This window comes from Staurois parvus, unplaced genomic scaffold (genome assembly GCF_062004578.1).
Source record: "Staurois parvus isolate SC_StPar_1 unplaced genomic scaffold, SC_StPar_1.0 ptg000029l, whole genome shotgun sequence".
Classification (NCBI taxonomy): Eukaryota; Metazoa; Chordata; class Amphibia; order Anura; family Ranidae; genus Staurois; species Staurois parvus.
Genome location: NW_028317825.1, coordinates 1,392,117 through 1,514,012, shown reverse-complemented (window position 1 = coordinate 1,514,012; position 121,896 = coordinate 1,392,117). Strand labels below are relative to the sequence as shown.

At 40.6% G+C, this 121,896-nt stretch overlaps 1 protein-coding gene across 2 annotated transcripts; it reads left to right on the top strand.

Annotated features, from left to right (window-relative positions):
• Positions 1–2,799: 2,799 nt before the first annotated feature.
• On the top strand, positions 2,800–86,003 carry RNF43 (ring finger protein 43). 2 transcript variants are annotated; one of them, XM_089657101.1, is made up of 10 exons: positions 2,800–3,372; positions 65,596–65,718; positions 68,691–68,765; positions 70,351–70,482; positions 70,601–70,702; positions 71,627–71,797; positions 72,197–72,299; positions 73,762–74,841; positions 80,404–80,641; positions 85,218–86,003. In XM_089657101.1, exons 1-9 carry the CDS (start codon positions 3,127–3,129, stop codon positions 80,448–80,450), a joined length of 2,079 nt encoding a protein of 692 aa, XP_089513227.1. In that variant the 5' UTR covers positions 2,800–3,126; the 3' UTR covers positions 80,451–80,641; positions 85,218–86,003. The 2 variants fall into 2 exon arrangements, with proteins under 2 accessions (XP_089513227.1, XP_089513233.1); XM_089657107.1 differs by having other exon boundaries at positions 2,801–3,372; positions 73,765–74,841.
• The last annotated feature ends 35,893 nt before the right edge of the window (positions 86,004–121,896 follow it).

The window sequence follows — 121,896 nt, the reverse complement described above, 5'->3', positions numbered from 1 at the left end:
TGCAGCCTAGCAGTTCTTAGATGTAGTGGCTCCATTACTTTCCACAACTACACTGAACCTGAGCACCAGAAACCAAAAATGCTAATTAATATATTTTTAAAATTCAAAGCAAACCCATCCATCCATGTCTCCATGCTTAACCCCTTCACACCTAAGGGTAAAACAAATCTAAATGCCTAAGCACAATTTTTCAACGTTGACATGTGTTAATAAAACCGTACATATCATCACAACTACTTTGTGCATCCAGGTGAATTATACCTTGTTTTTTTTTTCAGGACAAATTGGGCTTTCATTTGGTGCTAAATGGTAATGGATATCTCCTGATTTTTTTTTTATTATCAAAGGAAAACTGGCCAAAATAGTAAAAAAAAATAATTTGGTTTTTATTTAGCTGTGTTTCTTGTTACTACCATAACCTACCACCAAAGAACACAAAATAAATTCTCCCGCTCTTGACGATCGGATCGCAGCGATACCATATATGTGTATGTTATTTGTTATTTGTACCCATAGTACAGGCCAGAGACAATAGCGCACATTTTGTTTTTGTCTTTTTTTTTACCTAAAACACACTGACATTAACTGACACTGATACCATTTTTTTTAAACCTGACCTTTGACCCTGACCTTGACCTTTGACCCTGACCTTGACCCAAACACTAACCCTGGCACTGAACTAGATCAAACCTTGATCTAGGTATTTTTTCTTTATTTTTTCTTTTATTTTTTAAATATTTATTTATCTTTTTTTTTTACAAACATTTTTTTTTTTTTTACAAACTTTTTTTCCCCCTCTATGCCAGGTGTTAGAAAGATACAATGTATCCATTCATAGAGAGAGAAAAAAACAATGGGGGCCGGGCTGTACAGTGACTGATCACTATATAGCCAATCAGAGGCTATCACAGTGATCATGTGACTCGGAGTCGGGAGTCCTGGGTCCCGATCGTTAGAACGGGACCCAGTGCTCTCAGTGACACCACGGTCTTTATGCTGGGAGCTTTTCCATCAGCTTTTATTTAATTTTTTATTATTATTCATTTGTTATTATTCTGTTTTGTTAGGGTAAAGGTGTTAGAGTTAGGTTAACTGTTAGGATTAGGAGTTAATATTTTATTTATTTATTGTATTCTTATTATTTATGTATTTATTTATTTTTGCTAATTTATGTATTATTATTGTATTATTATTATTATTATTATTATTAATAATAATAATTTATTTTATTATTTTTTTTAGGGTTAAGGGGTAAAGGTTAGGGGTTAATTATTATTTATTTATTATCACATATTATTTATTTATTTATTTCTGATTATTTTCAATTATTTGTGTATTTGTTTTATTTATTTAACATTTATTTATTCATTTATTATTTTTTTTCTTAACATTTTTTAATTTGAGCAGAAAAACATGCAAAAATTAGCAAATTGTGCATTTCCATTCATTTCTCTGGAATGAAAAATGTGCAAATCTGCCCAATTTGAGCAACAAAGAAAGCTCCAGAACTTGCTTGAGCTTCAGGCAAATTGGAGTGGAGATGAGAACCATCTCTTTTTTCTCAAGCATTTTGGAGCTTCGAGCGATAAATTATTCAGTTGTGAATAAGGACTCATTGGCGTAAAATCAACATTCTTTTTTTTTTTACAGTAGTGATGAAAAAATTTGAAGGAGCAGGATGACATTTTTTTCTTATACAAATGAATGTGACAGTGAATGTTGTTTTCGTTTGGTAATTTACATTAATTTCAAAATTCAATGTTAAAATTAAACCAGATTTTGAAGTACTTTTAAACGACATTCATCAAGTGATCTAATGTACTGGTGAATTTTACTATGATGAATGTTTGCTTGAAAATCTACTAGTGTATGGCCAGCTTTAAGTGTTACTCACTGTGGAACCTAAGAAGGTCTTTTGTTTCAATTAGATTTGAATTGGGCTTTTGGAGCCATCCCCATATTGATGTATTAAAGGTTCTGGGAGAGGTAAGCTGTTATTCCTCAAGACCCTTGTATTTTTTGTATTATGATACTTATAGCATTACGGGTATCCATTATATTGTCACATTTTATTTAGCATAATATAATATAATAATATATTACAATAAAATAGGAATAAAAATAATAATATCAATAAAATACAACTAAAGTAAAATAAAAATGAATACAATAAAAAATGAACGAAGAAGAAGAAGAAGATGATGATGATGATGAAGAAGGAGATGATGATGATGATGATGAAGAAGATGATGAAGAAGAAGATGATGAAGAAGAAAAAGAAGATGATGAAGACGAAGAAAATGATGAAGAAGAAGATGTATAAAAATACAATTAAAAGTAAAATAAATTAAATATATGAATACATAACAATAATAATAATAAAAAATATATATATACAAATGTTTGAAATAAATGTTATAAATAATAAACAAAAAATAATTTAAATATTATAATATTATAAAAAAAAACCTAAAATAATAATAGTATAATAATGATAATACAATGAAGCTAAAATAAATAGCAATCATAAATAATATGTTATAAAAGAATAATAATGACATGGAAAAAATACAATAAAATGACTAAAATGTAATCGTGTGTATGACGGCTCCCCCCGAGATGAAATGTGTAGCCCCCCCCCCCCCCCCCAGCGATGTACGGTGATGCTGGTGGTGGTACATGACATGCGGGGCTCCCTCCGATCCCCAGGCCAGGGTCTGGCTGCCATGTGCGGGGCCGCCTGCAGAGGGAGCCCGCAGAGGGAGCCGCGCTGTCGGTGCGGTGGGGCGGAGGGGGAGGGGACAGCGGGCTCCGCCCTCACTTTGTGTCAGCAGGTAGGAGCCGAGCCGTCCCGGGGAAGGAGGGAGCGGAGTGTGGAAGAGGCGAAGCTGGGAAAGTCTCATCCCGGGAGGGAGAAGTCGTAGCCCGAGCCCCGCTCCGCCGGCCCTGTCCGGTTGGATGTGAGCGGAGCGGCCCCCCTGTGTGTACCGGAGGAGAGGGGGGACACCCACCCACGGCCTCACCTACCTGTGTCAGGCGTGTCAGCGGCGCGGAGGATGTGGGTGTCGGGGGAGCCGGGAGCATGTCGGTGACGGAGTAGAGTTCGCGAGGCATGGCCGGGGCTGCATGCGGCGGGTAGTGGCCGCTCTCCCGGGACTATGGATGCCGGGCGCCGGGTACAGTATGAGTAGAGGCCGGCTGGTGTCCCTGTGTGTGCTCCTCCTCATCGCTCTACAGGCCAGCCTGGCCGGCTCCCAGCCCCAAGCCATCATCCGGGTCTTCCCCCTCAGGATGGACACCCCCAACTTCACCGTGGAGGGGCTCTTCGCCAAGGTGGCCGACGTCAGCTCCGCCGAGGGCAGGCTGTTCCAGGTGAGCCATGGGGAGCTGGGCCAGCACGGGCTGCTGCTCTCCCCTCACATCTCTTTCTACACTGTATTCAGATTGTCACAAAGAAGGACCCTCAGGGGAAAACACAGGGAACCCCCATTGGATTGCACCTATGTACCAATTGGGGAGGATAGAAAGTGGGGGGTCCCTCAGCCCCTTTTTCACCCCTGAGTGCTGCAGGAATCCACGCGTCAAAAGTGTACATTGCGCTCGCTGCGCCGTTATTTCTTCCTGCCCCTCAGTCGCAGATAGCAGTCATGCGTTTTGTTGCACAACGCAAAGTACACTTGGCTCATGGTCAGAAACAGGTGCAGGCGCTTTTGTGCGTCTTAGTGGATGGGCTGTCCTATGTGCGTCAAACGCACCAAAAACGCATCACTGTGGGGTAAGAGCGCAATCAAACAGCCAGAAAAAACACCGCGTTAGGCCTGCTTCACTGTGCTGTGGTTGGTGCAGTTTGCAGGAACACATTACAGTCCATTCAGTGGTTTCCTGTGGGACACGTTCACATCTGTGTCTTTCAGCCGCTGCGATTTCAGAAGGGGTCAGGGACTTTATTTTAAATGCAACGCAGTGTGATTGGTTCACTAGACGTCAGCGGACACGCGGCAGAAATGCATGTAGTGTGTGTTTGATGCATTTTTTTTTCTTTTTGCCACTAGGAAAGTATTGATTCAGAGGCGGCTTTGATGCAACTTTGGATGGCGGCAACTTTTTGTTTTCACTAATAGTAAAGTTTGACAATACTGTTCATGTAGTGCGGCTTTGATGCAACTTTGGATGGGTGCAATTTTTTTTTTGGTAATAGGAAAGTTTGACAGTTCTCTTCATATAGTGTGATTTTGTGACTTTGATGCAACTTTGGATGGGTGCACCTCTTTTTTTTTTTTTGTGTTCACTAATAGGAAAGTTTGACAATTCTGTTCATGTAGTGCTACTTTGATACAACTTTGGATGGGTTCCTCTTTTCTTTTCCTTTTTTTTTTTTTTTGTGCTAATAGGAAGGTTTGACAATTCTGATCATGTAGTGCGACTTTTATGCAACTTTTAATTGGTGCAACTCTTTTTCACTGATAGGAAAGTTTGACAATTCTGTTCATGTAGTGCGACTTTTATGCAGGATTGGATTGTGTCAATTTGGTGTGGCTTTTTTTTTTTGCTAATAGGAAGGTTTGACTATTCTGCTCATGTAGTGCGACTTTGATGCAGCTTCGGATTGTTCATGTAGTGCGTCTTTGATGCAACTTTGGATGGCTTTGTTTTTTTGTTTTTTTTTTGCTAATAGGAAAGTTGGACAATTTTGTTCATGTAGTGTGACTTTGATGCAACTTTGGATGGCTTCGTTTTTTTTTTTTTGCTAATAGGAAGGTTCGACAATTCTGTTCATGTAGTGCGACTTTGATGCAGCTTTGGATTGTTCATGTAGTGCGACTTTGATGCAGCTTTGAATTGTTCATGTAGTGCGACTTTGATGCAGCTTTGGATTGTTCATGTAGTGCGACTTTGATGCAGCTTTGAATTGTTCATGCAGTGCGTCTTTGATGCAACTTTGGATGGGTGCGCCTTTTTCCTTTTTTTGCTAATAGGAAGGTTTAACAATTCAGCTCATGTAGTGTGTCTTTGATGCAGCTTTGGATTGTTCATGTAGTGTGTCTTTGATGCAACTTTGGATGTGTGCGAATTTTTTTTTTTTTTTTTTGCTAATAGGAAAGTTTGATAAATCTGTTCATGTAGTTGTGACTTTAATGCAACTTTGGATGGGTGTGACTTTTTTTTTTTAAAAGACAGTTCTGTTCATGTGGTGTGACTTTACATTAAAGTAGCATCCAAGTCGCATTCATCCAAAGTTGTACCAAAGTCACACCCCTCCAAAGTCACATTAAAGTGGCATCAAAATCAACACTTTCCTATTGGCAAAAAAAAAAAACCACGAACAGCATAACTAACCGGATGTTCAAAAATGCAAAATACACCAGGAAAAAAGCATAAATCGCATAAAGCAGAGGTGTGAACCTACCCTTAAGGCCGGTTCACACCACATGCAGTCCAGTGCATTTTTTTTTTTTTTTACTGTGTCAAAAATGTATGGATAGTAGGTTATATAGTCTCCAATGGCATAGTTCACACCAGTGTGGTCAGTTCAAGAAAAAAAGAACATGCTGCATTTTTTTCTACACTGAACTGTACTCGAATGCAGTAAAACGAATAAAAATTCACATGTCCTTTGTTAAGTGATGTAAAAAATGCACTGGGACGCATCAAAAACTGGCATGCAGCAGTGCATCTGGGCAGTGTTTGGTGTGAACCGACCCTTCGAGGTGTTTCGTTTTGGACACATCTAGCACTATGGGCCTGTACACACAGCTACATCTACATATAATGTACAAAGTAAGACACTGCTGTGGGTTTTACACACATAAACGCAAGTGTTTTGGGCGCATGTTTTAGGCGTGTATTTTACACATGGTCCTCTAGTTTTGTCAGCAAGAAGCTATCTTTCATGCAGCAAACGTGAGTCCTCTGATGTCGGTGTGTACGGGCGCATTGATTCCTATCTCTTGTATGTACCCAATGCATTTTACTGCCTGTGTGAATGAGCTCTTAAAAGATAAGTTCACTTTTTAAAAAAATAAATACATTTTTTTTGCAGGTAAAAAAATGTGCATTTATTAGGTTTGTTTTGTTGTGTTTTTGTGTTTTTTTTTGTTTGTTTCTTGTGAGCTTGTAAAGGATTGCACCTGCAGTCAGCTGACCTTGGGCGCAATCTCAGACTCCTGTAGTCTGTCAGTGCAGCTCTCTGCTGGTGCCTCTGGTACAGGGAGGCAGTTACTGAATGACAGAAAGCTCAATGGTCCATGAGAGCACTCAACTGCACCCTCACAGTTCATTGAAATCTACAAACTGTCATCTGCAATGGCAGACAGTAGTTGTAGTTCATTCATTCACAGAACTGAAGGATGCTGGGGATGATGTGAGGGGCCCTGCACTGTTTTCAAAAGGTCACAAGGAGGAGGCTGATCGGGGGGTATGGTGGTAAATGCTCACTATTCCACCCTAAATACAGGTGTACCATGTGAACTTCTCTTTCAAAGTGCATTTCCAGAAGCACTCCACACTCAGATGTCTGTTATTTGCGTTCATTCTCACCGGTCAAATGGTTGATGCTTCACATTGCACTTCTTGGAGCATTTATTTCTGCGCACTTGTGTATACGTTGTTCAGGCTTGAGCGATTTTATTCTAGCCAATGGAGCCAGTTATTAAGAGAAGGAGAGGTAAGAAGTTTCTTGTGTGGGCTTATTCACACGGTGTATCTTCTGCATGGAACTCAGGTGTTTGTTTACAGAGCTAGAAGATTCTGCATAAAATACACACCTAATGTACTGACACCTTTCTGCAGACAATGTTTCTATTGACTTTACACATACATGTGTAAAACCTGCAGCTATGTACAGCAACCAACTGGCCTATGTTCTATTTGCGGCGGTTTGTGGCGTACAATAAAAGTAGAACATAGCTCAGTCTGTGGCCGTACATATCTGCAGATTTTACTCCTGAATGTATAAAGTCATTAGATAAATCGTAGGTGGCTAGGCGTCAGTACATTGGGCACACACATTGTTCGCAGAATCTTCTAGCTCTGCCAGCAACAGCCTGCATTCTATGCAGAAAATACGCACATTTTTGTTTGTAGACATGGCTGTGTGTATGGCCCCCTTTGATTTTCACAGTGCTGCATTTAGATATGTAGAAAGCTACACATGGCATTTGACACCCATGTGAATGAGCCCTTACATGCATTTGCAAGCATTTCCATTAAAGTCTATAGGGACTAGAAACATGTGACTCTGCCCCATAGAAGCTCATGTACATTTTGGAGCTTTGAACAGCAAGCTTTAAGCCGTGCGACTCTCAGATTTGCAGGGACATCACTGAATAGGATGAGAATGTGGATGTTGAGTGATGAAGGGCTTTGGGAAATGTGCTTTACATCACTCAGGTGAGAACTGGAAAAGTACTGGAGCTTCTTGGGGCGCAATTGTACAATTTTGGCTTCAGCGGGGGAGCCTGAAAAATGTGCGGTGCACACATTTGTATACATACCTTTTTAAGTCTATAGAGGGCAAAAATACACAACTCTCCCCAAAAGACAGACAAGATTGACACGACGCTCAGGTGTGAACAGGCACCATTGAATAGAATGAGAAGCTTGAAATTGAACGTTGGAGCTTTTTGGGAAATGTGCTTCAGATGGGGTCCTGAGATCCCGAGTGTCATGGATGATGCCCAGCAATAACATGACGGCCCTCATAGAGAGAGTGTAGATCCAACACTATTATTATGATACAGGATTTATATAGCGCCAACAGTTTGCTCAGCAATTTCCAATATAACAGAAGACAATACAGTTCAAGACAAGAGGGTTAGGAGGGCCCTGCTCTGGAGCTTACAATCTAAGACCTCCGTCAACCTCTGCTGACTCCTGAACCTTCAGCTTAGATTCATACTTGAACGTTTTCATGCAATTCTGAAGTGTTTTTTTGGGATTTTATGTATTAGCCAATAGAATGTTAGTTACTAGGAGGGAGTGGTTGTTGGATGCGAAAACACACTTTTCTTTGCACAATTTCTTGGTACTCCTTCTCCTAATAGTAGCTTTCATAAGCCTGAAACTGCCCATAAAACATGTAGAAGTGCTAAGACTAATGCTCATGTGAACGGGGACTGACCTTTTGTGGATGTAAGTTAGTAGATTTCTATGATTTCACTGTTGTCTGTTTGGCCATAAAAATTGTTCTTCACCTAAACTGGGAGTGTTTACTGTTGGATGTTTCAACATGACTTTTATCAGGCAGGTAAACACGGATGGATGTTGATATAAATCTAGAACATTCCTGGATAGTGGTGTTGAGTTAGCAGGAGTCAGTCCTTGTTCACACCAGTGCCATTTTATGTGTGGTGGCCAACATGGGATAAGAGGGTTACCTTTATGTTCTATGGGGCCTCTTCATATCTGTGCATTTCTCTTCCATGCATCTTGGCATAACGTTCAGGTGCTTTTTTTGGTGTGACAATGCATGGTTTTGGTCCCATAGACTTCAATAGGGGCACATGAAAAACAATAAAAAAAATGTGGCTGCACAAGACTGAACTTAGCCTACATTGGAATAGTCGGGTTTCCAGGGAAACCTTGTGGTGGGTTTTGCTGTTATAAAGGAGGTAAACAATTCTCTGTTTTGTCTGCTAAAATAATTCTTAGTATATGATTGGGCTCCCCACACATCAGTCTGATTGCACAATCTCCGTTAGATCTGCCACAACTGTGTAGTGTAAGGGCAAGCTGATTGTACGGTCAGGTTGTAATGTGTATGGTGGCCCATACAGGTACGGTATTTCTAAAGTCAAAAGCTTTTTTTGTTTTGTGTAGAGTAGGGAATGGATAAACTTCTGTCAGTTTTTGTCTTCTGTGCCTCCCTGAGAGATTTCCAGTTACTTCCTGCCCAGTGACCCAACAGGATGCGATTAGAGAAATCACCTCTTGGTTGGCACTAGAACAGGCTTCCCCTTTGGAAGATTTGCCCTCTGTTCTAGTGACAAATTCAAGTGTTGGTGACAACGGACGTCAAGACAAAAAATGAGAATGAGTTTCTCTAGCAAGGAGACACAGCAGAGACAAACTGATAGGGGGCCCAACCCCCACCGTTATCCAGAATGGAAAAATAATGTTTTGGCTTTGGTAGACTTTTCAGTTTAACAGTTGTCTTATCATCCAGATCATTGTGGAGCAGTGTGCATATCTTATCAGATGTTTTATATATGGAGAGTTCAAGGGTGTGTTCCCCCCCAAGTCAAAAGTCTCATCAAGCCAAAATCCTTTCTAATCATACCGTTTCATAAATGGAGTGTGCTTTTCCTGGCTGCCTACTTGTCCTCTGTTTTGGTAACATGACATTTCTGGTGCACTGTGATGGACTGCAAATCTTATTGGCATTATATAATACCTCTAACGAGGCATAGGATAATTGATTCTACAAATAAATCGCACAAAGAATGCCGGATGTGTATAGGTTTACAAAGCAGCTCTTTGTCCTGCTTCTGGAGATTCTATAGGAAACGCTAAATGTACTTGATCTGCTCGAAAATTGTCATCTCTGGACATAATTACTGTCACATAAAATCTAATTTGGTTATGTAGCTCGATCTTTCCACTTAGATGTCATTTGTAGGGCAGCGTGTGTGTGTGTATATAAATATATATATATTATTTTTTTTGCGCATTTTTACATGTTGGCATAGCTTAGGACAGCTTATTCAATTGTATGAGTTGCTCTACATGCGGGAAATACCCTAAAGAAGCTCTAAAACCTTTTCAGGCGTGGAGCATCACGTGTTTTTTTGAGCATGTATTTTGTCAATGTGTGAATGGGGCCTTAAAATGACACCTACCCAAAATTCTGAGGGTTTTTCTCTAGTTTTATTGGAGTTGGCTACTAAAAAAAAATCGTGTGTGTGTTGGGGCTTATATACTTGCCAGTTGCCTTATACCTTTTAGCACTGACTTAATATATTGTGTGTGTCAATATGTGTGTGTGTGTGTGTGTGTGTTTCCTTATATTTTTTGTTTTAATGGTATTCTAAATTCAAAAATCCAATCCCCCCCCCCCCCCCCCCCGGTACAAATGCAAATAAACTGGTGAAATAAAGTTAAACATTATCCACGTTGGGATTCATTTTGATGTGAGCGTTCTCCTACAGTCTTGCAGGTGAGGCCAGTCACATGGTTGCCGGAAGCTGTGCGTTTCTCAATACAGCCAACATTTAGATGCTAATCCTTTTATGTGTGGGAAATACATTTATGTAGAGCAATGTGAGTGCAAATGGCAAAAGCCACTTTAGAATGCTGGCAGTGCTTTTGTCCATTCTTTCTCCAGGATCTTTTTTTTTCTTGATGTTTTGTTTAAACAGCTGTTATGCTTTTGTCTAAAACTAGTGTGTTTTTTTGTATTTTAAATTAAAATATTTTTTATACTAATTGTTTGGATACATATAGACCATATACTGTGTTAATGTTTTACGTTTATTAGTAATTGGTTAACAAATGTAGAAAGGCCAAAAACATCACAAGTAAACAGGATTTACAGTATCTCAGAAGTGAGTACACCCCTCACATTTTTGTAAATATTTTATTCTATCTTTTCATGTGACAACACTGAAGACACTTTGCTACAATGTAAAGTAGTGAGTGTACAGCTTGTATAACAGTGTGAATTTGCTGTCCCCTCAATATAACTCAACACACAGCCATTAATGTCTAAATCGCTGGCAACAAAAGTGAGTACACCCCTAAGTGAAAATGTCCAAATTGGGCCCAATTAGCCATTTTCTCTCCCTGATGTCATGTGACTCGTTAGTGTTACAAGGTCTCAGATGTAAATGGGGAAAAGGTGTGTTAAATTTGTGTTATCACTCTCACTCTCTCATACTGGTCACTGGAAGTTCAACATGGCACCTCATGGCAAAGAACTCTGAGGATCTGAAAAAAAAGAATTGATGCTCTATATAAAGATGGCCTAGGCTATAAAAAGATTGCCAAGACCCTGAAACTGAGCTGCAGCATGGTGGCCAAGACCATACAGTGGTTTAACAGGACAGGTTCCACTCTGATCAGACCTCGCCATGGTTGACCAAAGAAGTTGAGTGCACGTGCTCAGCGTCAGATCCAGAGGTTGTCAGTGGGAAATAGACGTATGAGTGCTTCCAGCATTGCTGCAGAGGTTGAATGGGTGGGGGGGGGGGTCAGCCTGTCAGTGATCAGACCATACCCCTCACACTGCATCAAATTGGTCTGCATGGCTGTTGTCCCAGAAGGAAGCCTCTTCTAAAGATGATGCACAAGAAAGCCCGCAAACAGTTTGCTGAAGACCAGCAGACTAAGGACATGGATTACTGGAACCATGTCTTGTGGTCTGATGAGACCAAGATAAACGTATTTGGTGCAGATGGTGTCAAGCGTGTGTGGCGGCAACCAGGTGAGGAATACAAAGACAAGTGTGTCTTGCCTACAGTCAAGCATGGTGGTGGGAGTGTCATGGTCTGGGGCTGCATGAGCGCTGCCAGCACTGGGGAGCTACAGTTCCTTGAGGGAACTATGAATGCCAACATGTACTGTGACATACTGAAGCAGAGCATGATCCCCTCCCTTCAGAGACTATGCCGCAGAGCAGTATTCAACATGATAACCCCAAACACCTCCAAGACAACCACTGCCTTGCTAAAGAAGCTGAGGGTAAAGGTGATAGACTGGCCAAGCATGTCTCCAGACCTAAACCCTATTGAGCATCTGTGGGGCATCCACAAACGGAAGGTGGAGGAGCGCAAGGTCTCTAACATCCACCAGCTCCGTGATGTCATCATGGAGGAGTGGAATAGGACTCCAGTGGCAACCTGTGAAGCTCTGGTGAACTCCATACCCAAGAGGGTTAAGGCAGTGCTGGAAAATAATGGTGGATCACAAAATATTGACACTTTGGGCCCAATTTGGACATTTTCACTTAGCGGTGTACTCACTTTTGTTGCCAGCGGTTTAGACATTAATGGCTGTGTGTTGAGTTATTATGAGGGGACAGCAAATTTACACTGTTATACAAGCTGTACACTCACTACTTTACACTGTAGCAAAGTGTCATTTCTTCAGTGTTGTCACATGAAAAGATAGAATAAAATATTTACAAAAATGTGAGGTGTGAGATACGGTTTAAGGTACATTTGAGATCACACAAATCATGTAAAACAAATATTTTATTAATACAGGTTAAAACATTTATGTACATTCAAAAGCGTTAGGTACAGTACATGTATAGAGTAGATTTGTGAACTAATCTTACATATGTTCCCGTACAGGTGTCCTAATGTCACCACTGTTCAGTGTTCAGGTAAATGGGATAATCTGTAGCTTTACCAATACAAGGAAAAAGGTGGTGATAATAGGACACCTGTATGTGGGGACATATCACATATCACAAGTTTATTCTGTACATGTGCTGTATCCAATGCTTTTGAATGTACATATATATTTAAACCTGTAATAATAAAATATCTTACATTTTTATATTATTTGTGTGATTTCAGTTGCATCTTTTAAGTCCCGTCTTTTTATGTCTTTCCTAAAATGTTGGTATGTGTTGCATCAATATTTAAGACAAGCATCTTATACTTTTCTCTGTATCCACAAATGTGGAAAAACATTTCAGACAAAGTTCTCCCATTTTTACATATATAGAAAAAATAAAATAAATCAATATTTTTCAGCATGCTGGTAATTCATGTGACCTTGCTGCAATGGTTGCAATGGTTTTGCATTAAGGCTTAGTATACACTTGCTGTTTCGGGAGGTAAAAATGGGCAGTAGAGTTTGTTTTACCACCCCTCATATGTTGCAAAGATATATACAGATGGGGTTGTACGCATAGGTGGCAAAAATTATCCCCCTACTGTTTTATTTGTCAGGTAGTATCATCACGCATGTGAACCAGTCAATTGAATGGAGCTGCACTGGACCTGTGAGACAAACGTTAGGCTCTCAGTTGTGCCACAGTATTCCTATTTAAAAAACACATTTGGCTGTCAAAAGTGCTATTTGGAGGTGAAAGTATCATCTCCTAATTGCCTGTCAACCAGTCATGTACCACTTCCTGAAAAGCGATCCACTGCGGACCACTGAGACAGAACTGCAGGTGTAAACGAATCCTAAAAGTAGTAGATTACATACATCTGATAATAGAATTGTAGTATGAACATGCGACTTAATGTGGTTACTTGGAGATGATGTGTAAAGATGGAAATATAAGTCTTGAAATGAAAATGTTACTAAACCCTCAATGTAAGATGTGTTCTATAACCGCATACTGCAGGACTTGGCATGTTTGCTCTATGCATTGTGTCTGCAGCCTGTTGATTGTTTGCATTCAGCCTTAAACGTTTCTCCTTCATTTCCATCTTGAGGATGACTCCACTGAATTGCAGGGTCCCATGAAGCCACCTGTACATGCCTGCTTCAGCCTATGATGGCTTGTTCATATGGCTTTATTTCATGATTGGGTATGTTGCCATAATTTGACAGCAAAGGTGCGCTGGTTTCAACCTGGGACATGGCACTCCTGTGCTGTGTTATCAGGATGAGGAGCGAAGTACTGATGGCATGAGTGGTCGTTTGACATCTACAGTGTACACATTCCCTGTGCTCCCCAACCAGAAGGTCAAGCTAGTGACAACATAAAGTAAAGGCTGTTGTTGTAGATGGCTTGAATTTTGATTGATCCTGAATTGGATGAAATTGAAGTTACGAGTTGCTCTGTTGGCTCCACTTGGCTTGACAAAATATATTTTTTTTGTTTCCAGTCAACTTTTGTGAAAGGAGTTAAATTTTGTTAGCCAAACAGTGACTGCATCCATTCATATGTCCAGTCACCATTCAGGTATTCTAGCAGCTGTGAGTGTTGGCTCTGAGAATATGGTAGCTGACAGTGGAGATCTGTCCATCCAAACTGTTTATAACTTGGACAAAAGGAATCCCTTAGATTTCTCAATTTCAGTGTATATGTCTATGGCTAATTTAAGGTATTGGGGATATATTTTGCAAAAAAAAAAGTTGATGCTGTGGATTGCTTGGCGGAAGCGAGTGCCTTTCAAATAAAAAAAAAATAAAAATGAATGTAGTATTAAACCCAAAAGCAAAAAATTCATATTCTGCAGCTTAACAATCCCTAGATTTCAGTTTCATTAATTCTCTCTTTTTAGGTTCCTCTCCCCTCTGTTTTCATCTTATGATCTGACCAGTAACACATCTTGCATTAGAGTGCCTCTACTCTGGATGGAGGAGCACAGGGGGCACACAAGACAGCAGCATTGTCAGTCTGGGAGGGGAGTGTCAGATGTATTAGCAGGGTTAGATACGCTAGCAAATTGAAGCCAAACTCCAGGTCACACTTTATAATCAGTTACAGCAACAGTTTGTTTTTTTCTTTTGGGATAAAGATTTTACATCAAACTGATCATTGTAAGCACTCCTGCTAGCGGTAAATGGTTTGTCTCATCCCTGTAAACTGGTCCATTTGGAAGAGAGGTAGTTTGAAAACAGGCTTACTGGCAAGATCATCAGATGAAAATAGAGGGAAAAAAGCCTAAAAAAACGAATGCAATCATCACATCTAAGAGTTGTTAAGCTGCAGTATAATAACTGTTTGCTTTTGGGTTTAATACCGCTTTAAGCTTTCCCCTTCTTTTGCCATAGCCAGCTTGGCGCTACTGTCAAAGGCAGGACCAATCTTTTGTTTACTTCAGCTCAAGATAGGATATGTATGTTCAGAACAGTCACACAGCCATATCTCGAACATATATGAGAAAGAAATGAATAAGCGCTAATCAAATGTACACAGCCCTGGAGCAAATAGCAGCCGTGGTTAACGTTCCTAAAGAATGCGTTTTATGTCTGTGAGTGCATCAAGAGACGCAGAGCTGCAGCTGGCAATTGTGAAACGCATTTGACAAATTCCAGTAATATTTGACACTCTCTGAGGTTTGTGGGCACCTTAATTACATGTAAAAGGTTGTGTACTGCGCACACGTTGACTTTTTCCTGGCACAGATAGTTGTATGGAATGTATTCCAGTTGTGGGTGATAATTTATACTTGTTGAGAGAAGTTGCATGCGGTATGCGGCACAGGTAAGTGGCTAGGAAAGATACTTGCGTTTTCATTATCTCTACATTTTTATTATGTCATTAATATTATTGTATACAGGAGCTAACTGCTCATTATCCAGTTCAAGGCTACCTGCAGGCTTCATTGCCAAAGAAAATATATTTATTTAATCTTTTCAGGCATGCGTTTTATACACACTTTCCAAAGCCATTATTATCTGTTATAGCTCTAGTTATGTTTTTACATCAGTCATTTTTTGTAACGCAGCAGATTAGGATGTAGTATAAGTAAACACGATTAGTAACACAAGGAATCCTGAATCCTGTTGAGAAATTATGTAAGCTGCCATTAATAACCCCTCTATCTAAAAATGCTAGTTGACTGGCTGTCATGCTGATCCAGTACCCTTGAGTCACAAAATTGCAGCATGTGTGAAGATCACAGGTTTCACTATGACTTTGGTTGGTGCATGTGTGATCTGAGTCGGTGACTGAGGCAGCCTGGCAACTTGCCTTTTGAGGTCATCAGTGGCAGCCCCCAGATCCCTACAGAATAGAGCCTGAGGGAGCAAAGCAGAAGTACAACCAGATGAGTAGTGGTGAGGTGGGCTTAAATAAACCCTCTGCCAATCAACCGCTGGGGAGAGTAAGGGTTAATGTGGGTTATTGACTTCTACATCCCAAGAATCTGCAGCAGAGGAACTTCAGCCTAATGCATATTTTGTCAGCCGCGGCACAGCTAGAGATTTATATCCTGTACAAATGAATGGCCGGTGGTGCTGCTATTGACATGTTTATCCGACCCTGGGCACAGACAGTTTGCGTCTTGCCCATTGTTTCTGGTTGCATAGAAACAGACTCCCAATAATTCATCCAGTTTGTATGCAGCTTCCAAAATTGAGTCGGGCTGAGTGAGCACTGCTCTGCCATTCACAGGAAGTCTTGTATTTTCTGGGTGAAGGTGGAGATCCTGATGTTATCTGCCCACATCTCCATCTCAGCCAATCAGAGGAAGCCCTGTATTCAGGAAATACAAAGCTTCTTCTGAATGGCTGAGCAGTCCTCAGCCCAACTCAGTTTTGTTCCAGAACAGGATGGGAAGTCCCTGTCCTGCTGCCAGAACACAGTGCTGTATAGCGTATATAGCTGATACTGCATGATCTTTATACAGAATTCATAGTCGGTGCGTCCGTTAATTAAGGTAATAGATTGTCTGGACCAGCTTGACCCAAACTATTGTGCAACTATAAGTGACAGAAAGCTGGAGTTAGGCTTTAAAGCTGTAAGCAGTTACAGAAACCAGTTTTTTTTTTTTTTTCCTTTTGGGATAAAGGATTTATAAAAATAAAAGCTGGCCGTAGTAAGCCCCCCCCGGTCAGTGCTAAATGGTTTGTCTCAACCCACTGACTGCTACTTTGTCTGGACAGCTTGGTCTGTTACAGAAAGTTGAAATCATATGTTTGCACTGAAACTTTCTCTGGACAGCTTGGTCTATTGAAAAATAACACTTATTGGCCAGATCACCAGGTGAAAGTAAAGGGAACATAAAAGAAACTCATGTAGCTGCTACATCTGTGATCTGTTAAATGATTTTTTTATATAAAGAAAAGGTTTAAACAATGCATTTTAGATTTTTTTTTTTATTATTTTTTTTACACCGGAGCCTATAAAGCATTGCACCCATGATCAGCAGACCATGGGTGACATGCCAGGCTCCTGCAGACTCTCAGTACACTGTCTGCCTGTACCTCATACAGACAGACCAGTTACTGAATTACAGGAAGAAACGATGAACTATGAAAGCGCTCACCAGTGCCCTCACAGTTCATTGAGAACTACATGCTGTTAGCCACGGTGGTTGATGATAGTTGTAATTCATTCATTCTCAGAACTCTGTGAATGAATGATGCAGCCGTGTGGGCAGAGCACTGCAAGGCCACACTGTTTTTAATCTGTGACAACGTGTGCAATGAGAAAAGATTCTGTTGTCGTAGGGAGGGGGGATCGGGGACAGAGGAGGCAGGAGCTGAAACATGTTACTTGTTCTATTGTAAATACAGGTAGAACATATAACATGTTCCAAAGGTAAACCTTTCCTTTAGGTTGTGAGTTATATATATATATATATATAATTTTTGAGGTTTGATACTGCTTTAACAGTAAATTCCTTCTATGCATGCCTAAAATACAGTTCCTCTATGCATTCTTTCGGTGGAGAAGATTGCAGGCTGCAGAAATCAGTGGAATTAAATCCATGAGCACAATAGTTGTAAAATCAAACAAGACAATAAGACCTTTGTAAACAGGTTATAGTGGCATTTTTGTCATATGATAAATTTGTGGGCATAGATACCATAATGTCTTCACACATAATTATGTGCAAGCACAGTTTAAAATATTTTTAAAGCCAAAGCTGTTTTTCTGTCTGTGTCTCATAAGGGAGATTTCCCTTCACTTCCTGTTCTGTAGACTTAAGAAGGAAGTGAAGATATCTTTCCAATATTGGGGTCTACTCTTCGTTGTCACAGAAATAAGTGTCTCCTTTGGAAGATTTGCCTCTGTTCCTGTTTTGATAGCAACTCAAAATTGTGGATTTATCTTCTATTTCATTCCGGATGACCTTTGTAATCAGGGCTATTGGAGAAAGTGAATCTCCCCAGCCGGGACCCAGAAAGCAATAAAAACCTGGCAGTGGATCTAACCCCTCACCACTCTAACAAACTTTATAGAAGAATTTCAGGCATGGTATATTTTTACAAAGTTACAGTGGATTAGCTTGGATCAATGTAGCTATGTATATACCATGCCTGACTGATGTCCATGGAAGTTCCATTGATATCCACTTGCTTCCAGGTCCCATGCTGAGTGGCTGGCCTGATACATTGTGAACCCAGGAGGTCGGCTGCACAGCATGAGCGCCATTCTGGAAATGCCTGCTTTTTCTGAATGGTTTGATGAGGTGGAGATTTGAATCGGTGACTCATGCTCTCCACCTCATCCAATCAAAAAACCCGGACTGGGTTTATTTATCTTGTCAGGTGTTCACACTAGTTACAAACCCCAACTGTATAAATTCAAAATCCTAAACACATATTACCAGTGAAAACTGCATGTCTGAAAATCAGTAGATGGAAGGATATCGGTACGTTCATATGCAGAAGTTGACTGATTGTCTGTCTGGCTTCACGTCCTCCAGTTTATTCTTCCTAGCTGCCAATCATGCAGCTGATGATCTGATGATCATGGAGCTACCAAAGCAAGTGAAACAGGCAATTGCAAGGCTTCAAAAATGAAACAAATCCATCAGAGAGATAGCAGCAACATTAGGAGTGGCCAAATCAACAGTGTGGCACATTCTGCGGAAAGAAGACTGCACTGGTGAACTCAACATAAACAGGCATGGACGTCCACGGAAGACAACAGTGGTGGATGATCGCAGGATCCTCTCTATGGTAAAGAAAAACCCATTCACAGCATCCAGACAAGTGAAGGTCACTCTCCAGGAGGTGGGCATATCACTGTCAAAGTTTACAATCAAGAGAAGACTTCACAAGAGCAAATACAGAGGGTTCACCACAACGTACAAACCATTCATAAGCCTGAAGAATAGAAAAGCCAGATTAGACTTTGCCAAAAAACATCTAAAAAAGCCAGACCAGTTCTGGAAAAGCATTCTTTGGACGGATGAAACTAGGATTAATTTGTACCAGAATGATGGGAAGAAAAGTGTGGAGAAGGCGTGGAACAGCTCATTATTCCAAAGCACACAACGTCATCTGTAAAACATGGTGGAGGCAGTGTGATGGCATGGGCATTGCATGGCTTCCAGTGGCACTGAGTCATTGGTGTTTATTGATGATGTGACAGAAGACAGAAGCAGCCAGATGAATTCTGCAGTGTTTAGAGATATACTGTCAGCCCAGATTCAGCCTAATGCAGCAAAGTTGATTGGACGGCCCTTCACAGTACAGATGGACAATGATCCAAAACACACTGCAAAAGCAACTGAGGAGCTTTTGAAGGAAAAGAAGTGGAATATTCTGCAATGGCCGAGTCAATCACCTGATCTCAACCGATTTGAGCATGCATTTCACTTGCAGAAGGCAAAACTAAAGGCAGAAAGACCCACAAACAAAGAACTGAAGACCGCTGCAGTTAGAGCCTGGCAAAGCATCAGGAAGGCGGAAACCCAGTCTTTGGTACTGTCCAATGACTTCAGGCAGTCATTTTGTCATCAAAATATTAAAAAAAAAAAAATGTATTTATGATTATATTCATTTGTCCAATTACATTTGAGCCCTTGAAAATGGAGGGACTGTGTATAAAAATGTTTGCAGTTCCTAAAATTTGTACTTGATATTTATGTTCAACCCCTTGAATTAAAGCTGAAAGTCTGCACTTCAAATTCATTATGATTGTTTTGTTTTAATTTATTCTGGTGTCATACAGATCCAAAAGTTTGAAAATTGTGCCCGTGTCCAAATATATATGGACCTAACTGTGTTTAGGAAGACTCTAGCGCAGCCATTCTCAACCAGAGTTCTGTAGAACCCTAGAGTTTCCAGAGGTTGCTAGGGGTTTCTTGAGCTGTGGCTGATTGACCCCTCACTTTATGGTGCTGGTATGGTCCAACACCACTTGGCAGTGCTAGCAGCATGACACCAATGATCTTTGTAGCAGTCTGTAAGAGTGGCATTCTGAACACCAATGTAAGGGACATTCTTCCAATAACCCTGATTAATTTGTTTTAGTCTCAGTTCCCCAAGATCTAACAATAAAGGCCCCTTTCACATTGACAGTCCGATTGGGTCTGCCTGCCAGTTTTTCAGGTGGACTCGATTGGACCATCCATAAATCTCTATGGAGCGGCGGGTGTCATTGGACAAGTATCTGCTGACACCCGCTGGCATCCGATCCTGTATGCCAAAAACAGACCGATGGGGATCTGTTCCCCATCCGTCTGGTGGATCAGATTGTCAGTCAGATGGAAACGGACAGGCGGTCTGTTTCCATCCGACCGCCCCATAGAAGACCGTGGGCAATGTCTGTGTCCGCTCTGCAGCAGTGGAGGGGACATGGACCTGTCATCCGCCTGCTCAGCGGGGATCAGCGCTGACTGGTCCACCCCATCTGAAAGGGGTCCTATTTAAATGGTTCCTCTGAAGTAAAAAATTGTGAAAAGTAAAAAAGAAAAAAAAAACCTTTTGTAATTCTGTTAATAGCTGAGGAAGATCAATGAACTAAAAGAGTGCTCATGAGTGTCCATGTAGTTCATTGAGAACTACAAGCTGTCTGCTGCAATGGCTGCTATTGTAGTTCATTCATTAACTGAGGTCTGTGAATGAATGATATAGCCATGTGGGCGCTGTTTTTGAATTGTGATAACAGATGTGGTGAGAGGATCTCCACCTGCTGTCACAATGGGGGATTTGGGGGTGGCAGCAGGTGATTTAGTTACATGTTTCAGCCTAAATATGGGTGTAACCTGTTACTAAAGGTGAACTCCTTTTAAAGGCCATTGGAGGCCTGTGATGAAAGCGTCCATTCCCCATACTGGTGTCAGGTCAGCCTTGCTGCAGGTGGAGTCAGTGTCATGAACACGTATGACCCTGAGACATCAAATAATGGCTGCTTCTATATGAAGGCTCATTTTGCATCTGCATCTATGTGCAAATAAGTGCAGTGTCCATAGCATTAACATACAACAGGCCCGTTGTCCTGCTTTTTGAAGGGCCTTTTTTTAGGGTTCATTTAAATGAAAACAATATAGTTCCATCATTCAGGGCTATTTTTATTTGGAATTAATTGCAACCAGGGTGGATTTGATTTAAATTAAGTTCATTTAAATCACTGGTGAAAAGGCTCGATTTAAATCATGATTTTTAAAGAGCAACTATCATCTCTGTCCCGCAGCGGCTCCTCCTCTGACCCGCTGTTGACTCACTGACCGTCCTATTCACTTTAATGGGATGGCTGGTGATGCAGCAGTGACACAACAAAGTGAGGGACATGGCGGCAGCAGGTGAGTGGATGCCCGCTAAGAGGCGCTGCCATGATGGATCTAAAATGACAGGTGCTCTTTAAATGTAAGGAATCTGACTCATTCTTGCTGGTAGTTAGAATCTTTAATATTTGCAAACCAAATGAAGGTTTAATTGTTAGAATAAGCTGTCCGGTTAGTAAAACAGCGATTATCAGAACCGATTTTAGGTTAACAAGTTAATCACACATAGCTGGAAAACTACTCAAATTATTTTATTTCATGTTTTTTCTCATGGTTACTGTGAAATTTTGTGAATGTATCAATGCAGTACATGTTATCTCAGCTTGCAAGACTTGGATTCATTGAATGAGTTTACCAAAAATGTAAGTATTGCAGAATATATAGCCTCATGCTATATAACTAAGCTCCATTTCATGCTGAATAAACTAAATTATTAATGTATCTTAAATAGAAAACTATCTTTAGATAGATTTTTACTCCAAAAGCATTTTATTAAAATAAATTTGATAAAAATCAAATAAATCCAATTTAAATTTTAAAGCGATTTTTATTCACCCTGGTTGTAACACATTAGTATGAACCAACCCTGTAGAAAAAAATAAATGCTGGCCAAAGCATTCACTTTTCAAATCTGTCCTTGGGCTTGTTATTTGTTTCAGGACTGGATCCCACAAAGAACAGCATAAATTAATAAAGGAATAAGTACAGAAACATTATATATTTTTTAAATAATGTAGTTTCCAGTGTCTGTTAGTTACCATGGGCAGTGTAATTGTAAATTCGCTAGCATCAGACACATATGGACACTTTTTCAAAGTGTTTTACTTCAAGGCTAGGGATTAAAATGGCCCTATTTTCAGTTTCCTTTTAGAAAAGTAAAACACATTTGGAGAAGGAGGTCTGAGGCACATTTGTGTATGTTGCGCATGGTTATGTTGTGGTTACAGTGCAGACAGTGGTCCTGGGTAGGGATAAGCAAATGATCACCCACTGATGCAGGTTTCCTAAAAATCTTGCCATATATCATTATGATTCAGACTATGAGGTCACTTGTTCCATTTTTAGCATGTGGGTGGAAATGCTGGTGTGCATATAGTGCAGATTATTTCTTAAAGTGGACCCATCATACATAAGCTCAACACTGCTTTAAATATTTTTTTTTTTGTCTGTGACCCTGCTGGGCAGATTTAATTAACTTCCTGTGCTGCCTGTTCAAGAAATGAGTGTAAGTATCATCACGACAGGCACAGACCGATACAAAATCTTTGTTGGGCATTCTAATGCCTCCTTTCTCTACGAACAGTCATTTTTTTTTCTGCCCCTTTCGGAGAAATGCCCCATCACATCTTATCCTTACAGGGAGAGAGGCAAAATCTCCTCTCAACAGATACGGATTCATTGCTGTTTTCAGTGTGAAGTAGAAAGTTCTGGTTGGAGTTGATTTTTAAGTTATACAGCTCCTTCATTATCCTGTGCAAGATGTACTATGGCAGAAGCTGTTATATTTATACATGTAACATTTCCCATTGCCATGGAAATCCTTGAACCTGCAGAGAAGATATTTTTCTTGAAATTTTCAGTCTTCACCTTAAAGGGTCACTGACACCTTGCCAATTCAGTGCAAATTGACCGTGTCTGTGTAAGGCCCAACCCTGGCTGCTTTATACTTGGGTCTCCAGCATTCACCTGCCACTCATTCTTCTGCCAATAAGAGCTGGCATTGTTTACCAACTAAAATTGAAGGATGCCTGGCTCTTACACTGACCCTAAGGGGGCCATACATGATGCAGTTTTCTTTCCTGCAATCGTGGGTTGCAGAAAAGAAAATTGCTCAATTCCTCCATCAGCACAGTCAGAATTCCTCTCGCAGAACTATTGTGTTCTCCTGCTGAGGTGAGCTGTTCCCATTGGGAGAACACAGTGTTTATTGCTAGTGGCTATAATAGCTGCTAGCAATAGTCACATGAAAAATCCGCAGGCTGGTTGTACCCAAGTCGTAGAACAATCAGCTTGGGTACAGTAAGCCTGCCCATAGATGGTTTGATTCCTGGCTGATCCCTGCTGAACCAACCAGAATTTGAACCATATGTGGCTAGCTTAAAGCTTCAGTTGTGTTTGAGTGCTTGGTCCAGAACAATTGTGTAGGTCTGTATTGTTTCAGCTGGGCTGGAGATTAGCTAGCACCATCCCATATAATGAGTATCCAACATTGTGCAGAAAGGAGGGGATTTTTAAGGTGCTCAACAGACCTCAAACGCTTGATATTTGTACTAAACTCATACAAAGCTTTATTCCATATTATCATGTAAAAGGCTACATCACATTAGTAGTTTGTAAGAAATTTAAAACCAACATGATACTTCATATGGCTTGAAGTTCACAATGCAACAATTCCAACTTGACATATTTCGCCAAATTTCTGGCTTCTTCAGGAGATTTACAGATAGCTGCATGTAATTGCCACTAGGAGAAGCTAAAATATAACAATTTGATATGCAAAAATTACAAAAAGTAATATCAGAGTCATCAATACATCATAATCATACATAATTAATGACTACACGTACTCAATGTAGGTTTTTATAGGGTTAACCTGCCAAGGTTGTTCTTACCAGGTGTATCTTCATATATGGAAAAGCCAGGAAAAAAAAGCATCCACTTAATATTCCCAGGGGAGTCCAAGGTGAATCAAAAAAGGGAAGGGGTTGCAACCTGCCAATATGGACCTCCCTACTAGCAAACATATCAACATTTCAATACAGCATAGAAGAAAAAAAAAAAAAAAATACACACACACAACACACAACACACACACCTCGGTTTATGAACGCCTCAGTTAATGTAATTTTTCAGTTTACGAATGAAAATAATGCCTTGGTTTATGAATTCTTTTCGCAATATGAATGGATGAATAGGTTTTCAATGCATTTACAAATTTCATGTCCCTGTACAGTACTATGCCTTTAAAGTGCACTTTATAAAGAATTTTGAACAGAAGACTTTTTTTTTTTTTTTACTTTTTTCTGACCGGAACAAATTAATTGGTTTTCAGTGCATTTACGAATTAATTTTTAATCATGTCCCTGTACAGTATTTATGCCTTTAAAGTGCACTTTATAAAGTTTTGAACAGATAAAAGCCGCTTTTTTTTTTTTCTGACCTCTGGAACGGATTAATTGGTTTTCAATGCGTTCCTATGGGGAACCGCATTTCAGTTTACTAATTTTTCGCAATACGAAAAGTCCCACAGAACGCGTTGAATTCTTAAACCGAGGTACGCCTGTATATCATACACACACACACATAAATATTGTATTAAACAGGCAAAAATGTCCTACATCTACCAAAAGGAACTGAGTCCAAGAAAAACTCATTTGGTGGACTTACTCATCTCATACAATCCAGAGTTTAATACCGGTAGCTGAATGCCCCAAGGGATACAAGAGGGACCACACCAAACACTCATATAGACACCTTCAGGTTAGCATGAAAAGGGAATAAAATATAATCAACTCAAACAAATCAATTTAATAAACACCACGAAGAAAGGAAATATCCATCCTTCCACTTCCATACCATCTACTGGAGAGGTCACAGTAGAGCTGGGTATAGCATGATTACCGGCCAGGTGCGGACGCCCGAAGTGGACCCGCACAAGCTTCCCGAAAGTGATGTCACGGACATGCACCGGAGCACTTAAGCGCCATTTTGGGACATCCACTGCTGCCCTAACAGCACCTAGAGTCCAAACCGGGTTTGACAAAGTAAACCAACAGGCTAAAAAGTTGGAACCTTGTGGCAAACAGGACCCAATAGAGTGCGCTACCCCGCAAAGGGACACACAAGCACCCTCCCCGGATAGCTCCCCCGGGTGCCCGATGGCCATCTAAAGACTCCCCAAATTTCCCCTATTGTCAAAAAAGAATTGTGGTCAAAAGTACTTACATTGTTGCTTGTTGCAGGTCATTCACTTATTATTGAAACAAAAGGGCCAGCCTAACATCTAGGCAACCAACATTTTCAGAATGAGCTGGCAGCCTTCACATTTCTCTCCCCACAGGTTGCCCTTATGCCGTTGTCTGGCGGATGATGCCATTTTTGAGAGGTGCAATCTGTCACTGTGGTAAGAGTATACAGTAACACTACTGTGCAAAGTGATGACGTTAGGTTGAGAAGAGAAAATTGTTGTGTTTATGAAATGGTTAACTGCAGTGCTATATCTTCTTCAGACTTGTATACCCTAGCTATTTGGATCATGTATGTGTATTTTTAATGAATCCTTGGTCAATTGTTTTTTTTTTTTTTTTTAATTAAAATTGTACATTGGCAGAGAAAAAAATTCTGCATTCACTTTTTTCTCAAGGTGGAATAGTTCAGCATAAGAACGTACAAGTAAAGTCTGCCCTCCTCCATAAAAAAACCTTATGCTAGATAAAAGCTCCAAAGATCTGTATTTGTGTTTCTACTGTGTTTTCAGGTGTAGGCCGCTCTATCCCTGCTCTTGTTGAAGCTGTTCTTTTGCCCTCCATCGACATTATAAACAAATCTCAAGCATATGTTGACCAAAAAGAACCAAGCCTCCTAGAATTGAAGGTACATATACAGAAAGAGAAAAAAGTAGTTGAAATTTTTTTACCAATCCTGGAGATGTTGCTGATTACACGGGGTTTCAAGGAAAAAAGCAGAGACTTGTGCGGACATTTCTCTGTGTCAGAGATGCATGGTTATATGAAAGTGGCAGGACGCCCATCATATCATGACAGTTGTTAAAGTGGTAGGGACCATGAATGCGCAAGTGACCCTCACCTGAAAAGAAAACCTCAATAGCTCAAGACCAGAAGGCTTTGAAGGCTTTTGAATAGATCTGCAAGGAGTATGTTAAATCGGCTTGCATATAAGCAAAACCTGTAGTGTATATTTCACTTCCACTTTATTATGACAAGGGTATCAAAAAATGAAGGATTCTGATGAATTACAATTTACTGCCATAAAAATATAAGCGTCAGACCAATGTGTTATCTTTATTATACAGTAGGTAATAGAAAACCAGGCGTGTAGTAGTATGAGTGGCTTTCCTATTGTGATGTAGTCAATGGCAGTTGGCACATCCTTAGGGCTCTGCTACCTGCAGGAGGGGTATTCTGTGAATACCATGTATTCTAGGAGCCTTTCACATAATACACTGCGTTATGTGAATGGCCAAGGGGAGGGGAGTTCTGAAAAATGACACTAGCAGTGCAGTCTGAGACCCACAGCTCTCATATTCAGAGTAGGCAAAAGGTATAACAGGAGCTGTATTATCTGGCAGAAGGAAAAGTATTTATTTTTAATGTACTGTTAAGTGATCTGGCAATGTATTACAAATGAGGACAGGTAACATTTGTTTACGCCTGGACATTTACAACATTTTCTATGCCTGAGATGGACTTTAAAGTAAAACTACAGGCAAAACTTTTTTTTTTGGATAGCGCAAGGGAAAGTTATAATCGCTGTCAGGTTTTTTTTTGGCCATCTGTGTCCCATTTGCGGAGATTCCCATCATTTCCTCTCCCATAGCCAAAGAGAAAGTAAGAGAAAATCACTGCAAATTTGGGGAATTGCTTGGGAACCCCCTGGCCACCAGAACTAGTGTCCCCATTGGAAGATTTCCCTCCTTTTCTTTTAGTTTCACTTATAATGATAATTAGGACAAACAGAGAGTGCGACTCTACCGAACAGGAACACAGACAGCAATAAAAACTGATCGATTCAAATATTTTTTTCACTCTATCCAAAACTAAAAAGAAAAGTTTTGCCTTTAGTTATACTTAAAAATGGTTGTAAACCCTTACATATACCCAGTGAAGTGAGTGGCCTCAGATAAAACAAATCTTCATACAGTTGTACCTGTTTGTCTGCAGTCTACTGTTCTCTACATTTATTCAAACTCCAGAATTTCTAAATCCTGTCTGAGAGTTCAGAAAAAGGGGGCAGAGAGCCTAAATTACACCCTGAAGAGCTGAGTGAGGAGAGCTGATTGGAGGGAAGAGACACCCCCTTCACACAGGAACAGAGCTGAGGCTGTCAATCTGTTGGAGGTTCCTCCCCTGTCACCATTTTTCTCTTGGTGTGGGAAAACTTGTCAGAAGTGACTCAATGCTAATAGCAGACGAATGAAGCAGCAGACAGAAATGACACTTGATCTGAATTGAGACAAGTACGCACTACAGAGGGATATGCGTTGTTCATATTTCATGTATGACATTTATAACCACTTTTTCCTCCTATACCTCACTACATAACCTTTTTTATATAACTGTCCAGGGAGGAATGAAGAGAAATACCATAGAGCAGTGGTTGCCATCCTCAGTCCTTTAGTATCCCCAACAGATCGTGTTTTGTGTATTTCATTCATGCACAGGTGCTTTACAGTGTATTTCCACTTTTGCAGCCAAATCGAGATAACACCTGCTTTATATTTGTGACATGTTCCTATTCACATAGCACAACCAGATTCCTCAACGCAGATGTTTTCAATCCTTTTAAGTCCTCATTCCTTTTTCTAAGCCCTGATGAAGAGTGAGAGGTGTTGCATCTGAAATACATTCAATGTTTGTGACTGAGTTGTGAACAGTGAAAATCTTCATGGATTCTTTCAGTTTATGGCTTCGAGCCTTTTTCGCTTCTACCTTGAATTACATGGAAGATAGCAGTGCCCAGCAGCAGTCTCATGACTTGTGGAAGCATACATAAGGAAGGCTTTTACAAGTAGATAAGGTGCATGCACATACTGTATGTTATGGGTAGAGTTTTGGAAATGTATGCTTTGACAGGGTCTTCGGGATGAAGAATGATTTTAATGGCTAATCTACATATACTCTCTGTGCAAACTAATCTACAAAGCTGTATTTAATACAAATACAAGTGTGCAAAAATGTGTCAGGCACATCAAATTGACTTTAAAGTAACACTGCATTAATAACTCCATATACGTCTCTGAAAATACCCTAGTCTTCGGCTTCAGTGCTTTTGATGTCACGTGCTGTACTATCACTGTTTTATTGTATTACATCTGGATAGTATTAGCGGTTGGCATTAAAAGCTGTGAATTGCAGTGATTTGGAGTCTTGGGAACGGCGTGGTGTAAAATGGCTGATTGACAATTACTGAGCTGTAGAAGTGGGAGTAAATTCAGCATAGCGCAAGCCCCGCTCTGACACAGCTGCATGGTGAATGTAGACTTGCAATGGGGTTAAAGTAAGGGCAGAACATTAGTAACTTCTAAAACACTGTTCAAAGTAAATAAAAATGTCAGTACATGTCTAATTGGATTAATAATATCAGGCAACTCTTTGAAAAATGTCAAAGCATTTCTGGGTCACTGTACTTTGATAAATATCAACAATTGCTTGTTTTCTAAATGGGTGTTAAGGCTGATTTTGAGGTTTTTGGTAAATACCAGCTTATTCTCTTAAAGAAGAACTCTGGTCAAAATTTGTCTCATTTTGTCCAGCATTGGACTGCACCTGCCATGCTTTACGTCTGGAGCTGGTCTATGGACGTGATGACATCAGGAAGCAATTCATAAGACCGTTAGTGTGCAGGGGGCATGAGCGGTGAGGACCAGTCCTACTCTCAGAGGATCAGGGAATTAGGTAAATATATCTTTGGCTTCCATGCCCCTAGACAAAAACAAGCATTTAACCCATGCTGTGCAGGTACAGACCTACTGCATTGGAAAATAAGAATTGTGTCCAGAATTCTTCTTTAAAGCTGAACTCCAGGAATTTTTTAGTTTCAGACATGGCAAAAGTCACATGGCTGGCTGCTGTTTACAATAGGAGATCTTGTCATTAACACTTCCCTTTTCTCTCCCCTTTCTCATTCATAAAATGGCTTGTATTCCTCTCCCAGAATAGACAAGGGGTGATCTTTTTGTTAATACTTTCTACCTCTCCCCCTGCCCAGTCATGCAGTGCCTTGTATGCTATGGAAAGAATGAAAGGCATTTTGTGATTGGGCGAGGGGAGAGGAAAGGGAGGGCAGACAGCAGGATCCCTTCAGTGTTGCAGCTGCTACTCTAAGAGCTGATTCATACAGGTGCAAATTGAAGCTCAGGTTTCACATCTAATTGACACTGTAGTAGTTCAGTGGTTCAAGTCAGGTTTATATCAGGTTCAGGACACTTTCAGGTCAGGATTTTATCCTGTTAACACATGCAGTTTAGAAACGGCTCCCATAGACGTCAGTAGCCTGTAATCCACACCTGAACCTGACCACACTGCTCAGAAATTGGACATGACTATTTTTCAATCCGCACTGAATTCACACTACAGTGCACGGGACATATGTGAGCAGGCACCATAGGAAGCAGTTTTATTTCACATGTCATGCGGTTTGGATGCGGTACAAACCTCATCTAATCCACATATATGTGAACTGGCATTTAATCCCTGCAGCACCCAGGAGGTCACTTTGTGCAGTATCTGGCATCAGATGATTAAAGTATCTCCCAAAAGTCAGTACACCCCTCACATTTTTGTAAATATTTTATTCTATCTTTTCATGTGATAAAACTAAAGAAATGACACTTTGCTACAATGTAAAGTAGTGAGTGTACAGCTTGTATAACAGTTTAAATTTGCTGTCCACTCAAAATAACTCAACACACAGCCATTAATGCCTAAACCGCTGGCAACAAAAGTGAGTACACCCCTAAGTGAAAATGTCCAAATTGGGCCCAATTAGCCATTTTCCCTCCCTGGTGTCATGTGACTCGTTATTGTTACAAGGTCTCAGGTGTGAATGGGGAGCAAGTTCAACATGGCGCCTCATGGCAAAGAACTCTACGAGGATCTAAAAAAAAAAAAAGAATTGTTGCTCTACATAAAGATGGCCTAGGCTATAAGGAGATTGCCAAGATCCTGAAACTGAGCTGCAGCATGGTGGCCAAGATCATACAGCGGTTTAACAGGACAGATTCCACTCAGAACAGGCCTCGCCATGGTCGACCAAAGAAGTTGTGCACGTGCTCAGCGTCATATCCAGAGGTTGTCTTTGGGAAATAGATGTATGAGTGCTGCCAGCATTGCTGCAGAGGTTGAAGGGGTGGGGGGGTCAGCCTGTCAGTGGTCAGACCATACGCCTTACACTGCATCAAATTGGTCTGCAAGGCTGTTGTCTCCGAAGGAAACCTCTTCTAAAGATGATGCAAAAGAAAGCCCGCAAACAGTTTGCTGAAGACAAGCAGACTAAGGACATGGATTACTGGAACTATGTCCTGTGGTCTGATGAGACCAAGATAAACTTATTTGGTGCAGATGGTGTCAAGCATGACGACTACAAAGAAAAGTGTGTCTTGCCTACAGTCAAGCATGGTGGTGGGAGTGTCATGGTCTGGGGCTGCATGAGTGCTGCCAGCACTGGGGAGCTACAGTTCATTGAGGGAACCATGAATTCCAACATGTACTGTGACATACTGAAGCAGAGCATGATCCCCTCCCTTCGGAGACTGGGCTGCAGGGCAGTATTCCAACATAACGACCCCAAACACACCTCCAAGATGACCACTGCCTTGCTAAAGAAGCTGAGGGTAAAGGTGATAGACTGGCCAAGCATGTCTCCAGACCTAAACCCTATTGAGCATCTGTGGGGCATCCTCAAATGGAAGGTGGAGGAGCGCAAGGTCTCTAACATCCAGCAACTCTGTGATTTCGTCATGAAGGAATGGAAGAGGACTCCAGTGGCAACCTGAGAATCTCTGGTGAACTCCATGCCCAAAAGGGTTAAGGCAATGCTGGAAAATAATGGTGGCCACACAAAATATTGACACTTTGGGCCCAACTTGGACATTTTCACTTAGGGGTGTACTCACTTTTGTTACCGGCGGTTTAGACATTAATGGCTGTGTGAATTATTTTGAGGGGACAGCAGATTTACACTGTTATACAAGCTGTACACTCAAGACATTACATTGTAGCAAAGTGTTATTTCTTCAGCGTTGTCACATGAAAAGATAGAATAAAATATTTACAAAAATGTGAGGGGTGTACTCACTTCTGTGAGGTACTGTAGGTGTTTACATAAACAAGAACCAGGTGGACCAAGGATAATCTTCATTAAGTCATTATGTAACTTGTGTTCCAAAAAATAAATCTTGGGAGTTCAATTTTATATAAATGTCTTGCCATTTTCTGCAAATCACAACTCTGCACACCTACAAAGAATTCCATGTCTTCATTGGCTTTTTTTTGTTGGTAAATCAAAATAAGCAACTGTGGACATTCCTGTAGTAACCAGATGGGTTTTGAATTTTGTCTGCTATAGGCAGCAGATTGTTTTTGCTTCCGTTTTCATAGCAACAGTGGAGTTTTCTTCTTTTCTCTTTTTTTTTCCTTTGTATGTTGGTTGAAATCAACTAGTTGTGTGGCTTAGAAGTGATTGTCATTAGACAGAGCAATGGTATGTCCCAGCAGTGATAGTCACTGGGCTAAGGGTCCAGTCCAATAATAGTGCTCACTAAACAGAGTGATGGTATGGCCCAGGAGGGCTAGTCCCTAGACAGAGCAATGGTATGGCCCAGGAGGGATAGTCCCTAGACAGCGCAATGGTATGGCCCAGTAGGGATAGTCCCTTGACAGCGCAATGGTGGGGCTCAGGAGTGATGGTCACTAGACTGAGTGATGGTGTGGCCCAGGAATAAAACCTCATGCACACTACAGCTGCTATGCACACTTTAGGCATTTTCAGGAGTTCAGAGGCAGAAAAAAAACATCACTTCTGAGTTCAGGAAAGGAGCTTTTGAACATAAAAAAATGCTCAAAAGCGCCTTAACACACATTAAATGCATTAATGCGTTAATGCATTCTAATGGCTAGAATTCTGGCCAATAGAATGTATTAATGCCAAACACGGTAATGTGCAATATTGCTCATGCAAAGCTCAGCTTTTTACTGCTGCTAAACTCTTGTAGGACGAAAAAAGCATCCAGTGAGTATGAGGCCTAATAGTCACCAGACAGAGCAATGGACAGGAGTGATTGTCACTAGACAGAACGATGACGCGGCCTAGGTGTTGTAGTCACTAGACAAGAGCGATGATATGGCCCAGGAGTGAAAGTCCGTAAACATAATGGCGGTACAAGTCCTGCTACCCATTGTGTAGATCTTCTCAGTTGTAGAGAAGGGCACAAGGCTGATATCCCGGCTGAATCCCCTTTTCTATAATGGAGCTGGGCATGTTACTCCCTTGTTACTTCTGTCTGCAGTGTGAAGATGGAGACAACATTCCTGACACATATTCCTGGCCAGGCTCCCTGACCAGTAACAGTAGACCATAACAGCAACTTGCTACCAGCCTCAGAATTTGACTGATGTATGTATGCACCATGCACAACAGCCTTATCCTGTTTTTACCTTTTTCTCTAAGTTTTATTTACTGGAATGTCATTAAGTTTTACAAGCAATAACTGCAAATACCAAGGTCATAGCAGGAAACATCTCTCTGACTTTAATCTTAGTGGAAGAATTTCTGATGCTGCCAATGCTTTTCCTTCACAGATAGGCTTATTTACTAACAGAGTAAACAGATGCAGATAACTATGTTAACCTGTTCATTAGTGCATTGTAACCAGGCAACTGTTTTATTACTAATCCGAATGGGCAAAACCTGTCCTGTAGGCTGTCAGGAAAGATCTGCTGGAATCTGTAGCTATTCAGATGCTGTAATTGAATTTGAATTATGTTGCTTTTTTGAAATACAGGTGAATGGAGATTTTCCTATATTTATTTGACATGGGCTTTACAGGGTACACAGAATCAGAAGAGACTTAATCTGACTGGCTATACACCAGCAGGATTTTCAAATGTTTGTAGAATACTTTAGATAAAACATTTATCAGAGCATTTGATAGTACCAATATGCACTCAACAAATTTCTTATGAAAACCTTGAAAAATTATTTCCACGTCAGTGTTTTGAATTCTGAATTTGATATCAGGATGCACATGCTCATTACAAAAAATAATTTCCTGAACAAGAAACATATTCACAGTTATAATGTTGTTAATTCAAGAAAATGTTTCCATGCTTCTTCAAACTTTCCTTGTCACTACGATTTGACCCAATTTAAAGAAGTATAGCCAAAGCTATTTTGGCTATACTTTTCCTATGGATCACAGGAGTGCAGTTAGTTCTGCAGTCTTATGGTATATGTTTGGAGTCCACCCAGAAGTCTGGACCAGCATCTGGCTCAGCCTCTCAGCGATCCGTTAAGAGCTTGTTCCAGCCCCTTACACAGCCCAGCACTTTAGTGAGCACTGGAGGGGCAGAGCAGAGAGCCAGAGACTGACAGTCACGGCTCTCTGCTCAAAGTGGAGGTGGAGAACGGAGCAATCAGCAGCATGTGATCAATCAGTTCTTAGTGCAGAACAAGAAGGGGACAGATGAGTATAAAGGGTTTTTTTTTTTTTTTTTTGGGGGGGGGGGGTTCTACAGCCCATACTTTTTCTTTTAACTGTTAAAAAAAATTGAATGATCATCCCCAATACAAATTTTTAAACTAAATTCTACTGGTGTATGATCAGCTTTACAATGTCACCAGAGCACCTTGTACAGATGCAACTTATAGGGGTTTATTTACTAAAACTGGAGAGTGCAAAATCTGGTGCAGCTTTGCATAAAAACTGAACAGCTTTCAGGTTTTTATCAAAGCTTAACTGAACACGCTGAAGTTAGAATCTGACTGGCTACCATACAGAGCTGCACCAGATATTGCACACTTCCGTTTTAGTAAATCAGCCCCATAGACTCCATTCAGGTAGTGTCAGTTGTGTGAATCAAAGACCCTTCTAGTACAAGAGAGTTAGTCCCTTGATGTTATCTAATTTAATAACATTTTCTTTTTGCATTACATTATGGTAGCGCCAGCCTGCAGCATCAAGCTTCTCCAGTTACTTTTTCTAAACAGCCATAATAGTTTGGCCTTCCACACATGTGCCTTTATATAGATTATACACTTTCTAAGGCGGAAGAGAGAAAATTGGATTGTGAAGTAAAATACTGTGTAAGTCTTCACCAAGTATTTCTTCTTTCCTCCATAAAGTGAATCACTGTGTAGGTTTTCCCCAAGTATTTCTTCCTTCCTCCATAAAGTGAATTACCATGTAGGTCTTCTCTAAGCATTTTTTCTTTCCTCCATAAAGTGAAATTCCAATTAAGTGTTCCCCAAGTATTTCATCCTTCCATCCTTCCTGCATGACATCATGAATGAAAAGTTATTTACCCTCTTACTTTATTTAAAAAAAAAAAGTTCTATATTTATGGTAAAGGGTACACACAGTTTTTGTTCATCAGACAAGAACTTTTCTTGCCAGTAGTTTTTTCACCTGCAGTTCTGTAAAATAGTGTCTTTTCCTAAGAAATGGGTCTTATGCAGAATTTTGCCCATTGATTCTCACACTGATGTGCGAAATAGAAGATCAGCATAGTATTGAATTTCTAGAGGGTTATTGTCCATTAAAAGAAGTTACTTCACTAAAAGCTTTTCTCTAATATCTACTTGGGCTGCGGTAGTTTGTACCCCCTTTATGACAAGTCATTTTTTTGCTATTTAGCACTATGCTGTTTTAACTTGTAATTGTCCAGTCATGCTACTCTTTACCCAAAGGAAATTGATACCATTTTTTTTTCATACACCAAACATTTAAAAAAACAAAGAAACAACATTTTCTACTTTCTGCTACAAAACATATCCTATAACGAAAATAAATCTAATTTCTCCATAAATTTGGGGCAAAATGTATTCTGCTACATGTCTTTGATGAAAAAAAAAATCCCAATACAGTAAGTGTATACTGATTGGCCTGCATGTTCATACATACATATATACATACATACACATATATATATATATATATATACATATACAGTGGGGCAAAAAAGTACCGTATTTGCCGGCGTATAAGACGACTTTTTGACCCTTGAAAATCTTCTCAAAAGTCGGGGGTCGTCTTATACGCCGGTACACATGTTAGGGGGGCTGCGGCATTAAGTACAGGGGTTTGCAGGGGCTGATGTCTCTTACCTGGATCCAGTCCCACGACGATCCGGTCCAGGAAGCGCGGCGTCTCCTTCAGTTCGGCCACTGGATGTTCGTGCGGCTGCTCGGCTCCGCCTCCTCACCGGTGATTGGCCGCCAGAACTGTAGCTCAGGAAAGGCACACAGGCGGCCAATCACCGGCGAGGGGGCGGAGCCGAGCGGCCCCGCGAAAATTGAGTGCCGGAGCAGCAGGTAAGTGTTCTGTGTAGAGGTGCTGCTGCAACCACATATGCTGGCTGCAGCAGCACCATACGAGAACAGGGTCAGCAAGTCTCAGTGGGAGGAATAGTGCCCCATCATTGGTGTCACTGATACCAATGATGGGGCACTATTCCTCCCACTGATACCAACGATGGGGCACTATTCCTCCCCCCCCCACTGACACCAACGATGGGGCACTATTCCCCCCCCCCCCACTGCCACCAACGATGGGGCACTATTCCACCCCCCACTGACACCAATGATGGGGCACTATTCCACCCCTCACTGACACCAATGATGGGACACCATTCCTCCCACTGACACCAATGATGGGGCACTATTCCTCCCACTGACACCAATGATGGGGCACTATTCCTCCCACTGACACCAATGATGGGGCACTATTCCTGCCACTGATACCAATGATGGGGCACTATTCCTGCCACTGATACCAATGATGGGGCACTATTCCTCCCACTGACACCAATGATGGGGCACTATTCCTCCCACTGACACCAATGATGGGGCACTATTCCTTCCACTGATACCAATGATGGGGCACTATTCCTCCCACTGACACCAATGATGGGGCACTATTCTTTCCACTGACACCAATGATGGGGCACTATTCCTCCCACTGATACCAATGATGGGGCACTATTCCTCCCACTGATACCAATGATGGGGCACTATTCCTCCCACTGACACCAATGATGGGGCACTATTGCTCCCACTGACATCAATGATGGGGCACTATTCCTCCCACTGGTGTGCATTGGAAGAGGGGTAGTCTTATACGGCGAGTATAGCCCAAACACTACATTTTAGCAGGAAAAGTAGGGGGGTCGTCTTATACGCCCAGTCGTCTTATACGCCGGCAAATACGGTATTTAGTCAGCCACCAATTGTGCAAGTTCTCCCACTTAAATAGATGAGAGAGGCCTGTAATTGGCATCATAGGTAGACCTCAACTATGAGAGACAAAATGAGAAAAAAAATCCAGACAGTCACATTGGCTGATTTGGAAAGAATTTATTTGCAAATTATGGTGGAAAATTAAGTATTTGGTCACCTACAAACAAGCAAGATTTCTGGCTCTCACAGACCTGTACCTTCTTCTTTAAGAGGCTCCTCTGTCCTGCACTCATTACCTGTATCAATGGCACCTGTTTGAACTTGTTATCAGTATAAAAGACACCTGTCCACAACCTCAAACAGTCACACTCCAAACTCCACTATGGTGAAGACCAGAGAGCTTTCGAAGGACACCAGAAACAAAATTGTAGACCTGCACCAGGCTGGGAAGACTGAATCTGCAATAGGCAAGCAGCTTGGTGTGAACAAATCAACTGTGGGAGCAAATTAGAAAATGGAAGACATACAAGACCACTAATAATCTCCCTCAATCTGGGGCTCCACATAAGATCTCACCCCGTGGGGTCAAAATGATCACAAGAACGGTGAGCAAAAATCCCAGGACCACACGGGGGGACCTAGTGAATGACCTGCAGAGAGCTGGGACTAACGTAACAAAGGCTACCATCAGTAACCCACTACGCCGCCAGGGACTAATATCCTGCAGTGCCAGACGTGTCCCCCTGCTTAAGCCAGTACATGTCCGGGCCCGTCTGAAGTTTGCTAGAGAGCATTTGGATGATCCAGAAGAGGATTGGGAGAATGTCATATGGTCAGATGAAACCAAAATAGAACTGTTTGGTAGAAACACAACTCGTCGTGTTTATATATTTATTTATATATATATATATATATATATATATATATATATATATACACTCGTCGTGTGTATGTATATATGTATATATATATATGTATATATATATATATATACACACACACATGTGCGTGCGCGCACACACACACACAGATCAGTGACTTGTAATCAGACTGCAATAGTGCAACAGGCAATCTGACACTAACTGATCCTGGGGAACTGACTAACTTCCAGTGACATTATTATACAGTATTTATATGGCGCTAAAAGGTTTGCTCAGCGCTGTACATTATAGTGGGGGACAGAACATGAGACAATACAGAAACAAAACACGAGGGATTCAAGGGCCCTGCTCTTTGGAGCTCACAATCTACATTAATACAGTGATAATACTATACACCGTCGTATACTACATACACTTACTGGGTAGGGGTTAACATCTAGGGCGATCAAGGGGTTAAATGTGTGCCTAACTATGTGTGCTGCTTTTTATGTGTACTAATAATCTCTTAGTTTCTCACTCCTGCTTTGCAATGATGAGAAACAGAGAGATTGTTTCCTCTGTACAGAGCTCCATGTTGATTGTACACAGCCAATGAGCAGGTCTCAGCCGTGAATCATGGTTGGACTTGTTGACAGGCGCCCGGAAGCAGGCAGCGACTTACGAGTACGTCACTTTGCCTATTGTGGGCTGGCTGCAGTATATTGTGAGCAGAAGGGTGAGTGGTCCACAAGTGGTTATCAACCGTACAAGTAGACTAACGTCCACTTTTAATGGCGGTTTCTTTCCCAAATCCTATCTGTAGAACCCTAAAATCCATATATATATATATATATATATATATATATACTATTCCTAGGCTGTACTTTGCTGCAGTGACACTTATCAGCCAGCTCTGTTTCCTTTTGATGGTAGAAACAATTGAGTACTGTCCGTGATACTTTTTTTATTTGCACTAACGTACAATTTTGAGGACAAGCTTTCGGGGTATGTCCCCTTCTTCAAGGTCTGAGCAGTACTATTACAATGTTTTAGCAGAATGTTAGAAGTTGGAGATGAGAGGAAAAAAAAAAAAAGCAGTAAGAAACACAAGCCTAGGGTTAAACTAGAGTCTCTTTACTAAAGATAAGATACAGCAGAGCAAAAGCAAAGACTTTTGATGGTACAAAGATAAGCTGACACTAAGGCCTCATGCACACCATAGGTGCAGAAAAACTAATGGAAACTGAGGTGCAGATTTCACTTGCAGAAATATCCGTTTACATCAGTTTGCATGCGCACTTCAATGAGTTTTATATGTTGAAGATTCCTGCTCAGAATAAATCTGCATACCTGTGTTGTGGTGTGAACAGAGCACATAGAGAACAATTGATTTTGTTGTGCCCTTTCAGAACGCCTGCAGAAAAACTGACACCTCTGCACCATGGTGTGAATGGGCCCTAAATAGTACTGCCAGCATGCATTACTCATGGTAGCGCCTGTGCCACCATTTCAAGGTCATATGTTGTTGCCTATCATGGTGATATTTGGTTGTGTGTGATTGGAGAGAGGATCTCCTAATTATAGCTGGTGCTGATTGAATTAAAAAATGTCAGCAGGTCCATTCGACAGAAGACCTAACAATCCGCTTCTGTCAAACACAGATTGAGATTCGTCCGACCCCGACTTTTGAATTTCCAAATGTACTTTCTGTCTTTTTTTTTTTACATGCCTTTCCAACATTCCAACCACCAAACAATCTTTGTTGCTCAGAAAAGGATGGGAGTGTTTTCTACTACCTATGGACATAAAGATCACCTCCAGATACAGCTACAAACGTGCCCTGTTTATGGATACATGAAGAATAACTTTTGATTAAATTTGTGGTATTGGCGCTCATTTCCAACCAACCTATCTACACTCTACTTTGTGAACTAAAACATATCTGCAGCTGCCATACACTCTCTGCACTGCCCACTCTATATTCCTGCTTTGGCAAAACCCATACAGGAAAAATGAAAGGACAGTCTATGAGAGTGAGATTCCGTTGTTACCCCAGCATATCTTGTTGCCTTTTCTCACACTGGCCAGTATCATTTCATAGTATCTCCCAGAGTAGTCAGTGAAATCCGTTTCATTGTAAAGCAAGGACAAGTTCCACAAGTCTTGGAGCCTCATTTTACTTTAGAGATAAATCACTGGAGCAGTCCTTTTCTCACATCTTGTAATTACTGTGTGATGTGATATGCTTGAGTTGTAAAATCACTGTACACTGTAGAACTCTTTCCCCTCCCTTTTTTTCTTTCAGATAAACAGGTTGTAAATGGGTGTATATAGTAACAATCGTGCTTTGTCTCAGGGCATTGCTTTGGAGTGCTATGCAGTTTTCTCTGTTGGCTAATAGCTAATCTTTTTATGCCCCTTGCTTTTTCATGAAAGGTGGAGCTGATAGTGTTATCACAGTTGTTATGAGAAAGTTGACTTGCAGCCTGAAATGTATGACCATTTAGGAGCAGAACTGGGGCAAAAAGTGTCATTTCCTCTATTGGTCCTACAGACACAGCTGATCACATGATGAGGTAAAAGGCCAATCATAGCAGCCTTTTACCATGTGATTAGTTGTGTCCAATGACACAGCGGATAACCGAGTAAATACAGTTGCCGGTTATCAGCAGCACTTTCCTTGCTCTGTCACAGCTGAGGAAAGTACTGCCGATAACCGGCAAATGTCACAGAACAGATCAGCACTGATGATCAGTGCCCAGCAGTGCCACCCATCAGTGCTGCCAGTGTCGCCCATCAGTGCTGTCTATCAGTGCCCATCATTGCTGCATATCAGTGCAGAGCATCATCAGTGCCTCGTCATCAATGCCCACCAGTACCGCCTCATCAGTGCCCATCAGTGCTGCCTATATGTGTAGCCTCATCAACGCACATCAGTGAAGGAGAAAAATTACCTGTTTGCAAAATGTTATTATAGAAACACGGAAAAACTTTTTTTTCATATTTTTTGTTGTGCAAAAAATAAAACACCCAGTGGTGATTAACCATTTCAATACCGGGCAATTTTACACCTTCCTGCCCAGGCCATATTTCAGGTTTCGGCGCTCTCACACTTTGAATGACAATTGCGCGGTCATACAACATTGTACCCAAACTAAAATTTTATCATTTTCTTCACACAACTAGAGCTTTCTTTTGGTGGTATTTAATCACCGCTGGGGTTTTTATTTTTTGCTAAATTAACAAAAAAAGACCGAAAATTTTGAAAAAAAACGTTTTTCTTTGTTTCTGTTATAAAAGTTTGTAAATAATTAATTGTTCTTCATAAATTTAGGCCAAGATGTATTCTGCTACATGTTTAGTGAAAATAACCCAAATTAGGATGTATTTTTTAGTTTTAGGAAAGTTATAGAGTTCACAAACTATGGTATAGATCTGAAAATTGATCAATCCTGAAGTACTGACAGCCAATCTAATTTCTTGAGGTCCAAGAATGTCAGAACAGTACAGATATCCCCCAAATGACCCCTTTTTGCAAAGTAGACAGTCCGATGTACTTCAGAAGAGGCATTTTTTGAAGTTGTATTTTTTTTGTCATAATTTTTCGGAAAATTAAAAAATTCAAAAATTATTTTCACTTTTTTTTTACATACTGTCACCAGTGCAGTACAGCGTCATCATATAACTTGGCATGGCGGTGAACAGGGACAGTGACTGGTGACAGTATGGAAAAAAAAAATCTATATATATTTTTTTTTATTTTTAATTTTTTATTAAATTTTTTTTATTTTTTTTTTTCATATTTTACTATGACCAAAGTAGTACAATGTTACCATAGTAACATTGTACTACTTTGGGGAAGTGATCAGTATTTGTTTTTTTGTTTTTTGTTTTTTTACACAATTTGCTTATAGCAAATAATTACTTTGCTATAAGCAAGCATTTACCAGAATGAAATCGATTCATTCAGGTTTTTTTTGTTTTTTTTTTTTTGTGCTTAGCTGTGATTTGGCCACAGCTAATCACGATATGTGCATGTGACCTGCTGTGACCATTCACAGCTAGGCACTAGTATACAATGGATGGCATGAATGAAGCCATTTCATGTCGTTCTGGAATTGCGGGAATAAATGGGAAGTATGCTGAGAAGGAACCCACTGAGATTTTGATCCCTGGTAACATAAAGGCACCAAACCTTCTTTTCATCAAGGGGTCATGTATGGTCGGTGAGTGCAATATAGTGGTACACGGTGGTGGAGCACAGAGGCCCAAAACAATTTATTGAGCAGTTGAAGAATCCATATAACTTTTGGCACATAAGCTGGTGTAGGACGTTTATGGACTTATTTATTTGTTCATGATATCACGGTTGTACACCTTATTTTGGTTTGCAGTTAAATTATCGGTTGTTTATACATGTATGTGAGACACCAAACCTTTTTTTCGAAAAAATGTTTAATCACAAGTGTATTTGCACTTTAAGGGGCAGTTAACACACAATTTATTACTGATATTGGTACAATAACACTGTTTATTTTTGGTAAACTCCAATGTACACTTTTTTTTTAGCCACTTCCTGTCTGGACACTTTTACTTCCTTCCTGTCCAGGCCAATTTTCAGCTTTAAGTGCTATCACACTTTGAATGACAATTGCGCGGTCATGCAACACTGTACCCATATGAATTTTTTATCATTTTTGTGAGACAGATAAAGCTTTATTTTGGTGGTATTTATTCACCACTGGGATTTTTATTTTTTTTGCTATGTAAATTAAAAAGTCCACAAATTTTGAAAAGTGTTTTTCTTATAAAATTTTGCAAATAGTATTTCATCATAAATCTTGGCCAAAATGTATTCCGTTATATTTTTAGTAAAAAAAAAAAAAATAACCCAAATTAGTTTATAACCAAAAATTATAATTTGTAAACATTTTTTTTAACTTATTACATTTTTTTATTTTTTTTTTTACATACTGTCACCCTAGCAGTACAGTGTCACCATGGTGACACTGTACTACTCGTGGGGGGTGATGAAGATTTTTTTTTTTTTTACACCCATAAAGGATGTAAAAGCAATCATTTCTCCTTCACTCCAGCTGCATTCTTGCAGCCATTGAGAACTACTGAGCGAGCTGTGATTGGTCACAGCTTCTCACATGGTACAAGGCTGTTGTGAATAGCCTTGTACCATGTGACCTCTGTGATCATTCACAGATTTCACACATAGTAAGCAATGATGTCAGAAGTGGGATCTTGCTTACTACTCTGCATGTGATCACTGATTGGCCAATCAGTGATCACATGATCGGGACCTCGCACAGAGGTCCCGTACGACGATCGGTGTTCCACTGTGTCCGGAGAGGCCGTTTATAAGCGACCACCCGACCCTGCACTGCCACCGTCCGGCCATTTATATACAATGGCCGGACAGGAGGTGGTTAAGGGGTTGCACTATTATCATAGGGTTCACCCACTTGGTTAATATGCTCTTTGGGTAGTAAGAGAAGGCGCTAGGTTTATTTACTTTAATTGTTCAAGTAAGTGTTGACAAAAAAAAACCTGGAAGCTGATTGGTTTCTATGCAGAGCTGCAGCAGATTTTTCCCTCTCCAGTTTTATATCAACCTTCGGGTATTCTTGAAAATCCGGCTTGCTACATCTTTTGTGCAGCTCTTGGAAATGTATGTTTTATGTCCAAAATGATTGCATTGAAAATACACTAAAAATGCAATACATGTTCAGTAAGTGTTACGCCTCCCCCTGGATGTGATATCCTCTGTGGGTCTCCCCTCTTCCCATGTCCCCTGATCTCTGGTAACCAGTGAGATGCCAGCATTACAGTGTGATAATTTATTTGGGCTGGATAAGATTTTAAAATTTACATCTACTGTTAATACTCTCTAGAGAAAGTGAATGTTCATGAAATGCGTTGGGAAGCAACAAGTTTAGGTCTAAAGATCAGCAGGAATCCTCAATGGATATTAATTTGCAAAATATCAGTGATATGTAATTGTAGCATTGAAATCTGTACAAATATGTTCGTAAACTAGAATTACGAAAACACACTCGCACACACTCGCACACACTCTCGCACACACACACACACACACACACACACACACTCTCACACACACACACTCACACGCTCTCTCTCTCTCACATAGATCAGTGTGCTGCGGTTTCTCTTCCCCTCGCTCTCGGGAGTTTCATATGCAGCTGAGAACAGAGAGAATATGATCACTTATAAAAAGGGGAAGGACTGTATTTGTTTTTTATATCTGTACACAAATATTTTACCTTTCATTTCTATTTTAAACTGAGTGAGTTGTTTGACAAGGTGAGGGTTTACTATCACTTTAATACGACTGTGATCTTTTAGATTTTCTCGTATTATACTGTATATGAATTTGAAAGGTACCCATTCAGTTTCGTTTGGCGTAAAATACTTTCTTATTATGGATTTTGGTTGCCTAGCTCTGGGGTTTAAGCTCTTTTATTCGTATATTGAAGGAGTTTCAGTGCGCCTTCAAAAAGAGCGCCAAACCCGCAGGATATAATAGATGTCTGTGACTAAGTGCAACAAACCCGCAGGAAAGCTGCAGGTACACTGCATCACGGTGTGGCTAAAGTGCAGTGCATCAGTGTGAAAGCAGCCCTATATGATTATGCCCAGTGTATTGCTTCATACTGACCTGAAGATCTCTTCTTTCCAGCTGCTGGCACCACTCTGGAGACCACTAGCCAGGATAAGAGGTGGAGTGCAGTTGGTAACACATGGGACAGAAGCCAGCACTACAGAGGAGACATTGACTTATGTGGCACTTGCTTCCTACTGCAGCTCCAACGCTTTTTTTGCACTCTGATGCTCTGAGATGGCGGGTCAGCAAGGCCAGACCGTGATCTACCAGTTACCTGCCGCAATCTACTGGTAATTCTGGATGTTTGGGTTGCTGACCCACGCTATAAAGCAGCCTTTTTCAACTAGGGAGCCTTGAAGTTTCTTCAGAATTGCCTTGGCAAAATGACTAAAAAATTGTCCAAAAATTGTATACAAGCCAGTAGTTATTATTATTATTATACAGTATTTATAAAGTGCCAATAGTTCGCTTAGCACTGTACATTACAGAGGGGGACAGAACATGTGACAGAACAACAACATTACAATGCAAAACATGAGGGGATCGAGGGCCCTGCTCTTTCGAGCTTACAATCTAGGAGTTGGGTAAATCCTGCCTTTTAGTTACACAAACCCATAGGCAGGGGTGGACTGACAACTCATGGGGCCCCCGGGCAATAGGGGATCATGGGGCCCCTGTGTCCTTGCCCAAACTCAAAAAGGCCTATGAAAAAGGTACCAGGGCATCTCATGGGGGCCCTACTGACCCCGGGCCCTCGAGCAGTGCCCGAGTTTCCAAATGGTCAGTCCGTCCCTGCCCATAAGTTTTTATTGTGCACCATTACAACCTTCTAGCTGCCAGCCTCCTACCAACCAATGATGCCATCAGTTGATATGGAGGATGTTGGTCGCCTGCACGTCATCTTTGTTTGACCCTCCCCTGCCCCTCTCTGTCAGTAATGGGGTCACACGCTGAGTGATAGAAACTGAGGGAGAAGAGAAACATTGGAATACGATTCAGTATCTGTTTGCAAAAGTGTATTTGCTTTGGAAGAATAAACCCCCTCTAACTTTGAGTGTCCTATATGTGTGGGTGCTGCTGCATTAGGTAAAACTATTAGAATGGGGTGCCTTGAGACTGTCCCGAATTTTAAAGGTTGCCTGAAGATTGTTCTTAACTTTAAAGGGTGCCTTGACTGAAAAAAGGTTGAGGAACACTGCCATAGAGAATACAAGTGACAAGAACCATAGCAAAACCTAGAAGCTACTACTGTAGCACTTCCTTTCCAGTGCATATTTCTGTTTGTTTTCTTGTGGTAGAGTTGCTGTTGATGAATGTATTTTCAGAACTCTCTGAAGGCAAGGCTTGCCTTAGGATAAAAAAGACAAAAAAATGTGAAACAATTTATCAGTTGCTATTTCACACTCCAGAATTCGACAACCCTTAACACTTGTGGCATGTTCATTTTACAAGGCAGGCAAAGTCTTTACAAATTTCCGAGTTTTCTTTCTTCCCTCCTGCTCAGCATAAAGGAAACCTAGTATATAGCAGCACTTAGGCGCTGTAAGGCAGGACATGACCTTTCTCTGCATTATCATACTCCTCTTATAATGGAAGGATAATATACTTCAGAGGCACCGCTCGTTTTGTCTTCAAAACACGCCCTGGGAAGAACTTTTTTTTTTTTTTAATTACAAGAGGAACGAAAGAAATAGTTTTATAACTGTGCTACGTGCAGCTGCTGGCAGGAATGATAAAAGGGAACGTGTGGGTTGGGGGGGGTGGGGGGGGGGAGGGAGTTTTCAGATAATTCCTTACTTCACAGCAGAGACCTGCACAGCTTTGTTCATTGAACTGTATTCCAAGGTGAAGAAATGCTGGGGAGCTGTGCTATAGGAGCCAGTTCCATGCAGACATGTGGGAAGGCATGTTGGGATATGCAACCACACTGGAATTCTTGGTGTATTCATATGTTACACACTGAAAAACTTGCGTTTGGCTTGTTTTAAAAAGATACTTGGCTCCATGCACACTAGCATTTTTTAGGCTCCTAGAAGCTCTTATCGGCATTTTTTTTTCTGCTCCTACAAGCTAATTAGTGTCGTCATGTGTCCATGCGCACTATTTTAGGCTAGTAGCATTTTACAAGCTTCAGCGTTTAGGAACAGAAAAAAATGGTCTACATTTGTAGAGTTTTTTTGGATCGTTTTTCTGGTAGAAAAAAAAAACTCTACTAAAACGCTTCTAACAGCTTCATTCTAGTTTTTTTCCCCCCTACATGTACTGTAAAAACACGAACGGTCCTAAAAAAACACTATTACCAGCGTTTGTTATCCAGCGTTTTTAGCAGCATTTTGTGAGCTTAAAAAATATGCTAGTGTGCAAGGAGCCTTATTCTTTGTTCTATTTCTTGTGATTTTTGTATGCTCAGTGGAATTGTAAAGAAATTGGCCATAAATATGTTGATGGATATGACTGCTTTCAAAGCATATTCAGGTTCTTTCTTGGAGGAAAACTTTCTTGAGAGACACATGGAGGCTGTCATTGCTTACTTGTTCTGGAAATGCTAAGTGCCTGCCTGCCATGTTAAACTTCTTGTTTTAATACTTTGCGCCACTAATCCGGAACAAGTATATAGGTCAGGCGTTCTGTCTTTTACTGTGTACTCCTTCAGTGCATGAAGTTGCATTGCATTTAGGTGGCCTCTTTGTCCTCAATAGGGCAGCAGCCTTGCTCCATGAGAATACTGAGAAGCAACACTTTGATGTACAGCTCTTGATTCATGTAATTACTTTGGGTGCCATCATGATTGCCCACCTACTTTGAATCAGCTTCTGGCTTGTCCCCTTGGGTTCTCGCGGAGTCGCACTTCCACAGCTCCCAGGTGATACTCCCATGGCGATCACCATTTGGAAATGCTGTCATATGTATTTTTAGCTGACTTATATTATACATGCATCTACTCCTGAAGAAGTGAACAAAGAGTCATGAAACGCGTCGAGTTTTGGATGCAATTTTAATGTAATTCTGTTTTGACATCTGGATTGTATATGGTCAGTAGTATATTCAGTTAAGTATGACATGCATTAATATGGATTTATTACAAATTGGCCTGTTACCATTTTATCCTCCTTTTTGTATGCAATGAAAAGTTTATTAATTTATTAAAAATTAATGCTGGAAACTGGTTATTCGTTGGTTGTGTGTTGTGCCTCATTTAAAGTCCCAGGACAAATAAATTGATTGTATGAATGGGGCAGCAGTGCACTTTAACCTTTTGTGAAATACAAATCGGTATCCTAAAATTAAATCTAGAATAAATTGTGATATAATAAACACCCTTTGTATTGACAGTTAAAAGTCACACTTTCACCCTTAAAAGTCCAAAATTGTAAAAATTAAACCTTATTAGTATCAGTGAAAAAATTAGTCATCCAAGGTCTGATTCATAATCACCGTGTACCTCCAAGAATGCTGTGCATCTCCAAAAGAAAATACTAGATAGTGTATTATCCTCAATAGACCACTGGGTAAATCATATTTATAGTAATTAAATCCAAAAAAACTTTTTTGTGCAATTAAAAACCACACAAACATGTGAAAAAACCTGTGAAATAGTGAAACACTCTATGTACACTTCTATATACACATTCCTCTGTGAACACATCTAAGTGGCTGAATAACATACCCTTACCCTAAATAAATATTCTAAAAGCCTCCAGAGATAGTAATCCAGTGGCTCCTCACTTCACTAGAAAACATCCCATAGGATTACCTTCAGATCCCAAATTAATCCTTCTTTCTATTCATGCTTTCACTTTAACCACTTAAGGTCCGGAAGGTTTTTTGCTATTCGGCACTGGATTACTTCAACTGGTAATTGCTCGGTAATGCAATGCTGTACCCAAATGAAATTTATATCCTTTTTTTGCATGAATAGAGCTTTTCTTTGGTATTTTGATCACCACTCTCTTTTTATGTTTTCTTATATAAATGAAAAAAAGATTGAAAATTTTGAGAATTTTTTACTTTCTGCTATAAAGCATATCCAATAAGAAAATGAAAAAAAAAAATCTTCAAAAATTTAGGCCAAAATATTTGAAAGTTATAATGTTTACAAACCATGGTATATATACTGGAATTTTTTATTTATTTTTTTTATACTAGCAGGGGTGTGGAAATTTTTGAAAAAATTATTTGTCCAGGTACTAAATCAGTGCCCCAATCTACTTGTCCCTCATGACAATCTACTTGTCCAGATAAAAAAAAAATATAAATTTTAAGCAAAACCGTATTTAAATCTGAGGTAATTTTAGGAATGTCTGGGGCTTTTAAAAACAAAAGGGGCTTTATGGCGACTTAAACGTGTAATAATTTTAACATTGCGCTGTTTATCTCCTTCTCCCCTCCCTGCCTGTCTCCAGCACCACACCTGAGGACTAGCAGGGAGGGGAGAGACCTTGCAGTGTAATGAGCCCTGATTGGCTGCTCCTTAGGAAAAGGGAGTGTCAGGCTTATTCTTTATCCCTTTCGCTGCCAGAGCCGTTTTTTTTGCACAAGTTTAAAAAATCATTTTACACTTGAAGATTACAGAAGACAGAAGTTGTCAAACAAATCTGATTTCTTTTATAAGGAGGTGAGCAAAACCTTGGACAGAGGGGTGGCAGTGGATGTGGTATACTTGGATTTTGCAATAGCGTTTGACACAGATTCCCACATATGGCTAATGTGTAAGGTAAAGTCTACAGGCTTGGAAAAACCTGTATGTAAATGGATAGAAAACTGGCTAAAAGATCGTATTCAGAGAGTAGTGGTTAATGATTCATACTCTGAATGGTCTAGGATTGTCGGTGTACCCCAAGGTTCAGCGTTGGAACCCTTACTTTTTAATATATTTATAAACAATATATTGTCTGGGATTAAAAATCCCATTTCAGTCTTTACAGATGACACCAAGCTGTGCAATGGAATAATGTCCTTACAGGATGTCTCCAACTTACAAGCCGACCTCAATGCACTGTTTAATTGGGCAACTATGTGGCAAATGAGGTTTAATGTTGATAAATGTAAGGTTATGCACTTGGGGGCTAAGAATATGCATGCATCATACATACTAGGGGGGGTACAACTTGGGGAATCAATGGTGGAGAAGGATCTGGGAGTTCTGGAAGATCACAAGCTTAAAAATGGCATGCAATGCCAAGCTGCGGTTTCTAAAGTGAGCAAAATCCTCTCTTATTAAAAGAGGTATAGGCTCCAGAGAGAGAGATATCATATTACCCCGGTACAAATCATTAGTAACACCTCATCTGGAATATGCAGTTAAATTTAGGGCACCAAGTCACAAAAAGAACATTGGGGAACTGGAGAAAGTACATAGAAGGGCAACCAAACTGTTAAGAGGCATGGAGGAGATCAGCTATGAGGAAAGATTTGAGGAACTGAATTTATTCTCTCTTGAGAAGAGGAGATTAAGGAGGGATATGATCAACATGTATAAATACATCAGTGGTTCATACATGTTGGGCGCAAATGTGCAGGTAAACGCTAATGCCAAGCATTTACAAGACCTTAGCCATGTGCACTTTAATAGAATGAGAGCATTTATTCTATATCTTCCAATAAATTAAATCTGGAGATGGATTCTTTGATGTGGCTTAACTGTTTTCATATATTAGAACAGATCAATTCTGTGCTTGTTGTGCACCTGAGCTTAAGGTAATGGCAGTGGAAAAATACTTAATATGCACCATGACTCCTGACTGACTCCAAATGGTCATATGTGGTTGAAGGTTATAGATAGAGCCATGACATTGTGATGCCTCCTTTAAAAAAAAAAAAAAACGAAACAGCTATGTTTCCTATGATTTGGTTTGTTTTTTACTCAGTCAGTGATATTTTTTTTTTTTATTTAATTCTTTTGTTAATATAGGACAATATGCTCATTTTGAATATGATACCACTATATCAGAATTTAAATTTGACATAGCAGAAAGCAGTTTTTTTGTTTTTTTACACAACCAAATGCTAGTTAAAATAGATTGTAAAACCTGTCTTGTTGGTAGCATTTATGTTTGTCACTAATTAACACAACATCCACTCTTAGCAACAGTTTACATTTAAGTAAATCAGTCACTAACCTGTATATTCAAAACTATCACTAGATCCAGGGATATAGATTGCTGAATTTTTATATGAAAATCTTGACTTTTCTTGTAAAGGTTAAGCCTGACTGTGCGTCCCAAGCTTTTTTTTTTTTTTTTTTTTTCCTTTTTTCGGTGATTCTTACTGACAAATAACATGACTTGGGATGTGAGAGGGGCCAAGTACACATTTTCCAAGAAGGGCTTTTATAACTTCAGCTTCTATATTACTGGATAGTTGGAATTTCCTAGGCCAGGGTGACTCCTCCCAAGATTTGGTGTCCTCCCTGGATCCTGTAGTAAGGCTGAATGACGTCACTAGGGCTTATGCAAGGTGGCCTGAAGCCAGGGTGTAAGGCAAGTATCTTTGTACTTCTTCTTTTTTTTTTTTTCTTTCAGTTGGGGATGAGGAACTACTGAAATACAGTACTCTGGCTTTTGATGCAGGGTCTGGCCTAATGCTTCAACTATTACGCTGACTTCTGTAATATCAATGCCTGAAACATGGCTTGTGTATTGCTATGAAATTCTTAGCACTGACCTAGGGAGCTGTTGCGATTTCTGTTCTGGGAGTTCATAGCACTTCTTTTAACTAAACTGATTAAAAGCACTTAGACTTATTACAACTCAAAACAATGCCTACTGAGTGTAATCCTCTATATCAGGGGTCTCTAAACTTTCTAATCAAAGGGACAGTTTACTGCCCTTTTAACTTTAGGGGGGGGCCAGATTGTGGCCAGTGGAAGTAAAAAATGTCCTGGCGTCAGTGGGAGTAAACAATGCCCCATATTGAGGGGAGTAATAGTACCCTGTTGTTGGTATCCATGGAAAGAATTGTGCCCCATCATTGGTATCAATGGGAGTAATAGTGCCCCACCATTGGTGTCAATGGGAATAATTAGAGCCTCATTATTCGTATCAATGGAAGGAATAGTGCTCTGTCATTTGGTGTCAGTGGATTGCCCCATTTTCAGTGGCAGAAACTTTGCCTCACTGGTGCTGACAGTGGGGGGGGAATAATGCCCCATGGATCAGGTAAAAGCAACCAAAGGGCCACATCCGGCCCCTGGGAGTTTGCAGACTACTACTTTATATTAATATCTGAGGATTTCGGAAGAGGAGAACATAAAAAGCTTGAATGTTGGGAAGGTTAATGGAAATATGTGTTGAGATTTTTCCTGTCTTGTTCCTTGGAGAAGCAAGAGTGGAAACTGTAATTTTGAATGCTGATCCAACAGCTCATCACTGGCACACTGTTCTACACAGAATTATAGATGAAGTTATGGAAGTAAAGGTGAGTGACACTTCAGCTGTTGCCAAACTAGTACTTTTTGTTCCCGTGATCCTAATTCTTAACCCCATCATTAAATGTATTTTTTTTCTATTAGTAGTAATGTTTGCTTCCAGATAATATATAAAACTGTGTATTAAATATTTATTAATTTTCTAAAAAAAACAAAAACTTCATGTTGTGAATAGTGTATACCACTGCGGCCAGGTATCAGTGGGATTCTAAGTTCAAGGACCACCAAGAACACTATGTGTATGGTATTTTCATGTAAATATTTTATATGATGATTAAGGCCGCATTCACACCTATGTGTTTCTAGATGTGCTGCGTTTGAAGAAAATCCTGCCTGCTGCATCTTTGATTTGCTCTCAACAATATGCAGGTTATATGAACTTCAATGGAAACACCTCTAAAACATGTAAAACACACTGCACAAATGCAAACTGGACCTACCATATTGATAATGTTTCTATTCATATCAGTGTAGATCAATATTTTCTAGGGTATTTCTGCAAATTTGTTCTTACTAGAGGACTGGAAGGATAATCGCTGCTTAAACAATTACTGCCTTTACACCTTAGCAAAGGCCTAAATTCATGTAGCAAGGGGGCTGTTGCTGAGGTTCAACAACGGGAACTGCGACAGTTTTCTTACACGTCCTTTCTCCGTATCTGTGACAGCCAAAAAAAAATCTATCCTTCCTCAATGGCAGGTACCTGCACAATTGCATGGAGTCCCAGAAATGAGGCTGTTAAGGCCCACACTTTTTCCTTGCAACTAGAAGCTATTGCACAGTCACAGGTCAGTGACTTAGATTCACTCCATTGAATTAGCTTGACGGCCAGGCAATTCCCATTTATAGAAGGAAAGCTTAGCAGTGAAGGCTACTTTTTTTTCTCTCAGCACAGATTTCTTTTCAAGGGGACCTATCAGGTCACTTTACCTGGTAGAGGACTCCAGTACTTGGTGATGAATTCCCAGAGACTCCCATAAGCCAATAGTACCCCAAGCACTTCCTGAAACCCTTTCACACTTTGCTATTAGCCAATAATGCCATGATGCATTATTTTATTTATTTCAGGTACTTCTATAGCGCCATCAATTTGTGCAGCGCTTTACATATGTTATTATTATTATACAGTATTTATAAAGAGCCAACAGTTCGCTCATATAAATTGTACATTCACATCAGTCCCTAACCCTCACGGGGCGTACAATCTAAGGTCCCTAACTCACATTCACACATACATTACATAAACATAGGACCGCCAAATGAATTTTGTATAAACATTTACAGTATAAAGATGGCATGCTTGTGAGAAAAACTTTCTGACTTCACCCCATTACAAGTGAATGCGTTTTTGTGGTTGGGTTCAAGTTCAGACATAGGTTCTTTCTAAAAACCCGCAATCTTGGTGGGGGCAAGACATGTCTGCCTTTATAATTCACTAAATTTTGTTCATATTGCATGAAACAATTTGTGTGGGAATCAAGACAAAGCCATAAAAATGGTATTGGGCATACTGAGAAAATTCAGTTTTTATGTAGTTGGATTGTAACTATTTTTCAGTACGATGTTGCAAGATCAAACCTATTATTTGTAAATAATGTCATGACCTTATAGATACAGTTCTTCCTCGTTTTGATGATCATTTTTGCTTGGTATATTATGGCAGTAAAAAAACAAAGTAGAGTTCCAAGCTAACCTAGTGAACTGTAAGTAGAAGACCTTGGGCACACGGACATATACAAGCTTTAGGCCGATAATTGTCACCTATGTATCCATTGAGCTGTGGTTCCTGTGAGTGGTGGCAATACAGTAAGTGCAGTACCAGGTGAGACTAGTACCTAGTCTAGTCACCCTAGCCCCCTCAAGCCACTCCCTCCCACCTAATAAAACAAAACAAAAAAAAAACAACTCAAGTGCTCCTTCGTCCCTTTTTGTTGCCAAGAGAGTAGTTAGAGGAGAAGAATTATTCCTGCAACCAGTGTCGCAGAAGAATCATTTTTCTTCCCCCTTCCTCTGCAGTGACCCCATTAGGGAGGAGGGTGCACTGTATGTATCATGTTGCCATAAAGAACCCTCATTTGGCTGGGTTCACTACCTGTTGAGAGACAGGTTGTTTGACTTTGTATTGTCTGTCATTTTAACAAATATCTATTTCTATGAATTCTTCAGTGCTGCCATTGAAGAATTTTAATGGAGGAGCAAGCTAGTAATTAATAACTTCAATGGTAAAATGAAAGAATGTTAATTTTCAAGCCATCCATTGTAAGTTACATTCCCTTGTATTACAAAAGTGTACTTTTTGCTAATGTTATGTTGCCCATAGCTGTGGCTTTAAAGGAGAACGTAAAACACTAAACAGCAAGTTTAGTAAAAGCTCACAGGGAGAAGGAATCCTCCCTTTGCTGCCTTTGTGCGGCTGCCCATGCTCGCTCCTTTTATCAGCATGTTGGCTTCTGTGAGAATGTGCCACGGGTGTGTAAGAATTTGGGCTTGCAGCCAAGACACACACTGCCTGCAATCGTTAACTCTGCTCTGCAAAGAGTTCAAACAGCACTAAAGAGGCCGACAGTTAATACAAGATGGAAAGAAAGCGAGGAAGGTTTTCCCTCCCCCCTTCTCCCTCTCTCTCCCTCTCCCTCTCTACTTGTCCTTTTTAGTGTTGTGTTTTTGTCGGGTTTTTTTTTTTTTTTTTGCATCTTTGGATTGCTTTGTACTTGGAGAACTTGACTATGCACAGTTTGCTTCTGATGTGGACATATAAAGTCAAAAGCAACAGCCTTATCTGTGCAAAATGCACCTACTGTGTGTAGGATGCTCCCAATCCTTAAGGGTGCATTCACACTTGCCAAAGCAACCTGCCTGCCATTACATGTGATAACCCCAGTGGGGGTTCCCGCAGTTAGCTGCGCAGTCTGCATCAAAGGTCAATCACTTGCATGTGATCGCTGCATGAGCATTTTCATGCAAGTGGGTGTGATTAGGCTGTAAAAGCCGGAAGCCTGTAATTGCTTTCAGTTGGGTTGCACTCACAGCTAACTGTGGGAAACCCCACTGGGGTTCTCCCATGTAATCGCAGACAGGGTGCCTTCATAAATGTGAATGCGCCCTAAAAGATGCATGCAAAAAAAAAGCCTGTGGTCACTGTATCTACTCTGCATTATCTGATCCGGGGGGGGGGGGGGATACTTGACTCCCATGATGCAACTGGAGTTTCCCTTGCTAGGCTGTATGGAAGGCAAGTTGTCAGTCAGCATGATGTATTGGAAGGCGGACACTGTTTTCAATGCATCGTTCATTGAACTGCATGTTGATTCACGTGGATTCATTTAGCCATCTTTTTAGGAGTGAAGAAATACTTTGAGACATTTTCTTAGAGCAAATGTTTTTTGATTCTATGAACATTCCAAAATTATATTTAGTTGACAGTTTAATCCTATGTTTCTATATAAATGCACATGTATTATTTACATTTTAATTTCTGAGAAGATTGGTAAATTAGCCAATTTTAAAGGTTTATGTACTACCCTGGCATTTCAATGGCTAACCTGCAAAGCAGACCCTTACAAACAATATACACCGATTAAAGCTGAATTTAGTTATGGTTATTTTTGAATAGTTATGTTAATGTGATATTAAAGGCAAATAAAAAAATAAGAAACCTGTCATAGTTACCTGCTCTGTGCAGTGGTTTTGCACAGAGAAGCCCCGATCCTTCTCTTCTCTGGTCCCCCTTTTGGTGCTCCTGGTCCCTCTCTCCTTCTGAGTGCCCCCAGAGCAAGCAGCTTGTTATAGGGGCAACCAAGCAGGCTTGCTCCCGAGTTGCTGCTCTGTGTGTCCATTCACACACAAAGCTACAGCTCGTCCCTGTTCCCTCTCTCTCCTTATGGGCTCACTGGCTGTGGTTGAAAGCAGCGGGAGCCATTTGCTCCCACTGCTGTTTCAGCCAGTGAGGAAGGAGAGTCCCACGATAAGCTGTGCAGTCTGTGTCAAAGGTCGATCACTTTCATGGGATCGCTGCATGAGCAATTTCATACAAGTGGGCATGTTTAGACTTCAGAGAGAGAGTCCTGTGATTAACTGCGCAGTCTGCGTCAAGAGCAAGCTGCTTGTTATAGGGGCACCCAAGCAGGCTTGCTCCTGAGCCACTGCTCTGTGTCCATTCATGCACAGAGCCACGGCTTGGCCCCACCCCCTCGCTCTCCTTATGGGCTCACTGGCTGTGATTGACAGCACTGGGAGCCAATGCCTCCAGCTGCTGTGTCAGCCAATGAGGAGGGAGAGTCACCAGAGAGCAGAGGCTCTCGTGCACATCCCTGGATCGGGGTGGGGCTCAGGTAGGTCTAAAGGGGCCTGCAGGAGGATCTGCACATAGGTTTTTTTTTTTTTACCTTCATGCATAGAATACATGAAGGTAAAAAAACTTAAGCCTTTACAACCATTTTAATCCACCTTGAACCAAAGTAAGAATTCATAGGACATACCTGACTGATCTCTGCGAAAGCTGAAATCCCTGTAGTAGACACCATTATTATGATTCCCACTGGCTTCTAGGTTCCATACTGAGTAGCTGTCCTGCTGCTAAATGAAAACAGGAGGTCACCCACTCTGCATGGGCACCATTCAGAGAACCTTTCATTGTCTCCCTTTTCATCGTGATGCCATCACCCCATCTCTCCACCTCATCTGATCAGAGAACACTTTGCATTTATTTAGAAAATTTGCTCAACTGCCTGCTTTCTGTACTGGAGATAATGGTTACTGGGACAAACATACATAGACGGTAATAAAAGCCTGATAGAGGTTACAGTCCCCCCTCATTCTATTTAAAACTTATAGTTTTTTATAAGATATACTATATAGTTAGCCACACAAGGAGTGCTTTTTCATTGAGTTGGCTGATTAATAGACTTCCATTGTGAGAGGGAGCAATAAAATGCAACAAGCTAGCTAGCACTGCAGAACTTAAATATGGAATTAAATGCAAATGAAAGCTGTCCCCATGTACAGTATATTTGTATCTACACACAAACATGAAATTTGTACCAAATTGTATTGTAACTGTAATGTATACTTTCATTTTGTAAAGAGCTGCGTAAAATGTTGGTGCTATATAAATCCTGTATAATAATACCTACCCAAGTTTTTTTTTAGAATTTTCACTTGGAAATGCACTTGCCTTTTAAATGCAGTTTTTTGTAACTGTTGAGTTGTATTTTTTCATTATTGAAAAAACATACTTGCAAATTGAGATGTAAATGTATATTTATTTTTTGCCCGACTTACATGATCCCTATTTTTATCACCGTCTACAGCATAATCCTGATTTATTTTACAACTTCACACATTTTTAACACAGTGTTCTATGTCTGTTTCAACTTATGTTAGAACTTGTTAACCTGCGCTGAACCATTTAAAATTCAAAAGCAGGTTGTAATGCAAGACATTTTCATTAGCACACTAGGCCTGTTGTCTGTAAGTCTGTTAAGAGCATTAAAAGGGAGTGGCAGGAGCCTGAAGTACATAATTATGGAGAATAACCTGTATTTGTTTGCATATTAATATTGAGTACAACTTTGAAGAATTTAGGGAGATTTTGATTTGACCATATTTTGGCTCAGTATTTTTATTGAGAGTTTAAAGTACTAATATACAGGCCTAGAATACCTATTGGAGATACCCTTTGAAAAAAGGATTAAATGTCAAGTATCCTATTACATTTAGTAGATTTGCATCTCTTTAGTTCCTTCACACCTGAGAGGGCAGGATTGCATGTTTTTGGGGTCATAGGCATCTGTTGGAGCTCTTGAAAAACATACCTAACATGAGGTAATCGTGCCTAACCACCAGTCTCCTCCTCCAAGTAATCTGCTTTTCATTGGCCTAAACAAAAATCCTTACACCTGAAAACACATGAAAAACATGTCTTAAATCACTTCAAAATGTGTGAGGAAGTTGAAGCTCAAGTGTGAACCTAGCCTTAAGCCGGACATACAAATTAAGGCGGAGCTCCAGGCTCCCCCCATTAAAAGTCAGCAGCTACAGTATTTGTACAATATATAGTATACTTATAGTAAAAGGACACTTATCTGTCCAGGGATGTCCTCGCCTGAGCCGATTCTTCATTCAGCTTTGGGTGTAGGTGCCGGCATCTTCAGTAAGGGAAACCGGCAGTAAAGCCTTGCGGCTTTATTCTGATGGCCAGGACCTGCGATTGTCTGGATATTCGAGCAGAGCCTGCATCAGATTGGATGCAGGTGCTGTTCAGCTAAAAATGTTCCGTCTGACTTCATCAACAAAAGTCGATTGAGAATTCAACTTTTGTCAAGGTGGGTGGTGCCAGCAGGGCAGATCACAGAATGAAACATGCTCCATGTGTGGTCAGCTTTAGAGAGAGGATTTTAAAATAACAGATTACAACGGTAAGCTCTTGTTTTTTGCGTTTCTATGGAACTTTCACTTCCTGAGTTATTTAATAATTATATTGTTAGTCATAACTTGATATGTGACTCATGTGGGCTCAAGATCCCTCTGTTTACCACCCAATGTGGTGGATCAGCACCTTGATGTACTCCTGGTTATTTCCTCCTATTGGTGTTACTGTCTATCAGGATTAGGAATAATTTCTTGATTGACTTGAACAGGTTGTCCTCCAACACACAGGTGCTCAGTGCAAGAATTCAGATGAGATGATCATCAGAGGGGGGGAGGAACTTGTGTTAAAATGTGTAGGCTGCTTGTTAGTAATTCCTTACTTTTTTGTATTGTTTGAAAATGAAAATAAGTACAAAAAAATGTGTAGGCTGGCATTTTTCCTAGTTACCAGGCCATCGCACCATAGCCATAGGCCAAGAACAAGCATGCAGTAAGTGTCGTCAGAACTCTTGATCTGCATACTTGTTCTGAACCAGTGACAAAGTTTTGAAGCCATTGCACCCAGATGAAAGTAAAGGATAAGTTCACCTTTTGTAACATGTTATACCCTGTATTAAAGGTGTTACATGTAACATGTCACGAAACAATCATCCCCCTTTGTGACAGCTGGTAGGGGATCATCTCCCCCCACTAGCTTTCACAATTTTTTTTAAAAATGTGGCCACTCATTCAGCCTTTGCGGCTATCGGCTTGTAATTCCACATGAACTACCACGGTGCCCTGTCGTGTATCTGCTTGCCCATACGAGGTACAAGCAAACAGGTACACTGACAGGTCTGCAGGAGTCCTGCATGGCACCAGAGATCTGCTGATCACTGGTGCAATGCTTTCCTGGCTCCCAAAACAAAAAATAGTAAATGCACATTTTTACTAGCAAAAAAATGTGCATTTACTATTTTTTTTATTAAAAGGTGAACTTATCCATTAAGAATCATATATATATCTGGCTACAAACCCTTGCAATGGATATAGCTTACCTGGAGGGAAGATTTTTCCCCCAGCTCTGAGCAAAATCTGCAATGTTGCTTAATGTCTGGGTGCAATAATACAATCTGTATTCAGTACATCTCTGCGATAAGTGCAACACCCACTTTTTTTTACTTTAAAAGTGCTGCAAGTACCCAAAAAAATTATGCTGAACCTGCCATAAATCCAGTGTGCTCCTAAATTAATTCTTTTTTTTCATTTGATGCCAGCACTGCAGCATCTTCTATTCACAGAGGCAGAGAGACTCTAGGTTGTAAATGGAACATAAGTTTAATAACTTCATTGCCCTTTTAAGTCCATTGATGCTTCTCGCACTCCTTTAACTGAAGTTATGGATCTACAGCTGGAGGAATAGTCTGCCGGGGCCAGAGCATTGCACCCACAAGCAACTGTTTGTGGTTGTAATAGTTTGCAGGCTCAAATGAAAAAAAAACACTTATTTTATCAATCACTGTGGTTGTGCTATTTTTTTTCCCTTTTGCAAAAGATGGACTATGGAGTCCTTTTATGAAACAGAGATCAGCGGCGATCCTGAGGATCGTTCCTGATCTCCGATCATTAGTGGTTTAGGAAACAGATGATCAGTGGAGAACATATTCTCTGCTGATCATCTCAGCAATCAGATGGCCAGTATATGAAGGAGCACTGTCAGCCCTTCACTGGAGATCTGTGTTCTCCGTCCAGATTCTCCAGCCCAGAGCTGGAGAATCTGAGGAACCGCAAACTAAGCAGCGATAATTTACCACGGCTTAGTAAACGGTGTTTGACTGATCTCTTACTGTAATCTTGTGAGATTGTAGTAAAAGAAGCCGTTTTGCAGTGTTCAAAGCGTTTGTAGATTGATTCTCCCTTCATTTGGAGAAGTGATCTACACCGCTTCATAAAAATGCATTCAGAGAACTGTCTTCTCTGAGAATACCAGAGAACTGAGCAGCGGTCATTTACCGCTGCATGATAAAAGGACACCTTTGCTTGGACACAGACTCAAAGTGTTGGATGCATTGTATAAGTGCATTTTATACAAGCTAGGTCCATTGGCTTCTGCACAGATCAGAATGCAAACTTTTGAATGATTGTGTTTATTCAAATTACAAACATGAAATCCGCTCATGCATACAAATAGTTCCCCTTGTAATCTTAATAAATTCACTTTTTGCACATAAATGTGTAAATCTTAGGTGTGCTTTCTGTAAACTTGGAATAGGAGCTTCTGACTCTCCTAGCCATAGATCTTGTGTGTCAGACAGGAAGAATTCAGTCCAGTCTTGTTGTAGACTGCACTTTTTTCACAAACTAAACTTAGAAAAAGCCCTAGGGGGTTACTTCAGGTAGTCCAGAAAATACATCACCAACTTTTAATTTAAAATCATGATTTCCTGTATTGGTAATCTAAAATTTAAGACTAGAGAAGTTGGAATGAGTTATTTCATTTCTCCTTTCCAGAAACGTGTACATTTTCAGGGCATGTGTCCGTATTTGAAGAACTGTTCAGAATATCTCATGTATATTACCATTATTGTTCTGTTTATTTAGTCATTTGCAAAAATGGAAAGCTGGATTCTAGGCAGATATAAAAAGATCAATTTAGCAGTTATATATGCATTAAAAATTGTATGATAGTATGATGATAAAAACTGCTAATAGAATGTCCTTTAATATGTCTTTTATATCTGCTTTCTGTATTTTTCAACACCGCACCCTGATTTGGAGAACAGGTGGCAGCACTAGTAACTTTGTAGTCCCTGTTACTGTACACTGTGCTGTTAACCTGAAACTGTAAATTTGAAATGGGGAAAGCGCAGAATCTGTGTAGTGCTTCACCTTCCCTCTCCTACCAGCAAGCTAAGATGGGTAATATTAATAGATGTAAAAGACCTGCCTAAGTAGTCTGGCAGTGGTGCCTGGATCACAAAACGGGCTGATCAGAATTACAGGCTTTTCGCAGATCATAAACAGTCCAGTCCTGCCATATCTGATAACCCTGTGTAGATCTGGCCATAGACGGTTCTATCTCTGCTGGTTCAGCAGGGAATGGCGGGGATTCGAGCCATGTATGGACAAGCTGAATGTACCCAAGTTGATCAACTTGGGTATAACCAGTGTCTTGGATTTTACATGCGATTATTGCTAGCAGCTAATTTAGTCGCTAACAGTAATCACTGTGTTCTCCCGGCAGGGAAACCTTCCCCCTGACTGTGTTGATGGGGAAATCAAGCGATTTTCTTTCCTGCAATAAAATCACTCCATCTATGGCCAGCTTAACACTTGATGAGAGGTGCTCTTAGGAGGAGATGAAGAGCATTTGTGATGGGACACACACCTACAGAGCATTGGCAGATGTCTCCCTGCCCATCATTGATTGGCAAACCTCTCTCATATTCTGGCTCCTTTTCTGGGATTCTGCTTTAAAGCTGAACTCCAGGGGGAAAAAAGTTTGGACATTTGTTTTGCAAAAATAAATTACCAGAGCATCTTGTATCTGTTAAAAAGAATACAAGATGTTTTGTAAATGACAAAGGGAGAGAAAGGTATAACAGCAAGTGACCACTATTCACTGTAATATAGCCAGAGTGCAAGTTCAGCACTTACAGTGGTGTCTGGGATGAATTAAATTAATAAAACATCGTACATGCATAGGGCACCCTTCAATAGAGGTCACCTATTTTTACATAGCATAATAAGCTGGCCAAACACAGGTTGGTTTTCAAACGAGCCTGCATAAGATAAATCTGGTCAGTACATTTGATGTTGCCAACAGGCTTGATGAAGGTGGTTGAAAAATTTAGTTTGATATGAATGGAATTTCCTGAACACAAAAGACATGCACTGCTAGAAATACATTTCTTTAAGAAAAATATTCTTGTTCTTACGAATTTTCTTATAAAATTTCCCAAGGAAATTCTACCAGCGCATGGCCAGCTTTCATAAAAGATGAGAGAACAGAGAACAACATGGAACATCAATAGCTAGAGCGCAAATTACCACCAAGCAATATGTTTAATATTTTCAAAGTTTAAAGCATTGGTTTATACAAGGTCATATAAAAGAGTATGATCATCAAATGCAGAGGCAGCAACCTAAATGAATCTTGTCCTGACTTTTAATTCATATGAGGGTGTCTGTGAACACAAGACAGCAACTTCATACATGAAGGTCTTGGTGCACACTACATAACTCTCTTTGCCTGCATGACTATGCTCTACCTGAGCAGTTTTGAGGGGCCCACTGGGAAGATGGGAACTGTTTATCTCTACATTTGTCCTATCTTCAGACTAAATACTGTTATCCTGATTTATGAGTACACAAGCATTCCTTTGGTTGGATTGGAGTACTGGAGCCAGTAGTAGAGTTATATTTCCGGGTTGTTTAGAAAGTCTGAGGATATTGTTGTTTTGTACTTACTCTTGTGATTATAGTGTGTAGCCCTTACGCTTGGCGCCATGTGTATATAGTAAACATTTTGCTTGCGCTCCTTCTATATTTTATCTATCTTTAACATTTACGCTACCGGGACCCTGTAGAATAAAGTAATGGCAGTTACTTTTTTTCATGTCACACAATATATGCTCTTCTGTTTATCAAGTCTTTATTTTTAAGTAAAAAAAAATATACTCAATTTTAATGTTCGTTGAGCAAGTAAATAGATACCAAATATTTCAAACCTAAAAACTGTGCATGCCTGTGAAGCAGAGAAACTCCATAGTACTCAAAATTGTCCACAGGCAATGGTTTTGTAGCCTTTACAGGTCATCAGTTTAGCGTTAACTGAACGATGACCCTAGAATTTTTGTTCTCACTCCAATACTCCTGGGAATACCAAACATGTGTGGTGCACTCGTCAATTTTCATACACACGTGTTTCTGTTCATATGTATGTGAAGGTGGAGGGGGCTTTTTAGAAAATTTTTGGTGCAACCGTGGAGGAGTGAGCATAGCCACACTAGGAAAGGAAGTGTATTATTCACAGGATTACCAGCTACAATAAAGGGGGAAAAAAGAAAACTAAAGCTGTCACCACACCTAAGTACCGATAAGCTGTTATAAATTGAGGTTTTGTTTTTGGGTTTAACTATGCTTCGCCGCAATACAAACATTCACAATTCATATGGCAACAAATACTAATGCCATATAAATGTATATTGCATTTTAACTGATTACAATGATTTTTTTTAAGTGCATCTCTTGTTAAATTCATATATTGATTTTTTTTTTTCATTCCATGCTCCTATCTGAATTTGGCAAATTTTTGAGGGTCCGTTCACACTTAAGAGATCTATTGCAGTGTGTTAGTGCACTTATGTTACAGCACACAGTAATGTGCGTTGTTACTTCAAGCCATTCATTAGGAATGGGCTGCCAACACATCACAATGGATTTAAAATAAAAAAAAGGCTCCGGACACTCTTTTTAGCATAGCACCACAATGCATGGTATTTGCATTTTGGTGCACTGTGCTGTACAGTGCATTGGGGTGCCATATACAATGAATAGCACCTGTAGGCCACCACACATAGAGCAGATGCTTTGCAGGAGTGCAAGGTAACATGTACGTATAACTTCTATACATAACTGTGACTGGGCCCTGAATGAATAATTATTTGTGGCATTTTTCAGATGTACAGTGCCTTGAAAAAGTATTCATACTCCTTGAAAATGTCCACATTTTGTCATGTTACAACCAAAAACGGAAATGTATTTTATTGGGATTTTATGTGATAGACCAGCACATAATTGTGAAGTGGAAGGAAAATGATAAATAGTTTTCAAAATGTTTTAAAAATATCTGAAAAGTGTGGTGTGCATTTCTATTCAGCCACCTTTACTCTGAACTAATTGCCTTCAGAAGTCACCTAATTAGTAAATCGAGTCCACCTGTGTGTAATTTAATCTCAGTATAAATACAGCTGTTCTGTGAAGCCCTCAGAGGTTTATTAGAGAATATTAGTGAACAAACAGCATCATGAAGGCCAAGTAACACACAAGTCAGGTCAGGGATAAAGTTGTGGAGATGTTTGAAGCAGGGTTAGGTTCTAAAAAAAAAAAATATCCCAAGCTTTGAACATCTCACAGAGCAGTGTTCAATCCATCATCTGAAAATGGAAAGCGTATGGCACAACTGCAAACCTACCAAGACATGGCCAACCACCTAAACTGACAGGCCAGGCAAGGAGAGCATTAATCAGAGAAGCAGCCAAGAGGCACATGGTAACTCTGGAGGAGCTGCAGAGATCCACAGCTCAGGTGGGACAATCTATCCACAGGACAACTATTAGTTGTGAACTCTACAAATCTGGCCTTTATGAAAGAGTGGCAAGAAGAAAGCCATTGCTGAAAGAAAGCCATAGGAAGTCTCATTTGCAGTTTGCGATAAGCCATGTGGGGGATACAGCAAACGTGGAAGAAGGTGCTCTGGTCAGATGAGCACAAAATTGAACTTTTTGGCCTAAAAATGTGTGGTGGAAAACGAACACTGCACATCACCCTGAACACACTATACCCACCTTGAAACATGGTGGTGGCAGCATCATGTTGTGGGGATTCTTTTCTTCAGCAGGGACAGGGAAGCAAGTCAGAGTTGATGGGAAGATGGATGGAGCCAAATACAGGGCAACTGTAGAAGAAAACCAGTTAGTCTGCAAAAAAATTGAGACTGGGACAGAGGTTCACGTTCCAGCAGGAGAACGACCCTAAACATACAGCCAGAGCTTCAATGGAATGGTTTAGATCAAAGCATAATCATGTGTTAGAATGACCCAGTCAAAATCCAGACCTGAATCCAACTGAGAATCTGTGTCAAGACTTGAAAATTACTGTTCACAGATGCTCTTTATCCAATCTGACAGAGCTTGAGTTATTTTGCAAAGAATGGGCAAAAATGTCACTCTCTAGATATGCAAAGCTGGTAGAGACATCCCCAAAAAGACTTGCAGCTATAATTGCAGCAGTAAAAGGTGATTCTACAAAGTATTGACTTGGGGGGGGGGGGGGGGGCTGAATAGAAATGCACGCCACACTTTTCAGATATTTATGTGTAAGAAAATTTTGAAAACTCATTTTCCTTCCACTTCACAATTATGTTCCACTTTGTTGGTCTATCACATAGCATCCCAATTAAATACATTTTACAAATTTCTGGGGGTATGAATACTTTTTTAAGGCAATGTAGGCAAAGTGACCAGCCTAGTTTAAACCTTCTCAATGCATGTTTGTTTTGAGAACATTATCTGCATTTAATTACATATGTATCTGAGGGCAATCATATTTTGACTTTACATATACAGTACATGCTTTTTGCATTGTGGTGCCATTGCTTCTTATTGCCATTCTAATATGCTCTGAAAAAAACTGTGGCTTGTCATGTAATTGATTTATCCACAAGTCTGCCTAGAAAAAAAAATTACATTCATGAAAATTATTAAATGTTATACAAGCATAAACATGAGTGTCATGTCAAAATATAACTTTTTAGTTGACTGTATAACTCAAAATGTACCCCACTATATAAATATTGTTAATGTACTTTCATTTCCCTCACAGTATAATTTAGTACATTATAGCAATATAAAACAATGTTTTTCAAGTATTTACTTATTTTTAAAAGGCATTAAATGAGCTTTAACACAAGCCCTCACTGGCCTCTGTAGCTGCAGACAATTCATCCTCAAAGTTTACAGCAGAAGCCTAAGACATCCAGGTTCTCTCTACAGTTCAGCTGACCGTGCCTCGCCTCCCCTCCCCTCCCAGCAGTGGCTAATCAGGTTTCCAGTCATCTGATTGCTATTGTAAACAGAGCAGATGGTCTAGGAACTTCGCTGTTGAGAGTATCACTTGGGTGTCCTCAGTGCTTCTGCTGTGAGAACAGCAATTGTTTCACAGTGACTGCAGCTACATAGATAAGTGATTTCCTATTTCAAAGTTTGTGTGTGTAAATAATAAAGCCCATAGCTGGACACATAATTACTTTTAAGATGAATAATTCTGCCTTGATGTATCTCATCCCTAACGTGTCTTTTTTTTTTTTTTTTTGTGCAGTTTCACCCGCTGTCCCTGTGCAATGCTAGTGATGACGAACCACCAAAATTTGGATTCATCTCAATTGTCAAACTGGAGAGCCCGGAGCGCTCTCCCCAGCCTTGTTTATCTCTGGCAAACAAGGTAAATGACTGCCTTTTATTAACTCTGTAGCCCTATAATTTATAATATCATTGATTTCCTTTATGTAGATGTGATTAGGCATGTATGTTACAAATGTGTTCAAAATGTACAACCAAGTGAGAATCACTTAATGTGTATCCACAGGGCTAAAAAGTATTACAGCTACTGTAGTATATCAGGGACTGAAATTTTGTAACATCACCATGAGGAATTGTGTTTAGCAAAACCAATGCTGGTGTGCACAGTACTTTGACTTGTCTCCGGGTGCTTTTCTGTCTTGCTTTTGATCAAACAGCCATCTGCTGACCTCTGACCTTGCACCTGAAGCGCTGTAATGCAGTAGGCAGATGGTGATACAAGCAATCTGTTTCCCATGTCATCTGTGCACCATAGCGTACTTCACAAAGTGGTTTTATGCTTTCTACAATTATGTTTGTGGGTTTAAGTTTGGATGTCTTTATCCAATAAAAATTCCCCTAGAAACATATTACAGGAAATATTACTTGTATTTGTTGAATGTAGAATTTGGTTGATTTTGATCTTTTGAAGCAACATGAGATTTTTGTAAGATGATTTGTCATTTTATACGTTTTTTTTTTGTTTTTTTTTCCTGCTCATAATGTATCACTGAAAACGGGGATTAGGAAAAAAAAGTTGCATTAATTGGCCAATGAACTCAAAAGTTTTTTTTTGTTTTTTTTTTTTTTCCAATTATTTGTTTCAATTTTGCAGACATGTATTAGACAACATAGCCTGGCTGGAGGAGAGTAACAAGGATAATGAAAGCTATCAGGGATATGTAACATTTTGCTACTAATGGGCTTACTTCTATTTACTTTCAATTTCTTTTTAGCTGCAAGCCATGTTCAAAAGTATCCCTCTCTCATCTGCCAAAGCTTTTTTTTGGCTGTACTTCTCCTGTGGATCACAGGAGTGCAGTTCGTTCTGCACTCCTGTGACCAGGGGCGGACTGACAACTCATGGGGCCCCCAGGCAATAGAGGATCATGGGGCCCCTGTGTCCTTGCCCAAACTCAAAAAAGCCTATGAAAAAGGTACCAGAGGCATCTCATGGGGCCCTCTACTGACCCCAGGCCCTCGGCAGTGCCCAAGTTTCCAGATGGTCAGTCCACCCCTGCCTGTGACCCATTTTCAGCTGACAGTGGATTGACGTCCGCTGTCAGCTGACATCACTCAGCCAGTCTAGGCTGGGGAAAGATCCCAACTTCAAAGTCGGGATCTACCCCAGAGTCTGGAGCGGCACCTTCCTCAGCTTCTTAACAAAGCGCTGAGCCAGCCGCTTCCTCCCCCTCCACAGCCCAGCGGTCCAGTTGAGCTCTGAGGGGGTCGAGCAGACAGTGGTGACTGACAGTCCCGCTCTCTGCTCAGAGTGGCTGTGATCAGCGGTAATGTGATTTCTTAATTCTCACTGTTAGAGCTGGCGGGGAACAGATGCAGCATCGGAGCGATGCTGCATCTACCTTGATAAGTATAAGTAGGGGAAAAAAAGCTACTTCTTTTAAACTTCAATCTTTTATGGAACCTGAAAAAAGCTGTATTTTAGATACAGAAATGTACAGGGTAGAAATGTACCATTTAGTTCCTGATGCAAACAAGGGGGCCTACCTGTTCAGTACTTCTGTTTATAATTCATTTCCTTTCTCCATCCCTCTCCCTTTTGTCTCTATGCCTAAAGACACCAAATGTAGGCTGTTGCAGCCACCAATTATATTTAAGCCTCCATAGAAATGTGAATCAAAGTACAAATGTCACACAGCACATTTACATTTTGAGACGTACATTTACCTTGGGCGGTGCTTTCTGGATCCTGGTTACTGTTGTTTATAACAATAAAGCCCAACTCCAGGCAACATTTTCCCCCATGCAGTGGGGCTGTGCCTGCAGTGCATGGGTTAACTGCTTTCTAGGGGAGAGGAGAGCGAAGATATACTTATCTTCCGATCCTCCTAGCACAAGACCAGTTCGGCACCCCCATGCTGTAGCAGTCTTGAATAGTGGACTATTCCTTACTTCCTGACATCATCATGCCCAGAGTAGGCTCCATAGACTGGGAACAGTCCACTACCGGACCATGTGGGAGCTCCGTTTTTCGGAGGATTGAAAGATGTGGTGAGTATGAGGTTTCTGCTCACTGCTAGACAAAACGAGCAGTTGACCCCGTGGAGTGCAGGCACAGCCCCCCGGAATGGGAAAGTTTGGGGTTTTTTTTGCCTGTAAAGGTAAATGGAGTATTCTTTCTAATTTTGGTACAGTTGTAGTGTTTGCTGACCAATAATAGTAGGTCACTTGTTTTTGTTTTCACTAGTTGGCCATACATTGCTCTGTGACAGAAGAAGGAGATTAGTCTGCTTAGAAACTGCTGCTGCTGAGACATAGCTAAAGCTGAGAAATTTCCTCTACAATAGCGCACTGAGCAGGACTATACATAGAGCTAAATGCAAACGTATTTCAGGAGACAAAGTGAAACTCAGATATATTATTATATTATTATTATACAGTATTTATAAAGCGCCAATAGTTCGCTCAGCGCTGTACATTACAAAGGGGGACAGAACATGTGACAGAACAATACCAATACAATACAATACAAAACATGAGGGGATTGAGGGCCCTGCTCTTTCGAGCTTACAATCTAGGAGATATAGGAATTATCTTGGACACAGGGCTTTGAAAGATTCTTCAGTTCTTACCAATCTTGTTATAATGTAATGACCCTCACTGGAGATGGTGCATACAGTTAAGTTTGTGTTAAAATGTATTTGATTTGTCAGATATATTATATAGCTCATTATCCTAGTCCTCTATAAAGATTAATGATGAGTTGTACATTCCAGCACTTTTTGGGTGTGCAAATACCAAACTATCCTTTTTGTCACCTTTCTCTTTTTTTCTGTGCCTCCTTCATCCCAAGTTGTTTTGTTTCAGTCTGTACTCTCTCGTCTCTTGTTTTAGGTCCGCCTTGCAGGGGAGAGAGGATCTCGCGCAATGTTGTTTGATATTACTGATGATGCGGGAGCTGCAGATCAGGTATAATTGGTGTTGTGTAATCTGCACAATATCTTGTTTTATTCCTTTTGTACTTGTCTGTATTTCTTCAGTTATAATTTTGTACCAATTTACCCATCACTTCTTAATATACTTATGTGCAGCATTATCATAGCTCTAAGGACTTACGGCAGGGGTGAAAACAGGCGGTTAAGCTGAGGTTTTACTGCCCACCTAAAGCCTACAATACAGCAAGAGAAGGTTGTTTGCATGCCAAAGCTGCAGCAAATTCAAAGCAGCATGTCAAGTTGACCAATCAAGTCAGTGTGGTCATGCTGCAAGCCAATCAGCTGAGGCACATTAGTCTCATTAAAAAGGGATTGAAAAGGGATCTGGAAGGATCTTCTCCTGAACACCTGACAGCAGCTGCTTAGCTGCACGCTGAAAAGCCACTGCGAAATGCTTTTCAGAGAATGGGCAAGATTTAGGGTAGGGTAGTTATACATAGCTTGATTCCTCTTTCAGCCTGTAGGCTGAATGAGAGAAAATCAACTGATTTCCCATTCATGCTACACAGCGTGCATGAAGGAACCTCCACTGCTGGCTATTGTTTTCTGGCAGCTGCAGCACCCATGGCTGCATGTATACAGTGGCACTTCCAAACAGGGACTGCACCTGATACAATATAGTCAATGTTCAGCCGATCATTTGTCACCTGGCTCAGCTGATTTTTTTAAATTAACTTGTCAAGCCAAGTGTTTGTAGGATTACTTAAGTGCTTTGGATTTCATTTCTTGCTGAATTTTTTTTAAATATGGGGTGTCTATGACAAGCTTAAATGTCCAAAAAGACAAAGTTATTCCTACAACCTAATAAATTCAAATACCAAATTTTGTTCACCTCCAGACACTGACTAGAGGGACATTGCAAGTTGAATGGCTGAGCACTCCTATTATGGAGATGTAATTGAGGTTGATTGTCAGCCCAGCATTATCAGTCACACCGACATCATTGTCTCGGCTTTGCTTTCAAGTCACATGCACAAACACAGTCACCATCAGATACTCAGAGTGTCTGTGACTGTTTGGGTCCATGTGTATGTAGGGGTTAGGTGTAGTGGAGGTGGGTGGGGGGTGTAGTCAGGCACTGAAGATGGTCTTTGGAGGTATTGTCTTCTAATGTCCCCCATAACTTATCCTTGCAGTTATAAAAAAAAATATATAAAGATTCACAAAGTTGCTAGTTATGCATGCTGATTTTTTTTAACACACACTATAATTTTTGTATCAGTGTATTCAGATCACATAATAAAATATTGTAGAAGTGTGAAACTGTCATGTTTTTGACATGGTATAGTCATTTAGCTGCTGTAGGCTTTATTTCCTCATGAATCATTAGACGTTAGCCTGATTTTAGTAGGCAGAAGTTCATGTAGTAATATTTGTGAACTGACTGTTATGTGCAAGAATAATGCACGTAGTTAATTCATTTGTTTCATGCTAAAAATCTTTTCGTGAACTAAATATTGACCTCTAAGTGGGGGTATAATAAAAATATGGAATCCCCCACCCTATGGTTTCTAAGAGTAAAATGTTTAGAAATGTTACCTTCTTTGTTTTACTTTTAGTTACAGCAACCAGCTGGGTTGAGTCAGCCTGTGGTGCTATTACGGGACAGTGCTGCTGAACAGTTGATGAACCTTGTGCACAACAACACAGAGGCTCGGGTGATGATTGAGGTTAAGGAGCAGCCCAAGTGGGTGAGGCAGAGTTTGTAATTATACTGGGGGGGTTGGTGGAACCAAATGGTTGATTAGAAGGAACTTCCTGAAAATAGTCCTATCACATGGTTAGTAAATCCTATTTCTCTTCTCACAGCCTGACCATGACATCTGGATTCTGGTCACAGTGGTGGGCACAGTCTCAGTCATTGTCTTATACGCTGTCATCCGGCTTCGCTGCAAGCAGACATCATCACAGGTAAAGCTTATCTTTAAAAACGAAACCCTGCGCATAGAGGAAACATGGAGGTGGCCATTGCTCACCTCTTCTGAAATGCCAGTTGCCTGGCTGGCATGCTTGCTCCTTTTGACTCAAATTCTTTTGACTTTCTTGATATGCGTGCTTGTTCTGGGTCAGTGACTTAAAATGCATCAAGCCACTGAGTAAGAACAGCGAGGTTAACTGTGGTTGTCCCCATAATTTTGTATATGTGTTGGAATCCCATGCAAATTTTCAGGCACAATGATTTTAAAAGATCTCTTTAACTGCAAGTGTGTAGACAGAATACAAAATGTTTTACATTGTCAAGGGTTAAAAATTTTTTTTGTTTTTTTTTTGTTTCGGCTTCATTGTGTGCATAGCTTTGCATGTCAATCACTGACTAATTTCTGAATATATCTGCCTCTAGTAGCAATATAAGTTAACTGTAGCAACGGAGAAAAAGATGGAAAATGAAATTTCCATTATTACTGGCATTGTACTGACACTTAGTCTTGGTTCACACAATGACTTGTTGCACTGTAAGCTATGTACCACAATGCACATTGTGGTTCTACTGCATTCGGTGCAGGTGTGTTGGAGTAACATTATAAACTAATGACACTGCAATGCACCAATTTTTTGCGTGATATGCCCAACATAGCACTAGTCAGCCTCTCTTTCTTTTGTTGTGTCCCAACTGTGAACACCTATTTTGCAATAAAATATATTCATAAAGCTGCCAAAATTGTGCTAATTAGCACTTTTTAAAGGCACAGATTTTCAAACGGAAATGGAATATTATACAGAAAATGATCCTGTCCCTAACTTGTGTTATATATAAAAGTGATAGATTAGCAACTGTGGTAATGGGGTTAGAAGAGTACAGAATGCCTGGTAAATGTACTTTGCTTTTCCTTCCAGGACTCTTTACAGCAGCAGACTTCATTGGCCATAAGCCGACTGGGTACCAGAAAATATCAGCCTCGAAGGTCGAAAGATTGGCGTACAAATGGTTGCAGAGTGGAAACTGCAAGCACCAGCAGTTCTGTGCCAGTGTGTGCTGTATGTCTAGAGGAATTCTCAGATGGACAGGTAACTAACTGACCAATACAGTTTACTTTTGTGAATTCACTGACACCCCAGCTTTCTCAATTGGGAAAACACATCATACACTGGCAGCTACTGTCTTTAATTAAATAGTTCCCTCTGCAGCTTGATGGATGGTTGGTGATGATTTGCCTAGGGCCATATTTAGGCACTTTGCCAACAGCTTGCAGTAGTTTGGATATCTATTCTCCAAAGTTGCCTTCCACTGTACCAGTATCAGAGATAAAAACATGTTTGTCCCCCCCCCCCCACTGCTTTTTTTTTTTAATGTAAAGATGCTAATGTGCCATAAATATCTATGAGTAATAATTAGCACCATTCTTTAGTAGAATGTTACCTACTCTTTCACATTTGTTCAACTGATACAATTTTTATTCTCCTTAGGACTTGAGGATATTGCCTTGCTGTCATGAGTATCATCTGGAGTGTATAGATCCATGGCTGAGGCAGAACCACACCTGCCCCCTGTGTATGTTTGACATCTTAGGTAAGTGAGCTCCCATGTTATTCTGACCCCAGTGCACAAAGTGGAAATGAGAGTGCATGTATGTTTGGGGTATTTTTGTTTTGTTTTTATTGGTGTGAGTAAATATTCTATAAATACATATTTCAGCTTTCGATTTGTTGTGTACTCTGACCTTTGTGACAGCCAACTCCCAATTCTGCTTGGTCTCCCTGTGCTTTCTTCCAATCCACTGCAGCCAACACCCTTACTGGGTGATTGACAGTTGCTTTGACCATTTAGAATCTGAGACTTGCTGCAAATGTAACTGACCCTTCTTCTGGACAGCTTGGCCTTCTATATTTAGTTTAAAAATAAAGGATCTTATGGCAAGATCAACTGGTAATACAACTACGGTGTGCATTCTGGTAAAACAAACAGTGTTTGAATCAAAGTATGTTAAAATTGAAAAATAAAAATGAAATTTTCTTTCACTTTTAATAATAAAGGTATTGTAAATAGATGGTGTTTTTTTTCACAAGAAAACAGGTCTGTCACCCAACAGTTCTCAACTTCATTCCCCCTTTACAAAGGTTTTCTACAAATTTAGCATATTCATTAAAGAACAGCCAGGGTCCTATGAGCATAACCTAACCTCTGATCTGACCTTGACACACCACAGCCCAAGAAGAAAACTCTGCGCCTCTAAATTTTCCAAAAAAACATTTTCTCAGTGTAGAACATTTTGCATATCCCAGTAGGAAGTATGTGAACAGCATCTGCTATAATTTTCCAGCTTGACTAGTGGTCACAGCTCCACTGACCTGAACAGATGGTGTTGTACAGTGCTAATGTAGCCATTTATACCAGTCAAAATTATGTTATCTGATGACCTGCATCCCTTCTGGAATTAGGCAGATTCATCTTGGTATTATTTAGTGAAAACTATTGGGTTATTTTCAGCGAAAAAATTGCTTGGTATTTGTGTGTAAATGAGAAACCTACACATTAAAAGTAGCATATTGGCTCCAAGAGATTAATATATTGACTTGCTGTTTAACGCATTAAAATATTTGGATGTTATATTTTTAACATACTGAACTTTTTTTTAAATAAAAACTACTATTTAATAGATAAATAGGGATTTTATTTATATAAAACATTATGGTATCAACACCCTATTTGCTCATAATGAGCCAGGTTTTGCGTGGGAATGGAAAAAAATAAACATCTATACTCACCTTTATGGCTGAGCAATCACATGACCGTTAATCACTCAGTTCTCGATCTACTCTAAGTAGGGGGTGGTTACTATCATTCACTGCTCTCTGTCCCTCCAGTGCTCACTGGAGCCCCGTGCTGGGTAAGGGGTGGGAGGGGCTGGCTCAGAGGAGTGTATTAAAGCATTAATACAGTAGATTCTGCCTGTTTGTTGAATATGTAAGGCTCTATTTAGGTTAGTAGAATGTATTTCTTATGGTGTTTTTTTTTATGTGTTTTCTACCAGCAGAAGTGAACACCCCTTCACGTCCAGCACAGTCCCGTACCCATGCACAGCCACAGTTTTGGAGACCTTACCCAGGTTCTGCTACTTTGCAGTATCCTCTACAGCCCCACTCTACATCCTTAGTGTATCCTCCAATGAACAATAGGATATTTGTGTCCCGCACACCCTATTTTCTTGGCACTGGACAGCCCTGGGATGCACCAGCGCCTCGCCATCACCGATGGGCACCAGAGGGCCCCAGGGAAGTGGTAATCCCTCCTCACTCTCAGGTGTCAAGTGGATATTTACCAGATGACCCAGGCAGTGACAGCAGCTCAGGTCCATTTAATGGTGGGTCCTCCAGTGAGAACTGTACAGATGTCAGTCTACGTTGCTTACAAGGTTCCTCCTCTTCCTCCTCTTCTTGCCACAGCTCCCAGAGCAACCCAGGGGATTCTCCCCCTCCAGCACTTGCATCTATTCTTCTACCTCAGAATGATCTCCCAGGATTCAACACTATTGTGCCAACACAGAATTCTTATGCTAGTCATGTTCATTATCACCAGCATCGACATCACCATTACAGACGTCACCACCCTAATGTGTCCCACCCCCACAGAACCAAAAGGAGGCCTCGGCCCTCGAGAGGGGAGGTCAGGACAGACTTGGGGTGTCAGAGGGAACACAGGACATCTAATAGTGGAGAATCTAGATCTCTTTTAACACGTAAAGAACCCAGGGCTCTATCATCTAGGCATTGCCTTGATCAAAGGACTAATCGAGAGGCTATCAGGCAAAACCAGTCCTCACCACTGTCACCTTCTCAAACACATGAGCCAAATGAACCTGAACTCTCAACTTCTTTACGGAACCACAAGGCTGAACCTTTAAGTAGAAGCCACCGAAAGAAAAGATCCTCTGCAACAGTGCAACCTCCCCCTCACAGTTCCCGCCACTTCTGCACCAACCTTGGTGTTCAGCACTGTGAAAGAACTCAGCCCATGTGGGTGGAGGGTGGCAGACTTGTACATGCTAGACTTAACACACACAGAGAAAACACAGCATTGATGCACTTGTATCACCCACCTCATCATGACCAGGGTAAGTATTTCAGACTTGGTATCTTAAAGTCAAACTTCAGCCAAATTATTTTTGTGTTTTGGAAAGTGTGGAGAAAAATTCAAATATCCATCAAATGTTATTTCTGTCTGTGACGACATTAGGTAGATTTTCCCTCACCTTATATCCCAGTGAAGACTTGTAAGAGAAGTAGGATGGTTGTTTCCTGGACTGAAACGCACATACAACAAAGAAAACATTGTCAGAGATTCTAACCCTTCTTTTGCTAAAACTGCGCTTTTGTTCTGGTCTGTGTTGTGGAGATTTCCCATCACTTTCTCTTCTGACAGGAAGAAAGGAGAAATCTACCCAAAAGGTACACACATGGCAATAAAACCCAATAGAGGCTCCAACCCGTTTCCTGCTTTATTAAAAATGAAAAGTTTAGACTGATGTTGGCCTTTATAAAACTCCCCCCAGCCTTCCCTTTATAAGTCAACACTTTGAGGACCAAGGGACGTATTTGTCCCATGCTTTTAATTGCGTGTATCATCTGATTAGGAACTTAAAACTTTTTTTTTTTTTTCGTTTGAGTCAAAACATTAGTTCTTATCAACAAACAACAAATGGATCTAGCTTTTGCCAATTATTTCATGAAATGGCTTAGTTACAGCAACTGAAGTGTACGAACTTTAAAAACAAAAAAATTGATTCTTTTGGCATTCCAAAATCTTACGGTCCTCAAAGGGTTAAGGTTGTGGGCATGTTACAGTTTTATACACCAAATATCTTTTTGTATATGTAGTCTGTCAATATATTACACATCTTTTTATTCCAAATTTAATTTTATAAAATATACATATCCAAATCTGCTGCTAAATTAGGAACCCATCTATCCATAAAAAAGGATAAATCCAGGAATCCTTCTCAATGAAGCATTTACATAAAGAGTGCATACTATAAGTTTCTTATTTGAATAAGTGGTCCTTGATTTGCTTACAGGTCGCTCTTTCACACTTGAGTGTGGAAAAGTAAAATATTAAAAGTGTCCATCTCTAGATATTTGTCTAACACTGATCCTCAGAAAGTCATGTGAGTTTAGTCCAGCCTTTCTCTACCTTTTTACCATAGAGGGCTCCTTGAAATAATTTTAATACCCCTGTAAAAAGGATTACATCTACAGCTCATAGTACATTAGATAAACCGCTCTGTGATATTCATGCTAGGGTAGAAAAATTAAGCCCCCCATCCTTGAGACAGGTAACATTATCTGAGAAAGGACAGGAAAAGCTCCACTGGCCCAACACCCAGGTGACATTATTGTCATAAATATGCAAACACCACCAGACAGGAGATCCGTTCAGTACAAAGTGTTCAAGGAATCCCTAGCAAGCTTTGGAGGGACCCTGGTTGGGAAAGGCTGCTGTAGCCAAACTGGGCTATTTTTTTTTCTTTTCCTAAATCAAAAATACAGTTTAAAGGATAACTAAACCTCAAGAACAAAACATATTTTGAAGCCTCTAAGTCCTTATGTGTTTCAGCAGCCACAGAAAATATCTGTAGATCTTATAAAAAATGTAGCATCCCTCTCACAGTCTTCTTTCTTTTGCTTGCTAACTTCTAATCTCCCCACCTGCCATGTAATGGAGATTACCAAAGGGAGATATAGTAGTCCAGCCCAGATTGAAATCATGGCTCCCTTTCATAGGTATAGTGGAGGCGTACGTGTAGCCACCCAGGGACAGGAAGCATTGACAAATTATTAGGGAAAAAAAACCCAAAACACCCAAATGCATCCATTTTATTGGTTCCTGCTTTCATTCGGAGAGGGTGTCATATGGTGTCCTCCCACTTTTGCCACTCTGGTATTGAAGTGGTTAAGGACTGCTGAACTACTTTGCTTTAAAAGTTCAAACAGATGCACCATCACAACTGATCCAAATTATGTCCCAATGTTCTCAACAAAGGTGGACCCATATTCTTGCCAAGATGCCTCTTTTTTCACTGATGTCAAGCAAGAAAATAATTTACTTGGCCGTTAGAAGGGTGGACATTTAGCTGTAAAAACCAGAGTCTTTAGACTTAACTGTAAATTTGGCCCAGGAAGTTGGCTAACTCCATATTTTTACTGTTAAATGTTAAACCCATATTTAGGGTGTACCATGGTGCCACGTGCTCCCCCACAGCGGCTGTCACTTTTGAAATTGCTTGCACAGTCACTTCATTCATTCATAGATCTGTGCCACCCTGGCAGACAGACTTGTAGTTCCCAATGGGACACAAGTGTGTTGATCACCTGAGACCTGAGTCACACATGTGCAGTGCGGATTGAAGCTCAGGTTTCACAGCTAATTGACACAGTAGTTGTGTTCACATCAGGTTTAGGACAGGATTAGCTCAGGATTTTATCCTGTTCACACATATGTGGTTTAGAAACGGTTCCCATAGAAGTCAATAGCCTGTAATTCGTACCTGAGGCTGAAGGCACTGCTCAGAAATCGTATAGGACTTTTTTTTTTTTTAAACCACATTTAATCCACCCCTCCAGTGCACCGGACATATGTGAACAGACACCATAGGAAGCAATGTTACTTCACATGTCACGCGGATTGGATGCGGTTAAAACTGCATTCAGTTTGCATATATTTGAACTGGCACTGACACTTTTTTCCAGCTCTCTAAGTGAAAGCCTGTAGCCCTGTATGGACAGATAGCTGGAAAAAGAATCTGCAGGAGCCTTGCATTGATCCTGTGATCCACTGATTGTGGGTGCAATGCTTTGCAGGCTACTGTGAATAAAAAAAATAATTGCATATTTTTATTCCTGCAAGGATATGTACATTTAGGTGGACTAAGCCTTTAAAGTGGTTCTAGAGGCTCAAGGATTTTTTACCTTCATGCATTCTATGCATGAAGGTAAAAAAAACCACCTCTGTGCAGCATCCCCCCAGCCCCCCTAATACTCACCTAAGCCCCCTCTTGATCCAGCGATGTGCACTGATGTCTCGGCGATCCCGGAACTCCCTCTCTCATTGGCTGAAACAGAAGTGGCTGTCAATCACAGCCAATGAGAAGAGAAGGGGCGGGGCCGAGCCGCGGCTTCCTGTGTGTGAATGGACACACGGAGCAGGTGATGCGCCCATAGCAAGCTGTTTGCTGTGGGGCCACCCTACAGGAGGGAATGGCCAAGAGCGCCGGCTGGAGACCCAAGAAGAGGAGGATCCAGGCTCCTCTGTGCAAAACCACTGCACACAGCAGGTAAGTATAGACATGTATGTTATTTGGAAAAAAATAAATAATAAGCCTTAAGAATCAATTTAAGCTTACCATACACTTTAAATCTGATTGCAGAGTCTCCTTTAGATATACCAGTAAGTACAGTTGTGTTCAAAATAATAGCAGTCAGACATCACTAACCTGATCAATCACTGTTTTTGGTAGAAATGATATTTCTACATGGCAAATAATTTACTAGCAGGTGTAGTAGAGTAATAGAAATCCAACAGACCCAACGGTCATGACATGCATGCTGCTGATTCTGTGTAACTGAATCACTAATTGAAAGGGGCATGTTCAAAATAATAGCAGTGTGGAGTTCTATTAGTGAGGTCATTCATTCTTTGAAAAACAGGTGGCAGTTATTGCCCTTATTTAAGGAAGGAAGGCAGCAAATGTTGTACATGCTGGTTACAGTGCATTTCTCTCTGAAATTCTGAGGAAAATGGGTCGTTGCAGACATTGTTCAGAAGAACAGTGTACCTTGATTAAAAAGTTGATTGGAGAGGGGAAAACATAAAGAAGTGCAGAAAATGATAGGCTGCTCAGATAAAATGATCGCAAATGCTTTAAAATGGCAACCAAAACCTGAAAGACGTGGAAGAAAGCGAAAAACTACCATTCGAATGGATAGAAGAATAGCCAAAATGGCAAGGACTCAGCCAACAATCAGCTCCAGGAAGATCAAAGAAGGTCTAAAGTTACCTATGAGTACTGTTACAATTAGAAGACGCCTATGTGAAGCCAAGCTATCTGCAAGAAGCCCCCGCAAAGTCCCACTGTTGAAAAAAAGACGTGCTGAAGAGGTTACAATTTGCCAAAGAGCACATTGACTGGCCTAAAGAGAAATGGCGTAACATTTTGTGGACTGATGAAAGTAAGATTGTTCTTTTTGGGTCTAGTGGCCGGAGACAGTTTGTCAGACGACCCCCAAACACTGAATTCAAGCCACAGTACACTGTGAAGACAGTGAAGGATGATTGCGCAAGCATCATAGTATGGGGATGTTTCTCATACTACGATGTTGGGCCTATTTATCGCATACCAGGGATCATGGATCAGTTTGAATACATCAGAATACTTGAAGAGGTCATGCTGCCTTATGCTGAAGAGGAAATGCCCTTGAAATGGGTGTTCCAACAAGACAACGACCCCAAACACACCAGTAAATGTGCAACATCTTGGTTCCAGACCAACAAGATTGACGTTATGGAGTAGCCAGCCCAATCCCCGGATCTTAATCCAATAGAAAACTTGTGGGGTGACATCAAAAATGCAGTTTCTGAGGCAAAACCAAGAAATAGAGAAGAACTGTGGAATGTAGTCCAATCATCCTGGGCTGGAATACCTGTTCACAGGGGCCAGAAGTTGGTTGACTCCATGCAACACAGATGTACAGAAGTTCTCAGAAACAGCGCTTATACAACTAAATATTAAGTGATTCAAAGGAAAGCAAAATCTTCAAACATTTTTCAGTTTATATAGTGAATGTTTGAGTTTGTAAAGAAGAATACAAACACTGCTATTTTTTTTTTTCTGAACAGTCTAATATTCACTTTTCTTCAATTTTTTTAGAGGAACAACACAAATTTGATATATTTTTCTTCATGTTTTGATTTGGAATAGAATGTGTAGTGTTCCCAATGCATTTGTGTGTATGGAAATAAAAGCTATTAGAAGGATTTTCAGCTTTATTCACTTTTTTCAACACACTGCTATTATTTTGAACACAACTGTATGTAGTGCAAGGGCTTGCCTGACTGGACATAAATTGATCAGATAGTTTAGGTGCTTCCTTCTATTATAAGTTTGGTAGCTCTGTTTATTATACAGAATTTGTATGGTCAGATTGTTATGTGAAAAAAGTGGCATCAAAAATGAAATCTGTATACAATAAATCCCTTTCTTCAAGTATGTGCAGAGCCTATAAAGTATGCTGCGTATAGTATAGCAAGTCGGGACAACCTATAATTACACCGCACCTGTCATCTGCGTATAAGAAAGCAGTGATTTTGCTAGCCAAACTAATATTTATGTGAGTACAGCCCATCCATTAAGCAGGATCAGTCAGATATCACTGCTTCCTGCTGAATTGATAGGTTTAAACTGACAATTGTCATTTTGATGCTTCCATTAATCTAACGAGAATTAACTGTAACTGCACACTCTATTGCTCTACAGAAGTACATTTTTTGTGTAAGAATGTTTCTGTAATATTAGGTTTAGTCTCCCTCAGGTATAATAATAAGGGTGCATAGCTTTGAATGTATTTTATTTCATGCAAATGCTTTCTCATTGTACATTCTAACTTTCCCCCTCATCCTACAGGTGCTGATACTGAAGGGATTGAAGCTGTTTGTGAACATGCAGTGTAAAATCCAGCAGTACATTCATGTTTGGCATGACCCAACAGTACAGACTGCAGTGGTGGGGGATGCAGAGTCCCTAGCACTTGCCTTCTAATCCAAGCTTCCAGATCCTCCCTCAGCCTTTAAGGTCATTTTCCACCCTTTTCATCTCCGCAGAGTCTGTGCAGCTGCTGACTTAGTCCACAACATCTGTGCATGTGAGTTTACACTTCCGGCTTCTGAGCTCTGCTGAAAAATGTCCAGATCATGTAGTCAATTCTCTAAGCATATTAGTTACATGCCACGTTGCTGTGCCAAGGGTTTAGTGGCTCGGAAAATAAGGGGAAGGGTAGATTAAATGGGCAAATTTGCCTTATTTAAAAATAAAAACAAAGGGAGTAAACTAGCGGTGTAATTCACAAGACTTTGCTTGCGGTAAATAGTGTGGTAAGATGCTTTGATAAAATGGAAATAAGGTTGATTTGGACAGCCTTTGGAGTAACAGATGCTGTTCTCCAGACCGATGTGAATGGGCTTAAGCATTTTCTCAGGCAGTGTGTGATTGTCCAGCTGTTGATCTGCAAACTACACCTGTGAATGACTCGAGTAGAATTTCTAGATGTTTAAGGCTGGTTGAACCATGAAACATTGGTTAAAGATACTTTCAGGAGGAATGTGGTAAACTGCTGTATGTAAAACGTGCACACAGTTTACAGGTTACACGCACATACATGCAGCAGCCTCATAACCTTCATGGCCAAATATCAGGCTGCTAAAGCTTTGACACTTCTAGGTGATTTTGGTTCTTTCACATTACTGTTGGCCCATCCATGAGCAAGTGGGAATGTGCACGTGGTAGGAAGACCAGCTTTGGTATCATCAGGAAGTACTGAAACTGTGCCTGTCAGAATAGACCAAGGTCCAGCCATGGCAGGAAGGTCACTGACAGTCTCTAAAATAAATATCCCTGATGTTGATTAGTAGTAATGACATATATGATACCTGGGAACTGGCCATGTCTAAACAGCATCGGTTTAACAGATTTGACTATATGTACAGCAATGGGAAAGCCTGAAATTTGAGGCAAACATTTTTAGTCTAGCAGTTGGCTGCATCACTGGAGTGCAGTTAGTACATAAAGGCATTCAAAAACTGTTATTTCTGCAGGAATGACTCAGGTGAGTGGGATCACTTTCCTGCCCTCTAGGTAACTCGAACAATGAAATGTACCCACTCTGACCACTCCAATGTAAAGTCATACTCCCCATCCTGCACTTTTTTTGTAAACATATTTGTAAATATTGTTAAAACATTGAACAGTGAGAGTGAGACTGCCTTGGGATATTGGACCCAGAATTTCAAATTTAGAAATTTCACTACCCAAGTTTCCCACGCTGCTTATGTGTGAATTCTACCAGAAAACAGTATTTTTTGTAAGGCAGTTTTGCCACCTGGGAGATATTACCTCTGGTGGTTCTAGATGAAAATCCCATTTTGATCCCCCTCTTTGCTGCTGTTCTGTGTGTGAGATTTGTAGCCATTGCCTTCATTGAAAATCATTCTGAAAGCAACTACAGATCCACAAGAGAAACCGATCAGAAGTTGAGGCATCAGACCTTTACATTAGGCATACAGTCCCAAGGCCAGCCCATCACATAATTTTGCAGTATATAGTGACATTTTAAAGTGGTTGTAAACCTCAGACATGAAATATGAACAAAGCATATCGCTCTATAGTGTGTACTTATCTCTATCCAGAGCACTAAGTGTCATTTCTGTCTGCTGCCCTGTTCCTCTGCTATTTGCATGACTGCCTAATGACAAGTTTTCCTGACACCAAGAGAAAGAAAGGTGCCAGGGGAGGGAGCTCCAGCAGATTGATAGCTTCAGCTCTGTCCCTGTGTGCTGTGTGAAAGGGAGTGTGCCCCTTCCCTCCAATTGGCCAGCTTAAACATGTATTGCAATGTACAGTCAGGTCCATAAATATTGGGACATCAACACAATTCTAACATTTTTGGCTCTATACACCACCACAATGGATTTGAAATGAAACAAACAAGATGTGCTTTAACTGCAGACTGTCAGCTTTAATTTGAGGGTATTTACATCCAAATCAGGTGAACAGTGTAGGAATTACAACAGGTTGCATATGTGTCTCCCACTTGTTAAGGGACCAAAAGTAATGGGACAATTGGCTTCTCAGCTGTTCCATGGCCAGGTGTATGTTATTCCCTCATTATCCCAATTACAATGAGCAGATAAAGGTCCAGAGTTCATTTCAAGTGTGCTATTTGCATGTGGAATCTGTTGCTGTCAACTCTCAAGATGAGATCCAAAGAGCTGCCACTATCAGTGAAGCAAGCCATCATTAGGCTGAAAAAACAAAACAAACCCATCAGAGAGATAGCAAAAACATTAGGCATGGCCAAAACAACTGTTTGGAACATTCTTAAAAAGAAGGAACGCACCGGTGAGCTCAGCAACACCAAAAGACCCGGAAGACCACGGAAATAACTGTGGTGGATGACCGAAGAATTGTTTCCCTGGTGAAGAAAACACCCTTCACAACAGTTGGCCATATCAAGAACACTCTCCAGGAGGTAGGTGTATGTGTGTCAAAGTCAACAATCAAGAGAAGACTTCACCAGAGTGAATACAGAGGGTTCACCACAAGATGTAAACCATTGGTGAGCCTCAAAAGCAGGAAGGCCAGATTAGAGTTTGCCAAACGACATCTAAAAAAGCCTTCACGGTTCTGGAACAACATCCTATGGACAGATGAGACCAAGATCAACTTGTACCAGAGTGATGGGAAGAGAAGAGTATGGAGAAGGAAAGGAACTGCTCATGATCCTAAGCATACCACCTCATCAGTGAAGCATGGTGGTGGTAGTGTCATGGCGTGGGCATGTATGGCTGCCAATGGAACTGGTTCTCTTGTATTTATTGATGATGTGACTGCTGACAAAAGCAGCAGGATGAATTCTGAAGTGTTTCGGGCAATATTATCTGCTCATATTCAGCCAAATGCTTCAGAACTCATTGGACGCCGCTTCACAGTGCAGATGGACAATGACCCAAAGCATACTGCAAAAGCAACCAAAGAGTTTTTTAAGGGAAAGAAGTGGAATGTTATGCAATGGCCAAGTCAATCACCTGACCTGAATCCGATTGAGCATGCATTTCACTTGCTGAAGACAAAACTGAAGGGAAAATGCCCCAAGAACAAGCAGGAACTGAAGACAGTTGCAGTAGAGGCCTGGCAGAGCATCACCAGGGATGAAACCCAGCGTCTGGTGATGTCTATGCGTTCCAGACTTCAGGCTGTAATTGACTGCAAAGGATTTGCAACCAAGTATTAAAAAGTGAAAGTTTGATTTATGATTATTATTCTCTCCCATTACTTTTGGTCCCTTAACAAATGGGAGGCACATATGCAAACTGCTGTAATTCCTACACCGTTCACCTGATTTGGATGTAAATACCCTCAAATTAAAGCTGACAGTCTGCAGTTAAAGCACATCTTGTTTGTTTCATTTCAAATCCATTGTGGTGGTGTATAGAGCCAAAAATGTTAGAATAGTGTCAATGTCCCAATACTTATGGACCTGCCTGTATGTGAGCTAAATATCTCTATTCTTTGTCTGCTGGAAAGGGTGTATACCAGTGTGCAGAGGGGTCCTTCAGAATTCCCTCCAATCAGCTCTTAGAGTTCTTGTACAGTGTGTAACTGTAACTCCCTGCCCCCTGCTCCCTGCTTTGTGAGTCTGTGAAAAATCCTTTTCATCTCTGAGTTTTACAAGGATGTACAGGACAAATGGCTGCAAAAAAACAGGTACAACTTATGTAGGAGGATTGGTTTCATCTCTGTGTACCACCTGAGTAGTCACATGTAAGGATTTACAACCACTTTATATTCCAGTGTTCTCCTATTTGTTTGGTTCTGATCCCATTTACATGGAATAAATAATATAATTAAGGCATTGCTCTGTCCAAAATAATCAGTGGAGCCCACAGTAGTCAACCTTTTGGTTCCAATCACTAAGGGCTGGTCGCTGTCACCAAAACGAGCATTTTCAAATATGGATGGCGATGTCACACGATGCAGTATAGAAGAGTTAAACCTTAGTACACGATGAGAAATCAGACAAAAATACTGCTTTCAAAGCAATCGTCCGATAATCTGATCGTTAGTACACAGCTTTCAAGAATCAATCACGACTGTTCATGCAAAATTATCCAAAGGGACAAGCACAAAAAGTTTTCTCATACGATAACAGAATGAACGATTTTTGTTTTAATTACTACAGTATCCTTCCGTTTAAAAAAAAAAAAAAAGTCAAGTGCCCAAACCACTCATGCTTAGAAACGAAGGAATACATTACAACACAATGCATTACATCACTTCCAAAGTTGTATTCTGTCTTTATGTAACTTTAGTAGCACATTTATTTTCAATATGAGACTAACATAAAAAATGGACAATCATTTCTTCGAAATTCTCATTGCATTTAAGCTCTGAACCAGAAGTGTTCACTATAGAATCTATCCAGTTCCCTCCAATCCCTACTGTACATCACAAACTAAGTGCATTCCTCACTATGGAAGAAGTTGGACTAAGATGTAAAAGATAAAGTGGAGTCATGAAAAGGCTTTGTTGTCCGAAGCAGCAAATCTGATTGTAGATGTTTTTTTTCCTATAGCTTTTACAAGTCTACCTCACTGTCTCCATATTGTCAGTGCTAATGCTGTTCTTTCTTGTACTGTAGGTTAATTGTCTTTTCTTTGTTTTAGAATTTTCCTGTGATGTGACTGAGAGCTCCTTACATCTATACAATATCAAAAAAACTTGAAAGAGTGCCTGGGGAGCTCTCCTCTTAAAGCAGTGCCATTCACAGGATCAATGACCCACAAGCACTTCTCTGCAGCTTCTCTATAGGAGATCATCAGAGTGAGAGTTTGTTAAAGAAAGACCTGACCACTATCGGTCAGTGAATGTATGGCTTGATGCGCATAGTACAGCCTTGTTGATCTTCAGAGTATACCGTTCATACTACTAGCCAAGACTGAAGCATTCCGCAGCCAACAATTCCAGAAAATGCAGCTGAACAGGCAAATCATCAGTCATTTTATTCATGTTATATTGCCAGTCCAATGTATAGTGTGCGCTACATGGTTCACTGGAATCACTTATTTGCACTTACCATATCACCTTTAAGACTTTGGCCTTATGCCCCGAGTTTAGTGGGGTAAACATTCACTTTGAAATGGCGGCTATTGTTTTTGTAATAGTTTTACAAAAAGACTCTACAGGTCTCACAGGTACCTAATTGGTAGTTTTACCATAAGTGACTTCTCAGGTACTGCCAGTACAAACCAAGCTCACATCTAAAGACTGAATAATGGTCTTTGCTTTTTGTATGTATCAACCTGAAAAAGAAGATTGTAAGCTCTTGTGCCTTTTTTAATGCCATGTACAGAACTGTATAATAAGATATGCTTTGTATATGTGTAAAAGTATTATATTTATAAGAAAACTGTGGTTCATTGAAGAACTAATGAAGTAAATTTTCCTATGGATTTGTGTCGTCCTGGTCATTTTTTGGGGTGCGGCATTCCCCTTTAGATGAGCGATGAAAATCTTGTTTGACACACAGGAGTGTAACGAGAAACACAAGCCTATTATATCTTCTCTGATAATTTTCTGCCTAGAGGTCAGTTTTAGAAAAATCTCATGAGAAAAATATAGACTACTGAACATGCTAAATATAGAGACTACTGAACATGCTAAATATAGAGACTACTGAACATGCTAAATATAGAGACTACTGAACATGCTAAATATAGAGACTACTGAACATGCTAAATATAGAGACTACTGAACATGCTAAATATAGAGACTACTGATCATGCTAAATATAGAGACTACTGATCATGCTAAATATAGAGACTACTGATCATGCTAAATATAGAGACTACTGATCATGCTAAATATAGAGACTACTGATCATGCTAAATATAGACTACTGAACATGCTAAATATAGAGACTACTGAACATGCTAAATATAGAGACTACTGATCATGCTAAATATAGAGACTACTGAACATGCTAAATATAGAGACTACTGAACATGCTAAATATAGAGACTACTGAACATGCTAAATATAGAGACTACTGATCATGCTAAATATAGAGACTACTGATCATGCTAAATATAGAGACTACTGATCATGCTAAATATAGAGACTACTGATCATGCTAAATATAGAGACTACTGATCATGCTAAATATAGAGACTACTGAACATGCTAAATATAGAGACTACTGAACATGCTAATTGCCTGGCTGTCATTCCAATAGATAGCCAGCTAGCATCTTTAGCCAGCAATCACAGCCTCCATATTTATCTTATTACAGATTTCCTAAAGAGACAACTTCATTCAGGGCAAGGTGACAGGTTCTCTTGCTAGCCAACCCTCTCCCACCTGCTTACATATACCTTCCCTGGACTCCCCAGCATTCTATCCTTCCATCAGACCTGGACGTCTAGCCCTGTGTAGTGTCAAGGGAGTACAACGCAGGTGAGTATTAAGTTGGCCATACTTTATTGGATTCATTCCATAACACTTTACAGCACTAATAGAGAAATATCTTGCTGCGTCTCAGTAGATGCAGCAAGAAATTTGTTCATTAGTGCTGTAAAGTGTTTCTGACAGCCGTCTCCTACAGCTGTTAGAATACCTGAACTTAGGCTTTATCTGACTGATAGCAGTTGCTGTTTGGCTGACAGGCTTCCAGGGCCACTCATGGACCAAATTTCAGCCAGTTCATCAGGAACTGGCCAAAATTCAGTGTATGGCCAGCTAAAGTGGGCCTTGGGGGAGGAACATTGAAAGGCGTTGTCATTTTGCCCCATGCATGTCTCTTTAAACAAATTTTTTTTGCAGCTTTTGACCTTTCCTTTCTGTGAAGAAACCTGTTTTTGTTTTATTAACCCCTTTCTCAAACTCATTTGTGAGGAGGGCTTGCCTTCATTATAAGCCCCCAAGTAATGCTTATGTTCTAATGAGAGAACTGCAGGGCCCGCTTCCTAAAAGTGAATGAGCCTTTATTTCTCATCACAAGTACATTGCCTATGCAGAAGAAGCCTGAAATACTTCAAAACAAATGGGAATGACTGTGAGCCAATCGTGCAAGGAGGACGAACATCCAAAGGTTGCCAACGTTTATTACTACAAATTGCAAAGGTCTAAATGAGACCTAAACAGCTTCTCCACCCAGGTACAATTTGCTCTTTTGAAAACTGGGGCAATATATACCTGGATAACCATCTCCAGGTTACACAAGACCTTTCCATGTAGCGGAAGGAGATACAGAACAGGAGATTTATGACAACACCATAAAACAGCTGTTTCCAGAGAATCTTTATCTTGGAAGCAAAAGAAATGTGCAGTTTGGTTGAGAACCCTTTTGACCCTTTGATTGCCATGGGCATGTACCTTCTGTCATGGCTGCACCATCTGCTATGTAGCTATTAATGTAGAAAATAAGTAACGGCAATCAGAGGGTAAAAACAAAATTCATGGCTACAGGAATAAGCTTGCTTAGACTTTGCTGTGTGGTCCCTGTGTAAACTGTAAAAATGTTCTGAATTGCTACATACTATAGCCACTGGATTACTTCCTCAAAACTTCCCTCCTCCCCCATTCACATCTATTGCTTCATATATTGGCATGCTTTGTGCTACTTGTGTCCATTCATTTTCTATGGATCCTCAACCTGTGTCAACGCACCATAAAATATATCTGATTATAATACACTGCATGTGTTTTTATAATGTGTACACTGTGCTTGAAGATAAATTGTTTTATTGCATGAATGCATGTTGCAGGGCCCATTAAAAATGAATGGGAGCACCCCCAAAACAGGTGTAAATGTGGCCTTAGACCCGTGTTAGACGGGCGATTACATCTCTTTAATACTGAGAGATTTAGCCACTTGTTGGTAGTCCCCACATTTGCAGCACACCAAAAGAAAGCTGATAATGAGATAGCTGTCAAACAACAGTTAAATCTCAGTAGCTAAGATGAAATCACTTGTGTAGCCCTAGGCTCAGGCCAGTGTGCGTAGGGCCCCATCTAGCCACAGCAGTTGTCCACTTCTCAGAATTTGACAGGCTTCTGGCAGTGGGGCTGGACAATCCACCACGTGGCCTTAATCGTCATCATGGCAAGCAGGGAAATTGAGATACATGACTCATACTTACTAGCCTGCTCAGGGTAATGTCTAAATCCAGGCCAAGAAAAAAATAAGAGTGAGGAAAAGTTCAATTGTCAGATTTTTACTTTCTGTCTGTGAGCCTATTATATATATATAGTTATATAGTTAGTCTGGCTGAAAAAAGACAAAAGTCCATCCAGTTCAACCATAAAAAAAAAAAAAAAGTTATCCTATAGCCACAGTTGATCCAGAGGAAGGCAAAAAAACCCAGCAAAGCATGATCCAATTTGCTCTTGCTGGGAAAAGGAGATTTTCCCTCATTTCCTGTCCCTATGACAAATGTACAAGAAATGAGAGATACGGTTGTCACTGGGACAGGAAAGAAAAAGAAAATATAGTCAGAAATTCTTAAGCTTCATTGCTTTTTTTCTTAAATTTGTTAATTCGTAATTTATTTGTCTTTGTGTGTCTCCGTTTTAGAGACATTTACCATGACAAAACCTGGCAGACATTCTAACCTTTGCACTCTCGACGCGCTTCTGCCTGCAATTTCAAAATGCTCTGTTAAAATGACAAATTGCACCAGGCAAATTTCAGATGCCATTCATTTTAATGGCACCTAAAAACGTGGTGGTTCTGCCATGATTGTCGCAAAATTCATTATGCTGCAACTGTGGCAAACCGTATCGCATGGAGCTTGTCGCCCAGAAGACGCTCCTGCTCCTTTTTGGGCAACAAGCTTTACGAGATGCAGCTTGCCATGATTGCAGCATTATTTATTGTGCGACAATTGCAGCAGAACCGAATTTTTAGGTGCCATATAAATGAATGGTATCTGAAATACGCCTTGTGTGCTTTGCCATTTTAGCAGAGCGTTTTGAAATCGTCATGATTCTGCCCGTGATTCAAATGCTCAGGTTTGAACAGAGCCTCTGCAGCTGAAGGTTTGTAGTTCTGAATGAACTGAGGGCGCTGGTGAGCATTCTCGAAGTTCATTCACAAGCCCTGCAGCTTGCAAACAGTCAGCCTCTATGAAGGTATGGGCTGAAAGCTGCAGGGCTTGTCAGCAGAAAGCTGAGATTACACCCCTGATCCACTGATAAAGGGTGCAATGCTTTCTAAGTTCTTGCAAAAAAAAAAAAATTATTATTGCATATTTGTTTCTCCAAAAATATGTGCATTTATTATTTTTTTGGAAAAGGTGAACCTATCCTTTAATGGACAGAAACAGACTTTGTCAGGTAAAAGCTCCTTTATATATATTTAATTTGTGATTTTTACTATTTGCTTGGAATTCAGCTTTAAAGACCGGATCACATTGCAGCCAGTCAACTAGCATTTTCAAAAGGGAGAGCTCAGCGATGGCAACCGACATATTTTCTCAACAGAGGTCTCTTTTAATGCACATTGCTTGCTTTCAGTAGGTAAAAAGGATATTAAAGAATGTGAGCAGTCCTTGGACAACGTTGCAGTGTTAAATACTTGAATTAGCATGCTCATTTTTCCTTTCCAGATTTTACAAAGCATTAAATTGTCTTCAAGCTGCTTACACACTGCTGTATTTGAGCTTTTCAGATTGAATAGCATTTTTTCAGGAACATTTTTCTCTGCTCTTATCATAATGCATAATCCTCCACAATTAACTGTTTGCCTATCTCTCTTTATCTTGATTTAACTTGGGACTTTAAACCGGAGATTATGGTTTAACTAAGGTTTTTGAGCACACATTACACAGTGCGTACTGTTTAGAGACTGTTCTTTTGATCTTGGCATTGAGGCTTTCAGCACGTGTGCAGTGTGACCCCAAACCCTAGAGAAAGATTATTTCTTTCTTCCTGGCTTTGCTGTAAGATTCATGTAGTACAATACTAGAATGCATTCACCCTTTAATCTGTTTTTTTTTTATTCATTATATAGTGCAAAACTGAAAAGCATTAAAGGACAATAGACAGACAGGGATATGCACAGTAAAAGAACTGTGAAGGCACTTCAATGCACAAAAATTAGGTCCTGCTGTCTAATAATAATAATGCTACACATCTCCCAAAGTATTTTCATCTGTATGTTTAGATGCATGGTAGCATACTGTGAGTGTGTTAGGCTGCAAGGAACAATGAATGTCAATGTATTACTACACAGTAAATTACAATAATGCACATTGTGGTATGTATGAGCCTTTTCATATTTTCATGCAGGTAAACATGGGGGGGTGCATTTATAAAAAACAAAATAGAACTATTCATCCTGTAAAACTGCATGTACGTTTGTTCTGTGTGAATGGATGCAAAGCAAATAACAGGCTATTTTCCCCATCAGGTCAAATGGTATTCTTCATACAGGATAGAGTGAATCAGAAAAGTAACACATTAGGACCACTAGATGGAGCAGCTGATTATAGGGAAAGTAAAACTTATTTCCTATAATCTACACCATCTAGTGGCCATAGTGCAGTTTTTTTGCTTCACTCTCTCTTGCTTCTGAATAAATGAACACTTGACCTGTAGAGAAAAGAGACTAAGGCATCTTGCACATGGTACTGATAACTGAGCATCTGCTTTTTTTTTTTTTTGGATGTAATGTCAGGCGTTTGGGCATATTTACATGCACAGTACGTTCTTGGGGAAATTAATTTATGTTTATGCTTATATGCGTGCATGTGGCGTAAATTACTGACCAAAAATGCAGATTTCTTTTTTTTTTTTAATTTGTTTTGTTTAGTTTTTTTTTTTCCTGAGGAATACACGGCTCTTGTTTACGCACCTGTGTACACAGTCACATTGTAAATAATGAGCTACATCTGCCTTGGTAAAAAAATAAATATTGCTGTACTGAGCTTTTTCAAGCTGCCACCTTTTCACACACAATGAATATACATGCAGTGTCACATGAGGAATAACGTACGCTGTGAATTTATATCTCTATATCTCCCATGAATTTACCTGCATAAATAAACATTTCAAGTAGAAATCCTATTATTTGATATATAATTGATTCACACACATGCTGCAATTTAGTGTATTTTAAAAGGATACTATAAGGACACATTCGCACTTTCACAGATGCACTGCAATGCCTATACATGTGAATGAGCGCTTGAAATAAAACTTTTCACTAGCAAAAAACAGGGAAAGAATAATTTGCAATAGGTATGCAGCAATACAAAGGTTGTGGAGGTTCTAGTCTTTTCCTACCTTTTAAAAAACAAAAGCATTTTTGTTTCTGTCAATGTTGCTGTTGGAGGTTTACGAGAAGACGACAGAGTGTGCATGCACCCTAGTGCAATGAATCCTTTAATAATAAACCATATAAAATGAATACATTCGCATGTTCATATTTACTATGTAGGCATGTCAGAATCACAATGGAAGCCGCAGACATATGCACATCTATGAACAAATCCAGCACTGCTACCAGAAGCACAACTGAGAGCCGCTGATAATGACAAGATAATGACACCCCTGTTGCCAGGACAACATGTTTCAGGGGTGTGGCCCCCTTTTTCAAGTCTAGTTGAAGGTTTACCACTACGTCAAATAGTAAAGAATCTAACATTCCTCCATCCACACAAACAGCATGGATGGGAGAATTTCCCGTTGTAGGTGCTGTCCGCTCTTAGAATATCTGAACAGTGCCTGCTTCTGATTGGACGAGAGCACTGCTTTGACAATTTTCCACTCAGCTCATTGAACAAAACAAAAGTTTGAAAAATGTCAGAGCGTTGCTGACATGGCCACCCATGAAGAAAATTTTGCCCGATTCAGCACGAATCAGCCGAAGTTCAATATGCATATGACCAGCATACAGTTGTGTCCAAAATTATTCAACCCCCACTGAAATTGAGTGTTTTGGCCAGTTTGACATTGCTTTTGATCATTCAGTCATCTTGCTTACATTTACATTAAAGAGGCACTTGTAGGTCAGACAAATATAACATAACAGTTATAATGAAATAACCACAAATGTCTTTTCTGTGCTCACAGCATTATCAGTTTTATTCAACCCCCAAGTGACATTCAATCTTAGTACTTAGTACAGCATCCTTTTACAGTTATAACAGCTTTTAAACGTGAAGCATAGCTTGACACAAGTGTCTTGCAGCGATCTACGGGTATCTTCGCCCATTCTTCATGGGCAAAGGCCTCCAGTTCAGTCACATTCTTAGGCTTGCGCACTGCAACTGCTTTCTTTAAGTCCCACCAGAGGTTCTCAATCGGATTTAAGTCTGGTGACTGCGATGGCCACTCCAAAATGTTCCAGCCTTTCCTCTGCAACCATGCTCTAGTGGACTTGGAGGTATGCTTGGGATCATTGTCCTGTTGAAAGGTCCAACGTCTCCCAAGCCTCAGGTGTGTGACGGACTGCATCACGTTTCCATCCAATATCTCCTGGTACTGAAGAGAATTCATGGTACCTTGCACACGCTGAAGCTTCCCTGTACCTGCAGAAGCAAAACAGCCCCAAAGCATGATTGACCCTCCACCATGCTTCACAGTAGGCAAGGTGTTCTTTTCATCATAGGCCTTGTTCTTCCTCCTCCAAACATAGCGTTGATCCATGGGCCCAAACAGTTCTAATTTTGTTTCATCAGTCCACAGAACACTATCCCACAACTTTTGTGGTTTGTCCACATGGCTTTTGGCATACTGCAGTCGACTCTTCTTATTCTTTGGAGACAGCAAGGGGGTACGCCTGGGAGTTCTGGCACGGAGGCCTTCATTACGCAGTGTGCGTCTTATTGTCTGGGCTGAAACTTCTGTACCCACATCTGACAAATCTTTTCTCAGTTCCTCAGCAGTCACACGGGGACTTCTCTCCACTCTACGCTTCAGGTAGCGCACAGCAGTCGAAGTCAGCATCTTCTTTCTGCCACGACCAGGTAGCGTTTCAACAGTGCCCTTTGCCTTGAATTTGCGAATGATGCTTCCTAAGGTGTCTCTTGGTATGTTTAACATCTTTGCAATCTTCTTATAGCCATTGCCCTTCCTGTGAAGAGAAATCACCTCTTCTCTTGTCTTCCTGGACCATTCTCTTGCCTTCACCATGTTTGTAACCACACCAGTAAATGTCTAGAAGGAGCTGAGTATCACAGTCATTTTAAAGCTGCCTAATTGGTGCTTATTATGCTTGATTGCTGCTCGGTGACATCCACAGGTGTTTTCAATACCTGATGGAAAGCACCTGTATGAACCTCTGTTCTTCAGAGTGGTAGTCTTTAAGGGGTTGAATAATTGTGGCAATGAAGAAACCACATAAGAACCATTTACTACTGTATTACATAAACAATTGATGTCATTTTAGTTGCATTTGGGTAGTTACAACGTCCTTGTAGGATTTGATTCTGAATACAATTCCAAATGTACACTATAGTCCCTAAACCCCTTTACAGCATTGGGGGTTGAATAATTTTGGACACAACTGTAGATGAGAAGTATGAACCAAAACTTTTTTGCCCGTATTTATCTTTTGGGGTCATGGGAGTAAATTATAATTTTTTTCTCCTATGACCCAGAGTCAACTGATAGCGAACTATTGGCTGCTATCAGCTGATAGGGCAGCCCTGAGCTGGCTCTACCTTTCAGTGTGTGGCTCAAAGGTAGAGCCAGTCACGCCTGCCCCCTCCCTACCCTGGCACTCCAGTAAACACAAGTGATAGCTGAGTGATCAGCAGTCATGTGATCGCTCAGCACTCAGTCTTAGAGCAGGGGTGGGACAGCTGCAGTGTCATGGATGCTACAGCATGGAGGTTAGTATGTATGTTTGTTTTTTTGTATAACCCAAACTTCTTTCAGTGAGGGGATCTGTCTCTAACAGAACCCTGAATAGCACTGTAAACCCAAAATGGGCTCTAATCTATTCCAAAAATTCTATCCACACTCCTCTCCCCCCCCCCCCCCCTCCCCCCAAAAAAAAAGGGTTTTGTATGGAGTAACACTTCAAAGCAAAGAGACAAAGAGTTGGTTGGCTGGATGGGCTTGGATTATTTGTTCTTTGCAACCCAGAAAACACAAGAATGTAGTTTTCATTTCCTTCTACCAGCTGCTACTACACCGTGTTCCAAATTATTATGCAAATGATATTTTTCTCATTTACCTAATTAATTGATGTAAATAACAGTCGGCATAATTCTCATGTTATCAACTATTAAGAGTACAATTCACATTTTATTGAACAAACCTCCTAATGATAACAGTATTTTTTTTAAACATAACAAACTTCCAATGCACTGTTCCAAATTATTACACACAGTAAGTTACAAAGCACTTTATAGGTTGTAAAGAACTCAAAATTGTCATTTGTTGTGTTTGCAGCATATTTACTGAAATCAAAAGCTATTTCAATCAAACTTTTAACAACATTTTAATAGTTCACGTTACATTGTAACATAGGACCCCTTATTTGATAGCAGCTTCACAAGTCTTGCATCCATTGAACTTGTGAGTTTTTGGACAGTTTCTGCTTGAATTTGTTTGCAAGATGTCAGAATAGCCTCCCAGAGCTGCTGTTTGGATGTAAACTGCCTCCCACCCTCATAGATCTTTTGCTTGAGGATGCTCCAAAGGTTCTCAATAGGATTGAGGTTAGGGGAGGATGGAGGCCACACCATGACTTTCTCTCCTTTTATCCCCATAGCAGCCATTGATGCAGAGGTATTCTTTGCAGCATGAGCTGGTGCATTGTCATGCATGAAGATGATTTTATTACGGAAAGCATAGTTCTTCCTTCTGTACCGGGGAAGAAAGGGGTTAGTCATAAACTCCACATATTTTGCAGAGGTCATCTTTACACCTTCAGGGACCCTAAAGGGGCCGACCAGTTTTGTTCCCAAGATTCCGGCCCAAAACATGACTCCACCACCGCCTTCCTGACGTCGCAGCCTTGTTGGAACAGGGTGGCCGTCCACCAACCATCCACTACTCCATCCATCTGGACCATCCAGGCTTGCATGGCACTCATCAGTGAACAGGAATGTTTGAAAATTAGTCTTCATGTATTTTTCTGCCCAATGCAGCCGTTTCTGCTTGTGAGCATTGGTTAGTGGTGGCCGAATAGAAGGTTTATGCACAGTTGCAAGACTCTGGAGGACTCTACACCTTGATGTCTATGGGACTCCAGAGGCACCAGCAGCTTCAAATATCTGTTTGCGGTTGTGTAATGGTATTTTAGCAGCTGCTCTCTTGATCCGATGCATGGATCTGGCAGAAATCTTCCTCAATGTGCCTTTATCTGCATGAACCCGTCTGTGCTCTGAATCAGCAACAAATCTCTTAATAGTGCGATGATCACGCTTAAGTTTTCGTGAAATATCTATTGTTTTCATACCTCGTCCAAGACATTGAACTATTTCACTCTTTTCGGCAGCAGAGAGATCCTTTTTCTTCCCCATATTGCTTGAAAATGGTGCTCTGCTTAATAATGTGGAACACCCTCCTTTAGTAGTTTTTCCTTAAATTTGGCTCACCTGCCAATCTAATTATCACAAGTGTCCGAAATTGTTTTCAGTGATCAAAAGAGCCCTGACACACAATGCCATCCATGAGTTAAACTGAAAAACAAAATATTTAATCTTTGTTACACTTAAATAGAATTTGCATAATAATTTGGAACAGGGTGTATTTTGGAGTTTTAGTTTTATTTTAATTCCCAATTGTGCATCCCAAAACAAAAACCTGAACTAGGTAAGTTATGTTTCCTTTTACATATTTATTTATGAATTTTGTTGTTGAGCTGTAGTATGGATACCCACACACATAGAAATACCCTGGCTCTCTTTGAAGGCAGCCAACCACAAGCCCTTATTTATTGTATAGAAAAACATTGCTCATCCTGAAATCTCCATAAATAGATATTATGACATGTACCAGCATCACTATGCCACTACAGACTGAGTGTAATTTCACAAGCAGATACATTACACATTTCATCCCAGAACAGAATATGCACTAATCTCTCATTTGTCATATCTGATGCAATCTGACAGCTAAACTGCCTGGGGGCAGCAAAAGTATCTGCAGCAACACAAAAGAACATCAGGAAACACGGGTCACTTTATGAGTAAAAGCTTACAGCTGGCTGGAATTGAATGGATTCAGAGTTTTATGGCAATCTAGCTTCAGGTCACAGAGTAACCCAGACCACAAGGTCCTTAATCTGTCCAAAGGTAGCAATGTATCTGTTTACCAGCTTTGGTCATGGTAGCATATTAACACCTTGAAGATGTATTTCCGATTTAAACTCTATATTTTTGTTGTATGTTAATTGAGATTTCTACGTCAACCAGGACCAAAATTAGCAAATGAGATGCACTTTCTTAAAATGTATTTAAAAGGAAACCTGTGCCTGCCCATCTCCCGACCCCCAACTGAATATCAAATCTCATATTGGAATTTGATTCCCCCCTGATTGTTTTTAATCTCTCTTACCTGTTATCCAGGTTTGTCCTCAGTTCACATACTTTCCTGCCCAACAAATCCAGCATTGTCCTGCTGCTCAGGTGCCGCACTCCAGGTCCCACAGCCTCCTGGAGCAAATACACAGAGTAGCCAGTGGGTGGACTTGGCACATCAGCAGGGACTGACTGCCTGAACCCAGAAGAGGCAGCCAGCTCCTGAGGACTGAGGGGAATCAAGATTATGGGGCACGACATGGATTATGGCAGCAGATAGCAGGTCCTGGAGCAAATACACAGAGCAGTCAGTGGGTGGACCTAGCACATGTCATTTTGGGGCTGAATGCCTGAACCCAGATGAGACAGCCAGCTCCCAATGACTGAGGGAAACCAAGATGGCGGGGGTTTGGGACATGGACTGTGGCAGCAGATAGCAGGTCCTCCTGGAGCAAATACACAGAGCAGCCAGTTTGTGGACCTGGCACATGTCATCTGGGGCTGACTGCCTGAACCCAGAAGAGGCAGCCAACTCCCGGTGACTGAGGACCAAGATGGCGGTCAGGACATGGACTGTGGCAGCAGATAGCAGGTCCTCCTCAAGCAAATACACAGAGCAGCCAGTTTGTGGACCTAGCCCATGTCATTGGGGGCTGACTGCCTGAACCCAGAAGAGGCAGCCAGCTCCTGACAACAGAAGACCAAGATGGTGGATCAGGATACTGTGGCAGCAGATAGCAGGCTGATGGAGGAAAAGTCGTCTTTCCTGCCTAGGCAAGAATAGCCGCAAAAAAAACCCTGCATTTTTACTTTATGGAGGGGAAATGAGTACAGGAGGCTTAGGTCACTTAGAGGAGTGAAGGTCTACCTTAAGCTGGCCATAGATGGTTAATATTTTGTCTGGTACCTGTTGAATCAGCCAAAATTAGAGCCATGGGTGGCCCTGCAAGCACCAAGTTTTAAAGGTTGACTGAGCTGGTGGAAAATTATCAGCCAAAAAGTGACTGCACCCCATCAGATGCAGTCACCATTTGGCAGTGGCATTGTAATTTGGTAGCTGCAGATGCTAAATACAATAGCCAGCAGTGTAGATTCCTCCATCTATACTGTTTAGCATGGATGGGGGAACTGCCCCTGGGCTGTAAAAAGAGAAAATCAATGCCCTAAATGGCTAGCTTTCATGTATTTATCAGCTACAGGGAGGGCTGTGCGCTGTTCATTTATCTTGTTAATAATACCTGTCACACACAGCAAATGTTCAACAAGGATATTTCCGCATTCACATTTTTTTATGCACTTAAGTTTTTTTGTATCCTATATTTGTAGGTCCTCAATGATATTGATTTACCTAAGGCAAATAAGCTGTTCACGTCACCAGCTTAGAACTTAGAGAATGTGGTGCAGTTTCACTATGCAAAGAATACCCAACCACAGGCAAGGAAAGCTGACATATGATGGAAGTCAGCAGAGCTTCACCTTATTCACTAAGCTCTGAAGCAAATTCCTTTGCAAAGTGAACAGTCTATTTTCCTTTAGTAAATTAACCCCAATGAATTCATGTTGACTAGGGAGTTAAATAGGCCCTGTATTGGCTGTGTCTCGACAAATTGTAGCATTTTGGATAACATCATGCAAACGCTAGTAGACTCAGACTAGGGTGATCTGCAACCAGGAATGTACTTTGTGGGATTACCCATGAATAAAGAGATATCCATCTAAAGCCAGCCATAGATTATGCGATTCTCTTGATTCCCCTAACCACAGTCAGTGTTGATGGGGGAATCCCTCCCATGGAGCTATTGTGCTCTCCTGGTGGAGAGGTGCAGAGGGGGAGCTGTCCCTTCCAGAAGAACACAGTGAATATTGCTAGCAGCTATAGCCACTGGCAATAATCACATGAAAAATCGGACAGACTGGCTGTATCCAAGTCATACAGCAATAAGCCTGTCCATGGATAGTTCAAATCTCGGACGGATCCTGCTGAACCAGCCAAGATGCAAACCATCTATGGCCATTTTAGGAATTCCAGCTGAAGAGACATCTGCCCATTATGTAAAGTGCTGGGACCTGCCACTATTTGGTCTGCAACTAGCATAATAGACTGAAGTGTTATGCTAAGGTAACACTGGCCCCTGCTGCTGAACAAGAGAGAGAAAATCAATCAATTCCGCCTATCCACGATAAAAACTGTGGATGAAGGAATCTGCACTGCTGGCTGTTGTATTCAGCAGTGGCTGCACCCGGGGCTTCCTGAACACAGTGGTGCTGCCAAACGGTATTTGTTCGGCTGATTATTTTCCTTTCCGCTCAGTCAATTTTTAAAAAGGCCTTTGAGAACGAGGAGGTGCTAGCAGGGCCTCTCATAAGGAGTTGGCCGAAATTCAAGCCATCTATTGGTCAGCTTAAAGTGACACTAAAAGTATAATTTTTCTCCAAAAATAATCCATACACATCTGGAAGTCAAAATAAAGCAGCCAAAAAAAAAAAAAAAGGGTTTGGAAAAGTTTGAGAGCAATAGAAAGGACTCTTTAACCTCTCCACATCGACAGTACGCAAATATGCGGCCTCTTAGCAGCTGGGCCTTGACGCTGAGCGGCCGCATATTTGCGTGTCATTTGTAAACAAATGTGCTGAGAGCGCGCTCCCAGCACTTGTATTGGTGTCCCACTGAAAGGTCCCGATCTCTCCTTGCGATCGGGACCTTTCTGATCATGTGACTGCCGTGACAGCCAATCATGATGGTCACATGACGCTAAACCCCACCCCCGGCGTCATAAACCCCCTAAAGGGCCAGTAGGCGCCGGCGTGAAGGGGTTAAGAATACATACTTGAAAATATTTTTTTAAACCAGAGTTCATTTACGCCACCCTTCATCATTGAGAAGAGGGAAGGATTTGCCAGGCTAGGACCTTCTAGGGCAGTGGTTCTCAACCTTCCTAATGCCGTGACCCTTTAATACAGTTCCTCATGTTTTGGTGACCCCCAACCCTATAATTATTTACCCAGTAATTATAATTCATGAAGTGTCGTTTTACCTCCAGTACTGCTGCTTTCTACGCAGTAGCTGCTTTGAACAGAGTAGCTGCTTTCAACACAGTAGCAGCTTTCTATACAGTAGCTGCTTTCTACAAAGTAGCTGCTTCCAACACAGTAGCTGTTGAAAGCAGCTACTGTGTAGAAAGCAGCTACTGTGTAGAAAGCAGCTACTGTGTTGAAAGCAGCTACTGTGTATAAAGCAGAGTAGCTGCTTTCAACACAGTAGCTGCTTTCAACACAGCAGCTACTTTCAACACAGTATAATATATGTGTTTTCCGATGGTCTTAGGTGACCCCTGTGAAAGGGTCGTTCGACCCCCAAAGGGGTCGCGACCCACAGGTTGAGAACCACTGTTCTAGGGGAACCCATAAACCACTGAATAGGTTAGAATCGAATTATGACCGTTTAAGCAGGAACTGGCGGAAATTTGATTTGTGTATGGACAGCTTTAGCATCTCTAGAAATGAAACAAGAACCTGATAAAGCCATTTTGGTGAAAGATATTGTTGGTGCTCTTTCAATAGTTGTCTAAGTGCATACCGTACAATGTAATCATCTGCTCATCTAAACAGAAACTGTAATCACAATTTTGTTTTCCTTAGAAGTGTGCTTATCTGTCTCCAGACAGGATACTCTGACTTCTTTATCAGTATCACCAGTGTCTGAACTTTAACTAATCTTTCTTTTTTTATTGAGATTTTAAACATTTAAGATGGAAGGGAAATGCTTACTGTTATGGGAAGGGATAGGAGAAATGTGAGGGGTGTAATGGAGAGGGAGTGAGCCTCAGAAGTGAAGTATGAAGCTGACCATAGACATCAAAGTACCTTCTCAGAACACAAAGACTTCAGCTGGATACAATTGGGTAGTACAAGTGATCTGCTTTAGCCTATGGCAGAAAAAAAGGGGGGGCTCTTATCTTATGAATTGCAGTCGAACTTTAAATCTTCCTGATCCCTTTTGCAACTCAAGATATGTTGGGTGGGAATGTTTGAATCTTTCCCATAGAAATCACCATCTGATATTTCCCAATATGGGGTAACAAAACAGCCAGATTGACTAGCTGTCATCTCATATCTAGGGGCATCTTAAGGCACACTACTGTGATTTCAGATGCAACTTGAAGCGATACTAAAGCCCTAATTTTTTTTTTCTAAAAATAACAAACATATCTATACTTACCTGCTGCGTGCAGTGGTTTTGCACAGAGCAGTCCGGATCCTCCTCTTCTCAGGTCCCTCCCACAGGCTCTCCTGTTGGGTGCCCCCACAGAAAGCAGCTTACTATGGGGGCACCCACTGCTCTGTGTGTCCATTCACACACAGAGCCGTGGCTCGGCCCCGCCTCTCTCTCTTCTCATTGGTTCACGGTCTGTGATTGACAGCAGTAAGAACCAATGGCTCCCACTGCTGTCAGCCAATGAGGACAGAGAGTCCCGGGATAGCCGAGACTCCAGTGCACATCGCTGGATCGAGAGGGGGCTTAGGTGAGTATGGAGTTTGGGGGCTGGAGGGGCTGCTGCACAGAGAAGGTTGCCTTCATGAATAGAATGCATGAAGGTAGAAAACCTTGAGTCTTTACAAACACTTTAAGTCACAAAGAATCTCATGACAATGGAAAGCACATTGTTTTCAATGGTGCCTGTTCATCTCAATACAACTCATCACGGAGTGGTTTTGGAAAACGTTCTTGAACTACTTTGATGCGAATCCAGCACAATTTTTGCCTTATAGAATATGCAAACAACATCAAAGTTGCACTATATAATCACATTTTTTTTGTATAAACATGCCTACAACCTATTATTAGAAAAAAATATAAAAATATTCACTTACCACACCACCAGCCTCCAGTTCCGCTGAGGTTGCAAGAATTGGTGGAATGGGAATGTTATGTGGCCACTGTTTCCCAATGAATGCTTCTCTATGAACACACTTTCTGTCTGCCAACAGCATTCACCTGACCCCCGGCAGCAGCTTCATTTCAGGCCCCATTCATGCATAGTATCATTTTTTTTCTCTTGCACAAGATCAGATATTCAAATAGACACAAGTTCATCTTATTTACTACTCTAACTTTGCAAAGTGAACAGCCTGTACTCCCTTAGTAATTCGAGCCCAACAAGTGGTTAATGCATAATTGTACCTTCGTTGCAATTAAGCAAGCTATACAAGGTTATATCTTTTTAAACAGTCATTTCTAAATGTTCATTTGTTTCACATATGATATATATGGTACGTGGTTGGGTCACAGACATAAATATTACATCACTTGCGCACAACCGAAAATTGAGCGTTAAATTTTGAACCATTGGCATGGCAATTAAACAGAATTTCTATCAAAATTTGAGTCACCGATGGTACTTTTGCAGACTCTGATGAACAATTTTTCAGCATTTCCCCAGGAATGTTTGAACAAAATTCTTCCCTTGTATGGATAGCATTATCCATAACCATGTTGTCCTCTCTTCCCACAACCATTCCAAGTCTGCCAGTAACCTGTCCACAATCCACAGATATGTTTGCTGTGGGACCAGGGACATGGATAAGAGGGTTCTGCTAGTCCTCCTGTAAGGGGCCCAGGCAGCTGAGTGAATTAGATGTGGGCAGGGAGGGTGCCCCCACCTCTACAGTGCTGCTTGCTTCTCTTTTCTCCTTTTCACCAGCAGCTGCAAGCACACAATAGGATCCTTCAGGATGTAGAGTGGGGGAAGGGTCTCGTAAATGTCACATTTACCAGCCCCTTCCTTTCCTGAATAAACACAATAAGTGATCGATACCGATCATTCACTGTCTTCTTAAATAACTGAAGCATAGTAAACTGTGTTCTGTAAATTTTATAGACGGGCAACTCCTGTCCTCATATTGATTAATGGTTCCAAATTAATAATAACTACTGCAGTAGGGAACAGACACAAAAAGATGCACTCAGCATCCTTCCAAATACCTGTTCTATTGGGTTTTGGTGCCAACATTTTAAGCATAACTATGGTAAAATAGCACACCAGACTCCGGTGTGTACACCTCCAAACATGTCCACAACAGTAGTTCTCACATTTTTACCAGGGTTCTTTTAGTTATAACTTGTGTTTATGTTGGGCTATTCTCTTTACATGAGGAAGACAAAAATATGTTTTAAAAATCATGGCAATGTTATTCATTCATTTGTTCATTTTCCCTCATACCCACCCTGTCTTTATAGAATTATATTCACCTTCTCAGTTCACAGGCTGAAATGCTTTTCTGTTGACTTGAGGATTTTTACATGCTTCAAACATCAAAGAACTGGCCTCTTTCCTAGTATCAGTTTCCATTTGTCTTGAGCTGGCTGTAAAGGAACCAGGAAGCAAGTTCTAAAGAAAAAAGACTAAAAAGAAATTCAAACCCGTAGTGAAAAATGGATTTTAGCCTACACCAGCAGATAGGCTCGCACTTCAAACTCCCTTTCAGCACAACTTGACCACTGCTGTCTGCATATCCTGGAATCCAAAAGTTGAAATTGTTATGGCAGAAAAAGAAAAAAGTTTATAGTAGGATGTATTTTTATACATAGTTAGACTTGTTAATGATTTGCACTATAATGGGAGTTTACAGCTAATAGAGAATCTACAGTATCTCCCCCCAACATATAATTCTATGCCCTTCTTCATTTCTGTAATGTCCTTCTTACCTGATATGGTGCAACATGGGGACAGTTGTCACAAGAAAATAATTTTTCTCTGGAGCAGTAACCTTTTGTTTATTCCTGTGATAGGAGAAATAAGAAAGTAACTGTTCCATATTACTTATAAGAAACTCTATCAAAGTTGTTCAGTATCCAAACCTAAATGTTACAAGTCTTTTTTTTTAGATAGACTGTAGAAAAAAATACAAACTACAATAAAATCACAAATGAGAGCAATTATCCAGAAGCATGATCTGCACTACCGACATGGCTCTAAGATCTGGTTTTTATTAGGAAAACCACAGCACAAAAGTTACAGTAACAGTTGACACGTCTCAGCCTGTACGGCTTTAATCAGAACTGATGTTATAACTAAAGCCGTATAGGCTGAAATGCATCAAGTGATTATTACTGTAACTTTTATGCTGTCGTTTTCCTAATAAAGACTTCAGATTTTAGAGCTACGTCAGTTGTGCAGATCATGATTCTGGATAATTGCTCTCAGCTGTGCGACTGGAGATTGGGCATCCACTAGCTCTATGGATGGAGGTCTGTATGGGTAGTAGCACCATTTTTCTTTTTTCTTCCATAAAATCTCAAAACAAAGAGCCACTTAAATGCCTCTAGCAAAAAGTTTTGGTTTCTGTCTAAGTTCAAAAGTAAGCTTGTATAGAGGAAGACTGTCGGTAATCAATTTAAGCCAAGTGCCCAAAGTAGGGTGCATCATCCCCTTCCAGGATAGAAGTATCGGTTTGTTAGCAAAAAATACAGAATGCCTAGAAAGTGTTTAGCATCTTTAGAAGCAGTCAGGTCTCACACCTAGTAAACAATTCTTACGATGTAGTATACTGGGTAAACCTAAGACTGAGGATATAAAGGTATCAACCTCTGATCAGAAAGTGTGAACTAGGGACAGGACCAGAAGCAGAATCACCACAACCCTAAAACAGTCTGCCGTAGAATGCAGCCCCATCTTATACATTCATAAAGGTGTAAGATGACTGGGGTGAAAACATTTTAGCTGTATTATTCTATCTTTGGAGGAGATTAGTGAACTTGGACCAGTTGTAACAAGTATGTTTTAATGCCAGTCAGACAGAGTGGTCATTGCCAAATGTAATTATGATGGAGGGCAATGGCATTCCATATATCTCAGGTATCTCAGGATCTTCCGTACACAAGCCCACACAGATATGCTTAGGTAGTTTGACACATTTTCCAAGCTCATGCAGTCAAGTTGTTTGGAATGGGAATTGGTAGTTGCCCAAATTAAACGCATCCTCACACAAAGAGTTGTATTTCACATTTTACTTAAAGGATATTCTAAGTCTACTTTCATATATTTATCCTCAATGAACCTTGCCCCCAGGTCCTATCCTTACCTGTCTACGATCTTGGCAGATCCACACTGTGTGATATCTATCGGAAACTGCACATCTGACATTCTCCTGGATGATCCTGATGTCTTCTTCGCATACCCAAACTCCTATTCATTCCCATGGAGAGGACACAATGCAACCCAACAAAGATGGCCTTATCATGGGAATGAATAATATTTGCCCATGCATGCACAGAAGACTTCAGGATTGCCTGGGAGAGTTTCCAACTAAAATAAAATGATTTACTGCATGCAACTTCAGTTAAAATAAATAGTTGAGAAAGTAGACAGAAGATATCATCAGACATGTACTTTTTTGTGTAATTCTGCACCACTTGATTCACAGCTTTGCACTGGTATCTGGATATTATTTCAATTTACTAAATATTATGCTTTTGTATGGGTTAAAAGAGCTCAGCCCCAGATCATATCTAGGAGACCCTTTGATTGTTAATGACAATATACTATAATGCACAATATATAAGTATAATGTAGCATAATGCTTGTAACCCAGCCTCTTAGCGGTGCCTGGCACAGGGAATCATCTGGCATGTATTTCTTTTATCCCATTCTTCAACTCTTGACTCTACAGTGTTTGCATTGGTTGCTGTGGATATAATTACATTTGTTCCCTCTTGCCTTATCCAGAGCTAAAAAGGCCAATTCATTGATTGAACTGAACTGATATGTAAAGCTAATTTTCTTGCTGTAGGCTTCTATATTAGTCATTTCCTCTATGCTGGCAGCTTTCGGTGCTCTGCTCTGTTAAAACTCTTACATTGCCCCCTCAGGTATTATAGTAAGAGGAAACTCACGCCTTGATGGCAGCCATATATTAAGGCTGTCATACATGAACTCTGACAGTGTACCTGTGATTAGCATCAAAATTAAGCAACTGTGCTTGGGAAAAAATGTATGTAGAAGTGAGTAGATGTTAGTCACCACTGAAACTGTATAAAAAAATTTGTAGCAGCAAGAGTAAGAATAATAATTATATGTGTAACAAGCAAACTACTTATATAAATTATATATATATATATACACACACACTACATTGCTAAAAGTATTGTGGGAATGTTTGACCATTCTTCCAGAAGTGCATTTGTGAGGTCAGGCACTGATGTCGTATGAGAAGGTCTGGCTTGAAGTCTCCACTCTAATTCATCCCAAAGGTATTCTATTGGGTTGAGGTCAGGACTCTGTGCAGGCCAGCCAAGTTCCTCCCCCCCCCCCTAAACTCACTCATCCATGTCTTTATAGACCTTGCTTTGTACACTGGTGCGCAGTCATGACAAGAAGGGGCCATCCCCAAACTGTTCCCACAAAGTTGGGAGCATGAAATTGTTCCAAATGTCTTGGTATGCTGACACCTTAAGGGCTCCTGTCACTGGAACTAAGGGGCCAAGACCAACCCCTGAAAAACAACCCCACACCATAATCCCCTCTCCTCCAAACTTTACACAATGCAGTCAGGCAAGTACCGTTCTCCTAGAAACCGCCAAACCCAGACACGTCCACCACTTTCCATTGCACTTGGTGATGTACGACTTGAATGCAGTTGCTCGGCCATGGAAACCCATTCCATGAAGCTCTCTATGCACTGTTGTTGTGCTAATCTGAAGGCCACACCATTTTCGAGGTCTTTAGCCATTGACGCTGCAGAAAGTGGGTGACTTCTGTGCACTGTGCATGTGCTGACCCCGCTCTGTCATTTTACGTGGCTGAGTTGCTGTTGTTCCTAGTTGCTTCCACTTTGTTATAATACCACTAACAGTTGACGGTGGAATATTTAGTAGCAAGGAAATTTCACGAATAAAATTATTGCACAGGTGGCAACTTATCATGGTACCACGCTTAAATACACTGAGCTCCTGAGAGCAACTCATTCTTTCACAAATGTTTGTAGAAACAGTCTGCATGCCTAGGTGCTTGATTTTATACACCTGTGGCCATGGAGGTGATTGGAACACCTTAATCCAATGATTTGGAGGGCTGGCCCAATACTTTTGACAATATAGTGTATATAAATAGAGAGAAAAAGAAAGGTATAAAAAGAAATGATAAATCACATTTTAGCGGTACTGGTTTAGTGCTAAATTGTGATTTGTAACATTGCCACTTGGATTTACAAGCAAAAGATCATTTTGGAACTATATTCGACTACACATCATCCTTTTTATTTCTATATGGGAAATGTGAGTATGGAGCCTGCTTGACGTAGAGGTCTGTTTAGTGAAGTTTACTAGCAAGTGTAATTCACCCATGAATAAAAGAAAAAAAAAAGAAGAAATATATATATACACACATACACTGTAGTTACATGTATTATTACAGTATATGTGTAAACTAGTGCCCCCTAGTGACATTGCACCAAACAGCTCAAACAACAGTGTCTATTTAACTTTATCATCTCTGACTTCTGACTGTAGTAATGAATAAACATAGAATTGTATATGTACCTAAATTGATGCTAACAAAATGTTCATAAATGTTTAAAGGCATTCCCGTTAATCTGCAAACTAACAATAGCGGTAGGGTTGCATAAAAATTATTTACACATATGCAGATTTTAGATTCTAAGCTTTAATTTCCTCTTGAAGTGTATTGTAACTGTATTGTCTGCCTCCTTTTTACAAAGTGCTGTGAAAACTGTTGGCCCTATATAAACCCTGTATTATAATAATAAATAATAAAAATGTAAAGAAGATACATGGCATATAGTGTATTGGGATATACTGTATTTATATTGTTGTGCAATTCTCCATCCTACTTAATTATCCCACTAAAAGACATTGCAAAGCAGTCTTTGCTTATTTTAAAATGGCTGGCAAGATGGCACAATGAGCCATCCATGTATGACTGATCTATATAAGATTCTGTTACTTGCTGCTTGTGTAGCCTGCTCCATAGAGAACCATTTGTTCCATATTTTTAATAATAATTCTAGTGATCAGACCTAGTGATTGAAGTGATTGTAAAGCTAGCTTTTTTGTGTTATTGTTAAAATAATATTGTATACTTACCTGAACAGAGCGGCCCTAAGCCTCCTCTTTTTGGGCCCCCTGCTGGTGCTGTCCACTCCTCCTCTTCGCTGAGTGTCCCCATAGCAAGTCCCCTTCTATTGGGGCACTCATGCAAGTACTCTCCCGAGCTGGACTGTATGCCTCTATAGACACACACACACAGCCCAGCTTAGCTCCACCTTCGGCTCCCTCCTCATAGGTTTTGACTGACAGCAGCATTAGCCAGTGGCTCTCATTGCTCTCACTGAAGCAGAACGGAGCTGTCAGCACTGGATAATGAGTGGTGTCAAATAAGTGTTGGGGGGTGGGAAAGGCACACACATTGGAAGGGTTTTTACCTTAATGCAAAGAATGCATTAAAGTAAAAACCTTCTTCCTGTAGACCCACTTTTAATCTTTAGCGATTTTATAAGCAAGTTTAAAGGAGAAGTGAGGGAATAGATTGTAAGCTTTAAAGAGCTAAATCTTCCTGTATTAATTTGTATTGTAATTGTACTGTCTGCCCTCATGTTGTACAGTGTTGCATACACTGTTGGCGCTATATAAATCCTGTATTATAATAATAGTAATAAAAAAAATCTATACTCACTTATATGGCTGCAGCATTGATCCAAAGCTGCAGGTAAAACTGTTTTCTTGTAGAACCACTTTAAATCTTTAGCAATTTTATTAGCAAGTGTAAAGGAAAAGTGAGGGAATAAAAAAAAATCTATACTCACCTATATGGCTGAAGTATTGATCCAAAGCTGCAGCTACCCCCCACTGACTGACTCTAAGTCTGAGAACTGAGCGATCATATGACCACTGATTGCTCATTATTGGGGTCCACTTTGAGCAGAGAACGGTAACTGACAGTCTGCTCTTCCCTGCTGGTGCTTACTGGAGTGCCAGGGGGAGGAGGTGTGGTGATGGTGGCTGGCTAGTCAGACATCTGGGTGGATCCCGACATTATTGTCGAGATATATGCAATATATCCAGTGTCTGAATCGGCTCTGTGACATCAGCGGGCTTCTGATTCTGGGTCACAAGAGTGCTTAAGTAAGTGCACTCCTGTACCCCACAAGAGAAGTATGGCAGAACAAGCTTTGGCCATACTTCTCTTTTTAGCTAATACACATATCCTGTTTTGCTTTAGCCCATTCAGGTGACACCCCCCCCCCCAATGTTTTAGCAGCTGTGCCATGCAGGCAGTGACTATCAGCCCTAGGGATTCCCCCCTCCCCTCTGCTCCTCCAGTGCTAGTTGGAGCAGACACCACTGGAAGGAGGCAAGCACCACTGGATCTGATTCTCAGCAGTATGCAGAGGCAGGGCCAGTTATCAATTAGGTAGTCAGGCTGAATCCCAACAATATTGCTGGATTCCTTCATGACCACAGAACGGCTGTGCCCCATCACATGATGGAGGGTGTTCGCAAACTATGGGTTTACTTTGGGTCAAAGAATTACATTAGTAAAGGCACTCATGTAACCCAAAGAGGAATATAGCCCAAAAAAGGATTGGCTTTACTTTTTTTTTTAAATCTCAATAGCAATATTTTAAAATAGTAAGTGTAGTACTAGCCCAAATCTATAGTAAATGAGATTGCACGGTTATGCGAGTTCAGCCTATTTCCTTACCCTAAAGCCTAGTACACACGATCAGAAAATCATATGAAAAATACCGCTTTTGAAACGATCGTACGATAATCTGATCATTAGCACACACAGCCTTCGTCCGAAATTATTAGAAGGGACAAGCACATAACTTTTTCTTGTACGATACGAGATCATACGATTTTCATTAACAGTACAGTTTTCTTCAAAAAATACAAAATACAATACAATACATGGCATCACTTCCACATTTTTATTCTGTCGTACAAGAATATTCCCAACTCTAGTAACCTCTTCACTTTTGATATGAGAGTAATATGCAAAAAAAAAAAAAAAATTATTGATGATTTGTCTGATAATCTCATTGTGTTTACAGGGCTTTAAACTGAACCTATCCCTTATCGTACTTGTACTGATATGATCCTTCAGTTGATCATTCAAAGTGACTAAACTGATTGAATTGAACTGGATAAAAATTGCAAGCCAAAGACCCTCCATTTGTTTATTTTGGTGAACTCTCATTTGATTTTGATTTTGGGCGATCAAAAAAATCATCATGTGTATCGGCCGATGGTAATTTCAATCAAATAAATAATTGGTTTTGATAGATCATTTACAAACTGATAAATCTTATTTTTGATCAATATTTTTTGGCCGATTGCAAAATGTGGAACAGTAACGTGTGTTACATTGTTTGATATTACACAGAAAAAAATTTGCACCTTGGTATTATTATTTTATTATACAGGATTTATACAGCGCCAACAGTTTGCACAGTGCTTTACAAAATGAAGGTAGACATTACAATTCCAATACAATTTGGTACAAGAGGAAATAGAGGGCCCTGCTCCTTAGAGCTTACAATATAGGAGGAATACCTAGCAAGTGTAATTACCTACATGTACAATTTAGATAACATCCCAGCAACCAGATCACAGGCAGCAGGTCATGGTCAGTTCCCTTTTTGTTGGGGTTGTTTGTATGGTTATCTAATGGCCACACAAGCAGACCACTGGCAGAAAGAGAAGGTCATCTTGTGAGTGCATTTACCAGAATGTTTAGTACTGTTTCAGGGTCAATACTAACTGCTAGATATCATCATAGAAAATTCAGTGTACTCCGCTATTAACAGACATCATATTATGTAGGGTCTGGGCTTCTGCACCATCGTCTTGCACAGCTACATTTAAATTACCACTATGTACACATGGCATGATATTTATTTACAAAAAAGTTTTGAAGTATTAAAAATGGAAGTGCCATAGCTGGCAGCAATATTCTCCAAATGATTTCCTGCACAGTAATCCCATATGAAGAAATATCTACAATCTTGTTTCCATCAGCTCCAGTGGAAGCTTACATTGTAAGCTCCAAGGAACAGGGCCTTAAAATCCCTCTTGTATTGAACTGTATTGTTGCTGTATTGTCTCCCGTTATATTGTGAAGCGCTGAGCAAACTGTTGGCGCAATATAAATCCTGTATAATAATAATAATAGATCAATGCACCGCAGAGCAACTTTACAAATCAGTTTCTGTGCAAGTGTGGAAACTTTTACATGCATAGCTGTTTAGCTTTTAGCAAGTTCTTCTCCATAATTAGCTCAATTCACAAAGCTTTACAGTGTAACCAAAGCCAAAACTTTTTTTGAAGTTTTGGAAAACGTGGAGGGCAATTAGAACACTCTGTCTGTGCCCTGTTAGGAAAAATTCACCTTCTTTACTTATCCTGTTTACCATTATCCCAAATTGTGGGTTGTCAACAGAACAGAAATAGAGGAGAAATCTTCCAAAAGGGACACTAGTTCCTGCTTTGGCTATGTGACAGGAAGTGAATGGAAATCTCCTCAATGGGCTCTGATGGCAAACATGACCTAAATGGGGTTATAACCAGGCCCGGACTGGTCATAGGGCTCACCGGGCATTTGCCCGATGTGCAGGGGCCGCCTGAGTAGGAGGGGTGGCCAGGGGGCACATAGAAGAACCAATCTGTGCATTTCACTCCTGCAGCCACTAAATGTCCACTTCTCCTTCTCTTCCTCCTGCAAGAATTTGGTGGCGGCAGGAGAGAAATGCACAGACCAGTTGCACAATGTATCGTCAGGCCACCACGCCTATCTATCTTCTGCTGCCCTGGGCTCCTGTATACTCCCCCAGCAGCCATCCTCTACTCATCCCCCGCAGTGCTGCCGGGTTCCCTCCTCCCTACAGCTACTGCAGGGGATCTATCAGGATAGACTGTCCCCTGGAGCTTTGAGCTGAGAGAGTATCTCTCCCACAACCCAGAGCCAGTGCTGACAGTTCCTCCCACCACCACCACAGACAGGAGAGGAGCAAGTTGGTTCTGCCTCTCCTCCTCCCATCCTCTCCTCCTGTGTCTGCCCCACATACCCTCCCCGGCACTCTTGTGTCTTCTCTCCTCCCCCTCTTTCTTTCTCTCTCTCTCTCAGCAAAGCCCCCCTATGGGGCTCCTAAAAAAAAAGAAAAAAATATAAAATATAAAATTGTAAAAAAACAATAAAAAAATCAAATCCTATTGACACTAGCAGCGGAACAACCAGGGTCGCAAAGGTCGCTCTTGTGAGCGGGCCCTGGCATTCCGCCACTGGACTTCAAGGCAAGGGTCCTTGGGCTTGGGTCTGCCCAGGCCTATTTTTTGTCCCAGTCCAGGCCTGGTTATAACCCTCCCTTACTTTATTCAAGATGGAAAAAAGCTTTTGCCTTCAGTTTTACTTAGAAAAATCTGAACTGACCTGAATTCAAAAAGTGAAGATTTCCTAAGGTATAGGATACAGTTAGAAATGTTAACTGTGCTTAAAAGTGACCCTGTAAATACACCTTTGTCTGGAATTCCTCCAACAAATAGTGTAGCATTCACAACTACTGAGCCACAACAACTGTGCTCCAATCAACAAAGATCACGCTCCCTGAGTATTGTTGTTGATTGGAGCACTGTTACATAGTTATATAGTTAGTCTGGCTGAAAAAAAGACAAAAGTCAATCTAGTTCAACCATAAAAGAAAAAAAAAAAGTTAGAATCCTATACCCACAGTTGATCCAGAAGAAGGCAAAAAACCCAGCAAAGCCGAGTCCAATTTGCTCGTGCAGGGAAAAAAAATCCTTCCTGATCCCCCAAGAGGCAATCAGATATTCCCTGGATGAACTTTACCTATAAATGTTAGTATCCAGTTATATTCTGTGTATCTAGGAAAGAATCCAAGACTTTTTTGAAGCAATCTACTGAGCCAGCCAGAACCAACTCTTCAGGGAGTCTATTCCACATTTTCACAGCTCTTACTGTGAAGAAACCTTTCCGTATTTGGAGATGAAATCTTTTTTCCTCCAGATGTAAAGAGTACCCTCTTGTCCTTTGTGATAACCTCAAGGTGAATAACTCTACACCGAGTTCACTATCGGAACCACTGATGTATTTATACTTTCTCCAGTTCCCCAATGTTATTTTTGTGAATTGGTGCCCAAAACTGAACTGAATATTCCAGATGAGGTATTACTAATGATTTGTACAGGGGTAAAATGATCTCTCTCTCTGGAGTCTATACCTCTTTTAATACAAGAGAGGATTTTGCTTGCTTTAGAAACTGCAGCTTGGCATTGCATGTCATTATTAAGCTTGTGATCTACCAGAACCCCCAGATCCTTCTCTACCATTGATTCCCCCAGTTGTACTCCCCCTAGTCAGGGGCGGACTGACAACTCATGGGGCCCCCAGGCAATATGGGATCATGGGGCCCCTGTATCCTTGCCCACACTCAAAGCACACCAAAAAAGCCTATAAAAGGTACCAGGGGCATTTCATGGGGCCCCTTACTGACCCCGGGCCCTCAAGCAGTGCCCGAGTGCTCGAATGGTCAGTCCGCCCCTGCCCCTAGTATGTATGATGCATGCATATTCTTAGCCCTCAAGTGCATAACTTTACATTTATCAACATTAAACCTCGTTTGCCACATAGTTGCCCAATAAACAGTGCATTGAGGTCGGCTTGTAAGTTGGAGACATTATTATTATACAGGATTTATGTAGCACCAACGGTCTGCGCAGCGCTTTACAAAACATCCTGTAATGGCGTCATTCCACTGCACAGCTTGGTGTCATCTTCAATAACTGGCACGGTATTTTTAATCCCAGACCCTATATCATTTATAAATATATTAAAAAGTAAGGGTCCCAACACTGAACCTTGGGGTACACCACTGACAACCCGAGACCATTCAGAGTATGACTCATTAACCACTATTTTCTGAATTCAGTCTTTTAGCCACTGTGTAGAGGGTACATTGAGCAACTGGAGATACGAGCTGCTGCATTCTGACTGAGAAGAATAGTCCGGATCTAAAATGTACTACAGGTACATACTATACTCTGAAAACGCGCAGCAATTTCTTTAAGACTATTTATTTACACTTTTCTTTTCCAATAATGTTTATTGAAAACAAGTTTTTCCAAGACACTATGGTACAAAGTCCAAGAAAATAAATGTCAGATAACTGCATCATGTTGGAAAACAGCAAGAAGGGACCCTACCACCCACTCCTCATAACGCAGCAGCCCAGCACAATGGAAATGATGACCACAGCCAGCTGTGCCCTAAGGAGTAAGGCATTTCCCACTCATAGTACAAAGAGGTCCCATCTATGCTTAAATAGATGGCATAGAGATTCCAATATCACAGAATATCTGACAAATACCCATTGTATGTAATGTAACTAAAAAGAAAATATTCAGACAGAATAAACATTTATCATAAAACCATATAAGGTTCCCAGCGTCCAGCAACATCAATGTTAGGCTAGGGAACCCTTCAAGTTTGTACCAATACAGATATGAAAGGTTGATAGAAGAGACAGGTAGAAGAGAGGAAAGAGGAATGGAGTAACAAAAAGAGAAAAAGGAAAAGAAATGAGGAGAAAGCAACTGATTGCCCCAGATCTTGAGTAAAGGGGGAATTTGGAGGGGTTGAGGGTGAAAAGAAGGGGATGGGAGGAGGGAAATGGGGAAGTGGGATGCCTGACTGAAGAAGGGGCATCTCCACTACAGTAGTGAGATTACAGTAATAATAATGTTTGAAATTGCACCATAGTGCAGATGTACATCCATGAGCCATGTAGTGTAGAATTGTGTCTAGTGATTGGCCATCAGCTCTTTCATGCGCTTCAAAAGTTGCATCTCTTCTATTCATTCCCTCATGGATAGAAGGGTAGCAGTGTTCCAGTGTCCAGGTACAGTATTACTGCCCTGCCGCAATAGAGGCATTAGACAAAGGTACAAAAGAGAGAAGGGCAAATTGTGGGGAGCCTCATATTTTGGAAGCAGATAGATGGTCATAGGTCCTAGAGTACTAGGCAAGTCCACCATATATGTAATATTGTACCTGGTTGGGGATATATATTACATCTCTAATATATATCAGGGACTTGTTAGAAGATAGAGTGCATCAGTACCACCTTGTACTTGGCTAGCCATGCAGAGTTTATGGGTCAAGTCAAGATGAAGGACCTAGAGATGTTATCCCCAGAGTCCTGTAATACTAACCTGTTTATGCTGCCTTGATACAGAAGGGCAAGTTAGCATTATCCTCCAAGGACTAAACGTATGTTATTGCCATAATCACCAGGTGAAAATAAATTTAAATCAGTCCGAAAAACAGGAAACTAATGCAGCCACCACAGCTGAAGACTGGTAAGCTACAATATAATACAGTTTTCATTTTGGGCTTAGATGTACCTTAGGACACTATCATAATAAGAAAGCAAAAATGTACATACTAACTGAAATTTACCAAGCGATAATTAATTATTGTTATTCCATAATATATAAATCCCCAACCCCTAAAAACATTTAAAAAGTATCCCCAAATACAAATGCATGTGGAAAAATACAAAAACCACTAGTTCAAAAATGTTACGTAATGTATTTGTATCCCTCAAATATACCGTATTACCTGATCTGTATATACAGCGGGTATAGACATGTATCAGTCCCCCTTTAAAATAATCACATTTTGTTGCTGTGCAGCCGGGAATGAAGATAGACGCAGGTTTTGTTTTATCCAGCTGTATGTACAACTTATAACATCCAAGTGAAAGATATAACACAAACATGTAAAAAAAAATATTCAAAAACAGAATCACTGAGTTGAAAAAAGGATCTCCCCCTTGTGTCAGTATTTTGTTGAACTATCTTTGGCTTTAATTACAGCCTTTAGTCTGTTGGGATATGTCCAGGGGCGGACTGACCATTTGGAAACTTGGGCACTGCCCGAGGGCCCGGGGTCAGTAGGGGGCCCCATGAAATGCCCCTGGTACCTTTTTCATAGGCTTTTTTGAGTTTGGGCAAGGACACAGGGGCCCCATGATCCCCTATTGCCTGGGGGCCCCATGAGTTGTCAGTCTGCCCCTGGATATGTCTCTACTAAATATGCACATCTAGACTTTGCAATATTTGCCCACTCTTCTTTGCAGAACTGCTCAAATTCAGTTAAATTTTATGGTGACTGATTTGTGGACTACAGTCTTCAAGTCACTCCACAGATTTTCAATGGGGTTTAAGTCTGGGCTTTGACTAGGCCATGAAAGGACATTCATCTTTTTCTCCTTCAACCACTGTGTGTTCATTTTTGCTGTGTGCTTTGGGTCATTGTCATGTTGGAAGGTAAACCTTCTTCCCATTGTCAACTTTCTGGCAGATTTTCCTGAAGAATATGGTGGTGTTTTGCCCATCTATTTTTCCTGGGGCAAACACCCCCACAACAGGATATTACCACCTCCATGCTTTACTGTAGGAATGGTGTTATTTGGATGATGAGCTGCATTGGATTTCTGCCCAACATATCCTTTAGTGTTGAGGCCAAATAATTAAATTTTATTCTCATATGACCATCACCCCCGGTTCACATATATGCGGCCATGCGGGCCGCATTTTGCACAGGCACGAGAGCCCATTCATTTGAATGGACTCTTCTGCCCGTGACACGCAGGGAAGAAGTCCCTGCACCTCTTTGGAAAATGCAGCCCGCACGGGAACCTCTGTTCCTAGTACAGTTGTGTTTTCCAGTGCGGGCAGCATGCCATTAGAAGTAATGGCACCCGCCCGCGGGTCCGCATTTCTCTGTGCGGGTGCACGGATTTTCGTGCGGATCCGCAGTGGCACCACCAGCACAGATGTGAACGTAAGGTAACACCTTTTTCCGTGTGGCTTCAGAATCTTCAAGGTGCATTCTGGCAAAGCTCAATTGTGACTGCATGTGGCCTGTCTTGAGGAGTGGCTTTTTTCTTGCAACCCTCCCCTACAAGCCACATTTATTATTATACAGGATTTATATAGCACCAACAGTTTGCTCAGCGCTTTACAATATAATGGGAGACAATACAGCAACAATACAGTTCAATACAAGAGGGAAAGGAGGACCCTGCTCCTTGGAGCTCACATTTGTGGAGAATTTGTGATATTGTTGTCACATGCACACAATGATAACTCTTTGTCATAAATTCCTGCAACTGCTTCAGAGTTGCTGTAGGCCTCTTGATAGCCTCTCTGACCAGTTACATCCTAGCTCTTTCATCTAGTTTGGAGCAATGTCCTGATCCAGAGAGAGTCTGTGTTGTACCAAATACCTTCCACTTAATAATAGACTTCACTGTGCTTATAGGTATTGTTAAAGCCTTTGAATTTTTTTTTTATCCATCTCCTGACTTTTGCCTGTCCACAAATTTATCCAGGAGATCTTTGACAGTGCCTTGCCACCCATAGTTGATTGTTTGCTTCAGTTGCACTACCTGAGACTGAAATGCTCCAGGAAAGCACTTTTCAAGCTGAGCTAATCAAAATGACCACAGCTAACCAAAGTTGAAAGTCAAATGGCTTTGTATGCCATTGAGAAGGTGATTAGCTTCACCTGATTGAGTTTACAAGTCATTTTTAGGAGGAGATGATCCTTTTTCCAACTCAGTGAATCTGTTTATGTATTTATTTATTTTCTGACATGTTGATATTATATCTTTCACTTGGATGTTATAAGTTGCACTAAGTAAATACAGCTGGATAAAACAAAAACTGTGTCTGTCTTCATTTCAGGCTGCAAAGCAACAAAATGTGATTATATTAAAGGAGGGTGATTATTTTCTATACCCACTGTAACTAACAACAAACAAGGGAAGACCGGGGTCTAAATAATGTAATAAGCACCATCCATGAATAAAGTGCTAATACGATTTCAATCAAAATCATGATATATAATATTTATACAAACAAGTTCTTAATACACATAAATTACAACATACCATATTAATACAAATAAGAAACATACCAACATGAACATATACATTGCACAAATGAAAAGAAAATAAGGAACATGCTCAGGCTCACACAGACCACCATTTTATTTACTTGTGGGATAAAGCGATTCTTTAATTTGGTTGCATGGAGAAGCTTCTAATGACCCCCATTGTGAGCAGAGGTCATCAAAAGACTCTGTATATACAAGAACATGTGTGGAGGCTTCCGATTCACATGACATAATATCTATGTTTTATTCCCTAATTAACATACCATAACTAGATACAAAGTTGCATGCTGTGATTAAAAGAAAACTAAATAACAGGGGAGACATTATAACATGAGATTATAAGGGCTTGGCCAGATGGGACTTCTGGAAACTGAAACAAAGCTTCTATACATAAAAGTCCAAAATATTAGGTGTTCTGCTGAAAACCAAACTGAGTTTTTTGGGAACTTCACACATTCAATTTCAATACTGGTAGCTCTCAGATTACAATCCACCACAGCTAAAGATCACCCCAAAAATGCAATGTATGCCATGCCTAGTGATGTATAATAATGATTAAAATCCAATAAAATTCAGGCAAAGGGTTGGAACCTCTCCCAAGTAGTATCAGGACTAGATGTAAATTATTATATTGTTGTCATTGTATATTTAAATCTAGTTATTTTTGTGAATTATCTTAATTGCAATTTTTAAAATTTTTTAAAATAGTAAATAAGTAGAATAAGCAGATTACATGCAAAGATGATTATTATTATTATTTAATGTTCCTGCTCCTTGACCTCTTTGCGGCCTTCGACACAGTCGACCACCCCCCTCCTCCTCAAAAAACTATACTCCCTCGGCCTCAGAGATTCTGCTCTCTCCTGGCTCTCATCCTACCTGTCACAACGCTCCTTCAGCGTTACCTATAATGCTACCACCTCCCCCTCACTCCCCCTCTCTGTTGGGGTTACTCAAGGCTCTGTCCTCGGACCCCTTCTATTCTCCATCTACACCTCCTCCCTTGGCCAACTCATGCACTCTCACGGCTTCAACTACCACCTCTATGCCAACAACACACAAATCTATCTCTCAACCCCCCACCTCACCTCCTCGGTCTCTGCCCGAATCACACACCTACTGAGCGACATATCAGATTGGATGTCGCTCCACTTCCTTAAACTGAACCTCTCCAAAACCGAGTTTCTTGTCTTCCCCCCAGCCCGGACACCACCCCCCATTGACTTCTCCATCACATCCAACAACGCCAATATCAAACCTGCCCTGCAGGCCAGAGTACTTGGTATCATTCTGGACTCCAACCTATCCTTCCAGCCCCAAGTCCAATCTTTAACAAACTCGTGCAGACTCCACCTCCGCAACATCGCCAAAATACGCGCGTTCCTAACCCCAGAAACCACTAAACAGCTCATCCATTCCCTCATCATATCACGACTCGATTACTGCAACTCCCTCCTCACTGGCCTGCCTTGCCGCTGGCTATCCCCGCTTCAGTCCATCCTGAATACGGCTGCCAGACTCATTCACCTTACCAACCGCTCCGTTTCCGCCACCCCCCTCTGCCAATCCCTCCACTGGCTTCCGATTGCGCAACAGATCAAATTCAAAATCCTAACACTGACGTACAAAGCCGTCCACCACACTGCCCCGAACTACATCACTGACCTAATATCCAAGTACCGCCCAGCACGCACACTCCGCTCCTCACAAGACCTCCTTCTCTCTAGTTCCCTGGTCTCCTCCTCCCATGCCCGCCTCCAGGACTTCTCCAGGGTGTCACCCATCCTCTGGAACTCCCTGCCCCAACCCATCAGATTATCACCTACTCTCTTCTCCTTTAGGCACACCCTGAAAACCCATCTCTTCAGGGAAGCCTACCCCACCCCCTGCTAACTTGACCGACCTCCTCCACTCTTCCTACCACTCCATCCCCCACAGCTATCTCCTCCTGTGCCACCATCCCCTCCCTCCTAGATTGTAAGCTTGAAAGAGCAGGGCCCTCGATCCCCTCATGTTTTGCATTGTATTGGTATTGTTCTGTCACATGTTCTGTCCCCCTTTGTAATGTACAGCGCTGAGCGAACTATTGGCACTTTATAAATACTGTATAATAATAATAATAAAATAATTATCATATTATGTTCTGAGCTATTGGAATCAAATGTCAGGGGAAAGTGGTGGGAATCTCAGCATGATAGTCCCAGTATATCCCATTAGCAGGGGTGGACTGACACCTCATGGGGCCCCCGGGCAATAGGGGATCATGGGGCCCCCGTGTCCTTGCCCAAACTCAAAAAAGCCTATGAAAAATGTACCAGGGGCATCTCATGGGGCCCCCTACTGACCCCGGGGCCTTGGGCAGTGCCCGAGTTTCCAAATGGTCAGTCCACCCCTGCCCATTAGCACACTTTGAGGAAAGGAACACACAAGTACATCCACATGAAAATGTCGGTTGGTTTCTTACTCATGTTTTTTCTTAAAATTATAACATTATAGGCATTGGACACTTTCAACAGTTTTCACTCTTTTAACCTCCCTAGCGGTCTGATTATGTCCATATTTCTGTGCTCAAAGTGGTACATTTTTTGCATGGAAATATGTATTTTTTTTATTGTAGGCCTGTAATTTTTAGGAATAACTCACTGAAATCTGTCCGAACAAGAGTCTAGTAAACATCCCAGGTATGATAAAATTTGAAACACGAAATCATAAATTATAATATAATAGATAATCAAAAAATAATAATATAATAATAATAATAAATGTAATACAATAATGTAATCAAACCAAAAACACTGAAATTTGAAATATAGCGCCAAGTTCGCACATCACAGCAAAGTCGCAAAATCGTTTTCAGTGTCTGATGACGAATTTCCCCACGAATCATTATCACTCAATTCTACAAGTGGTTCTAATTTACTATCGCTGTTCTCTAGCCGGTCTAAAACCGCTTTTGACCTAAAGGGACGCTTTTTGGATGCCATGGACTTTTCTCAGTTTCAAGACAGAAAGAACAGTAAAAATGCAGGCAGGGCACAGGACAAAGCACTCAGGACAAAATGTATGTGAAATGCTTTGAAACTGTAATGTTTCACTATGTGATTTTAGTGTATTTAGTGAATGTCACTTTTTAACATTTTTAAATTTCCCGCCGGTTCCGGCCCCTGTACATCCCGACGCTCGCAGGAAAAGGAACCCGGAAGACAGATGCTGGAATCGGCTGGAGGAGATGGCCGGGGATGCTGCAAGGGGGACATCACGGGAGCGCAGGACAAGGTAAGTGAAACAGGGAATCCCAGAGCAATCCCGAGAGTAACTTGGGGTAACCGCTTTTGGCACTGATAGTTAACCCCGAGCTACACTCGGGAATATCGCCAGGAAGGTTAATTAGGTATTAGTGTAGTTATATTACCCTGTGTTGTTTGTTTGCCTCAATTCCCCCATGTACATTCATTCGCCTAGCTTGTCCCTATTCGCTATAGGGACAAGCAACGTCTTGCCATTTCCTCTGTGTTAAATCACAAATGTTAAGGTGTAAATGTGATGAAACACATCACCTCCCTTCATTGCTCTGTTTGCTTATGGTTGTTTCAGATCTAATTAGTGTTTAGCTCTCACCAGCAGAACACTAGACTGAGAGATCCAGGGACTATGGGATATGTAGTTTCTTCAAAATAAGTCTCACATCTCGCACTAAAGCCAGAGGTCATGCATTAACCTGTGCAGTGCTATGCTGCATGCCTTGTGTTTGAACACAAGCAGAAACATCTGACACTGGAATGTGAAGATTTACTCTACTATAGGAGACACCATTAAACAACGCAAACGATGTACAGCTTATGTAGGTGAAACACAAAAGTGCAGGTAGAAAA

Bases quoted from the DNA above. Each gene is read 5' to 3' on its own strand.
- RNF43 (XM_089657101.1), top strand. From the start codon at position 3,127: ATGCGGCGGGTAGTGGCCGCTCTCCCGGGACTATGGATGCCGGGCGCC. The intron at 68,766-70,350 runs GTATAATTGGTG...TTTTACTTTTAG, and splicing joins ATGCGGGAGCTGCAGATCAG to TTACAGCAACCAGCTGGGTT. The intron at 72,300-73,761 runs GTAAGTGAGCTC...GTTTTCTACCAG, and splicing joins GTGTATGTTTGACATCTTAG to CAGAAGTGAACACCCCTTCA.